General features: G+C 41.5%; 1 protein-coding gene across 1 annotated transcript; it reads right to left on the bottom strand.

The window, feature by feature from the left end:
• Positions 1 to 61,415: 61,415 nt before the first annotated feature.
• KCNK9 (potassium two pore domain channel subfamily K member 9) lies at positions 61,416 to 141,654 on the bottom strand. Its single transcript, XM_042808894.1, has 2 exons — positions 141,090 to 141,654; positions 61,416 to 62,257 (listed from the first exon to the last, which is right to left on the bottom strand). Exons 1-2 carry the CDS (start codon positions 141,652 to 141,654, stop codon positions 61,416 to 61,418), a joined length of 1,407 nt encoding a protein of 468 aa, XP_042664828.1.
• Between the last annotated feature and the right edge of the window lie 821 nt (positions 141,655 to 142,475).

Below are 142,475 nucleotides of genomic sequence, written 5' to 3'. Positions count from 1 at the left end.
GGGGAAGGGAAGGGAAGGGAAGGGAAGGGAAGGGAAGGGAAGGGAAGGGAAGGGAAGGGAAGGGAAGGGAAGGGAAGGGAAGGGAAGGGAAGGGAAGGGAAGGGAAGGGAAGGGAAAGCTGTGATTGTTCTACATCTGCACAGAACTAAAGAGCACTACTGCTGTACGTCCTGCCCTGTGATAGTCATCTGAGTAATATTTATGGCCATGATTTGCACTATGAAGCATAATAAACAAATGACAAAATATTCATGTCATATTCAACTGAAGAATCACCATTTCTGTGTTTTATGATGGGGATATTTTATAACATATTACTAAGCTGCCTTATTCTGTAAGATACATCATCCAATAGTTTCTAATGTATAGATGTAATACATTATCACAGCACTGAACTCAGGTGCCTATTATTGGGCATTTTTCAAGTTGGGACAGCTCATACAGGAGGAACAAAGAGTGATCAGCCCAATTTGGTAGAAATTTGAGAAAATGGAATACTTAAGTGAGAAAATAGATGCTGCTGAACTGGACAAGCCATTAACAGCGCAATGTGGATCTTTTGCATTCAGGAGAGAAAATGTGGCTAACTTCCAGCTGCTTTCCTTTTGTTCACAGATATGCAGATATAAATGTCTGTTCAAATGTCTGGAAAAGCTGAGATTTTAGGGACACTGAAAACAGAAGATCAGGAGTCCAGGTATTTCTGTTTTCCTAAAGCCTTGAGTAACATTGTTTTTCAGTTACAGAATCACAGAATTGTAGAAACAGAATGGTTTGGATTGGAAGGGACCTTTAAGATCATCTAGTTCCAAGCCCCATGCTATAGGCAAGGACACCTCCCGTTAGACCAGGTTGCTCAAAGCTCCATCCAGCCTACCTTTCAATGCTTCCCAGGAAGGGGCATCCACGACCTCACTAGGTGACCTGTTCCAGTGTCTCAGAACCCTCACAGTAAAGAATTTCTTCCTAATTTCTAGTCTAAATCTACCCTCTTCCAGTTTAAAACCATTCCCCTTGATTTTATCACTACATCCCCTTATAAAAGTCCCTCCCCAACTTTCCTGTAGGCTCCTTTCAGGTATTGGAAGGCCATTATGAGGAATAATGCCACTTGTCACTGGTCTCCACTTGGACCATGAGCCATTGACTGCAACTCTCTGAATGCGACCTTCCAGCCAATTCTTTATCCAGCCAGTGGTCCATTCAGCAAATCCATTTTTCTCCAATTTGGCAACCAGGATGTCATGAATTGAAAATAGAGAATATTGCTCCTGCACACACAGGTTCCCCAGTAGATGTCACTGGTTTCTCAGACCCATTAGAAGAGTAAATGGTGTCAGTGCACCCCATCCCACTTATTCAAAAACAAGCTGGTTTAGCTAAGAGTTACTGTGGAGGAGAAGAGTTAAGGGAATGTGCTGTGCACATTTACCTGCCAATAATGTCACATCTGCTTCTACACCTACATTATGTTTTGCTAGTGAAAAAAACATGTGCAGTCACCATGTCTGTCACCACACTCTCTTCAAGACACCTTTTTCAGTACATGCACAAAATGCACCATAGTTCACACGGCTTGTTACTATGATCCAACATTGCCTATCTGATAAATGCATTATTCACTCTGCATACCACCATTTTCCTCATCTTTTTCCACTGATTGTATACAGCCATTGAATTAGACCTGAAGTACAAACATTCCTCAACCAAGTGCTTCCAACATATACCAGAACTGCATGGAACTGCAGTGCACAATGAAGTGCTGAAGAAGGATCAGAGTCATAGAACTGTTAAGGTTGGAAAAGACCACTAAGATCATCTAGTCCAACTGTCAAACCATCACCACCATGCCCACTAAACCATGCATCTCAGTGTCACATCTTTCCTTTTGCTGAACACCACCAAGATGGCGATTTCACCATTTCTCTGAGCAGTGCCTCACTATTCTTTCTGAGAAGAAATTTCTAATATCCAACCTGAACCTCTCCTGGCACAATTTGAGGCCATTCCCTCTCATCCTATCACTAGTCACTAGGGAGAAGAGGTCAGCCCCCACCTCACTACTGTCTCCTTTCAGGTAATTTAGATCCTCAAACAAGCCAGTAATTTCATAAAACCCAGTACAGCTTTATGACAATGCCAGTTCAGATCCAGCAACAATAAATATATCTCAACATGATAACCATGGTTATCTCTAAATTTATTCTATGATTTGCTTTATGAGGCTGTGGTGTACCTACCAAATACTTGCCTTCAAGTCCAATGCCAGGGTGAGAATTTTTAGTAAGGCCTGCACTTTGCACAAAAATGGGAGGTTAAAATAATATGTAGCTTATAATTAACTCATTTTTACATTATTTTAAATTTCTCATAATAACTATATTTAAAAAAGCAGTGCAGTCACAGACTTAAACGTATATTATTGCCATTACTGTCATAAAAAATGCCCTTAGAGAAGCAATAATGAGAATTCCAATACTGCATATTCTCAGCCAACTTTCAGGATATTTAATGTGTCACTGCTACTTGTCTGCAGTCATTAAGTAAGTCATCAGACAGGACTGACGTGAACTTGGACTCCAGTATTTTCAACATGGACATTTCAGCTTTACTCAGACATGTTGACCTGAGACATGCACTTAATCAAAAGAGGACTCACTTAGAAATAGAAAGCTGATTTTTTTCCACTAATGGCTAAAAATATGGTTAACATAACTGTGCACTTAATTGCACATCTGTTTGCAAGGTTATCATTTCCATTCCAGGTCAGTTACATTTACTTTCAAGATACTTTCCATCTGATTTTAAATTCTGCTTGTAATTCTAGCAACTAAGACACGTGCAAACAGATGAGTATGTTGTAGCTGAATGTGGAAAGTTACATTTCAAAATCCTCTCTAATGTCTTCAAAACACTCGGACTACATCATCTTAGGAAACTGCATTTCTTCTTTGACTTTTCTTTGAAATACAGAAAAAAGAAATCTGTGTTAAACTAAGTCACTTATACTTGAATTTCACCCTGAAGGCACCTACTGATGAAATAATTAGCCTCAGTTTTTCCTTCACCTTGAACTTCGAGATTAAAGACTTGAAGAGTGGATGTCAGTTCAGTAGTGAAAGCCAAACCAGACAGCTGTGGAGGACCACTGAGTTCTTCATACCACTTACTTCCATCATCCAAGAAGTGGCATATTTCTGGAAGATGTTGATTTTTTTTTCAGTGTTTTTTACTTTTCTTTTGAACTGTTGTATAGAGAAGGTATGTAGCTGTAATGTGAATTTATAAAATACTGTTTTTAAAAATTAAGTAATGGAATCTGTCAAGGACGAAAACTGCTGTCTTCAAGATGGTCTGTGCTATCAAAGGCCTGCATAGAGCCTGTGCAGGGACTTACTGGGTTTAAAAAAACAACACTTTCCTGTGCAGAAGAGCACTGAAGCAAGGGAAAAGCACCAGCTGGTGTTATTGAAACTAGCTCTGGAATAAGCATATCCATATCTTCCATCCATCTTCTAAATAGCCAGGAAATGCTTCTTCCCAGTATTTTCTTTTGTTAGAGATCTAAACAGTTCTTTGAAACTATGATCTGTGGATATCATTCAAACAACTATTGGGCTGTATCAACAGCAGCTGCTGACTTTTTTGAGAGGAAGCTGGTGAGCATTCATGCTTCCAACTTTTTTCAATTTCCCCTCAGATTTTTTTCTGCTACAGCTACAGTTTTCCTTGCTGCCACACAACTAGATATCTGCATAACATACTTAACATCCAGAAAATAGAAGCATAGAATTGTTAGAGTTGGAAGGGACACTTAAAGGCCATCTAGTCCAACTCCTCTGCACTGAACAGGGTCAACTGCACCTCAACCAGGTTGCTCAGAGTCTCCAGGGAAGGGGTACCTGCCACGTCTCTGGGCAACTTGTTCCAGTGTTCCCCCACCCTTACTTCAAGAAACCTTTTCCTTATATCCAACCTAAATCTCCTCTCTTTAACTTTAAAATCATTTCCCCTTGTCCTGTCACAACAGACTCTGCAAAAAGATTAAATCCCTTTCTTTCCTATACGATCCTCATGCAGATACTGAAAAGCTGCTCTTAGGTCCCCCTGAAGACTTTTCTTCTTCATGCAGGTTGGGAGGAGAGGTGCACATGTATCTAGATTTTCACCTGCCCATACGTGACTTGGAAGAGCCTATGCTGTAATTCCAGATCTTGTAATTTGGTTTAATTATTCATCTATTATCAGCAAAGTCCTGAGCAAGCCTCTGGAAAACCAAAAGTTAAGTTTCCTGAACTAGATGTCTTAATGGATACTTCAGAGATTACTTGGACGTAGCTTTCTGCACTTCTAAAATTCAAATAATGATTGTTATTTATCTTGAGGGCATACTGGAAAGCTTAATTCATTAACAGTGTTCATAAAAGTGGAGCGGTGTCTTTTGGCTCTTAATTTAAATTCAGTAGCCGATGTTAACTTCCTAAATCAATATGTAGAGATGTGAACAAAAGAATTTTCTTTGAAAAGAGATTGGGTCCATTCATCTCTCAGTAAAAGCTCTCCTACTCTCTACTTTTAATTGACTCAGCTGAGAATTGGGAACCAAACATTTGACCATTATGATTTAAATTTCTGTTTGTCAGAGCAAAAATTCAGACCAAATAATGTGCCTATTATAATTTCCAGAAGAGCAGCTATCTATGATTAAAGTGTTACTCTCATTAACTTCATCAGAAGCATTTGCAATCAGAAGATTCTTAATTGATGGGAAAATTCTGAGTCTGCTTCTCCCCTAAATAAATTTCTTTGGTGCATATTTGAATCATAGAATCACAGAAGGGCTTAGGTTGGACAGGACCTTGAAAATCACCTGGTTCTAGAACGCTGCCATGGGACAGGATTGCCACCCACCAAATCAGACTGCCAGAGATCTATCCAACCTGGCCTTGAACACCTCCAGGGACAGAGCATCCGCAGCTTCACTGGGCAACCTGTTCCAGTGCCACCTTCTGAGTAAAAAATTTCTTCCTAACTTCTAACTTAAACCACTCCTCTTCTAGTTTAAAGCCATTCCCTGTTGTCCTATCATTATCAAACTAAGTAAAAAGTTGGCCCCAGTCCTGTTTGTAAGAACCCTTCAAGTACTAGAAAGTCATAACAAGGACTCTGAAGCCTTCTCTAAGCTAAATAAGGCCAACTTCATCAACATTCCATCACAGGAGAGGTGTTCCAGCTCTTCCACTATATTCATAGCCCTCCTCTGGACCCACTCCAACAGCTCCACATTCTTCCTGTGCTGAGGGCCCCAGGCCTGGCCACAGAACTCCAGATGAGGCCTCAGAAGGGAGGAGTAGAGGAGGACAATCCCCTCCCTGCTCCTGCTGCCATCCCTCTGTTGATGCAGCCTAGGATACTGTTGGCTTTCCCAGCTGCAACAGCGCACTGCTGGCTCATGTCAACTTTTCCTCCATCAGAACCCCCAAGTTATTCTCTGCAGGGCCGCTCTCAATGAGTTCTTCCCCTAGTCTGTACTCACATGTGGGTTTGCCCCAACCCAAGTGCAAGGTGTTGCACACTGCCTTGTTGAACCTCATTACATTCTCATGTGCCCACTTTTTAAGCCTGTCCAGGCCCCTCTGGGTGGTGTCCCTCCCGTCTATTGTGTCAACTGCGACACTCAGCTTGGTGTCATCAGCAAACTCGCTGAGACACAATCCCATTGCCTATATCATTGATAAAGATGTTAAAGAGCACCAGTCCCAAGACTGAATTCTGTGGGGACCAGCTTCCACCTGGGCATAAGCCATTGACAACAAGACTCTGGCTATGACCATTCAACCAATTCTTTATTCACCTAATAGTCCAGCCTTCAAATCTGTTCTCTCTCCTATTTAGAGATAAGAATATGATTCAGGAACTTTTTAAAGGCCTCACATAAGTCCAGATAAATGACATCAATTGTCATCTCTTTGTCCAGCGATGCTGTCACTGGCTGTCTCAGGTTGCTTTCTCAATATTTCTTCTGCCTTAACATCTCTTCCAGAAAGATCTTCTCCATGATCTTCCCAGGCACAGACACTGGGTTCATTGTCCTATAGTTTCCCAGGTCTTCCTTTCTACCTTTTTAGAATGTGGGAGTGATGTTTCTCTTTTTCCAAGAGACTTAACCTGACAGTTATAATTTTTCAGATATGATGGAGAGCATCTTGGCAACCACATCAGCCAGTTCCTTCAGAACCCTGTCATGTGTTTCATCCAGCCCCATAGACTGTGAGCCCTGTCAGTCAGCCAGTTCTCAATCTACCTCGCCATCCACTCATCTATCGCATATTTTCTAAGTTTCATAAGAAGGATGTTGTGGGAGATGGGATCAAACACCTTGCTGACGTCAAGAAACACAACATTCACTGCTCTTCCCTCATCAACCCAGCCAGTGATGACATCATAGAATGCTATGGCTATTTCTTAATAAAGATATGGAATTTTGCATATAGTGAATCTTCTGCTTTAAAGACCGCTTCGCTAAGGAGGTTGATTATGACCCTCCACTTCTAATTACTGCTTCATCTCTGAATATCAGATTGGAACTATTTTGCTGAAGTATGTTTCCTTCTCTATCTAAAAGATAGTCTGCATCTGCGTCGCTAACTGTGCTGCTGTATGAATGACATCTGAACATACTGAAGATAACAACCCAACACCTGGTATGCTGTTGTTCACTCAAAATGACCATTCCTTGACAGTCACCTATTGAATCTGCATTTCTACTGCTGCTTGGCATAAATCAGAAACATAGGCTGTATTTCCAGGCATTACGTATTCCAGGGGAAGCCATTTTTCAGCAGAGCATCTGTTCATATAATAGTTATAGTATCGGAACTCTGAAAATGATCTGAATTTATATCTCAAATGTAGCCTCCACCCACCTCCATTGTCTCATTGCTTTTTAGATGCTTCCTTTTTTTTTTTTTTTTTAACTTCTTTTGAAGCAGACAATGGTTTCAGATGATGCCATTGGTTTGATGAGGAAGCCTAAATCAATGAATATAATACCACTGCCCATCTACAAGTTTTCTGCTAGTTGTCTAGAAGGATGATGGTGAAGTATTTCCTTCTTAGGTATAATATGTCTCCTATAGTGCTTTAGAGGAAAATTTTGCCTTCCTCTGAATCACTGGAGATTGCTACAGAGAGGCATAAGTAATAAGTTGTCTCTTCACTGATGAGTCTTACTGACACTCACATACTTTGAGGGCATTTGCTCATCTGATCAGAGTGATGGAAGCAGTTGGGGCTGGATTTTTTGCCTTCATTTGTAGCATGGAGCTCTCTCTGCCTCTTATGAACACTAGAGGATTTCTTAGCTGATCCTCTGGTATTCTCTGCATGGCATTTTATAGTAGTGGCATTTTGCCTGTGAGTGTAAGTCTGATCACAAGCTGGTTTATTGACTTGTGAAGGCAAGTGGAATAGATGTTCTGTGGATCTTCCTATACTACACAATCATTACACACTTGTTTATAATTGGAAGAAACTGAACTTGTTGAACCGAGTAGCGCAGTGCAGTCCAATGTTTGCATGTTCAATGTGGTGTGACCAGTAATTCAATCAGCCAAAGTCTTTCTATTGATTTTTTCAAATCCTTTATGCAATCAATTTCTAATTAATGTCACACTCTTTTATACATAAAGACTACAACAACCTAGATTAGTCCAAGTTTTAACTACTTGTTGAAGTGATGAATTTGCAGGATAATCCAGATTTAGACAAATCACATAAGCCCAATAGAAGAAAAGTTGCATATGGGATGCATTTGAATATGTCTTCCAAAGCAACTGCTTGCACTGACAGGGTTATGAGGTTGGATTTGCAAGGATTCACAAGTCTCACAGAACTGGCTAGTGCAGTAAGGGCTTCCCCATGTTTACCATTAACAGAGAATCAGGGAATCACGCGGCTGGCACTGTGCTCAGATACATCAAAATGTAGGAAAGGATTATCATATAATTGGACTCAGATTTACCAGCTGGGAATGGGAAACTGCTGACTTAGAAAGTATTCTTACTTCTACCTGTGGTGCAGTTCCAGCTGTTCATCTGCTGACCAATATTGCAGCGCAGCTGAATCTGACTTGGCGTAGTCATCACTTCTAGCTGCTTTGATGTTTCAGACTGATTCTGAAATGAGATCTCTAAATTTCTGTAGGCTCCCTAATGCTGAAGGTCCATCATTTTGGAGAATTGCCGTATTTTTCCTCCATACACGATACCAAGACAAGTCTCTCAGTTCTTACTAATTTTTTCCACTATGAAATAGCCCAGAACTCTACCTACAACCAACCTATGATAAACATGAACCAGACTGTAGGAGTAAAAGGTACTTCTGTTTCTAAAAACTCCTGCTTTTTCTAGACTTTGGAGGACAAAGTTAATAAATACGCCAGGACTTCTTTATGTTTAGGGACTTTTAAATTTGTTTTGATCCCTTATGTTGGGATATTGGGTTAATACCTGGCAGTGCCTGGGCTCTCCATTGTGAGGTTTGACTCCACAGTATTATTAAACTTTACTAGAAAGCAGAAATTATTAAGGAGCAGAGAACAACCACGTTACTGTAAGAGACAGGACGCGGGCTTATATGAGCTAGCACGACATACTGACATGTTATAAAACATTATGAGGAACATGGTTTAGTTAGTATGTTGGTGATGGGTTGACGGTTGGACTGGATGATCATAGTGGTTTTTTCAACCTTAGTGATTCAATGATTCTATGACTTTTGTCATGTTCATGAAATACCAAGACATTTTTCTTTGGTACTTCTTCCTCTTAGGGGATCAACAGCAGAAGACCAGAGTGCAAGTGAGATGGTATGAAGATTTCTTAGGATTGGAAGTCAGTGAAGATCCAAAACTTTTGAAGCCAAAGCTGTGAAGGACTACCAAATCTGCTCCTAGCCTAGTGCTGCTGGAGGGAATCACCACCTATACTCCCATGCTGCTTTCCATCTTGCTTTCTTTTGTTTCCTCAGGGGGGAAAGGGAAAAAATGGGAAAGGGGAAAGGGAAAAAGAAAAGGTTATCTATCGACAGCTGTGTAAGTGAGATGTCAGTGACACATTAAGCATTATACTGTACTAAGAACTCCACGCACTCTTCCACAGACATGTTGAGGGAAAAGATCTGTAAAAGGCTTGATATTAAACAAGTTAATACAAGAGGAACAACACACTAGAGACAAATAAACAAACAAATGTCTCATCCAAATACATGTCCATAACCAAACTCAAATGATTAAAGGATCTCAACTTTTTCACTTCGGAGGAAAGGAGAAACAAGTGGTATTTAAATCTTAGGAAAGTAACACCTGCAGTCTCACCCTTTATTGATTCAGGTACTATTTATCTCCTTGTACATTTCCCCACCAACTAAACAAAATTAGTTTCTATTATATTCTATTTCTTTTAGGAAAAAAAAAAATCAAACATACCCTGCCTGGGAGGAAAGCCAAAATGTTGAAAAGATGTGATGAACAACAGTAGACATTCACTGAAGCAGAAGCACTGAACAAAAAAGTAAGGCAGGAGCATGGTAATGCTTTTATTGTCATTAGCAAATCTGAAGTCTGCCATTTATTAAAATAAAATCCCTTTTTTTTTTTTTTTTTCAGTTTAGTAGTTAACTCCACATAAACTGAATGGCAGAGATTTTTAATTAAATGTCCTCTGCTGCCACAACCTGTGACAAAATGAGTAAGCTAGAAAATACAAGAGATATCCGCAGATATATTTGGTTGACTCCACTGTGAAATGCCCTAAGGTGTCCTGGACATTCAGAGATATGACATGGATCTACTGGAAGATTCATGATTCTAAGGATACCAAGTGGAGATGCCAAAACTTATAAGACTATACTTACGTTTATGTGGTGGGTACTAAGTGAATGATAAGCAAATTCTTGTCACCATCCTGAGTGGTACAGCTGATACATTAGAGGGAAAGGATGCCATCAAGAGTGACCTGAACAGTCTTGAGAGGTGGGCCCATGTCAACTTCATTAAGTTCAACAAGGCCAAGTACAAGGACCTGCAACTAGATCAGGACAATCCTAAGCACAGATAAAGCTTGGGTGGAGAACGGTTTGAGAGCAGCCCTGAGGACAAGGTTATGGGAATGTAGGATGATGAAAGACTCAGCGTGAGCCAGAAATGTGTGCTTGCAGCCCAGGAGGCCAACTGTATCCTGGGTAGCATCAAGAGAAGCGTGACCAGCAGGCCAAAGGAGGTGATTCTGCCCCTGTATCCTGCTCTTGTGATACTTGAATACTGCATCCACTTGAATACTGCATCCAGATCTGAAGACGCAACACAAGGGCATAGAGCTGTTGGAACAGATCCGGAGATGATCAGAGGGCTGGAGCACCTCTCCTATAAGGCTGAGAGATCTGGGGCTCTTTAGTCTGGAGAGGAGAAGAGAAGGCTCTGGGGGGGACATACAGTGGCTTTCAGTATCTGAAGGGAGTCTACAGGAAAGCTAGGGAGGATTTTGTATTACGGCATGTAGAGCCAGGACAAGATTTAGACTAGATATTAGGAAGAAATTCTTTACTGCAAGGTTGTGAGACACTGGAACAGGTCACCCAGTGAGATTGTGGACGCCCTCTCTCTGGAAGCATTCAAGACCAGGCTGGATGGGGCTCTAAGCAATGTCGTCTAACAGAAGGAGTTCCTGCCTATAGCACGAGGGTTGAAACTAGACGATCTTAAAGGCCCTTCCAACCCAACCATTCTATGATTCTACAATCCCCTTATCTCCTGTGATTTGACTGGGTTTGCTGGTAAAGTAGTCAGTCACTTTCAGCATGCACCACTAAACAGAATTTGTTCTGTCCTTCTCTCAGTTGGCGTGGAGTGATTCTGTTTCCATGAGAGACTGTGTAGCTGTGCAGGTGCCACATCCAGCTGAGCAAACCTGGTCTCCCAAGAATCCCATCAGCAGGATCACAGATCCTACATCTGGCATATGACCAGCCTCATGGACTGGCAATGGAGCTTGCAGATTAGTCTCTGATGTTAATCACAAAATCATTAAGTTTGGAAAAGACTTCTAAGGTCATCTATTTCAACTATCAGTCCATCACCATCATGCAAGTTAAACCACGTCCCTTTGTGTAACATCTATCCTTTTCTTGAAAACCTCTAAGGACAGGGGCTCCTTCGCCTCCCTGGGCAGCCTGTTCCAGTGCATTACCATCCTTTCTGAGAAGAAAATGTTCCTAATATCCAACTTGAAAGGCTAACATCAGCCATTTCTTTCAGGAGATGTACATCTGGACTGGGGATTAAACTGCTTCTCACCTTTAATATCACACCTTCAAGTCCGAGCTTGGGTAACACCTGTTAACATCAAGACTTCTGGAAGGACTCCTGTGGGGTCTGTAGATGCCCACATCTCTCTAGCTCCACTCAAGTACAATTCTGCTGGCAGCAGCCAGGTTACTCTTCACCATTCTTGCTTTCTGCATTTTTCCACCTTCTGTGGAGGTGTTCTAGGGTGCTGGGATGATGCAATGCTTCCCCTTTTTGAGGGTTACCTTAGCAGTACTCTGCTCAGGCAGGTTTCTGCATGCAGAATGTTCCCTCTGAGGCAGTGGGTGAACTCTCTGTAAGAACACTGAGAAAGGGAAAAAGCGATGAAAATAATCCAATATGTTGTTGGTTTTTTTCAAGCCTTTGCTCAGAATTAGAGCTTTATATGGATTATAGCTATACAAAAATCTCTTCCTGAGCTTTTCTACAGTTCACGGCAGCTCTGTCTCCTTCCCTCAAAATGAAGGTATCAGATCTAGCTACCCAAAGTACCTTGCTCAGCCAGGAAGCAAGTAAATCCCAGAATCAAGTGGGTAAATTAATCCTCTAAAATGCTATAGTCTGTTTTCTCAGCATTGCATAAAAAGTAAGTAAGTAAATAAATAAATAAATAACCACATACCTGCTGCAGAACTCCTCTTAACAACCTAAATCAGCAATTGTGTGGAGCTCAACACAAGCCAGCTCTTTACTCTTACAAAAAGCCTTTAACTCCCACGGTTTTGCTGAAAGCTCAGGAGTTGTTCCTCCACACCTGTGTGGGTTTATTAACGAGGAAAGCATTTGTGAGAGCTACTCTGGCTGATGTGTGAGCTGCAGAAACCCTGCCTGTCAGATCTGTGGCCAGCGTGACCTGCAACAGCAAGCTCAGCCTGCATGCACTTAGCTCACTGTCTGGGACTCATTTAAAGCTCTTTGTTTTCATTATGAGATGAAGATTTGCCAAACCTAGTACTTCTATGTACTGACATCTTAACTGCTGATGTCAGATTTTGTTGAAAAATGAGTTAATTTACGATTGCATGAAATGTTTGTCAAAAAGACAAAACACTTGGATCTGTTGGCAGTATATAAGACTATAAATACTGGAGAACACAGTGACAGGAGCCAACATTTATTAAAATTATGGCCTGTAATGTTTTCAATAACCTCTTTCATTTGTTTATTATTAGTTTGCATCAGGAGTTTTCTAAAAACATATGATCCAGGCAACCAGAGCTCTTTTAGGATACAAGGAGACAGCATGAAAAACTTGGGAAAGTGTGAAGGTAGAGATGGGAGAGAAGTCTGTCATCACATTCAGTCATTTTTGAACACCTCCAGACTTAGGTCCCACCACTTCTTCTGCCAGAGGTGCTGCTCCTTGTCTTGAGACTTTACAGCGTCTTCACTACTGTTGCTGGGTTAGCAATCATGGACAAGTCATAGGATCATTAAGGTTAGAAGGATCATTAATGTTGGAAAGATCATGAAGATCACCTACCAGCCTTACACCTAAAAGCTGATAGATAAAGCACAGAAGAGGAATTACATGGGCAGAGAAAGCAAACAAACTATTCCCCTAAAGGTAAATCATGACTGAACCAGTGGGAAACCTTAGGTTTCTTGATTCAAAAAACTTAGCTCCATGCTCACTAATTCTTCTTCAGTGGCTTTCACCCTGCCCATACCTGCCTCCTATGCTTCTTATCCTATTCTAATGTACACTAATCTACTTTCATTTATACTTTTTTCTTACTCAGAGAAATTTCCTGGACTCTTTGTTCTTCTATCTTGTTTTCTCCTTCACTAATTTTAATTCCTGTTAGTGGCCTTCAGTGAGAATCCCATTTGTGGTTTTCATTTCATAGAATCATAGAATCACTAACGTTGGAAAAGGCCTCTAAGATTATCTAGTCCAACCATCCACCTACCACCACTTAACCATGTCCTGGAGTAACACATCTACATGTTTCTTGAATACAGAAATACTTCCCGTTTCATAGAATCTTGGGAGTTGGAAGGGACCAACTTCCCCTACTAAAACAGATTCCCTGCAGTGGGTTTTCTTTACCATTTCCATGTCTCAAGCTGCTCTGCACTATAATGGTCTAGAAAGTTACCAAGGGAAGATTGTCCATCATGAAATCAGAAGAATTCCAGACAAACAGCATGGCAGAGCAACTTCACTGTCAGTGCATGGGACTTTCCATTGCACTTGTTCCAATTTTCCATTTATCTTGTTTTAAAGTAGATTATCTGCTCACTCCTTTAGGGGACTTCGACATCTTGCTCAATAGTCATTTATGGGCATTCCTATTCCAAAGACACAGCCTCCTTTCTGCAGAGTGCGTAACCCTGATCAGATCCTCTTGGATCAGACACAAGTCAGTGTCATGCAGGTACTTCCACTGATTATTTGACTGAATATAAGGAAAAAAAATTATAGTAAGGTTGGTGAGGCATTGGAGCAGGTTGCCCAGTGACGTGGTGAATGCCCCATACCTGGAGACATTCAAAGTCAGATTGCATGTGGCTCTCAGCAGCCTGATCTAGATGTAGGTTCATTGAAGGGGAGTTGGACTAGGTGACCTTTGAGGTTCTCTTCCAAATCAGAACAATTCTTTGATTCTACTGAGATTGCTATGTATTTAGTAAAACTCCTCTGTTGATTTGAATTTTAAAAAAAGTCAAGCTATTATTTCTCTTTTGTGCATTCCATACTAAAATATCGAGGTCAAAGCATGAGTTTTAAGGAAAGACTGAATAGGAGATATACTCTTCTTTGCCACTTTGAGTCCTTGGGCTCAATTCAGTTTCCCAAAAATAGGTAGGAAGTAGCATTTGAAATGCCTGTGGTATTTGAGGCAGCTGCCTGGGTAAGACACAGGAAAGGCATCTTCAGGCAAGATCTTTAGACACTCTGGAGTGATCCTAAATGCCTTTATTCTAGAAACTAGGTGATGTCTGTTTTTCTGCTAGGACCAAAACAGGAGTATAGGATCACAAGCAGGTATCTCCTGATAGCTAGAAAGGAACAAACTGACATGACTAAAACTTCTGATTCTAAGTTACCCACTTGCCTCCACCTTCTGTTGCTCAAGAGAGTAACAACTCAGTCTCTCAAAGACTTCTACTCCATGTAACCAGCTCAAGTAGAGAGCTGAGCAAGAAAAAGAATATATTCTGCATGTTTTCCAGAATTTTGAGGAGAAATGTTGGCCATCGCAAATACTTTTCTGGGGGACTGGAGAGAAAATCTATCTAGATGAACAGGCAGTATAAGGATGTGGTCCACTGATCTTGAAAGTGTGAGCAGTGAGGCAAAGACACTGTGCTAGCAGAACCTATTCCTGTACTTGGAGGGTCACAATAACACTAAATACAATTTCACATTGGGACTACTGCCATGAAAATGCACTTTGAAGCTACCATATAGACTGCATAACTTTTCCCAGAGTCAGTAAACTCAGGCCATATTTGAGGATGTGGTATTCAGTAACGCTGCCCTTAGAAGTCCTCAGTGATGTGTCAGTCACATTTTTGAAAAATATTTGTGATCCTAAATGTTTTGCATGAAGTCTGAACATCTGTCTTCACAAGTTGCTTTACCAGCAAACTTCCAAGGTCACCCCTACACTCCTGACCCCTCTCCCATGAGCCATGCAGGAGATGTCATAGTCACCCAGTTACCAAGGAAGGAACTTCATTCTGCTCTTAAAATCTTCAGATTTTAAAATCTGTCTCTGCATTTTTCTTAGTCATTTTGGCTGATGCTGCTTGTAAACTCAGGACTCTGGAAGCTGGATCACCAAAGACAGCCAGCTATTGTCTGTGCATTGCTATCATAGGGTTTTTACATCCTTATTAAAAGGATGGAGTTGAAGTTGAAAAACATGTTCTTTTCTCCCGCTAGATGCAGTGTATGGTAGTGCATCCATTGTGATTTGATGATTCAATGTACTTTTTTGACATCTCAGTGCTTAAATACCAGCATTGTTCTTGCTGTGTGCCTGGGAGCACCTGAGTATGGATGTCGCTTACACATGAAAGGAAAAGTCTTAAACTAACAGTAACTCACCATATCAGTTTAAGGAACATTATAAATCCATTTTAGCTTAAAATTCAATTATAATTATATATTGTCATCCAAACAAATTTGAGGAAAATTTTACCATTAGAGTTGTTTTGCATTGCACGTATATTACTGGAGAGTCATAACTTGGGATATTTCATGGCATGACTGTGGAGCATTAGAAAGGTTTAGTTTCATTTCTTCAAACTGTGGGTATACAGATAAATTCTGGAAGTTGCTTATCAAGTAGGTAGATCAGAGTCCCAGATCTTTTACGTTCTTAGTAATTAGAAGTTCAGCCTCAAGAGCCTAGATCAAACATGACTAGCTACAAGTTGGCTTCCTAGCTCGTAGATGAGTCTGCTGCTTTCCTCTACACTCCTGACACCAGCCTCGTGGATATGACAATGAAATAAGGAGGGCAGCAGCTGCATATCAAATCCTTCCTCTGTGCATGTGAACCAGGACCGATTGAGCTAAGCAATGAGAATAAACTACAACAGCTTAGCTTGCTCCCCAGAACCGCTGTGAATTTGGATTACCTCTGGTTCCTGCTCTGCTGCTGAGGTTCAGTTGAGTCACATGCATATCAAGTTACCAAAGTAGTTCTCAAATGGAGAAAAAGCAAGATTAACAGATTTTATATCCTCCTTTTATCTGGAAACCTAATTTGAAGTGAGGTAGTAGGGTGGCAGGCCGCTTTAAAAATCACAGTTGGATAAGTCATAGAATCATGGTATCATAAGGGTTGGAAGGGATGTCTGGAGATCAAGCCCCACTCTCCTGTGGACACCACCAAGAAAGATCACTCATGCTGAAGTCATGAGAGGAAGAAAGATAGCAATGAGCTAAATAAGCCACTAATGTCTCTTTCCTCACTCACAATTCTCCCAACAAGGAAATTATTTTTTCATGGTTTTCAATAGCACAACACAGCTGAAACTCAAAGGAGACAGCGCTCTTTCTCGGAAATTCATTACAGTGAGAGCAATGCATTGTGCAAATTCCCTATCCTGGAAAGGGCAGGCTTCATCTGGCCTCCTTTATATATCTCCTGTGCAGATGTAAATGTAAATTCTGCCTATTAAAAAAAAAATAGTTTGAGATCTTGTACCTCAGCCAAGATTTGATGTACTTTTCATTGTCAGCAAATTGGAAAATCTCAGCGTAAGTTGGAAGTTGAAATAAATGAGCTCTGAGCTCTCTTCCTTAGTGGGAGGATTTATTTTGTCTTTTCTTCTTGGCTGCTTGTGATTTTTTTATTTTTTTTTCTGAGCTTTCTTGCCTGTGTCTTCACCCTGTCACAAGCTGATAAAATAAGATTTTGATGGTGCAGGTTGTTAGGGAACATGGAGAGCTGGGCAAGCTGATTGCCCAGCTGAATGTATCATAAGCAAATACCTTCTAGTGAAAAAGGTGGGAGAGATCCAGCTGCATCTGCACATGCCAGTGCCAAAGATCCATTTCTAGGCACAGGAGACTGGACTGCTCTCCTACTAACAGCTACGCTGTGATGTGAAGAACTGGCAATAAATTACATGAGACAGAGCAAAGGAAGTAGAAATGATTCCCCCTGTCATCCTCACTGACCCCCTCTCCCAAGGCTTCAATCAGCTGCTGCAAGGCTCAGGATAGCAAATCCTAATTTGGGTGTGTGGCTTTATAGCAGAAGCCTTGCACCTAGGGTAAGTGCTCAGGGCTCCTGCAGGGGAGAAGGGGATTTAGATTTCTCTGGAAAGGATCTAACAAAACCGCACATGAAAGCTGAGAGCACCCATGCTAGGAAATAGGGAACAGTAAGCACAGATTAATCCCCCTATTCTTCAGGATCTAAGTGTTTTAGCACAACATTCAGTGAAGCTTTCTCCTTCAAAGAAAGTTTGCTATCACAAAGGCTGCTGGAATTGCAGGGCTCTCCCTAGAAAGGAAAAGATCTAGAGAGAGAAAAGTGTACAAAACCTCTGGGACTACAAGCCAGGTCAGAGAAGTTGTTAAAACCCCATTCCTGGAGGCATTCAAGACCAGGTTAGATGGAGCCATGCACAACATGATCTAGTGCCTGATTTAGTGGTTGGCAACTGCTCCTGAGGTGGAGTTGGAACTAGATGATCTTTGAGGTCCCTTCCAACTCAAGCCATTCCATGATTCTCTGCATTTCCCCATCAGCTAGTTTTCCTGGGTAAGATTTTCTCCCATAACTGTCCCCAAAGGAAAAACCAGTAGTATGGAGTTAACAACAAGCAGGGCAATGTCAAAATCAAAATCTTATCAACAGTCTTAGCACTAAGGGGATGCTATTTTGAAACTATATGGAAAAACATACATGAAAAACAGGCTATGGTAATGAATTTTAAGATGTAATTTAATGCTACACATAGCTGGGGAGCATAATCTCTCAGCCTGATGAACAGTCTAATTAAGACTAATTTATGAATAATAATTCAATCTAAGTAGCATGTGTGTGTATGTGTGTTTGTGCAAATAGTGACTCTGTCTCAGCACTTGGCAATCCTGTGGGTGTTTTGGAAAGGGTGTTAATGAACCATAAAGCACAGAGATCTATTTGTCTGACAGTGCTTCATAATAAGAAAAGTAAATGAAGTGTAAAAAAAGGGACTGAATATGAATGTATTAAGTTAGCATTGCTAGTCCTTTACACTCATGTGAAAAGAGTGCACTCATATGAAAGGAGGGCAGGTACTCTACTTGGTCTGGAAATGGCTTTGTTTTAAGAATCACACACCAAATTCTTTCTGCAGTTATTAAAAATATTTTTATTTGTCATATTGCAAAAGGTATGAATTCCCAAGGGGGGAAACAAGAAAAAAGAAATCTTACCTATCATTTGTTGTGATGCAATTGTTGCAGATCCGGCATCAAGACTTTGTATATTTTTTTTCTGTGGTTCTTATCTCTTAAACAAGTGTTTCTAAACAGGATTAGATTTATATCACTGATAATGTTTAGAGCAATATTTCTGGACATGCTGCAGGAGAAACCAAAAGAAGAAAACAAAATGTTTCTCTTTCTTTCTTTCTTTGCAAGGAGCATTTTCTAAGAACTTTGTTGAGAAACTGCACTGGTGTGATTGGTGTCTCCTTTTTTCACTCAGACAAGATGTACAAGTAGAAGAACACAAATAGCAGTAGAAGAATTATCACATCATACATAGGATATTGGAAAAGCTGCTGCTGCAGTGCTCTATGCAGTTTTCATGTCTGTGCTTTAAAATTAAGAAAAAAAAAAAAAAAAGAGAGGAAAAAAAAGAAGTTGAGAAAAAGGATGATTCTTAGTTGAGAGCTAAAATATTTGCATGGGGTCTGGCATGCCTTCCTAAAAGATGCTACTTTGATGAGCAGGTGACGAGACAGAAATTATTCTCTGTGGGTACACTTAACATGACTTAGGGTGTACAGATCCCCAAATTCACAAAGAATATCATTTAAAGCAGTGGCTTCCATAGCTTTCTTTAATGAACATTTAAGTGAAGGATTTCCTGTAGAGAAAGAGTGGGAACCGTGACTTCAATACAGGAACAGAGGATGCTGGTTGTTGGTTTAATGCAGCTTTGGGAAAGGCACTCCAGTGGAAATCCAAATCCAAAGTAATGGTACAACACTGGGAAGTACCAGCAATAGGATCCTTATTTTGCATGACTTTCCATCTGACAGTTCAGGTAGAATCAAACCCCAGTTGAGAAAATTGTGTCTGTGGCCCAAAATCTCATTATGATCCAGTTCAAACTAGTCTGTACAGAGAATGTACTCTAAAGTGCAATTTAACTAACCAGTCAGTGTCTTTTTTAGAATGAACTGAATCGCTCTTTTTGACTAAGTAAGAAATTCATTTTCCATAAAGAAGATGTGTAGAGCCCCTTGAAATATCCTAGGATACACAAAAGAAAGAATTTATGTCCTCCTCGATTGGCATGAGAAGACCTGATAGGTTAAACTGACTTCTCTGAGATGACACTCAACACACAATGTTTAGACAACTGAATGAAGTCTTAAATCTCTGATCATAACAGAGCCTTAGCTAACACACATATGTGTTGGGCAGTAGGAAAATTAAGACATTTTCTGTTTTTTCTTGTTCAGGCCAACAGATTTTTCTGTTTTTTCTTGTTCAGGCCAACAGATCATGATGAACAGGTATAGTGGGTGGAGAAGTCAAGAGGCACATCAGAAAACCCTTATTTAAGTTTGGAAAGAGAGCTGTAAGAGGCACTCTAGGGTAACAGTGTGAATCAGGAGAGGCTTCTGTGCAGATTACATCACTCATCATCCTTTCTTTCTTCAGATCAAATCTCCCACATTTTTTTTCATACTAACTTGGAACCATTCAGTCACTCTTTCTGCACAAATAACTTGCACTCTCATCTCTCCAGACTTCATGTTGTTCAACCTTCTATCTTCTCTGGAAATGTGCAATTATCTTTTTCCTTCCCTAAAAAGACTTTCATCCCAACTTCTTGCAGGGTAGCTTCTGGTTCTGCCCATTACATCTGCATGTGAATTGCAGGCCAGCATTCAGCAGGGATTCCCTTGACCCTCCACTACCTCAACACATGGCCTTCCTCTCATCACTTCCCAACCCTTTTGTCATTGCATCACTTCTGCAAGTTAGGCTTACTCATAACCACATGCGGATAAAAGCATGTGGAAATAAAGCATGGATTAAGAGGTTTTCAGCCTATCTCCTCAAAGAAACATCACAGACATTTAATTGATGGGGAAGAATCATAGTCATACAATCACTGCATTTAAAAAACACCACTATGGTCATTTAGTCAAACTATCAACTTATTACCACCATGCCCACTAAACCATGTCCCTCAGTGACACATCTACCCTTTTCTAGGACAGTGACTCTACCACCTCCCTGGGCAGCCTGTTCAAATGTCTCACCAGGAAGCCATACAGGAAAAAAGTTGAGTAAAAGAAGTTAAAAAAAAATGATGTGCAGTTCCATCAAGGAGGCCTACTGCTAGAGGCCTCTACACATTTCATAGAGCATGAGAGTGAACAGCACCTATTCCTGTAGTTAATGAATTCTGGTTTTGTTGACATTTCGGAAACTCAGGCAGTACCATATAGAGATTCAGAGAAATACTCAAGGACAATACTCTTCTAAAGCTGCTTCACTCTATTTAGTCTTCTTGATAGTTATTTTTAATACAAAGTCAATTAATTAAAAAAAACCTCCTTGATCTTTCAAGCAATCATAAACTGAGTTTCTCATATTCATTTCAAGCCATATTCTTCACCACATATGCAGTAGAAGGTAAGAATCAAGGCAAAGATTATATATATCGACCTGTAGTGCATTGTTCACATGAGGTATTTCACAGTACTCAGCAGTAGCATCTAAAAATAGACATCAAAATGGGGCATATATAAATATATATATATATACACATAAACTTTCAGGAAAAGTAGCTATTTCAAACAATCAATGTTGGGTAAGTGAGAGCAAACTTATATCGTGCTGGCTCCAGTACAGTACAAATATGGGGAATGCTCAGTATATGCAATGCCCTGCTTCTCTGCTTTTCTTAGAGGGATGCTGTTATTACTGGGAGGACAAAGCAGTTTATAGAAAGGAAATTATTCTGGGCAAATGCTGCGTGAAAGCATCAACTGTTCTCTTAGGGTATTGCTGCAAATAACTGCCTGCTTTACAACTAAGCAAATGAATTTGGTGAATACAGGATTATATAAGGCTTACAAAGGCATATTAAGATGTGAGATAGCAACTCAATATGATCTACAAAAGAACCAAAGAAAAAAAATCATAGAGGATTATGCACCCACCCTGCTTGTCTCCTTTTGCAAGTGCATCAAGGCACCCTTATCCATCTCTGTATGCAGAAATCCCTTCGGAACCTCCCCAAGGCTTTAATCATCACCCTCTAAATGAAGATTGAGCCTCGACTTCAGGTTCCAAGTGAAGAAATGAATAATGAGTGGAATTTATCCTCCAATTTTCAGCTACCCTCTAAGACCCCCCCTTTTCCCTCTCAGCATCTTCTGAGAGGTGCAGGCTGTACTCACAGAGCACAAAAAGACACTTTTTTAAAAAAACTTTTTTTTTTTTTTTTTTTTTTTTTCTGGAGGAAAACAAGCACAACTGAGCCATCAAGACAGGGTTGTATGTGTTCACTGATCTGACACATTTTGACTGATCTCTCCTTTTTGTCTCTTGTGTTCCTGTCTCAGCTTTCCTTCTTTGTCCTCGACTTCCATTGAAATCTACAGAAAGTCATTTATCATGTCTTGGATGTTATTTACAAACAGCAAACTTGGGTTTGGAAGGCTTAAATGCTTTTCCTTAAAAGTGTGCTTTGATTGTGGAAAAAGCAGGGATCTTAGAAAATTTCAGAAAATATCTTCTTTCTTTTGCAGTAATGAGGCAAATGATAGAAGTAGATTTATACTTATTCATAGCCACTGTGGGGAAACAATTCTTTCAGTTTTTATGAGGATTGGCATGGAAGGACATGGTTTAGTGGACATGGTGGTAATGAGTTGGGGTTGGACTGGGTGATTTTAGTGGTATTTTCCAACCTTAACAACTCTGTCATTCTCTGACACCTTCGTGCTCACCTCCATGCCTCACTTATCAGCAGTGTCCTCTGCTCTTTCCCCATGCCTGAGGAGCTGCAGTGCCACTTGGATTACTTACATAGAGCCTCTTGGTCCTTCTCATCCAGTAAGCATGCTCCATCCCAGAGTTTGGAAAGATAACTTTTTCCTTTGGTTGCTTCTTTTGAGCAATAGGGAGAGTTATGGGAGTGAAAGTGAGAAGGCTGATCCACAAGAAGCCAAGAGGAGCAGAAGAACCTGGCTGTGACTGGAAATGCAATGAGGAGCCCGAGAAATGTGAAGCCACAGGGAAAGAATCTGGGCTGGGAGAGCTGTGAACAAAGTTGAGGCAGAATCACAGTCTGCAGAAACAGCAAAGATAATTCCCTGATTTGTACCACTGTTCCAGGTTTCTGCAGCTTGTTGGCTTCATCCCATCAAATGAGTGACAAGGGAAAGCGCACAGCCCACCTACCACAGCATCATCCTCAGAACCTGCACAGAGGGTCTTTTGTGCCAGCCCTCTGCCATCCCATGTTCCTAAGGAGGATTCAGTCTCCTACTGCACCCTTTTCTAGAGGCATTCCACACCTGCCTGGCTGCCTACCTGTGCATCCTGCAGGGAGCCTGCTTTATCACGGGGGCTGGACTTGATGATCTGCAGATGTCCCTTCCAAACCCCGTTGTTCTGTGATTCTGAGACACAGTTTCTGTGCAACAGAGGCCTACTGCAATAAATACAGCCTGAGGGCAAGTTACAGAATAAGTTCTCAGATTGCCAAGTTTAACTAAGTCTATAAGAGACCCAGACACAATCTTGTGTTGGAAAAGAATGGCAATAAAAAGCAATCTTGCTTTTATATTGCTGAGCATAGGCAGTAAGCATTTAAAGAAATGCTCAGCCAGCAAAATGAAACAGCAACAGCAAAACACTATATTTTTGTCAAGATTCAAACCACCTCAATGAGTAAACTAACACTAACCAGTTCTGAGCTCCTCACCCCATTAGAAATGTCGGTGTTGCCATATTTATTGTTTCAGTAAGCTTCAGTTGCTGAAACAATCAGCCCTTAAAAGAAGCAAGGCAATTTCAAGACATGGTAGTTATAGGTGCTTTAGTTGTGCAGATGGGCAGTGCTTTGCCTGAGCTGTTTTTAAAGACCATAACAATTACATATCTATACTTAACACTGCTAGAAAAAAATATATATCTGTCCAGTATATTTCAGGCATTAAGCCAGAGAAGGAAACTGAAGGCTGTGAAATAAGTACTGGAGACTATTTGATGCTCAGCTCTGTATTGCAATCTAATGTTTGGTTTTACCTAGTTCAGTGATCAGTGAAAATAAATAATTCTAATAGTTAAACTTTGAAAGCAACTTTTCTGTTATAATCTCTTCAATGTCTCAATAATTAGAAAGATGTGATCATGTTCATGATGGAGAAGGGTAAAAAGAGTAAGATTTGAAGTCCAAATCCTCTGTTGGTGAATGAACCTTGAAAATTCTGCCTTCACCCCACACTGTTGCCAAGAGAGCTGTTTTGGTCTTATTATTCCAAGAAGCAGATTTCATGACAGAAGAACATCATATTATGTGAAAACTATTTCTGGCTTTCTTAAGTAACTACTACCAGCCATACTGAGTTACTGGTGAAAGAGCAAGTGCCTACCTGGGTCCACCTCTCACCTTTACCTAAATGGAGGATCCTGCTCCCTTTCAAGAAACACATCAACTTAGCACATCTCCATGAAGATGTGGGGCTTCTTTTTTCTGACCATAATACGTGATATTTGAGTGTACTGCTTTTGGCTGGGATTGTGTTGATTTTCTCATTAGCTCTAGGGTGCTACATTTTGGATTTGTGACCAAAATATTGCTGATAATACGCTGATATTTTAGCTACTGCTGAACCGTGCTTATACAGTGTCAAAGCTTTTCACATTTCACTGCCACACCTATTGCTAGGTGCACAAGAAGGTGGAATGTGACACAGTCAGGACAGCTGTCCCCAAGTGACTGAAAGGGCATTCCATACTGTATAATGTCTTGCTCATCAATAAATCTGAGAGAAAGAAGGACGGGAGGGCATTTGGAGCTAGGCATTTGTCTTCCCAAGTTATATGTGATGAAGCCCTGCTTTCCTGGAGATAGCTAAACCTACAGGTAGGAAGCAGTAAATAAATTCCATATTTTGTTTTGCTTGCACACACAGCTTTTGTTTTACCTACAAAGCTGTCTTTATCTCAACTTGTGAGCTTTCTCATTTTAGCCCTTCTGATTCTTTTCCCCAAACACAGGGAAGCTGCCTGCTGGGGTTAAACCTCAAGGGTGAATCAAGAAATTTTGCAGAATGTTGGTAGGGTCCAAAAATTATGCAAACCTCAGTGATATGCAAAACACCAGCTAGAACCTCAACTAAGTGGCTGAATGTTTCATACCTTTGACATGAAATAGTCTATTTCCTGTCTACTGTCTACTTCCGTGAACATTAACAAGATACATTTTCATAGATTCATGGAATCATAGAATCACAGAACATCCCAAGTTGGAAGAGATCTATGAGGATCATTGAGTCCAATTCATTTGAAATATCCCAGCTCACTCCTTCCCATTCCCACCCCCCAAAAAAGCAGCATTTTTTTCCACTGATTCCTAATGTATGTATTTGTTTCTGGGATCCCACCTTTTGGTACTTTATTCAGAAGCTCCTTGAGTCTTTGGGTTTAGGGATAATTGAATAGGAAGCAAATTGGCCTCAGTCCCATGTCCTAAATTTGTATTCCTGCAAGAATTCTTTTACATGTAGTAGGCGCTACCATAGCCATGATCTTTCTTTTAGAAAAAGCATTACTAACATCTTTTATTCTAAATATGTAGATAATTCCTATTTCTGAGATCTCAAATTTAAAAAGGATTAGGAGATACTAAAAGACAAAGAGACAGAATGTCCACATGTCCACACAACCTTTTGTTTCAGTAGGAAGTCAGGCTAGATTTAAGGAAATGTACCATGATTTCTACCCATTTTCCGCATTCCAATTTAGAGAAACTATTTCTGTAAGGACACAATTAAGAGCTATCATTATGAATATAAATTATCACAAGGGAATCACTTCAAGAAAAGTGACTGCAAACATCTGTATTCTGTTTCCCTGTAGGCTAAGACTCCCATAGAATTCAATATACATCTCTCAACTTATACGGCCATATTATTAAGAAGCAGTTAAACAAAAAGCCAATCCAGGAGCATAATGAGCCACAACTACTGTGCCAGATTGTGTGAACAGACATGGAATAGCATCTCTCTTTTCTCTTCCAAGTTTTTCAAGTTTAGGTGCATTCTGCCTCACCAAAAAAGGGAAAAAAAGAAGAAAAAAAAAAGCCAATTCAGTTTACTATGGATGCACAGGGCAGCAGATATAGAAAACAAAAGGAGCCAAAGGAATCCAACTTGCTAGTGGTACTGCTCTTCCCACAAAGAAATGAGAAATCTTCTCAGAAGATTATGATCTTAGCTTAAAATAACAGCTTTTATGAAATGCTGGCCTGTCTGCCCACAGGAGACTTCCATTCATGCAAACTTTCCTTCATGACAGTGTACACTTGAATTATTTGATTTTGTCTTCTTTTTCTTTGTCTTTTCAAATGAAGGCTGTGAATATCAAGTCTTTACAGTTGATTCTGGCAGCGGGGACTTGTTCTAAGAAAAACATCAGCCATTATGTGACTTACAGCTGTGTCACAAAACTTCACAAGAATACCAGTACCACCCTCCCAGACTGCTTTGTTCAAGTATCTATACCATTTTTAAGGTGCTCAGAAGGCTCTCTTTTCTGCCTATGCCTTCATTTGCATTAAATCAGATAAGCTTGTCATAAATATTTAATTGCCAGCAAAGCCTACGGCGTGGTCTTAGTTCATATCATCATGCCCTTTCCTGGTCCCATTAAATGTGTGGGAAAATGATTTAACCATATGGATTTAAGTTGTTTACCATCCTGTCAAAGAGCTGTCATTCTGAACCTTTGCTTTTATAGTCCTCTTGCCTTATTTGGGTCTCAAAAGATTTCTGTAGTATCACAATGTTGCGATTCAAAGGATCTTTTCAGCTTTTAAAAATGCATCAGTACTACTATCTCCCTTTTTCTCTAATTCTCTCCCTCTCTTCACCTGTGCAGTTAGCCAGATGGTAACTAAGGCAACCTGGGTTTATAGAGGGATGCACAGACCATACAGTGTGTTATAATTCTCTAACTCATATTTCTGTAAGAACCTGTGGCATAAACAAAACAGAAATATGAGAGCTAGTCATGAATAATACAGCTATCCCAATCTTCATTCTGAAACCTGCAGTGGGTTAAATAGATCCTCTAAATCCCTCTTCAGATACAGACTTGGCATCAACCATCTCCAGAGGCTGCCTATAGCATATTTTTGGAAATGGCACTGCTTTTTGTCCTCAAACCACTACTTAATTTCCAGTTCGGTTGTTTAAATAAATAAATAAATAAATAAACAAGAAAAAAGAGAATTTAATTTAACTAGATGATCTTAGAAGTCTTTTCCAACTCTAATGATTCTACGATGCCTTGAAAGAGTAAAATCTGCTTGCCTCAAAAATGAAACCCCTTAGGTTGGGATTTAATCCTGCTCTTATCTGGTCATTGGATAAACCTTACCCAACAGCTAGTGTGAAAGCTGATGTTTTGTGTTGCTGCAGCACTAGGAAATAGAAGTGAGACTTGCAAGAAGTAAGGAGACATCTCTCCAGGGATTCATATGGTAGTGGAAAATCTGGACTAAATGGGTCTCACAAGCAGAATATATCACTCCTGTGTCTTAAGGCAGTGGAATATATACTCTGTTAATATCATCGGTGTAGTGTCCAAAGTAAAGGAAGGTAAATTCATGTCAGAAGCCATTTGAGGTAAAAAACTCATTTTGTTCCTCTTCTCCTCAGTGCAGCTTTTTGGAGACCTGTTTCAATACATCTCACGTGCCACAACCAGAGGATCAGAAACAAAGCACATTGTTTTCATTTTGTGTTGGACAGCATCATCCTAGAACTAGAAACACTTGTCTTCTTTTCAGATTGCTGAAGAAAAGACTTGAAAGAGCTGCTTGGGAAAGGTTATTCAAGGTTGGCCAGATTTGGAAAAGGATGTAGGAAAACATTACACTGTACTCAAATCTAAGCCAGTATCTGGCCTTAGCCAAGGCACTCACTGAGATAAACTCAGGGAGTATCCCAGGTGCCTATAAGATGTGATGTCCAGGAGCTGTACTCTGTGAGCCTTAAAAGTCCCTTCCAAGTCCAGATTCTCTGATTCTCTGATTCTCTGATTCTATAGGACACACATTGTCCCAGAGAATGGGGTTCTTTCTCAGTGCAAGGCTCCCTGGACACAACAGGTCACAATTTTACCTCAGATCCACCTCAGTCATTCTTCATCTGTCTTCTCCTCTTTCATATTATTCTTTCTCTGCTTTATACTTGCAGGATCTTTGTTGCCTAACAAATTTGGTTCTGCTTTTCCATGCTAAACATTACTTCCCCAATAGAGTTGTGCATCTCCTTGCCCTGGACCAAATATGCAATCTGTACAGGATTAGGGCACTGCTATGTAGAACTGGTGCGGAGCATCAGGTTAGAATCATAGAACCATAAAATCATTAAGGTTGGAAAAAGTCTCCAAGGTCATCAAGTCCAACCATCACTACCACACTCATGAAACCACATCCCCACATTACACATCTCCTGTCTTCCAAACACCTCCAGGGCAGACAACCCTACCACCAGCACAGTGGGGTCTTCCTCCAAATGGCTTTTCCCTGTACTAGCAACAGTGCATGTTTAGAGATCTGCATCACTCCCATTCATGGATGACAATATCATTTTACAAAATAATAATAATAAATAAATAACACTAAAAAAAAAAACCACAAAAATGCAATAGAGAAGCCTCCTGTTTCAATTAATGTGACAACATCCTTTCTACTCTTTGGCTGATGTTTTCTTGCAGAGATACTCAAGCTGGATAAAGCTTTGAACTCGGCAACATCAATGTCACCAGTGGTTTGATGATGAAAGCTATAGCTGTGACACTTTGCAAACCTGGGAAATAAAAGTACTGCGATCAAGCACAGAAGATGAAGCTGCAGAAAGCTAGGGGATCATGCAAGCTATGATGTCTGTACTACACACAAGAAATTCAATCCTTTCACCCAAATAAGAGCCCTACACACTACATTCTGAATGAGTGATATTATGTATCTGATGCCTAGACATTTATCGAAGCCCAGGATTACAAACTGTAAATCATTTAGCCCACTTCAGATAAATATCACTTCCAAATCGGATTATAATTTGCAAAGGCACAACATGTTCAGGGCAAAACCATGTCAGGTACTGAGATAAGGATTCCAGGAGGCTCCTCCGCATGTTCACTTTGTAGATGATGAACCCGAGTGTGGGAAATATTTTAGTAACACATGCACTGAAAAAAAAAAAAAAAAAAAAAAAAAAAAAAAGCATTTTTTAATTCACCTGGAGACAAATGTGATTTATCAGATATCCCAAGAAAATTGCCACAGGAACCTGGGGAGACTGTGCAACAAGCAGCTGTTTATAGTGCATTGGTACACAAATATGCTGATACCTCTGTTGTTAAGTCTCGTCTTCCCTTGTGTTGTGGGAAAAGCTATGGCATTCACCGCTCTGCCAGTGACCATCCTTTGAATGTATTTTCATTTCCCCATTTCCCCTGTGATGCATTTGTCTATGTCCAGTGAAACAATCAGTTCTCACTCAGAGGGATGCTGCGTGCAAACAGCATCTTCCCAGAGGAAGCAAGAGCGAAGGTTTCTCTAGCACGAGACGCAGATGGTCTCAGGCAGTCTGTGCCAGCTTCGCAGAAAATCTGGAATATAAATGAAGGAAACACAGGTCTCCCTCCTGCCCCTGCTTCTCTCAACGACATCAATGGAGTGAGTCAGTGCTGAGCTGCTGTTGCTGTGTCATCACTTCACCAGGGAAAAGCCCGAGTCACAAGGAGAAGCTTAAGCCATCTTGTTAGTCCTCAGCAGAGTGCTGAGGTGGGCAGGGGAGGATGACACTCAGCAGTGGGCTCTGCTTCAACTCACTTAGAAGATTAAGCTGTTTTGATGAAGAGGCCTCATCTTCTCCTGAGTCTCTTCACTGCCAAACTTTGCATCAACCTGCAAGACATTAATGCCATCCACAGCTAGATAAAAAAAAAATTTTGGCTGTTTAATTCCAGCTCTTGATGACATGAAAACAAGAACTGGAAGTGCACAGACACAACTGTGGTTCGGTTTTATGTTGAGCTCAGTGTGCAGATATGGGAGGTTATGGAAGATCTGGTTCTTAGCTCTGCTACAAGCTTGAGTGAACCGGGTTAGCCACTGACATTCAGTTTTTGTCTTGACCACAGAGGCACTTCAAGCCATTGCTTGAGCATCAATGTACTGAAAATTACTGATTGGGCTTCCCTTAATCTACATACTGGGACACTTAACCTACATTTCTGGGATTGTTTAGTCTGGAGAAAAGAAGGCTCAGGAAAAACTTTATTGCTTCCTACCAGCACCTGAAAGGAGGTTGTAGTGAGTCCAATGTAACGGTGATAGGACAAGAGGGAATAGCTTCAAGTTGCACCAGGAGAGGTTTGGGTTGGATTTTAGGAAAAACTTTTCTGAAAGAATAGTCAGGCACTGCAACAGACTGCCCAGGGACGTGGTGGAGTCACCTTCCCTGGAAGTGTTCAAGTAAAAGTAGATGTGGGTCTTAGGGACATAGTTTAGTGGCCAATATTAGCAATAGATGGATAGCTGGACTAGGTACTCTTAGAGATCCTTTCCAACCTTGATGATTTCATGATTCAGTGATTCTATGATGCTTTGGGAGCTCCAGCTAATGAGCCATTCAGAGCAGCTCTACAGAGCAGATGTCTCAGATCAGGCCAGACAGGCTTGTCCTGCCCATCTTACCAGTAGGATTGAATTTTGGATACAGCATTTGAACGTCTCATAGTACAGGAACACTTGTGAACAATTAGGGACTTGTGATGTGTGAGACCATCATCAACATTTCCAAATTCCACATGGTTATTTAATACAGCAAGAGACTCCCGGTGGGCCTCATATTCTTAAGAGATTCAACAGATTATCATTTGACTGAGATTTTTTCCTTTATATGAACCTGGATTTTCTCTCCTTGACTTCATTTCTATCTTCTATTATTACCCTGGCACCTGCACTTTACTACTGAACTTTTCAAGGATGCATTACTTCTCTTGATTTATGAGGTGAGAGAGAGTGACAAGCCTCACAAATCACTCTGTATGTCAGACCTCAACATCAAATTTTCAGAAAGATCAAGGAGAATCTGCCATGAGAGTCACAGTCTCTTAAGAATAACTGATGCTGAAGCTGGATTTATAATAGCCAACCCCACTCATGGCAGCATGAATTTCTGCCTATATCTGGGAAGTATGGGAGTCACGTCCTGCTCCGTGAAGAAGATCAGGGCCCAGAAGGACAGATCTATTTCACTTAGTGATTCTTCTTCCTACTATCTCTGAACAACAAATTCTCCTGTTTCAGTTGGCTATGTCAGGCTTTCCTGTATGAAGGCATCATGGTCATGTAGTTTCCTAGGCCAGTGTAACTACAGAAGACTCAACAGGTATTGCTACAGCTCAGAGCTGTCTCACATAAGGGAAGCACAAGGCCTTAGCCTTAGGGCAGTGTGAGGATTCATTAACTCATGTTTACTTAGTGCTAAGTATTAATTATTAAGCCAAGCTGCCAGTGAAGGGAATGAAAGACCTTGGCTTTCTGAATGGTAGGGCAAGCACTTCTTAGAAACTCCCACAGCCTCTTTGACAGATACGTGGTGTGACATGGCATCAAGAAAACTGCAGCTGTGTTTTTTCCTGAGTCATATAGCTAATTAAACTCATGAGTTGTCTCGAGCCTCACCAAATAGTGTGGTGCTTTGAATAGCTGAAGCTCCGTAACAAGGCTTAATGATGACAACTGCAAAGACAACATGTAATAATCGGTGCATATTTTTTTAGCATTTGTGTGTGTGTGTGCGTGTGTATAAAAGGAGAGAGAGATGCATAAAGAAATGAGTATTTCTATTTTACAAACAGTTATTACATCAACAGAATAGCAGCAAAGCCTAATAAAGATAGGACTCAACTGAACAAAATAGTAAAGAGACTGCTTGATGGCTTCTATTCTGCAGCTGAAGGGAGTGGGGAATGCCGGGCTTGGTGGCGGGTTTCCATTTGCTCCACAAGTGCTTGGTAACTTCACTGGTGGATACAAGTCTGCCATTCAACAAAAAGAGCATCCTAAAAAACAGAAACAACAAGGACTGTGTCGGTCTGGTACCCCTTTCTGCCCAGTTCTGGACTTATCTCCTTTAGACTGGAAACAATGGGTGTCAGGGGCCAGACAAGCTCTTCACTGGGCTATTTTGTGTATTCAAAGTGCCCCAGCACAATGGTAGACTCAGAACACTATAAAGGTCAATGTTTTATAAAATGAGTGTACTTCAACTTGTAAACACAGAGAGCAGCCAGACATCTGGCTGTATGGACATCCTTTCTGCTTTGAAAATTGTCACTGAGGTTCAGAGCACATTGGTGAGAATGAGGCTTTAGTCAGAATTTTATCATTATGCACCCTAATAACATGTTTATTATTACTTATAACTCCAGGTCATCCTCTCCCACTGATGAATTTATTTTCATTCACACCCTCCTCCCCTCAACTCCAAGCATGTGGGTGTGAACAAATAAAAATAGTCTAAAATACTGCTCTTCTTTCACACCACTGACCTCTCACATGGATAAACTACAGCTATCCAAAATCAGTTGGAGCTCAGGAGTCAGGATTAACTTTTTTATTCTTGCCAGGGAACTTTTAGTGTTCAGGAAGTGAGATGGAATTATCTTTATTATTTTTCCTTCTTGTTTTCTCATTAGCACTGCTAGGTATGCTGTATTGTTTATTAGTAATAGCAGTAGTAGCCTGGCAATAATGATAGTAACAAGGGCATTATTCTTAGATGCTGTAGTCATGAGTTCACCTTTACTCTTATCTGAAAAATAAATCTCCCAAAGCACCTCAGCTTAGTCACACTGGGGAAACCAGATCAGATTCAGGAGGGGGATTTGCTGCTGATGCATGTCTCACTTGAAACTAGCATGGCATCTCTAGCACATTTCCCCAAGGTATCAAGACACTATCAGTGACAGTGGCATTTAGTGTGAGCCAACTCAATCAACACTAGAGATAGAAAAACAAAATACAACCAAATGAGTAAGGAAGAAGCAAAAGGAGATCCTCATTTGTAGCATACAGACTCTGTTCAGATTTACTGTCAGTAGTTAACTGGTTCTGTAAGGCAACCACTTATGTGTAACTGATAGGTAGTAAAAAGAATTATTTGATGATTATCCCATTGCCTTTCCATTACTGGCCTGACCTGATAAGAAGCAGCTCCTCTATCCATCACAGCTTTGACCGTTCTAACTGAACTCATTTTTCAGACCACTATCAGCCAGCCTTGGCTATTTTTACTCCTAGATTTATGGGGCAAATTCATCCCCTAAACTCAATTTCTTTGATGAAAGCTTTTCAGAGATTTTTTTTCCTCCTTTCTCCACTGTCTGTGAGTTATACTTTGCCTTCTCTGTCCCAGGTGTGAGTCCCAGAAGGTTATCTGCACCTGCAGGAAGATTGCATTGCCTTCCTATATTTCTTTCTAACTACTGAAGTTATTTTCAGAAATAATGTTTTTCATTCAAATTTCACTATAAATTTCAGGAAGACTTAAAATAAGGTAAGATCTGTATTTGTCTATGTGGGCTGCTGTTTTCCTTCTTCCTACTAGACCTTGGATCTGCTTGTGATACATGAGCTTGTACAGAACAGAGGATATCTGTGAACAACATGCTGGAGGATGTTCACCACTGACTTGCATTGTTACTTCAATTACTTCTGTTGAGCAGACTCAGGTACTGCTATTTGTGTTAGGCACTTTGCAAACAGCTTATGCATCAGTTTGAATGACAGAGTGTGATTGATAAAATAACTTCAACAGAATAGAAGAAAATGTGGGTGCCCCATACCCATAGGTCTGCAAGGCCATTTGGATGGGAATGCAGCAGCCTTGTCTGGTGGATGGTAACCTTGCTCACGGTGAAGGGATTAGAACTGGGTGATCTTTAGGTTCCCTTTGAACCCAAATCACTTTATGGTTCTATGATCCTATAACCTATTAAAAAATCATGTCAGACCTAGAATGGATGAACTTACAAGCTTCTTGACGTTGAGGTATGGTGCCTTCTGCTGAGTTTGCGGCTAGTGTTTAGCACTTTGGCCTTAGCTGTCTTCAGATGTTATGCCAGGAATAAAACAAGCTCGGAATTACAGTGCTTGTTCCTACACTACCATTCCAAAGGGCAGAGCTGGAGTTTTGGCCTAACACAGGTCTCATCCATATCAAGCTTCTCTACCATATTCGAGTATCTCAACAACTCACTGCTGCACTGTCTCCACAGAGGCAGTCAGCTCAACCATGGCGATGCCACTCTCTATATTGTATACCCCATGTGGAGCCTGTGGAGATAAGAGGAGGCAGGAGCCCATCTCACATTACCCCTGTGCTGGCACTTGTGTATATGGGAGACAAGCTGGTATGGTTGGAGGCCCTTTATTTAGTCAGATTAGGTATGAAGGAACACAAGACTGCTCATGCCCCAGGAGATCTGATTTTATCTTTTGCCTTTGGCACAGTACAGAAATTTAAAACCAAAAGCCCAGGTTCCCAGGTGGTTATATGGGATGCCTGCAATCAATTCTAAGTTTTTTAGTAATTTTTTTTCTAGCCTTTTTCCACTTAAGCATTATTTTGCACCTTGATTTGAAATATCATGGCTTGTTTTAAGAGAACGAAGCTCCAAAATCCAAAAAGTGATCATTCTCTGTAGTAATCAGATCACTCATAGTTTCGTAGCAGTTCTCAATTCCTGCTTATAAACCTCACGCTGAGGCCCTGAGTAATGATTGTCCATCAGGAGAGAGCATCAGTGCACTCACCCATCACCCCAAGAAGTGACTGCACATTTGCACTGTGGCACTATAACTCACTGCTGTGCTGACTCATCATAATTTTTTGCCCCCAAAAGCCCCCTATACTGAGATGAGGCCACCATTTTTATTGAAGGCATCTACAATGCTTATATGTGAGATACGGATTTCTGTCCTTCACTCACCAGCAAACTGGGGAAAGCAGTGACTTTGAAAGTGGCTGATGGGAGTGGGCAGAAGAGCAGGCACCATCTTGCTGCAGGGCACGGGTAAGTGTTAATTGATAAGCGTTAAAAAAGGCTTGAGATAAAAGCTGCAAAGTAATAAATGTTTCCTGTTCCCTCACAAGGCATCCCCAGCTCCCTTTCTGATGACAGTCCCTCTTGGTTGTCCAGCTTTCTCTTCTCACCAAGCTTCTTTCCATTGCTCCTTCTGGCTTTCCTACTCCCACCATTCTATGCTGCACACTTTTCTATGCATCTGCCTGTAATTAGGCTCTGCCTGCCTGGATGCTGACCTGTGCGACCTGGTGTAGGGAACCTGCTTTGGCAGGGGGGTTGGACTCGATGATCTCTGGAGGTCCCTTCCAACCCCTACAATTCTGTGATTCTGTGATTCTGTGAAAATCCCTGCTTAACCCCACTCCTTCTTCTTTTTTATCCCTGCTTATCCCTTTACACATTGAGTCAAATCTACCAGTCTTTGTAGAATGAGAGATGGAGGTGTTGTCCCATCCAGACCTCAACAGTTCAGGTGCTTTGTTTCACCAGGGAATCAAGTGGATCAATCTCTCTGCCAAGAGATCTAGATCTGTACAGGGACAGTTAGCTGAACATCCACTGAGGACTACAAGAGATGGTTTTAGAATTCTGCAGTGGTGTGGCCCTTTGTCAGGATGAAACTTCTGCTTTACACTCATCTACTTTTTATTGAATAGGATTTGATTGATTAAGGATGTATCTATCCCTGATATCACCACTAACTCTCTACATCAAGAGAATCATAGAATCATATGCACAGCTTCTGCTTTCAATAGGTACAGGCAGTAAAGTGCCTCACTGCTCTGTGCTTCACTGGGAAACACATTCTCCTGTCTATGACCTACTGGAGTAGAAAACATACAAGACAAGTCAGCTTTCAGTATGTTTTGTGCCTAAAATGAGACGTTCTATGGAAGACCTGGGCTCTGTGTACCCATGGTGGGTGGGATGGGTGCTCACTCCTCCCCTCCTCCCAAACATTCACAGCAAAACACTTTAGGAATTACATTCTTAGAGACAAATTTTAAAGCATGCGCTTGTTCTGGTTCAGTGAAGGAACGACTGTGCTGCCAGAAGCATGTTGATTTCTGCCTGATAGTAACACTGGCCTTAGCAGGGCTTTGCTAGGACTGCCATACCCCTGTGGGTTCAAGGAAGGAAAGCTTTATGACCTCAATTATTTTGTTTACCACATCATTACAATGAAAGGAAAGACTAAACTTTTTCAACCTAACTAACTTTAACACTTTTCTTTTCCAGTTGTGACCATTAGAAAGCATTGATTAGTTTAAAAACACAGTCCAAATAGTCAGCCTAGTTGAGCTCAGAGCTACATAAAAAGGAAGCATTATTCTGGCAACAGACCTTGCCCTGTGCAAAAGGTAGGACCAACACACACAAGGAAAGATCCAAAAACCTGTCAGCGCATGCATTTACAATCAGGCCTAATACTCTTCACTACTTTCATTTTACTGATGACACTATCTGCTACCAAGCTGCTTAATTAAAAGAACAGGACCCTTTCTACAGCTGCACATGCTGATGTTGGTTCTCAGGCACATTGAAATACCTCAGTGTATTTTTGTGCCAGTAACCCATATAGTTCAGCTCTGGGTTTGTTCTTCCAAGGAGAGCACCATCTTCTCAGGACTCAGGGTCCCCATCCCATATCATCTGTTGCCTACATCTCTGCAGAGTTACTGTATAGTCCTTGCAAAATCAGTGATCTCAGCACAGGGCTCCCAGGGTGCTGCACACCAAAGAGCTTTATCTTAACACTGGCCATGAGAAATTTCTCCTTGCTCCAAGTACAATGCAGCCTGGCATCCAGTAGGCTCTGTGGAGATGCATATCATAGAATCACAGAGTGACTAGGGTTGGAAGGGGCCTCAAAGATCGTCTGGTTCCAAATCCCCTGGCATGGGAGTGGAACTATATGATCTTTAAGGTTTCTGATATTACCATTCTTAATGATACCTGTGAGTCTCCTCCTCAGGATATAATATCTCAGGATATTCTATGATTCCCATGGGATTTCCTGGGAATTCAGTACTGTTGGATCATCTCAGTAACTTCATTTGCAGGACTGGAAAGCATTGTTATTAGCCAACCATATCACTTTATCTCAAGCTGGTCTAAGGTAAGAGCAAACACTCGTAATGTGAGATAGAGCACACACTGTAGGAATAGATAATACAGTTTAGTGAGACATTTCTATAAATATACTACTTTCTAGTCTAGCAGATTTTGAAGTTTCTTTCACACTCTGTGGTTCAGCTAATAAGCTGAGAGATGCTCCTCAGCCTTCCTATTCAAGGACTCACACAACTCATTCACCATCTGGCTGCCTTACAAAAGGCAACCTGTGCATACAGCCCTGTGCTTTTATAATTTAAGTTCTTTCTTGCAGTTTTCTTCAGATCTAAATATTTCCCACCCAATCAAGAAGTTGGTTGCAGCATCTTATCCCCACACCATGGCATGATCCTGATAGCATTCAAAGGAGTAATGCCTTCTGGACAAAGCCTGGTGCAATTTCTGTTTGTCCAGATGGTCAATAATGATATTTAATAAATATCCCTGTGGTCAGGGGCTATCAGTAAAGGCGTTATTAAGAATATCATTGCGATTAATGAATATTCCTGTGGTCAGATGATAAATTATTAAGTCACTGTAAAAGAAAATATTCTTCCCTGCACCATCTCTAGTCATGTGCCAAAGAGAAGCCTTGTTATTCATCTTCAGAGTCATATACATTGACAATACCTTTTTATCCAGTTAAATAAATGGTTCTGATGTGTGTGGCCTATTGCTGCATTTTAATCAAGTCCATAATGACCTGTCAAGCAATCTGACTCAATCAATTTGCTTGACCCACAAATTCTGGTGTTGATGGAAACAGCAACGGAACAATGCTAGACTTATCCTACCTACCACTAACCAGACTGCATCCCAGCTGGCGAGCTTCTTTATGAGAAATATAAGAATGCCAAAAGAAAATTTGGATTTAACGAGAGTCTTACCCCTGGCATCTAACTAGACAGAGACATTCTCAGGGACATGATTTACTGTAGGGTTGTTAGTTAGGTCATGGTTGGACTGGATGATCTTTAAGGTCTTTTCCAACCTGAATGATTCCGTGATTCTATGATTCAACAATGAGCACAGAGCAGGCCATTACCATCTCTGTGCCTATTAGTCCTTCTTTGGCACATGATTTGCTGCCTGTTGAAGACCCTCTGTATGGCAGCAAAACCCTCTGGTCTCTGAAACTGACCTCCCAGTTTTGTATTTTGTAGGACATTTTAAATTCTCCTTCAGGACATCTCATTTCCATACTTTCAGATAGAAGAGTAGAAATTAGATAACACAGAAAGTAATTTTCAAGGGTCAAATTTCCTTATTTGTTCTGGATCGGAGAACAGCTTTCCCTCTCATATTTTGCTATCCTTCATTGCTCACTGAAAAGATCATATTAAAATACCACAGCCCTGGTGCACGCACTTTGTTTTAGCCTCTCTGCATGTTAATAATATTAGTATTGATTTTCTGAGATTCTGCAGCAGAGATGACAAAGGGGTCTCTCTGTCTCATGCTGTCTCCACAGCACTCCACTCACACGTCATTGCTTTCGCAGATACAAAAGCTCCATCTCAATTCTCCACAAGCCACAGAAATTTACTAGCAATGAACCTTGAAAACAAGCCACCTTACAGCTCAGATCTTTTTTAAAAAAAATTATTCACTTTGCATTGACTTGACTTTTTTGGCTGAGCTCTCTGCAGGGAAGCAGTGAGACTCTGCCCCTTCCCTTATATCTGAGACACAGAACAGCTCCAGTGAGGGTGAACACTTTTGTGAATATAGGGCACGTTTCTCTCCCTCCTCTGCCTCTTGCAGGAGCTCCACTAGAAGGACTTTGTTAAGAATTCTGACTTGCGGCAGCTTCAAGCCATCTGTTGGTACAGAAGAAAGTGCTCATTGAAAACATTTTTTTCCTAAATAGTTACTGAACAGTTGGTGCTGTCTGGTGTTCGGGGTACTCCTGGAGGGTGGTCAGTGTTCAGACGAGACCTGCTTGGCCAAACATTCATTATCATGCTTTTTGCTGAAACATACCAGCCTGAAGATGCCGGTGGATGTCAGCTCAACCTACTAAATGTATTTACTGCAGTTTGAACAACATTCCTGCTTTTTCTCAATGTGTTTTCAACTACTTAAATAGTTTCAGGTTGGATATTGGGAAAAACTTCTTCAAAATAGTAGTTGAGCAATGGAACAGGCTACCCAGGGAGGTGTTGGAGTCTCCATACCTGGAGATATTCAAGAAATTGGCAGGTGTGGCACTGAGGGACATGATCAGTAAGCAATATTGGTGGTAGGTGTGTGGTTGGACAAGATGATCTTAGAAGCTTTTTTCCACCCTTGGTAAGTCTATGATTCTATGCAATGATCTCAACTGAACAATTTGCAGAACTAAGACAATCCCAATGTCATGAATCATTGCTCACCTCTGAAGCTGTCAGTTCTCTTACACTACAGAGGACAATGTTGTTCCCATTATAAGAGATTGGGCTCTACCAAGATTTCTGTCTCACTTTTTTGGCTGCTCTTTTATTTTTTTTCTGCAGACCAAGAATCTGAGCTCCATGAGAACTAGGATGTCCACTTTGATCCTTCTTTTGATGGGGTAAGAGGTCACTAGGACCTGAGTTCAAGCAATACCTCACTCTCTGGGAAGGCAGACTCAGATTTGTACTTACACTATCCACTAAAATTGAGCTGTTGCCTGTTTCAGGGTCCCATTACAGGGAAAGAATTCACAACCCTTTCCGTCAACCCTAGAAAAGGCAGGAAGGTGGTAAGCATCACATACAGTTTCCTTCTGGGATTAACTAAAGAAGCAGACAAGCTTGCTGATCAGAATCACTTTTTTAGACACAAATCAGTGTATGTTTCATGATGTACCTGACAGGTACTCCATAATAGGATTTCTGTTAAGAGAAGCATTCACAGCAGGGCAGATGGAAAGAATGGCCTCAAGTTGCATTAGGGGAGGAACAGGTTGAATATTGGGAAAAAATTATCTGGAAAAGTAATCACACAGTGGAAAAGGCTGCCCAGGGAAGTAGTAGAATCACCATCCCTGGAGATGTTAAAGAAATGTGGAAATTTGATTCTTAAGGACATGGCTTAGTGTGCAATATTGCTGGTAGGTGTACGGTTGGATTAGATGATCTTAAAGGTCTTTTCCAGCCTTAATGATTCAATGATAGGGAACAGAGGGGAAGAGCAAGAGAAGCACAGTGTGACCTTGAGAGAGACCAGGAGAGCTGCAGGTTATGAACCGAGCACCAACTAATATCTGCTGCATTTGGAGAAGTGGCCTATTGTGCATTCATTAGAATTTGTTAGAGAAGCTATTTAGCCCATACTCAATCAGTAATAAATGCATTAATTCATTTTAATTAATTCTATTGCCTCCATATTAATAATTGAGACAATGTTACTAAAACCTTGACCACTGATGGCAATGGAAAAAACCGTGTTCATGGATACGTCCCATTGAAAGAATAAGCTTCAGGTTTACTATATGGTAAAAGACATCTCAATTTCTTTCCTAAGTTCCAGATAAAATCCTCTTCTTATCCTCTTCCTTGGTGAAGGATTCTAAGATTTTGCAACGGTGACACATCTCCAATTTTCTTGAACACCTCCAGGTATGGTGACTCCACCACCTCCCTGGGCAGCCTGTTCCAATGTCTCACCACTTTCTCATAGAATAAATTTTTCCTCATATCCAACCTGAACCTTCCCTGGCACAACTTAAGGCCATCACCTCTCATCCTATCACATTACCTGGGAAAAGAGGCCAACCACTTCCTCACCACAACCTCCTTTCAGGTAGTCGTAGAGACTGATGAAGTCTCTCTTCAGCCTCATTTTCTCCAGACTAAACAATCCCAGTTCCCTCAGCCACTCCCCATAAATGCTCCAGACCCTCTCCAGGGTCTCAATGGAATCACTGTAATGAGGGGCCCAAAACTGAACACAGTACTCAAGGTGCGGCCTCACCAGTGTCAAGTACCAGTGTCAGAAGTGTCATTTAATTTGTCAGTTTGTAAAATAATGAATCTAATGCTTATTTTCTTCAACATTTTATCTTTCTTCCCCATCTAGACTTTATACCCTTTTGTTTAAAGAGCTGAGACTTCAGTTCATAATAATAGTAATTAAAATAACTGCAAAAATAATAAATTACTAAGAATACTTTCACTGTTACTAGAGAAGACAAATAAATGCCTGCTAACTTTCATAGAACCGTGGAATGGCTTGGATTGGAAGAAACCTTGAAGATCATCTATTTCCAACTCCCTGCCATGAGACAGGGCTGCCAACCACCAATTCAGGCTGCCCAGGGCCCCATCCAATCTGACCTTGAATACCCCTGGGAATGGGGCATCCACAGCTTCTCTGGAGAGTCTGTGTCAGTGCCACACTGCTCTCTGGGTAATAATTTTTCTCCTAACATCTAATCTTAATCTCCCTTCTTTTGGGCTAAAGCCATTCATCCTTGTTCTACCACTGTTAAATTTCAGGTACTCTGACTCTTCTAAGTTACTTCCACACTGTTCCATGAATCTCTGTGCAAATCAGTTTCCCTTGTATTCTTCAACTAGATGATCTCCTGTGGATCCTTTCCAAACTCTATTATCCTCTGACTGTGGTACACTAATGCAATTGGCTAATGATGCTCGAGTTGGACACTTTATCTAAAAAGTTATCTCCTTGTCTGGCTGTCATGATATCAAAGGTTTCCAGTCACTGAAGTAAATAGGAAATACAGAGCTCAGTTAAGTGTACTTAACTCTGAGGTGACCTGATAGTGGCCTTTCAGTATCTAAAGGTGGCCACAAGAAAGAAGATGTCAGACTCTTTAGGAGGGTCTGTGGTGATAGACAAGAGGAAATGATTTCAAAGTTAAAGAGGATAGATTTAGATTGGATATAAAGAAAAAGTCTTTTACAGGGAAGGGGGGTGAGGCACTGAAGCAGGGTGCCCAGAGATGTGGACGCCCCATCTGTGGAGACATTCAAGGCAAAGCTGAACCAGGCTCTGGGCTACCAGATCTAGCTGTGGATATCCCTGTTCACTGCAGAGAATTTGGACTAGATGACATTTAGAGGTCTCTTCCAACTCTAAGGATTCTATGATTCTGTGGTTCTATATGCAGTAGAGAAAAGGAGCTTCTTGATCTGCTTGTGACAGGGAATCATAGAATAACAAAATAATTCAGGTTTAAAGGGGAACTGATCATGTGGGAATCGTTCCATCCTTCCAATTCTGAGACAGCTCTACTGAAAATCAATTGATCTGCACTAGTCTAAAATGAAGAGATGAATTTATCACATCCTTCTGTGCATTCACAGGATGTTGTATTTTCTCAGCAATAATCCTCAGTGTAATAAGCCTTCAACAGCCCTGCACCATTTCCTGACTTGCTTTTCTTTACATGTATGCATCAGCAATGCCTTACAAGAGGCAGAGAAAAAATACCCCATATCCCAGCATCTACTCGTGATGCCTCACTGATATATTGCCATGGAAACAAGAAAAGTTTGAAATAAAGGCAAATGTGCTCACTTTTCTTATTTTTCAGTAGGGACTTCAAAATTTACAGTGATATTAAACGAGCTGTGTACCATCTGCTTATTGAAAATTGAATGCAAACGTTTCTTTTCTGACTTCTGGAGCTGTAAATCACAGCCATGGCATATACCCCCAGGAGTATCCTTAGAGGTGGTGTGTGAGTTCATGCAGCTTTCTGTCCAGAAGCTTAATATATGAAAAATAGTTTCATCCTTCAGCAGTGGATGACATAGAACAGACTGAACCTAAATGGAAGGAGACATGTACTGAAGATAAGCAGAGCCAAGAAATCAGCTGCTGGCAGAGAATCTAGAATGTGTAAGTCACGTGGCCTCCTGGTTATGTTTCAGGAAGGGGAATTTTTTCAGATGGATGAAGTGTGTAGAAGAGTCTTCACAAACATACAGGCATCATTTTTCTCTTCTAAGGTCACTGACTCTGTGAATAAGTTGAGTCAAGCTCTTCTGCACCACAAAGTGCATAACAACCCATAACAACCCCATGCAGCGTTACAGGCTTGGGGATGAGTGGCTGGATGAGTGTGAAGAAGAGAAGGACCTGGGGGTGTTGGTTGATGCTCAGCTGAACATGAGCCGACGGTGTGCTCAGGTGGCCAAGAGGGCCAACGGCATCCTGGCCTGCATCAGAACTAGTGTGGCCAGCAGGAGCAGGGAGGTGATCATCCCCCTGTACTCAGCACTGGTGAGGCCACACTTCGAGTATTGTGTTCAGTTTTGGGCCCCTCACTACAGGAAAGACATTGAGGCCCTGGAGCGTGTTCAGAGAAGGGCAATGAAACTGGTGAGGGGTCTGGAGCACAAACCTTATGAGGAGTGGCTGAGGGAGCTGGGATTGTTTAGTCTGGAGAAGAGGAGGCTCAGGGGAGACCTCATTGCACTGTACAACCTCCTGAAGGGAGGATGTGGTGAAGAGGGATTTGGCCTCTTCTCCCAGGCAACGAGCAGGACACGGGGCAATGGCCGCAAGTTATATCAGAGGAGGTTTAGGTTGGACATAAGGAAGAACTTCTTCTCTCAAAGAGTAGTCAGGCACTGGAATGGCCTGCCCAGGGAGGTGGTGGAGTCACCGTCCCTGGCAGTGTTCAAGACGCGTCTGGATGACGTGCTGCGTGATGTGGTTTAGTACTAGTGGTGGCAATGGTGATGAGGAGACGGTTGGACTGGATGATCTTATAGGTGGTTTCCAACCTTGTGATTCTTGTGATTCTTGTGATTCTTGTGAAAGTTGAGTCCTCTGCTTCCAGAGAAAGCACTATGAGTCTCCCAGCTAATGTGGAAGATTTATTCAGATTTCTTTCTAATAAGAGACACCAGAGCATGGTTTTTGATTAAGACAATGGGAATAAGTCAGCTAATTGGAGGATGCAAATTTCCATGTACAGCATCATATCTGCCAACTCCCACTGAAGTCTAGAAGAGATTTTGGTCTCTCTTGAAGTCATATGCCACAGACCTAATCCTGTCTTTGAAAGAATGCTGTTACTTTTCAGATCCCTAATCTCTCTCACTCTATTGAGAATTCTACTAAAGGAAACTTTTGGAATCACTTTGAACACTGTCTTTATGACCCTGACACTTGCCTGTCTCTGCAAGGTGGGGTATTGCTCTCTGCTCAGAAACCACTGTTATGGAGCGCAAATATTCCTGAGATGAGACAGTTCATATTCAACACTGGGCCTCCAGCAGCTTCCCAGGGGACCAGCAAGATGTGTCAATGATGATGATTGCATTTGCTTCTCCGCCTCAAATTTCCCAAGCCCTTTCCCAAGTTATTGATCAAAGAGTATACGGCTCTCCCAGTTTCCATGCAGTCAGGAGTGGTGGTGGCATGGAAAGGCTGACTTTCAGCTGTCCTTATGTACAGAGTCACTTTCTTCTCCTAAAAGGAGAGGACACAGCCCACTTCTTTTTTTTTTTTTTTTGCTCCCCGCTCAGCATGCAGCTCTGCTTTGCAGGCAGCAACCATTGCAGGGCCATTTATCTCCTGCATGACTTCGCCTTTCCCCAGCGAGAGGCATTCGGGTAGCACTTGCAAACAGACTGTGTTTTGTTGCTGTTTCTCTGGTAATCAGACAGTTACACTAATAATCATGTCCTTAACAACCTTGGCTCCTGTTTATCACAGTCTTCTTTGAGAATGAGAGCACCCTGTTCATTCAGCCATCCGTCACTTCATCACCCTGAATGATTAATGTCTGCCTACACAGCCTTCACACAGCTCTCCCAGAGAGGCCATGAAGCCACATGTGCAAGGTCTTGTGTCCAGCAGAAAATAGGCGTAAATATGGTGATAATTACCAGTGCCCCCACAGCCCAGAAAGCCAACTGTATCCTGGTTTGCATCAAAAGACATGTGGCCATCAGGGCAAGGATGATGATCTTGTCCCTCTACTCTGCTCTGGTGAGGACTCACCTGAAGTACTGTGTCCAGATGAGGAGTCCTCAGTACAGGAGAGACATGGACCTGTGTCCAGATGAGGAGTCCTCAGTACAGGAGAGACATGGACCTGTGTCCAGAGGAGGGCCATAAAAATGAACCAGGGATGAAACACCTCTCCTGAAAGGACAGAATGAAAGAGCTGGGGCTGTTCAGCCTGGAGAATAGAAGATGATGTGTGAGGTCCTTTCCAACCCAAGCTATTCAATGATTCTATGATTATATCTATCAAACTAGTCTTAATTTGCAGGCAACTCTTTTCTGTTTTGTGCTGAGGTGGTTTAGCGTGGCCAAAGCCAAACTCCTACCCAGCTGTTCTCTCTGTATCCCTCCTGGACATGAAAAGGAATTAGGATGAGAAAGCTGTGGGTTAAGATAAGGACAGGGAGATCGGTTGCAAGCTGCTGTCATAGGCAAAACAGATTTTAGCTCAGGAAAATTAATTTAATTTATTGTCAGTTAAAATAAACAGTGATGAGATCCCCTCTCAGTCTTCTCTTCTCCAGGCTGAACATTTCCAGGTCTCTCAGACTTTCCTCATAAAACGCTCCAGGCCACTCATAATCTTCGTGATCATCTTCTGAACTCTCTCTAGAATCAATCTCTTTTTTAAGTGGAGAGGCCAGAACTGGACATGGTATTCCAGATACGACTTCACCAGGGTGGAGTTATCCCTCCCTCAACCTCTTTGCAGTGCACCCCATGGTCCCATTGACCTTGTTGGCCACAAAGGCACACTGCTGGCTCATGGCAAACCATTATCCAGATAGATTTAGATCGTGAGAAGAACAACAACAACAAAATTAAGCAATACTTCTCCCCCCTTCCCAGGCTCAATTTTGCTCCATATCCCCAGGACACTGATCAGTGCAGGGAATGGGAAGGGGATTGCACTCAGCCCATCCCCATCCCACTGGGCAGTTCCTTCCTCCTCACACGCTTCTCTGCTTGAGTGGGACCCTGTAACAACCAACAGCCTTTCAGGAGCACCCTGCTCCCATGGGGTTCCCCTCCGCCACATTTCCCTCAGGAAATGTCCCCCTGCAGTGGTGTGAGCAAGAGAAAAGTTACTTGCTTATGACTACATGGGTGGTTTTGTTGTGGGTTTGTTAGGATTTTTCTATTAATTCATAGGACGACTCTCAGGAAAGTGGTACATATTAACATTAGATTATAAACACTTCAAGGAAGCAATTTGCCTCAGTGCTGTCTGCCGAGCTGAATGGCCTCATTTTTGCATGGCATTAAGCACAACTGCAGTCAAAATAGCATAGAATTATGAATAGAAGACTGAAGTAAGAGTAGGGGGCACTTTCTGCACTTGCTTTTTTCTGTGCCTTGAAACAACCTCAGTTCTACTGGTGTATTTGGAACAACCTCAATTCTGCTGATTTCCAAGTGGGTCCATTAGCTGTCTCAACTCACATGTGCTCTGTTAGAAGGTAGCAGCAGTTGAAATGGGAAGAGTGCTTCTGTTCCTGCTCTTTGAAAAAACAATGGATGTGAGCTGGCTTTTCCACATTGAAATTATTAACTGGATATAGGAGAAGACCAGTTTTCTACAGAGACTTGAGTGAAATGACACCAAGCTGAGTGTTGTCACTATAGAAGGTAGGGATGCCATCCAGAGGGACCTAGACAGGCTCAAAAAGTGGCACATGAGAACTTAATGAGGTTTAACGAGGTCAAGTGCAAGGTGTTGCACTCGGGTCAAGGCAAACGCAGATGTGAGTACAGACTCTGCCCTTGTGAGACCCTAGCTGGAGTACTGTGTCCAGGCCATGGGCCCCCAGCAAGGGAGGATACAGAGCTGTAGGAATAAGACGAGAGGAGGACCAGGAAGATGATCCAAGGGCTGGAACACCTATGGAGAAAGGTTGAGGAAGATGGACTTGTTTAGCTTGGAGAAGACAGGGTTCCAAGAAGACCTTATTATGGCCATCCAGTATTTGAAGGGAACTCACAAGCAGGAGGAGGACCAACTTATTACATGGTCTGACAGAGACAGGACAAAGGGAAATGGCTTCAAACTAATAAAGGAGATATTTAGGTTAGAAGTTAGGAATAATTTTTTTTTCCATGGGTGGTGAGACAGGTTGCCCAGAGAGGTTGTGGATGCCTCTGGAGACATTCAAAGCCAGATTGATGGTGCCCTGGGCAACCTAATATGATGATAGGCAACCCTGCCCATGGCAGAGGGCTTGTAAATAGTTGAACTTTAAATTCCTTTCCAACCCAAGTCATTTTATGAATCCATGCTTCTATAGAACAGGTCTTCAATTCATTTGGACTTTCACATACCTGTAGGGCAGGCTTCCAGAGCTCTGCCTTTCATTCAGTTTCTGGTTGTCTAGTTGTACTTCTTGTTAGTGGATCTGTCAAACTCAATTGACCTGTCTGCTTCTTGGAAGCCTCACAGAGGTGTCTCGCAAAGCCACATTGCTCTACAGGCCACTGCAGGAAGAGACTCAACTGGAGAACATCTACAGGACAACAAACATGGTATGATTTCTGTTCTGGATTTCTCTCTTTCTGTCCCTCGCCCTCAGGAGAGCAGACACTAATCATTGCCTCTAACAGCTCTGGGTGATTAATATAAGTGATTTAGCGCCTGGAGATTCACCTTCACACAGAGATCAATGGTTTGGATGTTTTCTACATTATTACCCTTTCAGCAATTACCTCCCACAGATACTTGCATTCGTGTTAATGAGCCAGAAGTTATTAGCATCCATAACCACCATCTACACGTTTTACAGTTACATGAGGGCTCTTCCTTTATGACCACATCTTACAAGCAGTCAAATCTACAATATGAATGAAAAAGTCTTTTCAGAAGGCATTTTGGAAAGGAAAAAAAATAAGGGTGAATTTTGTTAGTGTTAGGATGAGACAGATAACATGAGTGTGAAATCAGAACGAAGGACGGTTCAGGCCTTTGGTGATGCAAACAGTGCTGGGATTTGCCCAGTTCTAAATGTTATGGTTTCTGTTTAATTGGGTACTGCTTTGTCCTGGAAGAGTGAGAAAAAAACAACAGGGAAGAGTGTGAATAGCTCAGGCAGGAACACCGTACAGATAGAATGAGCACAGTGGTGTAATTTGCACGTTTGCTAGATTTACTCAAATGAGCAAACTTCAGCATCAGACTAGGATGTACAAAGATTAAACTGCTTTACATAGTGCTAGAAAATGACCTGCTGAAAGAAGCTCCACAGAGCTCCCAGGTGTCCTGGTGAACAACAGGTTGGCCATGAACCAGCAGTGTACAATTGTAGCCAAGGACAAGGGATGCATTAAAAAGAGTGGCCAGCTCATTAAAAGTGGTGATTCTTCTCCTCTACTCTGCCCTCGTGAAGCCACATTTAGAATACTGTGTCCAGTTCTGGGCTCCCCAGTTCAAGAAAGACAGGGAACTGCTGGAAAGAGTTCAGCGGAGGGCAACAGAAATGATAAAGAGCCTGGAGCATCTCCTATATGAGGAAGGACTGGGAGAGACCTGTGACTGCTCAGCATGAAGGAGACTGAGAGGAGTATCTTATGAATACTTTTAAATATCTAAAAGATTTGGAGGCAAATCTTTTTGGTGGTGCTCAGTGACAGGGGAAGAGACTACGGGCACAAACTGGAACCCAGTCAACAGGAACACTTTGGTTTGGTTCATACCATCCCAACACTCATACTGGACAGACATTGTTTTACAATGGCAAAGCCAGTATAGAATGGAAGGAGATTGTGTTTTTGCACTATCTTGAGAAAATTCTTTCAATTCTTATTTTCAAAGACAGAGAAGAGTACATTCCCAAGGAAATCTTTGAGTGCATGTTTTAGCATCCTTTTATTTATACAAACAAATTTTTATAATGTAGAAATTATGAAAGGACAGCATAGCAATAGGACAAATGTGAGCATCAAAAAAGTTTTTTGCAATAAGGGTGGTGAAGCACTGGAACAGGTTGTCCAGATATGTGGTGGATGACCTGTCCATGGAGACATTCAAGGTAAGGCTGGATGGGGCTCTGAGCACCATGATGCAGCTCCCTTTTCACATGTCCTGTACAGCAGAATTGTGCAAAGTGGGTACAGAGCATGGGCCAGCTCTGAAATTCCTTGTGATCAAAATGTATTGGATGCCTTCCTTTTATTCACTCCCAGCTCAGCCAGAGCTGTAACACATAACCATAATGCTAAGAAATGGCAGCTTGTCTGAAACTGTATCAAGTGTTAAAGCCAAGAGTTTCCATTAATAGTCATAGTACATCGACTTCATCTATGGGAACATTTTCTTCCCTTCCTTCAAGTCAGAATTTCCCAGCAGTGAACTGCTAGAGCCAAAGTTAGGCAGAATATAAGAAGTAACAAGTCCTTTGTACCTCCTTCAGTGGCTGAACTTCAACTGAAATCTCAACTAAAGGTTTTCCAGAACTTTGGTTTTCTGCCTTATAATCTTTTTTCTTTTTTCTTCTTTTGACTCTGAAGATCCTAGAAATGTAACTTTCTTTTCCTAAAAAACTTTTAATATATATATGTAACTGAACTAAATGTTTCCTTCTCTTGGTTCTAAATGTTTTGGTTTCTGTTTAATTGAGTATTGCTTTGTCCTGGTGGAGTGAGAAAGCATAACAGAGAAGAGCTCATCTACGTGTTCTGTACTGCTCATTATTTTGTATGCCTCCAACACAGTTCCTTCATTTTTTTCCCTGTCAAATGTCACTGCCTTTACAATAGGCCAACTGAACTGAAGACATTACCTTAGGTGAGAAGGCTGCAGCTATATGGTCGCAGCGTGACTACAGACAGAAACTCATTTTCAGCAAGTGAAATATTTTGTTTGCTGTCAGCCAGTTGAAGCATACTGAGCAGGTTCTCACATTTTGCTGTAGGATGCTTAATTTCTTTCCACTTCTTAGACAGGACCCGGGCACGCTGTGATGGACAAACTTCAAGTAGTCAAGCATATGTGACTTTGATTCAGATTTATAAAGCTCATAGAATCATAGAATCATAAAGGTGGGAAAGGACCATTAAGTCCAACCATCAACGCATCACCACCATGTCCCTCAGAGACACATCTACCCTTTTCTTGAACACGTCCAGGGACAGTGACTCCACCACCCTGCCAGGCAGCCTGTTCCAATACCTCACCAAGATTTTTATGTGCCTATAGACAAAATGTTGGATTTCTTTTCTCTATGTTTTATTTTTATTTTTCTGTTTTTGAGATGTCTAATTTTCCTGTAGCTGTTAAGAAAATTTCAGAGCACATGCTCTTTTTCAGATTCTTCTGTGTATGCCTCTGCTACCTGGGTCCCTTTTAAAATGTGGTTTTCAAGTCTTTATTATTGATTGCTCAATTAATTACTCTAAAAGGTTTTTTTTGCTTGCAAAAGGAGTGGACGGGGTTCAATGACTCTTTGGCTTGTCTTTCTATGCTGGATAAATTGAGATTATAAGATATGCTTGTAAATACCACTTCCAAACCAAAGAAATTTTTGACCCTAATTGATTGCAGAGATGTTATCTGATGTAGCACAGAAAATGTATATGAGATTACTCAGTTATATTTATCTCTGTGCTTTAAGAGTTTGTCTTCCCCATTACATAAGGAAGTCTTTATGAGCATTTTTCATTGTCGCTTTAATGTAGGCCAGGTTGTACATAAAACTGTGTCCCACCATATAGGATATGCTTGCCCTGTTCATTCATTTGTAAGTGAGCCTCATAAACAAGATCAGATGAAGACAATGATGACCATCTGATCTACAGATTAAGGCTATGACAGCCAGTGAGTTGCAGTGGGCAGAAATCACATGATAAGGACAATGTGATGTCCTGTATCTGACATCAGCTGTGTTTTACCTGGAAGGCAACAACAGTAAAGGTTGCCCAAAGCTCTGTCCCAAATGAAAAATCATGCCTGTGCCTTGCAGTAGCAAGGAGCTAAAACTAGTATGGAGACCCATTTCCCATCTTCTGTTAGGAAGCAGTAGATAATTTTATGAGCAAAACTCACAGGAGAAGTGACGCTGTTGAATTCAGTGTCCTAAGATCTTACTCCACAAAGGTGAGGTGGGGGCAGTCCCAACAGTTCACCACCATACACTGACTGTCCTTAGAAGTGCTTCCCTAAACACATTCCTTTTCCTTATTCTGTGCTGCAATCTTTTGGGCACAGCATGGTTGGACATTCGATGAAGGTTCATACTTCACTCTGCACGTACTTTTGTCAAAAAAGCTTTTATTGCAATGCAAAATATCCTCTGTATATGACATCTTTCTTCCCCCCCAACCCCCTTAAATTTAATGAGTAATCCTTTCTGGGTTTTTACATTGTGTTTCTTGAGTGTATGTATGAATATATATACATATCTATATATCTATCAATCTATAGATATTATATTAATACAATCATATATAAATCTGGACCTATATCATTTTTTATATATACACATAGCACTAGATATGTGTGTGTGTGCATATACATATATATACATCATATATACACTGTATGCACATATATGCACACACATACATATTGTATTATCATAAACATCTGTTGGTTGTCAAGGAACTTTTCTTTAACAAAATAGGTTCCATCAGTGGATTTTACTTCTGTAGTGCAATTTTACAGGAAGTTAACATTTCCACATTCAATATAAAAGAAACAATATACATTTGAAAACGTGCCATAGGATTTTTAATGAAAAAATTAGAAAAGTGCATTATTTTACAACACTACAGTAAATGATTCTTTTTTTTTTTTTTTTTTTTCTTCTCTGTAAAGACATTGTAAAATATATACAGGGTTGCTTAGTGCATTCATTACAAAAGAAAGATGCAATCCCTTGCATAAATTACATATTGTACAGGGGTTCGCTGTCTACTTGGACTTGTAAACATTTGTGTGATACAGTTTTCATTCTTTATGTAAGCTGCAATACATCTTATTTTCATTTCACTGTTGTTGCATTCTAACTCCAGTACGGCATTCTAAGGCCATGTGTGAAGGCATCCTCTCCCATTATGGAGAAGGCCAGAAAAGGAAATGAAAACACAAAAGAGTTTTTAATTTGGTTCTCTGTAGTTACGTTATCACTGATTTCACAAATCACATCTTGGTGCTTATGACCTTCTCTTTCTCCTTTGCTAGGACCAGCTCAACAACTATGTTGAAGTTAGAGGTCTGAAATGAGCAGAGAAAACTGCTTACAGGAGGTAAATTCTCAGTGCAGTCCACAGCCAAGCATCTATAGCATTCCTCTTTCCAAAGGACTGTGCTTCTAGTGCTCCGTGTGCTGCACAGAAAATGTATCAACCAGGGCAGAAATGTAGGGACTTTTGCTCTGTCTCAGGTTGTCGAGGGCCTTTAGAATGCCGTCAATATGCCATCGGTAAGTACGCATATGCACATTCAAAGAAGTACAAAAATGCACCAAAAAGTGTCAAGAGATCCAAAAGAGACATAGCATCAACACACACTCACAAACACACACATACACACGCGCTTCTGTCTGAGCAGGAAGGCTCAGTCTCCAAAGTAGGAATCGCAATTTAATTTCAACATGTATGTGTGTTTGGAAGAAATCCAAGAATTTCCATGCAAACTCCTTAGGTCCCAAATTGAACACTTTTATCCCTGTTTCTCTTAGATGAACAGTTTGTTGAAGTAAGAAATTGCACCTTGAAGAGACAGTATCCACATTCTTTTGGCCTACTGGAAACAACTTTTAAGCCCCCCTCCCATTCTCCTTTGACCTATCCAGCTCCAAATAATTTTGTTTGCCGTTATGACACTAAGATCAAAAGTTTTAGTCCATACTCCTCAATGGCAACAAACAGCCACACAAATCTTAACAAGTCAAGGGAAGAGGAAAAAGAAAACATTTTTTTCTTCCACAGATCACTCCTGACCAGGCAGAAAAGCAGCAGATGGATTATTGGTTGTATAGCACATTATAAGAACCTTCCTGCTTTTACCTTCTGTAAAAGAAATTGAGATTAGGGTTGCATTCTAAAGAACGAGCCAGTTTCTCATTACTTCTCTTCATTAGCTACTTGTTAAAAAGGTTTGTAGTAGGCAGAACTTCTTCTGAAACATTCATGAATTTGCTTTTATCATACAGGGTTTAACCCAACAGTGCTTGCATCCAAACTAACTTTGGGTGGACCGACCAAACTTGTTAAAGACTGAGAGGCACCCAGATATCCAGGAAATATCTTAATAAAATCTACTGCTAGTGGAACGGTGTCTCAACCCTCATGTAACCCGGATACCTGGATCTCAATCTTGTAACACAGTTAGTGTACCTACTCTGCAGTATCTGCATAATATTCCTGCACAACTAACAACTTGGGCAAAATATACATGCAACTGAGCAGTCAAAAAGGATCACTAAATTGTGTTGAGTTCTCAGTGGCGAATACACCAGATCAGTTGCACTGATCTTCAGAAAAAAATAGAAACAGCTCAGTATTAACAACAAGGAGAAGATTCCTACTTTCATCTCTGACTGCAGTATCATTCCACGCTGGGAATTGAAAATATATGCTAAGAAGGAGCAGTATGATATCCACCTTTGCTGGAAAATGTATGTGACAGGAATTCTACAAAGAGTAATCACATGGAAAGAGCTGTCATTGAAAAGCAACTGAAGCCAAGAAGCTGAAAACTGCTTCAAATCAGAGAGATCAGAGAAGCATATAAAGCTCTTTAAAAGAAACACCAGAAAAAAAAGACTATGGATCTGTCCAAAGGCTCTGCCACAAACACAACAGAAACTCTGGCTTCTTTGTGACACTGGGAAAATTTGTTTCCTGTAACAGGTATGGTGTCTCAAGAGAAGTCACAAATGAGAAAAAAAAAAAAGAAAAAAAAAAAAAAGATAAATGTTAATCTGCCTCCTTTTTCAAAGTACAAATTGCTAGAGTGTTGCTTTTCACCCTCTCCTACCTAATATCACAGTTCTTTACTAAGCTAAATGCTGAGCAATGAGAGCCAGCACGCCCTAATTTCACAATCCAAGACAGACACTTGCTTGTCAATCTTTGCAACTCACCTATGAAGAAGACAAGCAGTGTTATTCATATCTTACAAAAGAAATGCAGATGGTCTTGGATTCCCAGGCATTTGCTGCTCTGAGCTCTTGCCCGGTGCACTAGAAATGTGTGTTAGAAATAAGCCTCAACCTTCAGCACCTTCACTCAGAAGCCAGGAAGAAATCCACTCTGTTGTTCTGTAACCTTACTCAGAGTGGGCTTGGGAAGATACACTATAAAATCAGCTCCCTCATCAATCCAGCTTGTGATGGAGGAACTCAGTTGTACCATCTCCATTCACCAGTTTGCAAACCGTTCCTATGCTCAGCCCTCCCAGGCTGACAGATTTGGGCTCTCCCTCAGAAGCACGAGCTATCTCACACAGCACAGCTGAGAACCTTCAGGGATGCTCTAAAAGGGTACCAGTACCATGCTCCATCCTGAAATACTCACCCCTCTAGATCATGCCATCTCTCAAAGACACAACTCTGGTTCTTTTCTCCGCAAGTAAGACAACATCAGGCTGAAAGCCGACCTCCACGAATACATTTAAACCTCTATTTAGTTCAGTGGGAGTTAAACACATCACTCCGTATATCAGATCTGAGCTGAAATCCTTTCCTTGCACGCTCCCATGAGCAGCTCCAGTCAATGTGCCAAGATGACACTGCCAACAGGACACCTGTGGCATGACCTCCATGTCAGCAGTGACACTACCAAGCAGGCCTTTTGGAAAGTAGACTTCAGACTGAGATCTCAGACTCTGGGAGGCCAAATCATTTACATGCTCTACTTCAGCTAATCTAATTAAATAATGTTATCAAATTAATTAGCCTTTTAACAATAATTATGAATAATAATGATGAATAATTATGGGGATGTGGTATCAAAGATGAGCAGGGACACCACAATCCAAGTCTTTCTGAGCCACTGTACAGATTTTAATTCGGCGACAGGATGGATGATGCTGCTGACCTCTTCAAAGGACAGTGGAGCAAAGAGGCTTTAGGAGACACAATTCTTCCTGGTCCCATTTTAACATCAACATTGTAATGTGGTCTCACCAATGACAATCCACTCCACCATGAAACTGCTCCATCCTTCTCACATCTCCTGCCACTCCTGCCTCGGAGGACAATGGTAGATGGCTAGCAAAAAGGCTAGAAGACACAGAAGACACATGGTTTTTCCTTAATTTGGAACCACATCACAGACATTATCTACACACAGTGAGTAAAGCACTGTGTCTCTTTGCAGGCTTACACTGTTTGCACTTTTTGCTGATGCCCAAGCCCTCCACGCAGGCTAATGTGTGGCATCCCAGTCAGGGCAAAAGTGGATTTCACCCATGCAGGTTTGTGCACTTCGCATTTTGTATTTGACTCCCCACATCTTGTTTTTAATCAATCTGTAGATTTCTTTTGTCAGTAGTAATTAGAGTGGAACATTTCCTTCCCCAGGGTGCAGTTCTGTAACATAATGCTTTTCATTAATGCATGACGGGGGAAAGTACAGAATGTGGTGATCCTGGGTTTGAACATACATCTACAAAATGGCAAGCTAATGAGTTAATGTCTGAGTAGAGAAGGGGGGGAAATACAGAAAAAGCCAAAGGGGACGCTGCCTGTGCAATGGATCTTTCTTCTAGCCTCAAGTATACTGCTCAGGATAGAGCAATTACTGCAAGCTGTTCCACAGACAAGATAAACGATGAATCAAAGCCAGGCTAGCGGTATCAGAACTCATGCACAAGGAAGATGCATTATGGTGCATAGTTTCAATTATTATATTTGCTTGTTCCACTTGTGAATTAGCCAGCTATAATAAATGTTATCATGCTGCTGTTTGCTCTGCATTTCTCAAAGTGAACTAAAAGACGAAAGAGTTTCGAACTGTAGATATTAATTACTAATAAAACTGCAGCATTAATTTTTCTTTTCTCTCTTTTTTGTCTTCCCAATCTCTTTTGAGTACTAATGTATGACAACACTCCTTACATGGTCAGAAAATAAGGTGAAGGAGGGCTCTGGGATATTTGCTAATTACAGTATTCACAAAAGGAGAGACAACAGAATGCTGAAGGCTCTGGGGATAATATTTCAAGCCTAAAATTAGCAGCCAGCTTTGGTTGCCTGGATTCCATAAAGCAAACTACAATTGCATAAGTTGTACATGTTGACTGCTATCTTCAAGTCTTTCTACTCCCATCATTAGGTTTAGGAAAATTTGTTCACGGCAAGCACTAGTTGGAGACACAGATATATCTCAGAGTATGTGGAAAGCGTCTCTGATTGCAGTTTCAGTAAGAGATGTATAAATAGAGACTCATCCTAGTTTTGGGTGTTGCAACCAAGTTGGCTAGGTTACCATACTGAAAGACTACATGACAAAAAAATTGCCCTTGAGACTTTTATTTCTCTTCAGCTTACCAGTTCACAGCAACATAAAGACACCAACTCTAGAGGATAGTCCAGCTAGGGCCAGCTCAACAGCTGTAACATCCACCTCAGGTATGCAAAACAAACCAGCATTACTCAGGCTGAATAGTATCTTGCTTTCACTGAAGAAAGCAGTAAAAACCTGACCCACGGATCAGGAGAGTCATGAATGTGAACTCAGATATGGGTTAGGAAACAGGAGAGGAGTAAAAATCATCCACAAGACAATTTTTGTTCAAGCTAGTAAGGCCAAGCATAGACTATGTCTGAGCAGAGAACATCTCCCAGTCTGATTCTACCCAGATCAAAGCATGGCAGTCTTCAGAATTACCTCACTGGTGTTTTTGACTGGAGACTACCCCTCCTCTTGAGAACAATGTCTTTCTTTTCTTTTCATGGTGAAAGTTTTTCTGCCATGTAGATGTTATCTATATCTTAAATAATTGCAAACTGCGTTTTGGAGAAGGCTGCCAACAGTTTTCATGGCTCTAATTCAGTCTCAGAGCTCAGATTAACTAGCGTAAGCGTCCCAAAGTGCCTTCCATCTGTAATCAATTTCTCTGTGTCCAATGTCATTATTCTATTTATTTTTATTTTGGTGCATCATTATGGTGGTTAATCCTTTTCACATGGTTTGTCTTACTGAAGTTCCCAAAATAAAGTTTGATATTAAAGACAGATGACAGGCAGGCTGCTTAGAAAGACTATTTCTTTTTCAGCTCTGTGAGTATTATGCAGTTCTAGTTGTTGACAGTAGCGGTGGCACGATTCTCGCTGCAATTTGTGCAGATTCCAGTCAATAACAGTGTCTTGTTGAAATATGCATTAAAAAGTCCATAACATTAGTGTAATGGACACACTCCAACACATCTCTCTGGTCTGGCTTCCTCATAAAGATTTTAAATAACTGTCTTAATTGGATCCTAATATTAACAGGAATATTGCATAAAGCTAAATGAGGACATAAACTCCAACTGAAAGCTACTTCCACCCAAGCCCTTGCTCTCTGGTCCGCAGAGGAGCAAGGGAAAGGAACATTTCCTTTCTCCATCCCAATTATATTGGCTGCTCTTTTTTAAGTTTTCTACAATGAATGATTCCTTTTTTTTTTTTTTTTCCATAACAAAAGCTTCAAACCTATCACAGAAAACAAGAAATTATCTTGCTCAAGATGAATGCACAGAAATCATGATTCTTCGATCGAAGCACTAAGAAACTGATGAGACAACCTATATTACAGTAGATTAATTTAGTCACTTCTTTTTTTTTTTCCTTTAAGCTGATGATTCTGTTCTAATGAGCTACTACAGAAGAATCCAAAAAGAAGTCTACTGCTGAATACCACTGTACATCTTCTCCATACAATAACAACCAAGACCTGTTCTGCGTCCTTTAACTAACATCCAGACACCCCATCTAGATAAGTCCCATTACAGTTATCCTTGTAAAGCATATATATATATATATACAAAGTTCTGGCAAAGAAGCCCTAGTTAGGTCAGTTGGGACCTTCCTTGTGTAGTGATGCAGACCAAGCAGAGTTGTGTCTGTACAGTTCTATTGTTTCCCCTTTTGTTTCCACATCGCAGCATGCTCAGACAAAGCTATTTTGGTGCTGTACTGATCAAACTAATTTTTTTTCCTTTGATAATAATATGAAATATGATAGGATAATAGGGTTGTTATGTAATCAAAGTTGACAGCAGGGAGCTAAATTTGTGTTGTTTTGATGAACAGCACATTAGTGTGACATAAATAGATTAATCTGATTTATTATTATTATTTCTAATGCTTAATAATAGGGGAAATGAGACTCTGGGGAATGACAGTGCGTCACAAAGTGATATCAAAAGTCTGCGTGCTATGGAAACATAGATTAGGTACTTTGGATATTAGAATGTCTTCTCATGACTAGACCTGCTTCTGAAGAGTGACTAGACAGCAAGAAAGGCTCTCCTGAAAGAAATAATACCTTAAGTGGAATAAAACCAATAGCGTACCAGAGAAAATATGCTGTGAAAAGCAGCACTGTGGAAGAAAGCTGATATTCACATAGGTCAGTAAGTTGTCAGAAATGGAACAGGCAAAAATCACCTTTCACTGACTGATTTTGCATGTTCTGCTGGAAAGCTGGTATTAACCCCTGACAAAAGCAACTTTTTTATAGTGCTGCCTGTTCTAGCTCCAGACAGCCCAAGTCATTATTCACACATCAGTCAAGTACCACCAAAAAAAAGAGAGAGAGAAGCATTTTCAGCATATTTTGCCTGGTTTACCGAGGCTTCACACAAGCATTCTTGTATCTGTGGCTGCTCACAAAGAAAAGTTCTGTAGGAGTTCATGTGAGTATCTGAATGCAAGGAGGCTTGCAAAGAAAATGTCCTGCCACTTCAAAATCTCATGCGACCAGAAATACAGAATGGACAGAATCGTGAGTTCTTCAGACAGAAAGTAGAACCATATGAAAATAGTTTTAAATCCTAAGGAATGCAGACACTTTTCCCAAATGCCCTCCCACCAACTCACTGTCTGAAAAGCATCACTGTGGATATGGCCCCTTCATATCAGCACACAGACATTTCGTTATCCACATCCAGAAACTGTGACTACGCTACACAAGAGCATTTAGAAAGCCACTGTGTTTTAACACAAAGATTCCAATTGGCAGACAGCCCATGACCCACTAGATAAGCTGCTCCCCTGGTTAAATACCACCTGTACTAAAATATACCCTTCATTTAACTTCGTTTATGGTTTCAGAGAAGAGAATGAGTAATAACTCAGCTGGAATATAGCTTTGAAATTCTGGAGTTCAACACGATTTACAGGACATTTAAAATTATTTTTGTACGCAGCAGAAACAGGATTTTCTTTTTCTAAAAGGAAGAAAAAAAAGGCAAAGCGATGCTTTCAAAAACGTAACTGCTTTTTGACCAAACTGTTCAAAGTTTTGGTTACAAGTCCTGTTACAAACGTTTTTCTTTAATAGGCAGACGGCATTTCACCCTCCTGAAATCTGTAACATCCCAAAGATTTCCTGCTTTTCTCAAGTGTCGTGTATACATCAGCCCTTCTACATGATGTGGACATGTATATACTCTTTCTTTTCTCCTTAGCAGGAAAAGAAACCTACAATTATTTGCAGTTCTGGGATACTGTCAGCAAAGCTATCAAAGAGAATTTGACAGCACTGTGAACCCTATGGGCCACTCTTCAGAAACTAGCTTCTAGGTGGTTTTGACTGGAGTGCTTTAATACATCCTGAAGCTGCTTTTCGAGGTACTCTTGCTTCAACACTTTTGCCATCAGCACTTGCCTCAGGACATGGTGCAAGCAGCACATCATTAATGCATCCAGCATGCTCTCCTACTACATTGACAAAAGTTATTCCCATATGCTAGGCTGGAAAAGTTCATTCTCATCCATTCTCATTACGAATTCTAAGTAACCTAAATGGAGATTTTCATGCCACAGCATTTTAAAATCCCGAAGGAAGTTACACGTTGAACTTAAAGGTATGGATCCTTGCTTTTCATTCACTTGTTGAAACACAAATATCAAAATTAGGAGAACACAAACGTGTTTGATATTGTTAATAACTTAAGGTCAAGGAGAACAGAAAAAGAAGGGCGTTCCTTATTTCTCCCTTTTAATGCTCTTCATAGATGGCCTTCTGAAAGGATATCAATGTCCATTAGCACACAGAGCTTAGAGCTGGGTTTTTTTGTGAAAACACACTATCTACCAAAAAAAAAAAAAAGTTAAATATAGAGGATTATTGCTTTTACACTGAAAGCACAAAATGGTAGAATCAGCAGGAGGTGCATAGTGCCAAAAAAAGATGTGCTTAGTATGACAAATTAACACAGAAGGCGATTTAAAAGATAGGATTAAAACAAAGACAATGTTGCAGGTTTATAAAATTCCCAGTCCTGCCCCCGTCAAATCAAAGATAAATCTCCCAAAGCACTAAATCTTATGTAATCACTGTAAATTCCTATTGTCTTAAAAGGGAGCTGGATTAGGCCTCTAATTTGGTTTTGTAAAATCTGTTTGGTCCAGATGAGTAACCAAGCAATGGACGATCTCCAAGGAACAACTCTATCACATGGTCTCAACATCATCTACTACAGCTTGCCAATGCAATTACTCCCAGTGGTAACCTCTAAATACTGGAGTAAAGCTGATTTTGCCCATGAGTGCTAAATGCATTTTGCCTTTCCACATAGGAAAGAAGCAATATCACATCTAATCTCACAAGTTCCCAGTGAGCCAAACACAAGATACTGTCCCTTGAATTCTTCCTGAGACCAACAAAGGCTTTCCATTATTTACAAATCAAAAGCATTTAGAGACAATCATCTTTATTTTTTATTTAAAACAAGGAATGCTCTGTCACTATTATATAAGAAAAAATATACATCCACCTATTTATACCCATCCTAATCCAAGCATTCCAAAAAATAGAATTCCTATTCATGCAGGTAATTGCTGCACAATAAAATAATAATAATAATAAAAAATAATATTATTAATAATAATTTTTATAAATAAAATAAAAACAACAAAACACACTCCTTAGTTCCAACAGGTTTTCCAATTTACCTTAAATAATTCCATCTGCAAATTGTTGGAACAGTTTCAAACGGTGAAAGTAAATATAGTTAAATCAATAGGATTACTTGCTTTTGATTATTAATTCCATTGCTAGTTTTTTCTGGTGTTTTTATTATGCATACCAGTTTTACAAAGTGCATGCTCTATTTTACTTTTTAAATTTTGAACTGGCAAGTTAAAATGATCCCTCATTTCCTGCCTTTTTGTAATGATAATACAATCTAAAATCTAGCATTAAAAAATTTACCATGATACACCTGGTATATTGACTGCTTATGGCGCATGCTTGTCTTGGCAAATAAAAAAAAACAAATTGGCTCCCCTCCCCACCTCCCCATTCTGTTTGGAAGCAATCAAAAAGATAAAAGCAGGCTGGAACACAATTGCCTCAAGGGAAAAAAAATAATACCTGATGCTTTAATTTTTGTCGCATGGCACTAGTTGTGGAATTGCACGCTCACACACCCACACACACCCAACACACACACAAGCACACACGCATGCTGCAACCTGCCCATGAGGAAAATAGTTTATTAGGTCAGGAGTGCCAGTGGCACATGAAGGCTCCCAGCTGTGTGTGCAACTTTGGATTTGGTACCCACTTCACGTCACCTTGAATCCTCTGACATCCACCGAGGGGGTAATGTAAGGCATACTTTGCTGGAACAGTAATAATCCATGCTTCATGCTCAAGAGCTGAGTCTCAGAGGAGGACTGGCTTTCTCTACTCCCTTTGGCCTCACTCCGTCTCACTCAAGGAACGGAAAAAACAAAACAACAGAGAAGGACTGGAGAAAACAAGGAAAGCAAAAGACAAATCACTTTAAATGGACTTTCGCCTTCTCATCAGCCTGTGGTTATCTGTAAAGCTGTGCAACCCAGGTGAGATGGAGCTGACAGGAGATGGGAAAAGGCTGTTTTTTAATGTGCTTGGCGAGATCTCCTCTATCTTGTAAGAGATGGAGTGAAAGTACTGGGGGTTCAGCTTCGAGCTGAACGAATTTTGGTGGGACACCACCCGGCTGGTGTACTCATGGGACCTGTAACACATGCAGGAACAAACTGACTGAAGGTCTGTTACTTCGGCCTTGTACCGTGGCCGACCATGCTGGGAGTCCTCTTGGATGTGGATAATCATGCTGTTGCGGTTCCCTGCCAGGGACGCCCGTTCCTCAGCATCCCGCCTCTCGTCCTCACTGTTCATGGTTAAGAACCTGAGAACAACCAGATTTAGAAATGCCCCAATGACTGTCAACCCCACTAGAATGTACATAAAGCTAAAAGCCACGTAGAGAGGCTTCTTTTGAAGGGCCCCTTTGGTCTGCAGGGCCACATAGTCTCCAAAACCTATCGTAGTCAATGTTATAAAGCAGTAATAGTAAGCATGGAAAAAGCTCCATTCCTCGTACTGGGAAAAGGCTGCTGCTCCAATGCAGAGTGTTCCCATGCAGGAGAAGAAACCCACAGTGACCATGTTTTCCATGGAGACCTCGGTGCTCCTCATCCCACAGCACTTTTTGATGCGTTTCAAGAGGTACTTGACGAAAGTGTTCATGCGCTCGCCCAAGCTCTGGAACATGACGAGTGTCAGTGGGATCCCCAGGACCGCGTAGAACATGCAAAAGGCCTTTCCTGCGTCTGTTCCTGGGGCAGCATGCCCGTAACCTGGGAGGGGGAATGAAAACACAGGTCAGCAATTAGTTGATCACTAACAGCTCCCTGTTCAGACAGGCTGCACAAATCACAGTGACTCCAATGCTGCAGGCAGGTCCAAAGCAACAGCGGCTATGAGGGCATCACCGTCACAGGATTTTCACATTTTCTTCACATGTATCCCCTAGCCACAGCAAACAATACACATTAAAATAGAACTGTACACGCAGGACTGGGAAAGATGAAAGAATCAGCAATCCACCTTACTTCTGCAGTCTTCTAAATACTGCATTTATTTGCTAAAGAAATTTCATGTCCATCCTGCATCACACACAGTACAGGAAATACTGAAAATAGGTGACCTCGACAATATTTCTGAAAGGAGTTGGTGTTGCCCTGCCCCAAAACCAGAGTACACCAATAGCATCTGAATTCTGTGTCTGCTGGCAAGGGTGAGTCAACAGCACTGTTGCCAGCAGACACAGATCAATGGAAGTCTTTTTAAAACTGTCTTCCATACAGAATAAACCTTTCTCACAGGCACCATTCTAAAAGCCATTTAATTCTGAAAACTGGAATGCCATAGGATTTTAGGGGTTTAATATCTGCTCCACCTTCAGTTACTGAAGAATAAAGAACTTACCAGCATCTCTTAAGAGTTTTACAGCTTTTTCAAACAATCTGGGAAATATTATTTTGCCACAATGCTAAACTAATCCAGGACAGAGAATGTTCACAGCATATTTTCCAGAAAGTAAAATCACAGCTAGACCCTCATTCTAAATCCAACAAGCGTAGGATTCTGTTTCAAAATGATGTCAATTTTTTCACATTACACTGCTTTACATTTCACAAGATTGCAAGTGATAGTACCAAAGCTTCCAAAATAGGATGGCTGGGAATCCTGCAGACATGGTATGCAATGACCATGTGGATACCACTATATAGATTTCCCTTAAAGACAATGAATAGAAATCCATACTTCTCAAATGCAGTACTTCTCATCTATATCTAGATGCCTAAAACAAGTCACTAACTTCTTCTCAGGATACACCTATTTCTCTACAGTGATTATAACTGAAATCACACAACAGACTTCAGCTGAAGATTGAAATACATAAATCTAGGTATCTACATGTGTGCTAAGAGTCCAGGGTGCTTTTACAGTCAACAAAGATTTAATGAAAATAGGCAGCGATGAGTTACTTAACTGCCATTCCAACACCTGTCTACTGTACATTACGCTGTAGAGACACTACTGACTGTTCCATTGACTGTATTCTCTAGGTCCCCATTAGACTGAGTAGATACCTAATGACTTCAGAAGATTCTAGGTATCTACTGCACAGGCTCACAACCACATGGAAACACCCCATCATCGGCATCTTCATCAAAAGCACAGCTCCACCTTCAGAGACTATCACAACGTAGGTGCCTGCATTGTAGATACTGAAGATTTAAATCCACACAGAGGCATCTAGCATAACTTGAAACCCCTCAGTTACCATGATATCCATACAGGGATGGTTAAAGAAACACTTCGTATACAGCCGACAAACTTCAAAACGAAAAACAACAACAGAACAAAGGAGATAAAATGAAAGAACCAGCAAGAACGTCCTCCAAAAAGTTACACTTACTTCCTTAGCTCAGTTGCTAGTTATTGGGAAATGCATGGGAGGTAAGAAGTAATTTGCAAACAAAATATATAGATTAAAAACAGGAAACTCTTTTCAGGTGACAAAAAAATTGTTTCACCAGTTATAATGGGATAGGTAGCCTGCTCTTTGTAAAAAGCAGTTTCCAAATTACCTGCAAGGGGAAGTGTCTTCAATAGATGGATGCTGAATTTGTTCCACCTGACTGTCCCTCAATAAAGGCTATAATTGCCTTTCATTACTAAGCTTCTGAACTACAGGGGTGTTAATTAAAGCAGGGACATCTTCTCATTTTATAGTTTTAGTTACAGCTGATAAAGAGAAGGAAAGCATCAGAAAATGTTATTTTCCAGATGGTTACAGAGATGGCAGTTGGTGGAAACAGCTTTCAGTTTGGGTTCTAAAGAAAAAGGTTGGGGTGAAAAAAGACTTCTTTTGATATCCTATATTCCTATATATTCTATTCCTATATATAGGATATCCTATATCCTATATATTGATATACTATATACCTCTTACTAGAGATATCCACAGAGACAGATTAGAGATATTATAAAACATTAATATTATATACTTTCACACTATGTCATTGTTGAACTTCTAAGATTTATCACAGACTTTGTAATTAACTCAAATTTAGTACTCTTAAGAAAGGAATATACTATATCCTTGTTCCACAGATAGCAAAGCACAGACACAGGCAGGCTGTAATTTCTGTCCAGTTCACATAAGTAGACAAAAATCCAGAAATCTGTATTTCTATTTCATCCCATTCCATACTCAATACTACGATATCAGATACATGCCTTTTACCATATTTTGACTATGGCGTTGGAGAAAAGGAAGGACTTCAGTCATGAAGCTGGCATTAGATTTTGCAAATACTTTCATACATAGGGGATCAGAGAAAAATGCATTTCTCTAGTGTAATGCTGCTTTATGGAACAGTCACCTTAGTCACTGACTTCAGCAATCTAGAAAGAGAGAAATCCAAACACACGAAAGAAAGACTAAGCTCTCTATTTAAGAATCAGTCCAATACACACAATAATATTTGAAAAGCAAGCTCCGTCAGTGCATGCTCTCTGAAATTCAGTATATCTCAAATCTAAAACAAAACACCATTGCCTTAACATCAGAGAGTGCCCCTAGGAAAATTGAGAAGGTCAGTAATTGCAAGAGCGAGAGGGGCACAAAAACATCAAATATCTCGCTACAGTGCATTGCAGCTTACTTGTGTCAGGGAAAGACAGAAGCAGAAGAAACTGCTTTGGTAGCAGATTTCAGCCTTTAAGTTCAGCATAACTTCCTCCACAAAAATGCTACTGCCCTTTGCCAAAGTGTAAAGACATGGCTCCATGTGAACTACAACGAATGCAAGAATGCAAGGCTTCAAGAGAAATATCAAGGTGAAACACAACACTGGTATTTCTTACTCTTCTGCGACGAAGGAGGAAGACCAAACAGAAGTCCTTGAATATGAGATACAGCAAATGCATCACATAATAAGCCAAGAAACTGGGATAGCAGTGAAAAATATATAGAAAAGTCACTGGGTCACTGCTCGGTTAATACTAGCTATATTCCTGGAGTACACTATCAAGTTTGCTGAGGTCCCACAATACAGAAATATGACCTCAGCAGGGAGATTCATCTACTATTCAATGAGATATCATTTGAATGATCAACAACAGCCATTAGTAGTCTCTCTTTTATAATCCCTCTCAGATGGTTTGGCTTTCAAGACAGAACTCATTTGGTTTGGCATGAAGAAGAACAGTTAAGCATGAAGAAATGTAGTCTAAAAGTGTCATTCCAGTTCTGGAGGATGGAGCACCAATCCATCACAAAAACTATCTTCTCCCAGTTACGGAAGAGCTGTGCTACAAGCATCAAGCAGGACTGCAGGAAGGTGTAGGCAGGACAGACAAAGAGTCAGAGCACGGAGGCTGACACCAGATCAGTACTCTGTTGATGGTTTTTCTGCCATTAATTTTTTCCAGCCCTTCTGTACTCTTTGACCGTACCTCTTAAAGACCAAGTGCACCAGTATAAAAACTGTTTTCTTGCTTTCAAGAGCATAGCTATGAAAGCCAATGGAAAATCCACTCAGCCTCCTTCAACTATATTTTCCAAGGTAGCTTTCAAATGAGACACAGAATGAAACAGTTCATTACAATTCACTTGTGAGGTGGATAACCCCAACTGCTTCCTTTCACTTCCTAAGGGACACTGTGCAATACAGTATGCAGAAGAACTCAGTGCTGATTCACCCACCCTGAATCCAACAGTGACCAAAAGAAGATGGACAGGGAAGAGTATAAGAACAGCGTGACTATATGCAACATTATGCCTCCGAGTATTCAAGTACCCAGTTTTCTTCAGGTGCTCATGGACTTCCAAAGCCAGATATGGTTTCACTGATTTTAGTAATGAATAATGAATTTCTCACCCATGAGTTTGGGTATTCCTCCTTCAACCTGTACAAACTTTCAGCAACTGCAGCAAGAAGGTCTGTACATCAACAAAAAAATTACCATCACTTTTTCATTCTAAAATTCTCTCCCACTGTTACTTGAATCCCCACTACCACTATGGAAGAGACCAGTGACAGTCATTCTTAACCTTCTTTGTGCCAGTCATGAATTTATTTACATTCTCAAGACAAGTGTCATGCCTTGGTATCTTACACTCGGCCCCTAAGCAAATATTTCTGGCACTGACAGTCTCACGTGGATAGAGCAGATTGCTTAGATCTACATCAGTGATCTTTGCACCATGGTCAGCTGCAGGGTACAGACAGGCCCAGAAAATCTGTCATGTCTTCCAACATAACTTCTCCTGAATAATACTTTACTTCTAGAGCAAACATCATCTGAATAAACAGTGCTTTTGCAGTGATGCAGACTACAAAGAACAAATGAATATACAACAAAAATAATTATTGGGAAAACTCCTGAATACTTTAGTATGTTGTAACTACCTCTAAGACTGCATGGTGATTCCAGTGCTAGCAAACTAAACTGGGATAATGTGTTGATTCCAGCACCAACCTGTGGCTATCCACACTGTTATATCAGCATAGATCCCATCATTCCACCATGTTTTTAACTTGGGCCAATCAGTATTGTCCAGATGTGTCTCTAGATGAGCACTGGTACCAGACCAAAATCTCGGTCATTGTTAAAGACTAAAAATGAAATGTGGCAGTGATAAGCTACTTATAGTTTATGTTCAGGAGAGTGTGTAGCTGCAACATGGCCAAGTCTCAACTTCACATTCAGTGTACAACAGGTTTTAGATGCAATGAATCTTGAAGCAACACTGTGTTATTCATGAGGGATGTTTTTTTCACTCAGGAGTAGATTTCTCCATTCATTTATCTACAAATCATTCGCCCCCGTGACAGACATTTGGGCATGGTCGCCTTTGACAACAGCCTCCAGAAAGAAATGAGCTACTCCATCCCCATGAGTCAAACCTTCCTTACTCGTGCTGGCAGCAACTCTGGACATGAGATAGCAAAAAGAAGATAGTGGCAACGTTGCTCCAATGGGCAAGCGTAATTCAGATTAAAACATCTTCCTGATGTCATACGCTCACTTTGGAGGTTCAGCTGTGCCAGGGAAACTGCCACCGAAAACAGCCTGGCTCTTGCTGGATTTGCTGCTTGTGCTTTCAATGTGGAAAAGAAACAAAACTGTCTCCACAGTACAGGATGGATTGGGGAGATAAATCATCTGATAACTGATACTCACCAGTAACTCATTTAATAGGACAAAAGCATTCTCTTGCAAGTAAATCAAGAACAAATCACTGGTTCTGCTGTATGTGGATAAAAGTTGCTGTGTTAAAAATGCCAACTTCCTAGCACGTAAGCAACTCTCCTTCTTCTTTCTTTCCAGGTCTGGGCTATCTCTAATCCTGCTACATCACCCCTTAAGCATCTGCAGGATCCCCTTTCTCTTTCATTCCCTTTTCAGTTAATATCACTGCAGAATATCACCTCCATAATCTCTCTTAATTTTGTTGGGGTTTCCCCTTCCATCCTGCCCAAAAAAAACCAGCTGTGTCAGATCAAAGCATTGTACACAGCTCTCTACAGGCACAGGGAGCAGTTTGGGAAGATACCACCGTGTGCTGAAAAGAAATGGACATTGTGTAGTAGGAGACAGGATGTGCTAACCCAATGTGCAACGTAAGATCTGAAATCCCTTTCACCTCTCTTCTGACTGCTACCACATCCTAACTGTACAGGTAAAGCCATGCCATGCTGGAAATTACATGCGCTGCTTTACATTGCATCAAGCCCTACAGAAGATCTATTCTGGATGCCCAAGGACACAGTTGGCTTCTCTTGTTTTCTTCTCCCCATGAGCACTGAAGTCTTTTCTTTCTGATGTTGGAATCAAATAATGAGAGCATTCATAAAAACCAGATTCCAAGGCAGCTTTTAATAAATAAGCATAGACAGTGCCCAACAAGGAAATGAGAAGAAATAGTTTTGCTGTGTGATCTAATGACTGGCACATCGGGGAAAGCTGAAGCCATTCTTATAATGGGTGAGTGGCCAACCCTGACCCATGTTCTGACCCATCAGTCAGGACAGACAGAGGTCTCAGCCTCAAAAACTGCCCCAGAACAATAACTTCTGCTGGTCAGCAAGCTCAGCAAATGATAGCCCACCAGGAGAGCTGAAGGGCTCATAGAAAAAGACTGATAAGACCAATAATTACCAAGTCATCCAAAGGCAGCTTCCGTGCCACCCATCCTCACTGCCTCCATTTGTGTGGTGTGCAGTCACCACACATCATCTCCCACCTTACAGAATTCTTATGGAACTTGACCCTTCTGCTCTGAATCATTACTGACAGCAATTGTTTTCCACAGTTTTTCTGCCACACCTTCTTGCAGTAAAAATCAGCATGGTAAATATTTTTCATTGCCTAAATTGCTGGTAGAATTTACAGGTACTAACTGACTACGTATCATTAGAAGTCACAACCATAGGAAAACTAATATGTAAACCATACTGCCCAAGAACACAATCCTGAAGTCTTGTATCCATGATAGAGCAAGAACCAAAACCATAAAATGGCCAAACTTCTTGGTAGTGCTTCTGCAGCACAGCTTGGAAGACATTATATTTCTTAGACTACCTTAAATTATAATGGTTCAAAGATAGTAATTTATTTGAGTGAAACGCAGTCATGTACTGTTACACTCCTTTTGGATGCATAGTACAGAATTATTACCTGTAAGAAGGTATCCTGCTGATTTATCTTGGATTCTTAGAAGATCAAAGCCAATAATGTGTCCCAATCCCAGTAAGGCTCTCAGTCAGGTTACTTCCATGGGACATGCTGGACACCAGTGTTTCTGAAGTCCTCAGACTGCTTAGACTGGATATTCCTCCTCTTTCCCTGCCTGGAGTCCACCATCAACTTGTACACAGAATAGTCTCTCCTATGCTCTGCTGGATGCCTACCCGGGACAGTGGGGATAAAAATCTGTTCAATTCATTGGGGTAGAGTAGTTGGAAGTGCTGATCATTCACCTGTGTGCCTATCAGAGCTGTGTGACCCAGCCTTGCCACCCTCCCCACAGCTGAGAGTCCTTCTTTGTTGACTCTGGGAAAGATATTCTTCCTTAACCTCAACCCACAACAGAACACAGTTCCACCCTTTTCAGAGCTCCTTCAAAATAGGAAGCACAGATTTGGCCACTTTTGCCCCCTCTCAGGCTCCCAGAATGGACAGTCTAACAAGTTTAAACCAAGACACAAGAAACTTTTGTTTTTCTAAATCATTCTGGTTTTATTCTTTTTTTTTTTTTCTTTTCTACTTTTCTTCCCAGTAGTTTTGAAGCTACTTATCCATTTCCACCACTTAAAAGAAAATGTGAACTTGATAGTAATCTGTTCTATTGGGCATGCCATCTGGCTGATCTGTGAATACACTAAATGGGCCAAAAACCCAACATATACATAGCACAGACTCAGCTGCAATGTGATAAACTCCTTTTCTGTTCATGTACATGAAAGAATCAGGAGCTGGAGGTCCTACACGATGTGATGAGAAGCAGGGGCATGGGAGAAAACTGGAGGAATAGGATATCTCCATCATTGTATAAGATTCCTTGTGATATGATGCCCCTAAAGATGAGGATGTAGATAAGAGTTCAGGAAAACTGTGGAATTATAGTAGAGCTCACATGAAACCAGGCTTTGCTAGTTTCGGTGCTCAGGAAAAACTAAAACTTGAAAAATGTTGCTTAAAAAAAATAAAAATACAGTTTTGTGCTTGTTTGGGCTTTGTATGCTTATTTTTCTTTTGCATGTAAAACTTTTCCTTCTTTGAGTGTGTTTAAAATTTATATTATAAATGGATTCAGTAAAAAAGACCAGTAAATGAAGGAAATTGGATATTTTCAATCAATCACAATCAATCTTCCTGCTTATCAATATGCTGTAGATGCAGAAGATCTCACTATCTGAAGCCTCTTCTTGTTGAACTTGAACAGCGTCTACTTTAACTGCTACACAAAAAATAACTGCAATCACTGTCAATTCTTTTGGATAAGAAGTCAGAGCATGTAAGGTAACTGCCACCTGGTGAACCACACAGAAAATAGGGGATGCCAACACTTGCCAGTTCATTTTGTCCAGACATGACAACATTATCTCTACCGCAATTTCTTCTGCCTGAAAAAAGAGACTAGGAAGAGAAATGATGTTCTTCTCCAGCTCCACGAGTACATTGGCACTGATTTGGCAGTGATTTGGGCCATGTTTCTGGTATACCTTTCTCCAGCACTTTCTGAAACCAACAGACACTCAGTTCTGGATTTCCGGCTCAACAGTTCTTTGGACTGTGGCTGAGCCTGGCCACTTTTCTGAAGAAATCAACAGCAGTACACAATCTGCAGCTAGACAGACCAGGAGGAGAACAAGTGTGCATCACAGAGGCCTAGAAAGACATATCAGCCAGCAAGCTGGATTCTCATGATGACAAGCCAAACAAACCTCCAACTCCAATGACAGGATGGTTGACAGTGACTCTAGTTTTATATGTCAGGAGCTTTGTGGTAAGTACCAAATGATCAGGTTCTCTGGAGCTTGCGTGTCACCAGTTGGGCATAATACTTTTGTATCTGGACCAATGTGTTCTGTACCTCTTTGGCACTGAGATACGTGAGTGCACATAGCCTTGCAGCATTTCTGAGTCAACGTTTTCCTGCTCAACTTGTGCTCTCCGTTTCTGATTGCTCCTGTATGCCTATTTTCCACATCTCCATTTTGTTCTTTGAAACAGTCTTGAGGATTGACCTGAGGCTCACATCTCATATAGTCCCAAGACAAATCATGCCCAGAACAAGATCTCAATCTGAAGAGAATTGTAGCAACAACTAGGAAAAGACTTACCAGGTCATGTTATGCATTCCCAGGGGGCATCATATGATTGTTCCCTACAATATGTTCTCCAGGGCTTTGTCCAGTTTTGTTTAAATGATTGAAATAACAGGGTTTCTGCTCTCTCCCTTAGGAAATTATTCCCTCATCTAAGAAATCCAGCTATTATGACTTTTTTTATACACAGCCTGTATATTTCTACACTGTCTTTTATCAGTGTTCTTCTATTGCCCTCATTCCAATACACCCCATTTCTTCACATCATTATTCACTCCTTTATGCTTCTTGGAAACAGTAACAGCTTCATCCCTTAGTCAATATTAGCTATAAACAGTTGTTTTGGTCTTGCAGCAGGGAAGAAAACAGATTAGATTCAGGTTTTGAATGTTGCTTTACAAGCAACTCCTTATGTGGTTATTTTTATTCTATAACTTTTGAGAGCCCTTCTGTTCTCCACAAACTTTCGGGAGCTTTATGCTAGAGTTACGTGCAGTGCTCATACTCAAATGGACAAGGTAGCATGATTACCAGTTCCCCGAATTTCTAAATACCCTCTTTGGGCTTGAAAGACTGGTCATCACTATGACATAATGATCTCTTCACATTCCAAACTGCACATTATTGCTGTAAGTATTATTTTTCCTCAATCTCTGCTATAAATGGCTTTCTTCAGCAATTCTAACTTTTTTCCTCAGTTGTTTTGGTTGCTCCCAGTTTATTGGCAATGATCTGGAACTCTCCAGAAGGGGAGACAGAGAAAGCACTCTCCACTTGCAGGGCTGGCAAGATGATGCAACCAGCACTCCAGGGGATTAGGAAGAAATACCTAAGGAAGAATCACAGAGGCTTGTACCTTAACAAGAGACCAAAAATGACTGTTTCTTCTTCCTTCATTTTGTTCTGGTGACAGAAAACAGGATATAGGAAATTTCTGATTTCACTTTGTTTAGAGGGTTAGTTCTTTTCAAACTAAAAGCACACCAACTCTAAGACTTCATGGCATTAAGCCTTTCAGGCTTGCCTGAGACCTCTCTCAAATTGACATTGCCAGGGCTTTGGAAGCAGGATCTCAGCATAAAACCCCACTAAATAAATGTTACCAAAGGCCAGCACATAGCAGAGTGGCTCAAAACATCAGGCACAAATCATTCCCACTGTAGTAATCACCTTCCCAGTACCTGTGATGTCATTATCCGTAGCAGTCCACGCAGCTCTATTTGCAAATTAATGACATCCATAGCTGTCAGAGCTGCTGAAAGATGCAAGTGGCTTTCAGTGAAGCTGTTCAGCTGTGATTTCACTCAAGCAACTGCATTTTGCCTCCACGACTCCCTCTGCGCAATGAAGAGATTCGGAAGAGCACAGACAACGTGCCATGAATTTGCTTGCTTATCTGTTTTTATCCTGTGACATGTTTATTGCAGATTGTTCCCATACCAGAGAATAAAACTTTACAAAAATACTAATAGGCACATAATATTTTGAGCAGTCTGTCTGCTGCTAGAGAAAGCAGGGCTTCCACCATGTAAAGGGGCAACTAAAGATTCCCACTGTGCTCAGCTTTGGTCCCCACTAGATAACCATGTCAATAAATCATTTAAGAGAACTACTTTTAATAACACAGATAATATTATATGAACTCTGATCTGGACAAAATTATACAGATGCAAAAGCACTGTAGTGTACGTCCTGGCAGTTTAGCTTGGTGGAAGCACCAATTTCTCCTCCTTCTTTGCTCTGACCTTCTGTTCGTGACCACTGTAAGGAATTAGTAAAATGGACACAAGCTTCCCTGCTTCTAGGTTTCTGCCATTACAGATTTCATATCAGTTATAGCATTTGTTGTACCCTTCTCTGAACAAGGAGCTCTCAAACATGTATTCTGAATCTGGCTGGCTGCATTTTTGGCCAAGGCTATTTTCCCCACAGACACTAATTTTCTAGCAGCTTTATTAGCTGAAACTTGACTTCAGTGAACTGACAGCCAAAGCAAGTGAAGTTGATCATAAATTCCCCCATTACATCACATCACATACAGATCGAGCAGTGATTCAATTGAATTTATAGACAGATTTCATCCAAGAGATACACGTTTGGGGTTTTTTTAATGAAAAAAAGGAAAACATTTTTGTTCAAATCTTTGGATTAAGCTCGCTCTTACCAATGTAAGATTTCAGATTTTTTGTTCTTATTCCCAAAACAGATTTATATTTGGGAATACAAGTAAAAAGAGATGTCTAAATTTTCCTTTACAAATTTTAAGTGTATTCTCACAGTGGACTTTGAAAAATTGAAACAATTCAACCACAATACTTCTGTGAGAAAAGAAATTAAATTATTTTTGACAAAGCACTTTTTCATATCATAAAAAAAAAAAAGTTTATGAAAATATATTTCCCAACTCGACTTTCCTATTCAGTTCTCCGCTGAGCCAGTACTACCTCAGAGTTAAATTTATCTTTGCACTTTCAAGACAGAATAGCTGAGCTAAAACGTGAAGGTCAAAGTTTTGCAATATTTTTGGGTTTGTCTACAAGAAGATTTTCTGGAATCGCAGTAACACTGCTGCAGTTATACCTGTCTAACTGTCTGGGCTGGCACTTTCATAAGAAGTCACCTCACCATGCTCTTTTTTTTTTTTTTACTAATAGCACCATTTGTCTCAACTAAGCTAGCACATGCCAGGAGTGTACACTGCCAATACTTTTCTGCATCAAGATGAAACCAGAGCCTCTTCCCATGGCATTTTGTCCCAGCCAGCTGAAAATGTCTAAGAGCAGTCAAGTGTACTAGAAACTGGACACTGAGAGATAGTAAATCCAGAACTTGTCTTCATATACAATGAAAACTTCCTTCCTTAACAGGTGGAGCTCCAACTCAGCAAAGACGTCTGACTCCACAACCAAGCTGTAAGGCTGCCCCTAAATTCATTGCTGTTACAGCTAAAAATTTCTCTATTCTAAAACCAAATTTGTTCGTGGATTGTTCACATAAAAAACAAAGCCCCCAGTGTGTCTTCTCTATTTCCACAGACTAATAGCATATATCCCAACAGCCTTTTTTTCCCTCTAGGATGAATAAACCAGTCCCTGCTAATCTTTGCATTAGACAGTTTCATTTTCATAGCACTTTGTGTCTTTTCAGCTTTAATACAATTTTTTGTACATCAACAACCCAAATTTAGATACAGAAGAACAGAAATCCAATGCTCCATTTGTGCAGACTTTGAATAGTATTCCATACAATTTTAGAATAGTATTTCATACCATTTTAGACATATCTTGGAGATAGAACTTGCATTTAATTTGAAATAAAGTGCTGAATCTTGAGCCTATCAGCCTTTGGATCTCAATACTAAAAATCCACGAGAACTTTATTTGTCTCACACTGATGAAAATTGAGTAATTCTTGGCGACCATGAGCTCACATCACCGTAACTCAAATGCACACAAGACTATGGTTTAACTAAAGGCAAGTGTTTGAGCTAATATGCTAGCATTAAATGGATGCTAAGAAGAAACACTGCATTAATTGCAAGTCAGTCTCTCCAGTGAACACCCTATGAAAAGAAGGATGGTCTTGAAGCTGGCAGGCATGTCCCAGTTAGTTATTCTAACAGTGGCTCAGTTAAACCTCTTCCACACATTTCCAGTTCTCGGGAAATTCCTTTGCTGAGACCAGACTAAGATCTTTCACCTCCCCTTTTATTTCTTTATTGTTTACAGACATCTACCTTTTCCATGTCAGCCCCGATAAGCACACTGAGCAGCAAGATTGCAGGAGGCAGCAGACTGAGACACCATTTAATGCACCTGACTAAGCATAATCAGAGCAATCCATCACTTCAGTTTTCTACTCCCAGCCAAGAGGAACAGTCAAAATGAGTGGGAAGAAATGCAAAGCCACTTCCATAAACTTCTTCACAGCCCACCCTTCACCACTTCTCTTTTGCTGGGTTGCAAACAGTATGTTACTGTATTATTCTAGTACCATAACTCTTTGAGTTCCTTCTTTCATTTAATCCCCGAACTCCTCCACATAATGTATCCCAATAAATTGAACTGACAAAATACTCCACGTGATTTTTCTGAGCAGACATAGCCAACATTTGAACAACTCTTACACCTGAGAACCAGAGTGGTAGTGACTGTCAACAACCAGAATAACACAAGATGATCCCTGACTCTTCAAAATTCTCCCATATTGGAAGCAACCATCCACACTTTTCAAATGGGGATACAAGACAGCAAGAGGATCTGATCATGAAGAATACAGACCAGACCCTCAGTAAGGATCTGAGCACAGTTTTGTGAAGTCAGAGTTCATTCTCCATCTGCACATTTCCTGAAATCAATACACATAATCAATAGCTATTCTTTATTTGCTTGGTTGGTTGCTGTTATATCAGATGCATTTTCAGACTTGCTACCTCACTTGTTGCTGGGTCTAATTTGCTTAGCAAAACCCGAAGCAGGTTGATGCGCTGATGCCACTGAGGCTGAAGTTGTTCCTGAGTACTGAAGACCTCCTGACTTCCTGACTGTGTTGCAGAGGCAGAATTTCAAATTTAGCAATGTTTTATTTGTCTTTGCTGAGGGCCAGCTCTCAGCCTGAAAAAAACGTGTCTCCAGGGGAAGACTCCAGTAAGCATCAGCATATCTGATCGCTAACAGTTGATTCTCTTACTAGGCAACTAGGTGGAAAGCAGCCTGAAGACAATTAAGCTGTCTTTATTCAAATTAAAACAAAATCATCTATGACTGCACAGCATCTCAGATACTCCCATATTTGCTGCCCTTTTTCTTCCACTATTTTCTTTCTCCTGCTTCTGCAGAACCTCTCCCTTCTTGTTGATGATATCCATTCCTCTTCTTCTCCTGCTCCACGTGAATCTGTCTCACGTCATTCTCTTTGCTTTTCTTCTACTGGTTTTCATTTGTTTTTGTACTCTTCCCCTCTGTTGCCCATGTTCCTCTCTCATTCTCATCTTCTTTATCTTCTTTTCTTGACTACACCTGCCTCCTTAGGCAATTCACAATAGTTAAGAGAACTTCACAGCCTATAACCAATCTATACAACAATTGTTCTATGACCATAATTGCCAATTATAAACCATCGGCCTTATCTTTGCAGACAGGATTAATTCTGGCATGATCCATTATAAAATTAGCCATCCTTGGCAAAGCTTCTGGCCTTTAGTTTTCATAAGAACCCAATTAAATGCCATTTGCACAGTCAAGCTAGAGCAAAGCTAAGAGGAGACAGATATCATGAAGTTATTAGATTAGGAAGTAAAACAACCACGTCTCAGTTAGTTCAAGTGTTTGAACACATTATATAGCATTTCAGAGGTAATACAGGCAAAATGAAGCCGCTCTTAGGCATATTCCTCCTTTCTTGCCTCCCTAACAAACTGTGGGGAAACTCATGTAGCAATAGCAAATGAAATGCAGAGGAATGTCACTTTCAGATCCCCAGACTTTGGGTTTGCATAGAAGGCAACATCTACCACTCCAGCAAAAAGGTTAGCTCCATGGGGACACTAGAGCAATGCACACAGCTTGCGGTCTTACCTAATTAAACACACACACACGCATCGTAATAAGAGCCTCTCTCTCACCTCAGGGCTGGACCCCCAGCTCAGATAAGTCAGCAGACTGCCCCAGAGGAGCTACTTTGATTTACGTCAGCTAAAAATCCAATTCCCAAACCTCTATGCACGTAGCAGAATGGTAGAGTAGCTGGTAGGAATCTGGGTTTAATGAAGCCTTGCTCGCTTAGATTTTCATCATTTGAACATGAATCTGTATATATATGGATCACAACCCAAGCTTCACCTCTTCTCCAAATCAGCTTTTGATTCTCAGTGGATAGTGCTCTGGAGCTGGCATCCACAAGCTCCATCCTGCTGGAGTGATTTCATCCCTCTACCCCGCATACGATTCAATGGAAAAAAATATGCACATTTGCTAAGCATGCCCTATTTTCTCATCACACAGGTCCCCCAGATCACTGCATTTGACATGATTTTGAAATAAGGTTTCAAACCGTAAAACAATTCAACCCAACAGTTTTTATACAACCTGCAACATGTTTTGTTCATTGTGAATTGGAAAACTTTAACATCTGCCTGGTCCCCATATCTATTCCAATGCAAAAAGACAAGCATTAGTACCACTACTAGGAAACCAAGGATCCTACTGCAGTTGTCCTTTAGAGGAAAGGAGAGACAAGATGCTGTTTTTAGAGTAAGATCTGTAGACTCCTGAAGTTTGTCAAGGCCAAAAATCCTGGCATTCAAATAATTACAGAGTGATAGCATGTCCTTTGGGAACTTGGTTCAAGCTGTGATGACCTACACAAGTTTTACATGAGATTCCTGTTCTGCATAGCTCTCCACCCACCCACAGCCAAAGGATCAAAACTCAGGGGCAGATCAGTTTAATTTATGGCTGCTTAAAAACAGATGCTGGCCCTCTATTTATCTCCATCAAGAGAAAAAAATACCCAACCTCCTCAAATGAAAAGCCCTGCAGGACTTTGCCTGCTTGAATGTGAAATGGAGATTTGACAATAAAAAAGACATTTCATTTGTCTTATTAGTGGCTGACTACTGTGGAAGGTGTTCAATCAATTAGACTGATCTCGGACTCCTGAATTATTGATAGAGAGAGCTGGATTACACTCTCAAATGCTTTTAGCTTAATTGCCCAACCCATCATTGCTTCATTTTCTTTTCTTTATGCATGTAATTTTTTTCTTTTTGTTTCAGTTTTTAGCTACAGCAGGTCACCGGCTCTGATCCTGTTGTTCTGCTGTTACTGGCATTTCCAATGCAGAGAGAGAGCACTAAGGGCTTGCCTGGACAGTACTGGCATCCCCCACAAACTGAATGGGACCAAAGAAGGGAATGGCACCTTCTTGCTATAAAGAAGTGTGCAGAGTTCAGAGGTGCTCCACTTCCCCTCTCCCTTCTACTCTACATTTTACAGCTCTCAGTCCCTTTCCAGGACCTTCCCCTTCATATTCATGATCCTCTTCATTTTGTGCCCACTTTTCTTCCCTTCCCTGACACCCAGAAACATAGTACAGCACTCAGAAATATGGCAGCAGCTGACAGATGCCCAAATGAGCATTCTCACCCTATCTCTGGCCATACCTGTTTTCCCCTCCCCACTCACAATACCTTCCACCCTCTTCTCATTTCCTCGTCATAATTTCTCCTCTTCTACACATTTTCCTCCATTTCTCAGACTGGACACATCCACTCCCTCCTCCACTTGTAGCAATGACAATTTGGTGTAAAAATCAGCAAGATTAAGGAAAATGAGCAAAACAGTCAAACAGGGCTGACAGAAGTAACAAGTGCAGGGGCTTGGAGTAATCCAGCATGCATGCAAGCCCCAAACGGCAGTGACCTCAATTGTTTAATTCTCATTGATGTGCCAGGACATTAGCAAAGACAGATTCACTGTATTTGAGTGTGCTCCACAATTTATGGACTAAGAACATATTAAATGCCTTTACATTTGGTTCCCTGCAAGTCTTTTGGAGGTAAACTTAAAGCACAGAGACAAGTGCAAATGGATTTATAAGGACATGGGAATTATTTCACAGCAAGAGAGGAAAGAGAGAAAGAAAAAGAGCAGAGTGAAATGGGAAAAGATAGGGAAAAAATGTTGAAATGGACAGAGAGAAGAGGTGTAAATAGAACACATGAAGAAACAGAGGTAGAGAAAGTGAGAAAGAAAAGACAAGGAAAAGTTTGTGGAAAATGATGGATACACACTGTTTGGAAGGACTAGAACTGCTGGTGCTGGATTTGAAGTAAGTCATTTCTCTGTTAACAGCAACATGACATGATCAACATTCTGAAAAGAGCACAGTACTGAGGGACATCATCGGAGGAGAAATAAAAGCTACTGCGGTAGAGCTGCAGTTGAATAACACGATCACTTGTAAGGATTTTTAAAAATCTCATGGTCATAATAGGATACATCTGAACACAACTTATTTTCTGAGAAGCTGTCACGGATCCATGCTGTTGGATCTGTACAAGATAAGAAATCTCCGGGAAATTATTAGAAAGATACATAATGCTGGGAAATGTGTCATTTGGCAATTTTCTAGACTGCAAGTGGAGAGTTATTGTAGATAGCAATGCTTAGGCTCTGTCTTGCCTGAAAGAAAATGAAACAGATTTTTCCCCCCTGAAATAGTATCAGTTTGCAAGATGCTATTCTATTTTCGACTTGGTTGAGATGAACAGTGAGGACACTATGGAAAAGTGCTTGATCAAGTATTGACCAGTTCTATTTAAATTACAGGGGAGGATAAGTAAGAGCAGGTACCCAATCCTTAATGAAAATATAAAGGGATTAGGGAGTGAGTCAATTGGTACAAACAGAGCAAGGATGATGAAAAGAGGACATGAAATTTCTCCATGACAAGTGCACAAAGAATACTAGGACTAGATTACAATAATTACTTATTGCAATAAATCTTGCCATGTATCGCAAGACTGCAGTACTTGTTGCAAGAGAATAATTGACAGAGGCATTTAAATAGAATGGGAAAATGACAAATCAACAAATACATATCTGCTAAATTGCTATATGAAGGAATGAGAACTGTCTAACAGTGAAGGAAATAGAGAAGGGGTTTGGGATGTGCAAGGAAGTAAAGCACCTAGAGCAAAAGGAAAGAGCTCTGGTTTTCAGCAAAAAGGAGATTACTTGATACCCAGACAAAACAGAGATTGGTAACTGGGGTAGAGAACAGGTAACAACTCCTGAACAGCTCCCCAGTGCCTCAAATGTAGGAACTGAATAACCTCATATCAGAATTCTCATTTAAAAAAAAAAAAAAGAAAAAAGAAACTGCAGGCATTTCCTTATTGCATTCCAGCGAGATAATTAGCATGCTCCACATACAGGACCCCTAATGAAAATGAGCAATGCTAACGGATTAAATAAGAAATGCCAACATTTTGTGTGGAAAGGAAGATAACTGGCCCAGAAAGTGCTAATGGATGTGTTTTGTGGTTAAAGAGATGCCTCTGTATGGAAGCTTATGAGCAAGACAAGACTTCAACATGACAATGGATAAGCAAACAAACGTCAGAGGAAGGAGAAGATGATGCAGGGGCAGCTATCCATGGATCACAGCAGGCTGCAGGCACAGGGTTGGATTCTGGTGGATTCTGAAGCTAAAGCTGAGCTGGAGAGAGGTCCCATCCCTGCAGGAACACATGGAGCTCCTTCAGGTAGGGCTCCTCTTAGCTAATATGTTCATTTCTTGGATAGAAGTGGGATACCAGCGATGAGAGACGACAGTGAATCACAAACACACCCACAGCCAAAGAGGAGTCTGTGGCTCATACCACCAAGAACTACAGCGAGCACTGGGAAGGTTGTCTCCAGATACCCCTGACAATATAGGAGGCAAGACCTTCCTGCTGCAAGACACAGCCTGAAGACTAACAAAGCTGAATGAAAGGAAAATCATAGAATCATAGACCATACTGAGTTGGAAGGGACCCACAAGGACTGTCAAGGCTTCACGTAGGACCAACTCAAAATTCAAACCACTGTCCAAACATTCCTTGAATTCCACCAGCTTAGGGTCTGACCACTGCCCTGTGCATCCCATTCCATGCCCACTGCCCTCTGGTGCAGACCCTTTCCCTAATCCTCAGCTTCCCTTCCCCTGACGCAGCTCCATGCCGTTCCCTCAGCCCTGTCGCTGTCACACAGAGCAGAGCTCAGCGCTGCCCTCCGCTCCCTGTGAGGAGCTGCAGCCGCCATCAGGCCTCCCCTCAGCTCCTCTGCTCTGGGCTGAGCAAACTAAGGGACCACAACCATTCCTTGCAAGTCTTGCCCAGAACCCATAGACCCCTTTATCCAGAGTTTCTCTCCAACCTTTCATCCCCTAGTCTGTAAATGATATGCTATAAACATTTTAATCTCTGAGTGCATTCCGAGTGAACAGGCAGACATAGCAGCATGTCCCAGTCCTGCCCTGGATCTCAAAGGAGATCCAGAGCTGTCCTTCTACAGGTCAGAGACAGCAGAGACAAACTGTACGAAAATGAGAGATTTTTTGCTTACTCCAAGGCATCCCAGAGAGTGATTTCATTCACAATAAATCTCTTTTCATAACAGCAGCCATAACAAGAAGCTGGGCTGTTCTTCCTCCATGCATTTAATTCTACTGATTGCATTTATTCCCAGTTTAAGGTGCTTAAGTGCAGAATTGGGTCCAAATTTCCTTTGTTACTGCTTCATGGTGTTCTCCTCTTTAAATTTTTCACTGCCTGTGTTTGCCACAGTGCAATATTCTGATAGATTCAGTCTTGGAGTTTCCTTGGCCATTGGCACTGTCTAGCTGATGAGACGCTCTCCTATTTGCAAGAAAGAGGTGGCACATAGAGCTGGAGATGCTGAAGACATGGGACCTGGATAGTCCCAGTACAAGATTCTTCCTACATACAGCCACAGGTCCACCCTGTGACAGCACCATGAGATCTGGGTTGCCCTCAGTCCTTCATGGCTCCCTTCCAGCTGCAGGCTTGGTGAGATGGTGGTGCATGCCCAGATCTCAGATCTCAGGGTATTCCCAAGTCTATACCCAGGACATAGCTGGAGATCTTAGAGATGCCAATCAAACTCCAAGACTCAGGGCACAGAACAATATTTGTGGTCTATATCTAAGGTGCTCAGACACCAAGTCAGTGGAGGCACAGCTGTATGTGAGATTAAAGCCTTTGAAAATGACTTCAGCATAGTATATTATAGTCTCCTTTTATATTAAATTAAAACAAAACAAAACAAAACAAAACAAAACATGAGTAAATACCTGCAAGTCTGGATAAAAAAATGAACTTTTTTCTTTTTTTTTTAATTCTCATTTAAAGAAAACTGACCACTTTTCCAGAGCATCCCATAGAAGTGAATAGTATTCCCTTTTTACTAGTTTGGGATTGAAGCATTATTAAAATATACAAACTCATGCAAAAACATCTTTTTCACCTTTTGTGGACAAAGTGCGACCTGTTTTTTTCTACGTTGCCAGTGGCAGATTCTCCAGCAACTAACAAAACCAGTTGTAATGCAGCTCGTCACACTATCATACCTCCTCATGGATGGAGTACTGCCACCCCAAACCCACCATATTTGCTCACTTATCCTCAGCATCCACAAAGACATAGCCTGATAGAGAAGCAAACTCATTGCATTTGTGCTCAAAATGTCAGTGCATCCACTCAGGAATAGTTCTCTTTCACAGAGTTACTGGCAGGCATTTTCCAACACATTTCTTCATAGTACTTAAGCTATTATGGTCATTACCACAGGCACTTCCAGGGGACCAAAGAACAATTGAAAGCACTGGGCACACAGATGATTAACCCCAGACTGTTGTCATCTCCCAGCTTGAGTATCACAGAATACAAGTTCCTTTGCATCCTGTCAAGGTCTCCAGCTGCTACCACAATACGGATAAATACTATAAAAGTTCCTTTTGCACAAGTGAATGAGAGAAAATGAGAAAGAAAAAAAAAAAGAAAAGGAGTATCCTTTAAATATTGTGGGGGAAAAGAGGGATACTGAACAGACAGATGTAGAGGAAAATCATAAAATAGAATGATAGAACATAAAATCATAGAATAGAATAGAGGAAAATCATAGAATCATAGAACATCTCGAGTAGAAAGTCACCCATAGGGATCATAGAGTCCAACTCCTGAAAAAGGCCATGAAGAAGGCATGAGGACTCTGGAAGAATGTTTCCTTTCAAAAGCTGTCATATCCCCTCCCTTCGCACACATTTGCGCATTGCACTTCTGAGTTGTCAATGGAAGAGAGTTCGGGCCATGAGTCTGCAGAGAAGCAGCAGGAGCCTCCTGGGACTGCTATCTGCTGTGCTCCTCCAGCTCAATAGTCCCTGTTGCTGCAGTTCTCGAACAAGAAAGGCAAATCTGATGTAGTCCCAAGGGATGAAATGCAATCCTGCACTGTTAGTTCTGGATTTTACACTCACCTGCAAACCAGAGTAGTGGAAATATTAGGCAAGGGAATCTATTACCTGCACTGCTCAATGAGGCTTTTTTGAAATCCCCTGTCCTCCAAAGAGAGATGCTTAGTATACACTGGGGTATTAAGACACACTCATTTCCAATTCCAATTCCCTTTTAATCTTTCCACAAACAAAGAGACTTCCTCCCCAGATCCGTCTTCACAAAATTATCTCCTACTGACCCCTGCCCAGCTTTTCTGATCTTCGCTTGCATACCTTGGGGAGGAGCACAGCTTTTTGGATTTGCTCTCCAGTTCTTCCATCACTTCAAACAACCTTGCCCTTCCTTGTGTTAGAGCACCTAGTGTCTTCAGTAAACACTGCTTTCAGACCCCTTTTCAACAGAGACATGGTTTATTGTCCCCTAAGTAGCCCTTCACAGTTCCCCTTCTCAATCAGCACTGGGTAATGGTTTCCTAGGGACCATAGTACTTAGCTGCACAGTAATTGAATGATATTATTAACAGCAGCAGCATCTGTGTTGTCTGTTTAATTAACTGGAGAGCAAATGAGGCCCTAAGAGTCATTAGTCTGATCCTTTATTGTTTTCCTAATGATCTGCAGCTTCTCTTATTTGATTATTGGCTAAGAATCCCCGTTACCAAAAAATGCACTTTTAATAAAATAATAACAAATCTCTACATTCCTGAATATATCCTGACAGATATTAGTGCAGATTAGATAACTGTAAACTTCTACTCTAAATACTCCAAAGACACCATCTCTGCACTCCTAGAGCAGCGTAAGGGACATAGAAGATACTAGCTTACTTCAAGAGAAGAAAGAGCAAAGCTGCAATAAATGTGTTGGTCCACAACTGGTAAATGATGAAAGCCAGGCTCATCCAGCTATCACTTTTGACAATTCTGCTGGTGCTAGAGGAGGCAAGACCACTCTTGCAGACTGCTGGCCACCAAGAAAGACTACTAATTCACCACTGCTAATCACAGCACTTCATTCTACTTCTCTGTTGAAAAAAAGATGGGAACCAATGACAAAGGCATCCTCTCTCTCCTCATCTGGGCTGAACCTACGAGCAGTCCAGCAGCAGTTCCTACATTTTTATCTGGGAATTTTTCGCACCACTGCGACATCCACCTGACAGCAACATGATCCCACAGTGCAGTCGTGCAACCCCACAACTCTCCTGTCACATGGGGGTAGGAACTAGATGTGGTTGTGGAGTCATTGCTCCCTTCACACCCATTTAGCAGCCATCCTCCTTGGGTGTTTGGGCTGAAGTTCATTGCTTGACAGCTGGTTATTGGCTTCTCCACAAGGGGCATATGGAAATTTCCACGAAGATGATCCGAACTGCAATTATTTAGCTTATCAGGAAGCACAGGCAATTGGCATTAACCAATTAAGAAAAAAAATCCCATCTCAGGCAGGAAGAAGATCTTGCTGTTTGCATGCCTAGGATATTTGCTCCTGGAAAGTCTGTAAGCAGAGGGTGTCAGATACAGTCACATTCAGATCGAGGCACGTAGCAAGCACTGCATCCTATTTCATAGACATTCCTGGAAGCCATTACATAGCCCTTCTTCAGCTTAACCTTGTGTAGCTGATAAAACCCTTGGTATGTTCGCAGCAACTATCATACTGCAGCAGGTTCCTGGGCTGCCAACTGTATTTATAGCAAATCCTGCCTTCACACCACCGTCACACTAGTTCTCTTGTACACTTGTGAACTTGGTGGCACTCTGTCTCCAGGTAACAATTTGGAGATTATTGTGATCAAACATAGACCTTAAGAAAGAGAGATGACTTCTCCTTCCTTGTCGTCAATCAATATCAAAGGCAGATGGAGTGGGAGGGCATGGCTCTATTGGTCTGTAAAGGTTTAGAGATGTGGTACTTAGTCATTTTTTACTATCACTTGTGAGCCTGATAATCAAAAGGGACCTTTGGTCCTATTTTCTGGACATTTGTTTGCAGTTTAGGCTGACTCTTCACTAGACTAACTTCTTAGCTACTGATCAGCCCCTTCCAAGTACAGATGTCTCTGTTTCTGACCATTTCAAATCGTTCAAACTTCCAACTAGACAAGGGATTTACTTTTAATCCCCTATTTCCAATCATCACCCTCTCTGGATCGTGGTGCAACAACAGCCATTGGCTGTTTCCTATTCACTGTATCAATGAAAAATCAGTGAATGAACACATGAACTTTCTGCCTTCCCAAAATTTAGAATACAGCAGCTCCTTCACACTGGGTATAGTAAAAAGTAAAAATAAGAAGTCAAAGAAAGCTGCCTGTTCCCTGGATGATGTTGTCAATAAGAAGTCAAAGAAAGCTGCTGTCCCCTGGATGATGTTGCCAATGTGATTGCTTAAAGGACTTCAGACATCCATTCTTCTAGGCCCGGACGGTCATCTACAACTTCAAATATTTTTAAAAGGCATTTTATAATGTCTCCAAAATTGTACTGAAGTCTGACAGGTGCAATCTTTTGTATGATTCAGTTGGAGATTAACTCCTTCCAAAAGATAGCTTCCCAGCAGCAGTTTGGTACAGCAGGTTCCAGTACTGATTGGAAATGGAAAAAGGGATATGTGTGATATGCTTCAGAGAAAAAACTGCATTATAAGACATAAGATCATTTTTCTGGCCAGCTGCAAACCAGCTAAGTGACTACAAAGAGTCCTGGTCTTCCACACCTGCTCTTTACTGCCTCTGTAAATTGGCATCTGTCCATCAAAATGTGAAAACACAAAAATGTTCCCAAAAAAGTCTGATGATTTGTGATTCTTCTTGTTGGAGTCCTCCTTGAGACAGCAGCTTGGGTGACCATCCCACTGGATTTTCCCAGGCTCTTCTGTTCATGTTATTTATGGGCAAAATATCTCACAACACAGCTTCACATGCATTCATAAGTCAAGAGACCTGCTTGTACACTGTTCCTTTCTCCAGATGCCCAATCACCTTTACCCCTTTTGTGCACTTACCTAGTTACAAAATACCAGCCAACTACCATACATCGTCATGGGTGGTTATTTTCTAAACTCACACATCTGACCACAAATTCATAGTGTACTCAACCTGGATTTTAACACTGCATAATTTCTCCTTATTATTGCTAAGTGCTATGCCCTTTCACTAAGCCAAATCATTCCCCTCTTTCCCTGGTTTTTACATCCATTGCATTTTTGCAGCTTGGTTGCAAAGCCCCTTTTACTCATCCCTTGGATAAACTCTCCAGATTTAACCCTCCACTAATATTTCACACTACTTTCCCAGTGCTTTTTCTGCATTTCCTGGTTATATATATATCTTTTTTATTTCAGTGCAATGAAGTCTGAATATGTGCTTTTACTGGAGGCACGAGAAGGGGGAATCCCTTTTCTCAACAGGATGCAACACCAGCCTCCTTGTTTCCTTCCCAGTGTCAGATATTGGCAGAGAGCAATACGGTCTCCCCTCAGACTCCTTTTCCCCAGATTAAACAGCCCCAGTTCCTTCAGTCTCTCCTCATTGGCCATATTCTCCAAGCTCTTCACAAGCCTTGTTGACCTCCTTTGGACCTGCTCCAGCACCTTATATCAGGAATGGTGCGGTGAGCAGGACTAGGGAGATAATCCTGCCCCTGTAGTCAGCATTGGTGAGGCCTCACATTGAGCACTGTGTTCAGTTTTGGGCACCTCAGTACAGGAAAGTGCTAGAGGTGAGGAATAAACAGGGAAGGTTCCCAGCTCTGTGGAAGGGATCAAAGACAGGCTCCTAGGAAGATGAATTAAAAGGAGGCCCAACATTTCTACCAAATGATAAAGCAGGCAGCAACTTCACATGCTGCAAGAACTCAGCCACTGCCAACAGGAAGTGCAGAGAACTAGAAATCTTGGCTCCCAGGTTCTATTCTCCACATGAAGCCATTGAGTAAAACTACATAATCCACTTAAACATGACTATCATTTTCTGATCTCTGGATGTAATCAAGTGGCAAGATCAGTGGCCTCACTGGCCATGCAGAAAAGGTGCATGGGAAGAGGTGCCAAATTTGGTTTCACAGGATGTTCTCTGCTGCATTTGTCAAAACAAGGAGAAAGCAATGCCCACAAGAGAAATCCATCAGGTGATGCAAACATTATAATGGAATCTGCAGGTTTCTTTACCCAGACAGTGGTCAAATTTTTGGCAAATCATTTCCAGAAAACTTGTTCTTTGCCAGAATTGCTATTTCACTGACTTTTGCATTGAAACAGCTTCCTCAGCCTATTCAGCAGATCTTCTCTGGTGTGTTTGTGGGAGCAGGAGCTAGCAGGAAATAACTGCACTGCTAACACAGACCAGGACATGCATGCTCAGTCCTTCTCTCTATTGGTACACCATTTGCCATTCCTCATCATCACTAGAGCTCTGGATGACTGATAGATTAGAGATAGCGGCCCTCGCATTGTCTTTTGTTTCAGCTCTGATGATGTCATATTCAGCTTTGCTCCTGAATACATGAAACAAGGCTGTCTTGGTTAGTGGAGCCTTTCACACTGTCTCCTGGCAGTCTGATCCTCTCATCCCATCTGAGCAAGGAGTTCCAAACCAACAGAGGACAAAGTCTGATTTAGGGTACAGTAAGACAGGGTAGAAAAAGGTCTAACTTGGGGCACAGCATGCCTATGGCATACTGTGGCTGATGCTGCTGTGTTGGAGGCACCTGGCATGAAGTGAAGTTGGTTAGCTTCCTATTTTCTTGGTTGTGTCATGGAGAAATGTCTGGCAAGGGATATTGGGCATATTTTGATGGGTGGTCATGATCAGCTCTTGTTTTATCTTGCTGGAAGTCTTACTGTTCTCCATGGCCAACAGAAGACGTCAGAGTAGAGAAGACATGGGTACAGCTATATTCTTATCTCCCCACCATCTCCTAGAGAGCATACCCAAGTGACAGGCAGAGGCAAGAATGATGCCTTTACAGCTACACATACACATACACACAGAGCATATAAACACATATGTATACATACACATATATATACACATATAGCTATACAGTACTAACCAAACTTGCTGCCAGCATTTCTCTCTCAACCAAGACCCAACCATTACTGCTGTAAGCTTAAAGTCTTTAGCAAAACATTTCACTCCATATATGACCACCTCTGTATTTCAGCAGCTCTGAAGCAGAAATGAGGATGTGCTGAGGGCAGCATCAATAGCAAATGAAGGAGGCTGTGAGCCTGCAGCCGAGTTAGGAGCAAAACCCCAATCCAACAGCTCTGCTGGTAATTAAAGTACAAGACTATCCTTCTGCTCAGCCACAGCCTAATTGTTTCCTAAACTGGTTAGCTTGCTTTTTGCCCATGTTCCAACTCCATAAGATTGTCTCTTGCATAAAGCAATATGTCCCATCTATTCAGCTTGCATTTAAATCCCTTGTTTGTGATGCCAAGACTGCTCCCAGCAAGGTCTGCTGATCTTGTCCTGAATTCCTGAATCACTTTGTAATGCTGAGTGCTCTTTGGTTGGTAAACTCACAGCCATTGGTAGGAACAGACCCGGGTCCTTAGTACTTTATAGATATAACAAATATTTTTATAAGCAAAATGCAATGAACCTCATTGGCCAGCCACAGGATTGTTTCTAGTAGAAATGTCCCTCTAGTAAAAAGTGATCAGTCTTGCACACAGACTCAAGAAAAATCTTAGCTGTTACCATAGGATAGATTTGGATTTGTTGCCTGTTCTGCCAATGAAAAAGCAACAGTCGCTCTTTCCAGCTCTACCTTCTTAGCTACTTGCCAGCCCTTATCTGCACTACATAACACATACAGGATGGCCATCAGGCAATTTGCCAAAACCTGCCAGATATTGGTATTAACATCCACAGAAGCCATGGCATACACACTATCACTATTAATCATTTGCATAGCAATGGCCCACAGAGCTTATAGGCGTCTACCAAGTTCTTTTACATCTGGATTTTGGTAGGTGATAAAGCATGAGATGCTTAGAATGAACACCCACTTAAGAAATACAGGTCTCAGAAACAATGGGTCTTCAAAAGTGTTGGCAGATGAGCCTGTTGATGATGACTGTTTCCAAGGTGAGACATGTCTAGTGGACCAATCAAAGCGGTCACCAAGGGCACTAACTCTCTGTGTAGATCCTTCACCATAACCAGGCTTAAATATCTAAGAAGGATTTGGAAAGCAGCATCAGTGGCTGGATACTAAGCATATGACTACAACTCCATTAGCTGACATATTCTCCGAATGGGATTTTAGGACTTTGATCAATGTTGTGACATGTTTGTTGTGAAGACAGTATTCTACTGGTGTGGAATTACAAGACACAGAAATAACATTAAGTCTTATAGGAAGTAGGGCAATCTAGCCTGAAACTTAAAACAATCTCAATTTTGTACCAATCACACAAAGAAAATGGTAGATCTTCTTCAGCATTATGCTTCTAGCAGCACCATTATACAACGGTTCAAAGAGGAGCTCTCTTCACGTAAAAACTCTTCCATAGTGGGTAATTGATATATTACCTGTCAGGAATGTCTTTTTTCTTTATCTATGCAGAAAACATTTTTTTACTCTGAAATTCATAACCAAATATGTTATCTCTGCCCTCAAAATTAGTCAGCTAGAACTCCCAAAACTTGGCCTCATCCACTGAGCAACAGTCTGCTTTGCATGATGATCAAAAGAGGTAAGAGCTAAATCATGCTTCAAGAGAATCACTTCAACACCTACAGAGACAGGAGAATAACATTTAATTTCCCTAGCCCCTGATGAGCATGATTTCTTCCCCTGTAATCTAAAATAAATAACCTATCAGCCCTTTCACCATGTGGTCCGCTACAAAGCTGTTCAGTTTAGCATATGCACTTTACTGTCCTCATTGCATCGTTTCATATGAGTTCACATATAAACCATTTTGTCCATCGAAAAGCTCACTCAGAAAAGAAGACATGCATCTCTCACGGTCTACATTAGCCACCATCACCAGTGACTCATCCCTCTGCAGCAAACTGAAACAACTTAGCCTGGATAATCCTGTTTCATCTCATTTATCTCCCTGTGGTCCCTTCTTGTTAACTATTTCACTGCTGCCCTCTGAGTTACTGAAGATACTGAATGTACTGAGGGACAGTATGAGTCCAAGTAAGTCCAAATTTGGGTTTCAGATTTTGAGAGGAACATCACCATCATGCATCCACCAGTCTGCTGTAGAAAGGAAAACGATGACATTCTTTTGAGACATGGAAACTACCACATTATCACTTGCACATAGCAGTCTACACTTCTCAGCATGGAGGGCAAAACAAGTCCCCTGCCAGGAAGAACAATGGATTTGCCTCTAAATGCATCCTATTTTTATATTAGAATTAAATGTGACTTGAGCACCTTTGTGCCTGCAACAGATCAAGCTGGCAGTCAGCAAGCTCTGCCTGTCACAGACATCTTCTGTGGATCCCTTTTCTCATGCTGCATTAAAAACAGAGAAAACAGCTCTGACCTGGACCGCTGAGGCAAAACCTCGGGTGCTCTTGTCCTTCAGGTAGGTGCTTACACTCACTGGTGGAAACAAGGCTGCACGGACTCGAGGTGAAGAACTTCAGCATGTGCTGCAAGTGCTCATGCTTGCCTGCAAACATCTGATGCCTCTCAGGTCTGAAGAGGACTCAGGAGAGGAGCTCCTCTTATTGTCAAAATGGGCATAGACTGCAAATAGCCACCTGGTAGAGGAGTACTTCAGTAAAGCACAACTTAGCAAGCAGGAGAAACAAATCTATCACCTCTGAACTTTCTCTGTGAGTGAAGGAGCCAGTACAAGTAGCAGCTATTCATACCAATATGTTTTCTACCTTTACCTTAGGTAACCCTTAGATTCTTACTAAATCTTGCTGGGACTTTGGGAGGAGAGAGGACGTCAAGGCCAGGACCAGTACATTGTGCTCTAAGTGATTGATCAGAGACTTACAGCTTGCTTAAAGTAGTAATTTGATGATAAAAATCCTAACAATATCCTGCTCCCTTCAACTTCAATGCGTTATAATCTTATTTAACACAATGAAAAAAAAAAAAAAAAAAAGAAATATTGTAGTGAACAGACACCAGAGGGAATGTGGGCTAGAAAAGGATATTACAGTATCACTTCAGAGAGCGCCATAAATAAATCTTCACCAGAGATAGGTAGGCAGATTGGGGCAGCGCTTCACACAAAACTGCATTGCTCTGCAAGACAGTGACTCATCAAACTCCCCACCTCTGATAATCAGTCCAATCAGGTTTTCATTAAGCAAGGAAAAAAACGTCAGAGAAGGGAACCATATCTGAGCCTGGCTAGAAAACATGGTCTTGCCATCAAAGCATCAAGTTGGGACACTTGATGAGTACAGTTACTCCCTCCCCTGCTCATTTTCTGCTGCAGCTTACCCTTGTCTGAGCAGGCGACTGGAGTGACAACTTCCAAAGATGCCTTCTGCAACTTGATGACTGTGGGTCTCCCCTCAGTTCACTGGCTGTTCTAGGATATTAATAGCACCTACATAGTGGATTTGGCTGCTTAAAAGCAGACACATGTTTAAATAGCTGATGCACCTTGTTAAATTTAAAATTCAGGGTATTTACTCTTGTGCCTGTAAGCTTATAAGCTGATTTCTGGCCATGCCTCACGAAAGACTCTAGCTGGAGAGTTTGGGTCCCCTGTGTTCAGAGCTCACTTCTATCTCTCAGACTACTCTCTGAATTACAGATTGGTAAGGAATGCATAAGAGAACCTTACTTGGTGCCCATCATCAAAGTAACTGGGCATTGCTCAGGTGCACGTATGCAAAGCAACACTCTTGTTACATCATGTTTTGCTCTGGTTTCCTACCTTATCTATAGGATGACTGTCTTGCTCTAATTATTGGAGGAGATGGCTGCTATATTCACAGACAACCAGAAAGGTTTAAGATTCCAAGACAATTTGTCTATCCTCAATTTATTGCCATCTTGGGTATACTCCCTCCTATACACTCTCCAACAAATCTTTGCAGTTGCTTAATTAGGAAGTTATTAATTGGATTTCATTTAGCCAACTATACAAACCATCTCCTTGTAGAACTCCAGCTGGTACCTCCACTCCTTGAACTACTTTACAGTGCTTCTAAACTCAGGTTTGGTGAAGAATGGAACAGGAAGAACTAAGCCTTTTATCCTTAACCTTTGCAGACATCTCTATCCAATTCCCCCAGACATATTATTTGTTAAAAAAAGAAAAAAGACATAGATAATTCTGCCTGTGTATAGCCCAGGCCACATGAGCACTCCTCAGGTCTAAGACTTGTGATTGTTTTGTTTCCCTTTTCCAAAATCTTCTCCTTGTTCAGAATGAAGAGACACTGAAGCCAGATAAAGGTTTCCCATTGATTTCAAAGACCACTGGGTTAGGCCTCCTTGTCAGAATTAACTCCACACTCCAACTACTCAACTCCTCAGGCTGACAGAAAAATCCAATGATCCTTTTCCATTTGTCTTTTTTGCTTTTTTCCTCCAAGCTGGGAGCTTTCTACATCTAGCCTCCCAATACTAAGCCAAAAGAAAATGGACACTAAGCAATAGCCCCTTCACTTGCAGTCCTTCCCTGGAAGCAGTACTGACCCAGGGACTCAAGATGCTGCTGAGGAGGAGCTGCTCCGTCCACTGTGCTATGTGCCATGTGGATTAAGGGAAACTTAGAGCCATGACCACATAAGCTGTACAGTTTCTAAGCATTCACAAGCTTAATTACAGTACTCTGGCAGGATTATTATGATAATTATGATAACACTGATGATCACAAGAACATTGTGATGTTACCTCTCGACCATCTTATCTCCTCCAAATGACTAACACTGATTTCTGTTTAAAAGTTCTTCTGTATACCTCTTCCTTCCTTCTTCTTCAAGATTAGCCCTTCAAGATTCTCCCCTGCCCAGTTGCACCTTCCATAAAAATGAGAAGGGAAATTCAACCAGACAGAAGTATGTAGTACACAACTGCCACTCTGTGCCCCGGTTCATCCTCTGCAGCAGAAGAATAGGGCAATTCATGCCCAGGGAAGAAGAGCTGTGCACAGCAGCACATATCACTCGTTCTCAAATGAGGTCGTTGATTTCAAAGGAGAAGCATTTATATGTGCAGAACAGCTACTTAAGGTTTTTCACAGAAGCTTTATGGTTGTTTCCAAGATCCAGAGAGCTCAACTCACAGTAAGTAAAGCACCTCAATTTCCAAGTGGGAGGATACTAATCTAAATCTAATTTTAATATATTACAGCTGTCTAAAATGTTTGTAGAACAGTTTCTTTGTTAAAAGAGCACATACAGAAAGAATGTTAGAGGATGAAACAAGAAGAATTTGTCCATATCTGTTTGCCTTCTGCATTCCTAGGCCTCCATACTTTACTTAATGCATGACTCCTGCAAATAAGGTGTCTTTTCCATTCTACGGAGCCACTTTGGGTCTTGCATGACACTCAGACAATTACTACCAATCAACTTATCCCATTAAATTTGCATAGTTCCTCTTCCTCAAGACCTTCCTCAGAAGGAAGACAGCAGACACAGGCACAGAATCCACAAGAGTCCCTTTAAGCACCATGAAATTATATTTTTACCCAGCTACCACTTTCCCATGTTATATTAATCAAAGGCTGTGAGATCCAGTCACCTAAGCACTGCAACTAATATCTGACCAACACTGGACAGCCCAGGAAAGGCAGCAAGTTTCCCCACTTGGCTGAAGTTTAGAGATATACTTGCTCACTTTGCCTTTGAATGCTGTCCATCTGTATAATTAGCTCTTCAGATTACGGACTTTTTCCTCACACCACCCTGAAACATGCTTAACTGCAAATAAGGACATAAAGGGAAACTCAAACTCATACTCCTGGGTCTGTACTGAAGCAGTGCTCTCCCTGTATGATCTTCATGACAGAATGAACTCTACAGTGACTCTAAGCATTAATATATATAGGGATCTCAATGCTGCCTGTGAAACAGCCTTGAAAACATGTTAAAACCAAAATCAGCTGCTTGTGTTACATATTCAGTGCAACCATGCTATAAGAGCAGGAAACTCTGAATCTTCGGCAATGGACTTCTGGTAGTTGGACACTGAATGCAGCCAATAAGCTCTCAGTTCCTGGTGAAGTATATTCCTGATTGAGATAAAGAATTTCTGTTCTGAATTCCATGCTTTCTTATTTCTATAATTCTATATATTCTATAATGTTCAGCCTGGAGAAGAGGAGGCTCAGGGAAGACCTCATTGCTCTCTATAACTTCCTGAAGGGAGGTTGTAGTGAGCTGGGGGTCGGCCTCTTCTCTCGTGTCATTAGTGATAGGACCAGGGGGAATGGTTTCAATCTACGGCAGGGGAGATTCAGGCTGGACATGAGGAAGTATTACTTTTCAGAAAGGGTGGTCAGGCACTGGAATGGACTGCCTAGGGAGGTGGTGGAGTCACCGACCCTGGGAGTGTTCAAGGAAAGGCTGGATGTTGTGTTGAGGGACATGGTTTAGTGGGAGCTATTGGGAATAGGTGAACGGTTGGACTGGATGATCTTTTAGGTCTTTTCCAACCTTGGTGATTCTATGATTCTATGATTCTATTTCTGATTTTCCAAAAATGAGTTGGTAAAACAACTCCTGCACCGTGTGGCCAGGAGATATTACAAGAAAAATATGAATAAAAGTGCCAGAAACTGCTGAATATAATTCTGCTTTCTTTCTGATCTGGGACTGAGCGTTCATAGCCTTGTCCCATGAGCACAGCAGTGGGGATTATCATGAAATGATGGCTTTACATGCAGCAAGGCACATCAGTGTGAGGAGGAATTTTGAATGTGCAGTTATCACGTCACCTCCAGAGCCACAAACATCTGTGTTTTTCCTTGACAGTCCTTCTGCATTTTCTGCCCTGATGATATCCATTAAACTCTCCTCTCTTCGTCTTTCCTCGTTGCAGCTCCAAGGAAACCATTTGTGCTTTTGTAATCAACACTGGCAGGAGCAAAAAATAAAAGGGCGGTGCAGAAAGATCAAGCTTTTCAAATCAAAAAGAACATCTGCACGGGTGACTTATAATAAGGAGAAAATAAAACCTCTGATAAACATATTGTAGAGATATTACAAAATCCTTAACACTGTCAAAGTTAAGCACTCTTCACCTTTGGGTAGATTTCCCTTTGCACCTCTTCAGCAGAACAGATCTGCCACTTAGTTGTCTGAGAGCTGGGTTGAATCAAACAGCACAAATTTTATCACTGGGATCCAAATGAGCTCAGAAACTGAGCGTGAGCCTGAATCAGGACTGCTGGATTTCTCCCAGCTGCACCCATAAATAGGCAAAGAAAAAACACCACTGTTCAAGTGATTTTCTGATGAAGTCTCTGGTGACTGGAAAAAAGGCAAAACCGCACCCATTTTTAAGAAGGGTGAAAAGGATGACCCAGGGTAACTACCGACCTGTCAGTCTCACTTCTGTGCTGGGAAAGATCATGGAGCAGATCTTCTGCTAATGCACATGGAAGACAGGAAGCTGACAGAGGAAAACCAGCATGGCTTCACCAAGGGCAAGTCCTGCTTGACCAGCCTTCTATGATATTGTAACTGCACCATTGAACAAGAGAGAGCCACTGATGTCATCTGTCTGGACTTCAGAGACGTTTCTGGAATGGCACCCCACAACATCCTTCCCTTCAAACTGGAAAGATATGGATTTGATGAGTTGACTACCCAATTCGAAGGATTCTATGATTCTACAATTCATTAAGCACTACAGAGAATCTTGGTTAGAGTTTTATTTGTTGTTTTTTTGTTTAAAGACTGACAGACATTATCAGTGAATGTTATTAGGTTAGATATAAGGAAAAAATGTTTTACAGTGAGGGTGGTGAGGCACTGGAACAGATTACCCAGAGACGCGGTGGAAGCCCTATCCCTGGAGACACTCAAGGTCAGGCTGGGCCAAGCTCTGAGCAACCTGATCTAGCTGTGGACGTCCCTGTTCATTGCAGGGGAGCTAGACTACATGACCTTTAAAGGTCCCTTCCAACTCTAGGGATTCTATGATTCTATGATTTCACAGAATCACAGAATGGCCAGGGTTGGAAGGGACCTCAAGGATCATGAATCTCCAACTTCCCTGCCACATGCAGGACCACCAACCTCAACATTCAATACCAGACCAGGCTGCCCAGGGCCCCATCCAGTCTGCCCATGAACACCTCCAGGGACGGGGCATCCACAACCTCTCTGGGCAGCCTGTTCCAGCACCTTACCATTCTCTCTTTAAAGAACTTCCTCCTGACATCCAACTTAAATCTCCCTTCCATCAACTTAAAACCATTTCCCCTTGTCCTGCAGTTATCAACCCTTTCAAAGAGTTGATTCCCCTCCTGTTTGTAGGTTCCCTCTAGGTACTGAAAGGCTGCAATGAGGTCACCCTGCAGCCTTCTTTTCTCCAAGCTGAACAAGCCCAGCTCCCTCAGCCTGTCTTCATAGGGGAGGAGCTCCAGTGCCCTGATTATCTTCGTATCTTTGTACACTATGCACTGGGTCCACATCTAGGAAGCCTGTACTACAGTTCAAAACTACCATCAGATCTCAGCCATCTGCAGTTTGGAAGGAGGAGACCCATGCTGTGATACTAGCTGTGCACAAGGGCTTTTACATGTAGCAGCTTTTGTGAACAGGGTAACATTTGCACATTGATATACCTTCCCATTCCCTGGTCTACATTAGTCCACATCTTGAGTATTCAACAATACTTACCTAAATACTTACTATAAATATTTATATATTTGTACATTTTAATTAAATATATAAGCATAAATTACAAAAATATGCATCTGCCTCCAAGAAATACTGTACTCACCATGGTCCACAAACTGAAAGTTGCTGTCATACAGCCTCTGAGAACTTCTCCCTTCTGAAACCAGCTGTCCTTAATTTTCTGCACATTTCTCTGTACTTACTGCTTCATGGAAAGGATTAAAAGGCCAAAAGCAAAACAAAGGAGTGGCCAACGAGCTCTTCCATGTGAGTATTAACCCTGCTAAATTTGTCAGACCTAACTTACTCATCTTTCCACATGGATTAAGCCCCATCACTTTCCTTTCTTGCTGTACAGATGAACCACATGCTGCTCCTCTCTCATTTTTTTCCTATTTGCACTGTCATTCCCCTTCTCAACAGAGGACTGAATGCAGCAGGTGGTAAAGATGAAACAGTAGTTCATCTGATTATTATTAGCCACATCATTACTATTAGCCACAGCTTCCTCCATCCTTTTCTCAACTCAGCTGAATGGTCCTTCCACTGCTGAAAGCCTCCACTGTGTACTGAGCAAATCCCTTCTTTCAGATGTTGACAACGATGCCCTGAGGTCTAGGTTAAAATGAATGCAGAAATCATCACTGAGTACAAGGCATTTAAATCAGCCCTTTTGAGAACCATTGCCTTGTGCTTGGCTGTACTGAAATTCATACTGGCATTTTTTCAGGTTTATTTGGCTTTTATGGAGTAGCTTTCATTCCTCAGTAGTGTTCACTAACCTGATTCAGGGTGGACCTTGTTATTAACCTCTTCCCATGCTGAGAATTGAACTCTTAGCCCTCCTCTTTACCATACTGAAGCCATGTCTGTACCTTCCTTCTCCCTCTACTGTCACCAAATTTCTTTAATAGCTCCTCATAAGGAGCTTTTTCTAAAACATCTTGAAAATCACAGAATCACAGAATCACAGAATCACCCGGGTTGGAAGGGACCTCAAGGATCATGTAGTTCCAACCCCCCTGCCTAGCAGGGCCACCAAACATACACATTTAGATCAGGTTGCCCAGGACCCCGTCCAACCTGGCCTTGAACACGTCCAAGGACGGGGCATCCACAACCTCCCTGGGCAGCCCGTTCCAGGGCCTAACCACTCTCCTTGTATAGAACTTCCCCCTAACATCCAACCTAAATCTTCCCTCCTTCAACTTCGATCCATTTCCCCTAGTCCTGCTGTTGTCAGCCCTTTTGAAGAGTTTACTCCCCTCCTGGGTGTAGGTTCCCTTCAGGTATTGATAGGCTGCAATGAGGTCACCCCGCAGCCTTCTCTTCTCCAGGCTGAACAAGCCCAGCTCCCTCAGCCTGTCCTCATAGGGGAGGTGCTCCAGACCCCTGATCATCTTAGTCGCCCTCCTCTGGACCCTTTCCAAAATCTCAATGTCTTTCTTGTACTGAGGGCTCCACACCTGGACACAGTACTCCAGATGGGGCCTCACAAGAGCCGAGTAGAGAGGGACAATCACCTCCCTGTCCCTGCTGACCACCCCTCTCCTGATGGAGCCCAGGATCCCATTTGCCTTTCGAGCTGCCAGAGCGCACTGCTGGCTCATGTTCAGTCTCTCGTCCATCAGGACCCCCAGGTCCTTCTCTGCCGAGCTGCTCTCAAGGACCACTCCTCCCAGCCTGTACGGGTGCCTGGGGTTCTTCCGGCCCAAATGCAAAACCTTGCACTTTGCCGTGCTGAACCTCATTAGGTTCACCCGAGCCCAGCCCTCCAGCCTGTCGAGGTCCCTCTGAAAATCTAAAATTAATAAATTTTTGAATGAAATCTAAATTAATAATTTTTACCAGTCCTCCTTTATCTGCTGTGCTGTTAATCTTTCTAAAGATTATATTGGGGGGTTATTAACAATAGAGACATAACTTATTATTTGTATTTAGGTACAGCAGCATTCAAAGACATCAGCAAAGATTAGACCGCAACATGCAAACTGTCTACACCAAGGCAAAGTCCTCATCCATTTGTTCACAACCTTAGTCAAAACAGAAAAGACAGTGAAAGGAACAACTTTTTACTCTACTTTAGAAAATGTAAATGAAAGCATGCAGAATTTTACCCTTAATAACCACAGAAATTGGTTACTTCTAACTTATACTGGTGCTTTATTGCCCATTATAAAACTAATTTCTCAGTTTTTCTTTCAGCAACTGAAATAAAACTGAGAAGTCTATGATTCCTTGGATCACCCTTAGTTTCTATTAAATAGATGGATACATTGGCCTCTTTCCAGTCCTCCCTGATCAAATTATTCATCATAAATAGTATTTATTATGAATAAAACCCTTTTTGGTTATCAGAATGTTTGGAACCATCTGATTTTCTTTAAATGTATTGATTATTTATAAGGATTTGGCAATAGACCTTAAGTTATTTGCAACCAATCTTCTTTGACTCTTCACTTGTAATGATCAGCTCCAGGTTGGTACCCCAAATCCATGATCCTTTATAACTGCTCTCATAAGTCACGCACTACGCTGGAAAATCCTTGATTGGTGATAAATTTATTTGTCATTGATGAAACACTGAATGTCACTGTACTCTGAAGATTGGAAGGTGCTTTCACTCATTTCTTGGGACTCTCAACGTACTTGCAAGGAGAACAAAGTGAACTGAAGAAAGCTAAATGATCCCAGCCACAAAATACAAAAAACTACATTTTAACTGCATCATTCTTCCTTTTCACCAGATGGTTATGGCGACATGCCCATAATGTGCTTCTAACAGAACTGGAGCCTTACAATCTCCATTTGTTCCTCTGCCATATTGACTTTGGCTTCCTTTCAGTTTCTGTGTTGTCCTCTCCTCACTAATTCTTCCGTAGGCAAAGCATGAGCAAAGAAAGAAAAAAGCCAGAAAATGGGATCCCAGATTATCTAAACACCCAGTGTCAGGACAGTCTGTTAGTTGCTTTGATACGATGCATTTGCAGGGGAGACAGTATGTCAGAAATACTCTGGCTTACAGGCACTGAGCTTTGCTTGTAGGAGTAGATCAGAAATCAAAACCCAGGTAAGGAAGGGATTCCCTCCCACACATCTCTTCTCACCCTGTCACCAAAACCTTTTCCAGTTACAATATGAGCACAGTTTTAGAGTGAAGATTGATGCGAACAAGTAATTGAACTCCTCTGCAGCCATTTTATTGTCCACAATCGCCTCCCTTTCACCTTGACAGTCCAGTATTTAGAGTCACTGCAACTAGCTTGTAGCCAGGAAGAATGACATGAATCAACTGTTTATTAACCTGAGCAAGAAATGAATCTGAATGGTGCATCACTTGGAAGCCCACAAAGCTTTATGAGAAGCCCAGTAACCTCTGCATGAATTAAGCCAGTAGGAGGGGTCCCCACCTCTGTGGAAAAGGGATCTACAGTTTCTAGCAACCTTGCTACTAAGCTACAATTCAGGAGTACAGACGCTGTATTTCTCATCCATTTTAATACATGAATTCACCAGTAAACTGGGGAGCTTATTACCACTATCAATTTATTGTCATAGTAAATTTTATATGTGCAAAATGAAAGAAAAAAAAATCACCTGGGGACTAATCTTAGGAAAAGTGATGTTATGCAGCCTTCTTCAGTACTTCCTTATAGCAAAGCACAAAAGCTGAAGGGAGATGGGGAGGAAAGTGATATGAAAGATGGTGAAATGCTTGGGCTTGTTTCCACGCTGTTCACTGACTCACTAAAACCAAAACTTTCTCAGGCTCTGATTTACTACCATTTCACATATTCAAGTTTTTCCCTGACTTCCAGCAGTAAAATCTTTGAGGTCTGCAGTGACACAGTTCAATGGAAGCTTTGCAATCTGTGTTTAAACAGCCAGTATTCAATCAATATGTATTAGGAGATTTTTTTAATTGGATCTTTTACATCTTTCTGATTGACTTACTTTGCAAGCAGACACTTCAGCTTTCACAATGCACATAGATCTCTGATCACTACCCTTGCTGGAAACTGCTAAGAAGACTCCAACTTGCTTGGGCTGTATGGTTTGCATCTATTTACCTCTCTGCCAAGAATCATAGCCAAAGTCTCCTGTGATAATGCCTTGCACACCAGCTAGAGACTAACACTTAGCAGGCAGAGGTGGTCTGAGCACAAAGGGTGAAAATCTAGTACTGCACAGCAGCCAAGGCCATCTGTCACCATCAGGCTTAGACAGAGGAAGAGTTCTGTCTGCAGAAAGAACACAAACATCCCTCAGTGTTTTGGTTTTATACCCCCATCATATTTTCAGTGCCAGGGAGAGTAAGTGGTCAGCTGACGGATCTTTAAAGATCAGCTGGATTCGGCTTTTCTGGTCATAGTTCAATGGTGCCCAGGTAAAGAAGCGGGGCATGGCACAGAGAATTACATCTCAAAGAGATAAAAACAACCTGTGTTTCCAAGGGCATATGAAGAGGTGAGCAGAGATGTGAGACAGGGAACTTCCATTAGTGCTTCCTTCAGATAAAGAGAAACAGGACTAGCAATTTTGTAGAGAAGAAAATGAATCAATAAAGAAAAAAAATGTTAAGTAGTTATAGCCAGAGCTGTGCCAAATAGAACCGTGTGTGCCATAGAATGAAAGAGAGATACTTGGGACTTAGGATATTTATGAATTTATATATTTAAGATATTTTAGGATTACATGTAATCTTGCTGTTTCCAGTGAAGGCAATGGTGGTCAAACAGCCCATGGTTTGAAGAGCTATAAGAAAGAAGCAGACAGACTCTTTCGTGTTGTGACAGGACAAGGGAAAATGGTTTCTAACTTAAAGAGGGAAGATTTAGATTGGATATAAATAAAAAATGTTTTACAATTAGGGCAGCTGGACCAGGATCTGAACAACCTGATCTAGCTGTGGACATCCCTGTTCATTGCAGGAAGGTCTGTTCCAACTCAAACGGTTCAAAGATTCTATGATTCTGTGGTGCAGCACAGAATCCAGTTAGTCCACCCCATTCTGACTACCCTCTGGTGAGGCCTTGGCCGTACGTTTTCGGAGTGAACAGATCAGACATCCTACCATATTCAGAATGACACTGAGCGAGACACTGATCTTGAGTGAGTGACCGAGTGAGGCAGCAGATCTTGGAACAACACTGCAGGGAGAGCTGAACAGCCATCGCTCGCTCGCTCGCTCTCCAGAGCATCTAACGCCTGGTGATGACATCGTGGGCTTGGGGGACTGAGGTCAACAATTTGCAAACTGACAGAGGCTCGAGTTGTTATTCTGTGAACTTTTCATGGCCTGTCTGCACCTCTATCAGCAACGCTTCACTGGTCTGGCCTGTATTAACTCTTGATCTAGAAGGGATTTTAGTCTTTACCGTTACCCTCCCTCGCATCAAGACTCATTTCCTATGATTCCAACTCGCTACACAGTACCAATAGTTCAGACCTCTCCACACGACATCAGTGGGCTTGCAGATATTATTTAACCCTTACTGGGTCACCTGCAACATTTCACCTGCATTTCAGTGATACAGAAGGTTATTCAGGCATGTTGTACTGCTATTTTGGTATGCTGCAAAGTTCCCATCCTGCCCACCTGGGATGGAGGCTGAGAGTTTGCAGCTTCCCCCTTTGCCTAAGGACACTGCTGCTACCCAAACCCCTGGTGCTGCCAGGTTTTCCCACTGCAGGGAAATCCCTGTGTCAAAGCCAATTTATGGAAGGAACAAAGCAGAGTGAAATGATGACTTACAGAAGCACCACCTCAACACAAGTCCATCTTTGTCTCACAGTTTGGGCTAGACCCACACTTCCAATTGGACCTCTAGAAACTGAGATATCCTCAACTAGAGAACTGTGTAACAAAGATATTGGTGTGGTCACATAACTGTGGTTATCAGGATGTATTTCCTTGTTTATGGCTGGCAACATCTATCCTTGCAAAGGCTGCCAGATATGAAATATGCTCTGTTTCCCACCCTGCAATAGCCAGGATCTTAATTTCGGTGAAGCCCACCTCTAACCCAAAGAAATGAGAGGCCAGGCTGAAATTCAGAAACAAGCCCAAGTGAGGAACAGCTTTCAGTAAATTGAACCATTAGCTTTACAAAGAATCACAGACAAATAAAATAGAGATCCATCTGATCCAAATCCTGTTCAAACACAAACACCCAGATTCTCCAGCCATTTTAGTGAGAGATTTCCACCATTTCAGTGGATTTTCCTAGACTGTCTAAAGCATATCCACGTCTCTCATGTACTGGGGAGCCTAGAAATGGACAGTATCCTACTAACCCCATCAGATCAAAACCAAATGAGTAACCAACCCTTGAGAAACCAATATTATTCCCACTGTAAACTATTCTTGAATCTTCCCAGCCTCTCATCTCCCGTGTAAACAGATGCATGGCTAATAAATCTTTGCAAAACAATTTGGCATGGAGTTCAAGGATTAGGAAAATGTGTCACTCCTATCTTTCAGCTGTAGAGCAGCTGAAGTTTCTGAGTCAGATTAAGGCATAATTGTGCTTTATGTTCACTAATTGGTTAGAATCACTTTCATTTCATTGTCTGAGACCTTGGCTTAGTTGTGAGTACTGACTCTTGCACAGATGCTTCTTTTAAATAAAAGAGCACCCAACGCATTGGCAAGGCAATTATTCTGTCATCTGACATTTAAATCATAATCCATCTTTCCATCTCTTTTCTCATTAATAGGAGAGAAAACTCTTCAGGTTCTCCTGGTATCTAACTCAGGTGAGAAAAGAAAAAAATCATGAATGTCCTTGCTTTTATGAATATCAGCTAACATTTTCCCCTCTGGTTCTGGCAATCTTCCATCTACCCAAGGAGACAGAGATATGACTCTAATATTGAACCAACCCGTTCCACTTCTGGAGCCACATGGAAGGCTGAACATATGGACTGGATTCTGTTTTCACACTTGCACACATGAGGATTGATCTCATCAAGGTCACAGAGAGCTTTAGCTCCAGCAAAAGGCTGCACACAGTGTCATTATGCGCAGTATCTAAATCTATATCTAAATTACATCCCAACAGGACCCTTGATCTGCTACTGTTCTAACTATTTTAACATAAGAAGGGGTGAAGCATCTCCACATGTCAGTCACAGGCCAGAAAATTCATTTTTGCACTAGATTTAGTTCAAGTTTTTATATGGCTAAGGCTATACCTGTCCTTTCATGCCAAAGGACCCAGGTCTTTGTAATGAAATCCTACAGTCACAGGACAAAATTCTGTATAACTGCCATGACTGTTGATTTCCCTTTCATCTGTCCACAGGGTTGGTAAAATGCTTCTGAAACAGATTCTCTCTGTGACTTATGTCCAGTCCTGTGGAAAATGGTGGTATGAGGTGAGAACCAGGTTAGCGTGCACTGATTTAGGAAGAATTCTCCCTCAATTGCACAAAAGATGGGAAGCTGCTCTCAAACCTTGCACTGATCAGCACCCCTCAGATTTATTAGGGTCACCAAAGGGTCTCTAATTTTGGCTCAACTTTCATTTCACTTTCCTGGAATCACAAAGACACCAAAATTATTACCTATCACTCAGCTCACATCTATTTCCCCATAATTCATATCTGGTTCTGTACTTTCCTGTAACCCCTGGTAGTTCAAGGTTGAATTCTGTAATAATTCTTTTCTAGTTTAAATACTTCTGACACATGAGCATTTGTCTCAGGTCAGTTATATCTGAATGAAAATGTTACAAGTGAGGTGTTACAAGTGAGGATCTCCTAAAAAGAAGAAAAAAGAGAAAGCTTTTTGAAGGAGTAGCAGTGTGGGGATATGCTAATGAACTGATCTGATACCAAGAGACCTATTTGAATTCTTGTTAAACTCATGCAAAGACATTGTATGAGTGCAAAAATATCTTCTGAGCAACCATCTGTCTGTAGCAAGCAAAAAAAAAAAAAAATGCAGTTCTTTATGAGTTCCCAAAAATTTCATTCACACCAATATCCTGTCCATTTTTGGACACTTCCCTAGGAGTATTACAGGATCTCTGTGGCTTGGGGATAAAACCTTTGTCCATCTCCAGAAGATCCCCAAAACTCACTTTCTACAGTAGATGCCGAGGATATTTTTGGCAAGTCTAACAACACCAACAAAGGGTAAAGGCACTTTTCAAAGTCATTTTCAGAGGTTTTTACTGCGCTGATATCCAGAGCGACTGATTCCAAAGAACCAGCATAGATTTCTCCCTTAGGCTCTGCAAACGCAATCCTCACAGGGATGGACAAAGCAGGTACCTTTGGTCATAAAGAGGATGAGAAACTGACCGGAGAGACCACACACACTACAGTTTGACTATTTTGTTATTCAGGAGTAACTTCAGAAGTAGAACTCATCAACCAGATCCTACACAAAATTTCCATAGCCTGCACTGAAATTAATATATCATATTTATATTACTAAAGAACACTATCCCTAGCTATAGAATAACAGCAATTAAAACACGGCAATTCATTTACTCTGAGTGCTTTTTCACAAGCTGAAAAGAGACTAAAATAGTTTATTTGCTTGTGGAAAGTATCTCAAATCAAACAGACTCTTCCATGGCACAAACTTCATTCTCCATTGGGTCAAAGCTGGTCCTCAGTTTGCAAAGCAAGCATGTAGGGAAAGCAAGTTTTGAGAGATTTTCTTTAGAGCAGATCTTGCTCATCACCAGAACGAAAAAAAAAAAAAAAAAAAAAAAAATTGAAGTTAGCCTCAAGCCTTCTCTCAGAGCTCAATTCACAGCCTGGGACAGCCAAAACGCTCCATTCACCTGTGAGCATAGCTGTGATAAAATCCTTAAAATCTTTTCACCAACTATTCCTGAAAGAAAAGACCATGTCTGGCCTCAGAACACCTGGGAGGATCAAAAGTGGAGCTAATCTCTCTTTTGTACCAACAGCCAGAGGGCTAACATAGAGAAGGACACATCATATGGATCTTTTTTTTGGCTTCAAAAATCTGACCTTTGGCCCAATGGTGTGGGTTTTCTCTGCTCAGAATCCAAGCAGAAGTAAACACAGAATGAAAAGTTGGGAAAAGATGTGAGTTGATTGGAAGGGAAGTTGTGGGGAGACTGGTACAGAGGAGGCTTGCTATGTCTACCCACCCAAATGATGGAGGCTTTCAGACATGCAGCACCACTGCCAGAGAAAAGGGAGTTGGGAACAGGATAGCAAAGGCACTTAAATGAAGTTAATGAATAAATGAATGAATATGCAATGAAATGGTTGGCAGCCACCAAACACAAGAGGTGTTCCTGTGTGGTAATTGGGCTTGGCTGCAACTTACAGTATTACAGCATCCCGTCTTACTAATAGAGACTTCACTGATACATATGTGATAGCTTCATTGTCTAATAGGTAACAATATGCTGGGCTAATAATTCAGTGGGTTGATAAACCCAGCTAAGCGACTGAATTGTTTTGAATTTTAGCTAATTTGCCACTAGCCAATTTCATTCAGCAGAAAATGAATTACTGTGCACAACAGTGTTTCGATACTTGGGTTAACAATTAGCACTTTCAGCGATTTTTCTTCCCTCCCACAGATCTGTATAAATGTTAGCTAAATAATCCTCATCAAGCATAGACAAAGAAAAGCAGGGGGTACTATTATAGCCAGAGAAGAAACTGAGGCAACAAATATAAGCCACTTATTCAGAATGACTCAATAAGACAAAAGAGAGAAGAAGAAAATAGAATCTCAACCCCAGTTTACCCACTAAATCAACTTTCTAGTCAGGTTTTAATAAAATGATCCGCATTTATTTGAAATAGCTTTTTTCCCTCTTTTCAAAAGGCCATCTCCACCCATGGGGCAGAAAAGGACTCCCTGGAAGGTCTGTCTGTCCCTCTCAGTGTCTGTAGAGAGACAAATAGAACCAGTGTGGTCACCCCTTCTAACAATACCATAAATACAAGTCCACCCTCCTCCTTGCTGGCTGTCAGTAGACTGCATTTAATAGATAGTACAGCAGATAGAAGTCTGAAAGAAGAACAAATGAGGACTAAATGAGGGTTATGTAGATTTCAGTTGGAGGGGTTTATGCTCTTGCAAGGTTATGTGAGCTTGGAGCTAGTTTTAGAGGAGAATCACGATGCAGAATGATGAAGAGATGAGAATCACAGAGTGTGGGGTAGAAGTCAGATTGTGACTGATTTCTATTCCTAATTGAAAGAACAAGCAGCAAGTGTTGCTTTAATTATAAACAGCTCATTATTTACACCTAATATTTCAGTAGCACCTTGGCTAGGAAGAAAAAAAAATCTTTTGTCTTTACTAGGATTCACTATTTCATTTCCTCTTCCCACCAAAAATCATTTTGCTGATACTAAAAATGGTCACTTATGATTATGATAAAGTAGCAGCACTTCTGAATAGTCAAATCAAAGGCAAAAAAGAAGAGAAATGAATCTGTTGATGAAAAGTTGAATGATTCAGACAAGAGAATTGATTATTTGAGTCAACTCCTTCAGAATGTGAATGCCACTGTTGTGCTTCAATTTTATTTTCTTTTATTGAAACCTTGTGGTTTAGAAAGTGAGAAAAAAAAATCAATCCTGTAACAAAATATCAACAGAGACCTAATTCTGCATCATTCCTGTGAAATGCTTAGGTCATTGTGAACATGTGTTTGACTATATATTGACTCCATTATTTGTGGAGTCTCCCTTTATTGGGATGATTCAAGACCCGTCTGGATGCCTACCTGTGCAATCTATTGTAGGTCCCTTCCAACCTCTGCAATTCTGTGAGTCTGTAATATACTTAAAATAAGTACTGCAATGGTTTAAAGTGGTTTCAGATATTAAAATCTCCTTGAGTTAAAGCAGTGCATCTGTTAAAAAAAAAAAAAAGTCTATTTTCCACAGTGTTTTATGCTCTCTTATAATCTTTTAAATGAAAAGTATAAAGCTGCATTTACTTAGGTTCTGAGTTTTATTAAACATCTATTAACCAGAATATAATCTGATCTGTATTTACTTATGAACACATTCAACGAGGTCGATCTTTTTTTTACTTTATAGGTGTTGCATAGTCAGTAAGCAGGTCAAATATAACTAGGTTTTAGCTAACAAACAACACATCTTAAATGCAATATGAGATCTGCACACCCTGAAACAGTTTTACACGTTACTAATGTTCTTTTCATCTAGTTCACCATTATCACTCATGGCATTCAGATCTTAGAGGCATTCAGAACATTACTCTTAGACACCAACTATTTATTTCTTGCTTATATGTCTCCACCTCAAAAAACCTGTTAATTTATTATAACTTACCAAAACTTTTGAAATTATATTTTAGAGAAGAAAAAGAAAGGCATTCCAATTTCATCCCCACTGGGCATGGTGACAAAGAAGGCAGGCTTGTTGGAAAGAAATGCCAGACAAGTGAATGTTAGGTCTGCTCTGCTCTGGCAGATATTTCACTGTAGCAAGTGCCAAAGCCTCTCTGATGTCCACTCTTATGATTCTGTTAACCAGTGGCTGCAGTGATGCCATGGCACACAGCTCATTTAGGGAACTGGACTGACATCAAACAGTCACTGCAGAACATGCTCCAGTCTTTAGCATTCAAGCAAATTCTAAATAAATTCCATTGACTTGAAAAACGTAATGCCTGATGGAGAACCTCCTGACAGCAACTCAGAGATTTACCTTGGTTGATCCATACAGCACGCAGTAGTTTCTACCACAAAACATCTTGTCCCACAATACATGAGAATGGGAACACTGAGAAGATTTTAACTGACAGAGTTACTGAGGGCTTGGAGCTCAGATTTCCCATTGGCCTCAAATCTAGAGTAAAGAAGTGAGTGAACTCCTCACTAGACAAGGAGAAACTACCTCAAGCTCTACTCCCTAAACAGTACAACAAGTTAAGTGACTTGAATAAAAATGCCTGACTTGAAGCCTTTACTCAAGCAGGACAGGCAACAGTCAAACTGCATAAAATGAAGAAGGAAATACCAGAACACAAACCTTAGTAAGTGTATAGTCCATTGTAAAAAGTCTATCCCAAGTGCCAAAAAGCAATCCAATAGAGAATCCATCAGTCTGTGCACATCCCAGCTGAATATGTAATAAATTTAACAGTGGGAAGAATGAGTACACAGAGCGTCAAACAAAACAAATACAAGCTGAGAAATGACAGTCAATAAAGCCACCAGACTGACATGGGAACTCACTGCAAATAAACTGGCATCCCCATAATGCACTTCACTTTCATCTCACTTACTCTCTGAGGCCTGGCCAAGGTCTTGGTGGCAATGCAAAGATTTCAGTCTTCTCCTCCTTCATCTCAGAGAGGCTAACGGGGTCAACCAAAACTCATCTTAATGTACCAAACACTGTAACATAGGCTTGGGAGTTTAGTACTGGCAAAGCATTAGCATCTCTCATTGTACAATCCCTTACATGAAACCAACGGAACTTGAAGACACCCTAGGAAATATTATTTTCATGACTATTTCGGCCCTCTCCACTCATTCACTTGGCGAAAACATCCCCACATTAGTCTAACTGATGTTGCTATTCTTTCTGGCTTATTTTTCTTTTTCACCATCAACTACCATTTTGGGGAGGCAAGCAAAAGGAGTGGGATAGGGGGAGGCACTGATACAAAATTCCACAGCAAAATGGAAAGAAGAACACGAGCTTAATCAAGCACATCCCACAAACCTGTGGAAGTCCTAAGGACTCAGGCAGGAACGAGTGTTACCTGGAGAAACAAGACTGTGATTCCCAAAAGTGGGAGTTTACACTGACTAGGAACCCGGAGTCAGTAGGAATCTCTAACAGGAGGCTGTTCAAAAGCCGTAAGAGCCAAAACTCAAGTACAACTGTATCCCTCAAAGGACTATGCACAAACACCCCTTCTGGCTTTATATCCTCTATTGTACTGGAACAGTCTGTCTAAATGAGTTTCATCCATTTATAAATTTTTTAACCTGAAGTTTCTTGTAAAAAGCTGAAGTCAAAAATTAAGCAGTTAAAATTGTTTAAAATAGAATTTGGGTTTTTTTTTTTTTCTTTTCTTTTCCTTTCTTTTCTTTTCCTTTCTTTTCCTTCATTTTCCTTTATTTTCTTTTATTCTCTCTCTTTTTGGGTTGGTACTTGGGGCTAGGGATTTTTTGCATTGCAGATAATGAAGAATGCCTTATTCTATGGAAAAAAAAAAAGCATCCATCTGTAAGGAAATAAATAATGTGCAGGCAGTGCTCATTTCTGCCGAAGATCAGAAATGCTTCACTTATCTACAGCTTAGGGGGGAAAGAAACGAAAAGAAGAGGGGAATAAATAAGGAAAAATGGCTTGGAAGCCCTGCCGAGGCTGGAGGGGAGCAGGCACGCCTCTGGGGGGAGCTCGGGAACCACAGTTCTCCCCCCACGGGGCTGTTACCATTTCGCTTTCTATGCTGTTAAATTACTGGAGGAGAGAGAACAGCTTTTTCTCCCCTTTATCTCTCGTTTAAAAAAGAAGCATCCTCTTTCCCTTGAAATTCAGTTTGGAAAGTTAGATACCAGTGTTACAGCCTCTTGTCAGCAAGCTCGAGCGTAAATAGAAAGACAAGGGCTGAGCACAAAAGTATCAAGCCCTGATACCTTCCTCTCAGTGAGAATCTCTTTGGGGTGCTCGCTGGATTAAGTCCACGACGGCAATATCCCTGGCTAAGCCACTCAAGTACAACCACAGGTAACAGCAGGGATGCCAATGCTGCTTCACCTGCTCCCACGTGGCACATTTCCCACCAGTTCCTGCATGGTTCCTCAGAGCCTTGGGCATTTCCAATAGCTTCGGAATGAACTAATCTCAAAGTATGCCACCCTGGTCATTCAACACCCATCCCAACTATCACCATCACTGAGGAGCAGACTAGTTCACTGGTGTACCCATGGTGAATCACAGCTACTTGACAACCTCCTGCTCAGAAGGACCCTACAAGGTCTGCACACCAAGGTATATATAAAAGTGCCAGCTTGACAGCAATCATTTCAAGCAACTCCCCCAGAAAAGGTTCCTTGAAGATGCACTGCACACATTTCAGATGCTGCACTTGAATCGTGGACTCTCCTGCTCTGCCATTTCAAGGTGGGAGAAGGAAGGAGTTGCCATGATTTTGTGAAGGACGTGGCACTACCATCCCCAACAGAGCCTACCAAGGAATGCATGTTGTGCATCCTATTTCTCCATGGAACAAGAAATCTGTGGCCATGCTTTCCTCATCCCTGCTGCAGATCTGTCGTAGGGCTGTGACAGTTCTTGACGTAAGCTCAACTAAGTCTGGGAAAAGCCATTTTTCCAATGAGGTTTCCCAACAGAGGGAAATATGCCTGCATATTGCTCCTCCATGTCAACCTGAGTCATAGATGTGGCTTTCAGAAGACTCAAGTTCAATGAGATTTTTGCTGGCATAGCTGCACTCTTGCATTCACGCCTTCATTAGGGAAGGCATAATCAAAAACTAAAAACATTGATGAGGTATAATTGAAGTAAATATTCTGATGAAAAAAAAAGAGGAGAAAAGCACATCTCTGATTGCTTCTCCACTGTACCCCTAGTCCCAGAAGAAGATGACTAATTGTAGGAGATATGGAAATCCAAAGATAGGCATGAAAAATTATTTCAGTTCTGGAAAGAACTGGCAAACAAAGGGAGATTAACACAATCAAATAAACATACAGTTTGACCAAATGTAAAATACGGTGTGGACTTTATAGCAGTCAGTAAATACTGGCAGGATGTAAACACTTCATTTGAGGCAGTAAAACTAGAAAGAACTGTAGGGTATTATGAAAACAAAACAAAGAAGGCTAAAAATTAGGAGCTCATGCCAAACACTGGCCCTATACATCAGTGAAATAGTCTCTCGAGGAAAGTCATCATGGAAAAAAACAGAAGATTTTATTTAATATGGATGTAGTCTCAGCAACATCTTTCATCTACAAGGATTCAGCAGAAATCAGTCGAGGAACTGCAGGCTCTGATGTGCAGTGTCACACTAACTGCTTAACATAGCATGTTCACAAATTGTAACACTACTGTTACAACTGATAATGTGCAATTTTTTAGCAGCCCTATAGTAGGAGAGGAAAAAAGCGTCACTTCAGCCATATAAAGAAGCAACACTGCTCTGCATCTCAGTGTCAGATCTTGCGTTGATGATTTTCCATTCCTTTCTTCTTCATCCAGACAGATTTCCAGCCCTTTCTATAATTCCCTGGAAGTAGAAATGCTGAAAACAGTCATGAGGGGCCCAAAAATCACCACGACTGATTAGCAAGCAGCTTCACAGAAAAAGATCTGGGTCCCAGTAGACAATAAATTGAGCAGAAGTCAGTGGTGTGCCCTTGCAGCAACAAGAACAAGCCACACCAGGTTGCGTTAGTAAGAGCATAACTAGAAGGTCAAGAGAAGAGATTATTCCCCTCTATTTAGCACAGAAAGAGCTGTACACCCGGAGGGGCACACTGAAGCAATGGTCACAAATTGTGGAAAGAGAAATTCCAGTTCAGTTATAGTAAAAAATACAACAAATGCCAGAATAGGAGCCCAGAAAAGGTGAGATCTCCAGCTGACTGATGATCAAAACGCAGCCAGACAAACCTCTGATCCAGGACTGGATTTGAAGGAAGGCTTGGACTGATGGCCATCTGAGGTGCCTTTCAACCCAAGCCACTCTTTTTTTACAGAAAGAGTTCAACCAAATCCAAACTTGGAATCACGATTGGGATCAAGAGCCCACAGGAAACACCAAATGGATTTAGAGTTGTGTCAGAAGTCAATTCTCCTTCTTCCCCATCCCCGTAATACCATTCAAGTTCTAAACTGGCCACAACATCCCCTTCAAGCCCCAAGGATAGAAATGAAAGTCTAATGCTACCTTTATATGCTGCTCTTTGAGGCACTGTCTGAACAGCAGCCATCAGGACACAGCACACCCTAACCTACACATTCTCTAATGTACAAGTGGGGAATTCTTTCCTCTAGAAAGAGGAAAGAAACTTAAATGTGTGGGCTTTTCTTCTTCCCCACTACACAACAGGTACAGATGCATCACCTTTTTACCACAGTGAACTACAGATATGAATGTGAGAACTGAAAATAAAAGACAGAATTCTGTAGTTAACACCATGTCAATGTAAAGAGCAGCCTCATCTTTCTCAAGGTGACATGTCCCTAAAATAGGTCTTCCTGATTTGTTTAGAGGAACCATAACACTATAAGGTCACTGCAGTTGGGAATGAATTGGTTCCTAAACTGGCTCACGTACTGCCAGTAAAGGTGTTTCCTATGGGCTGATTGCTGAATACTGCTGGAGATGGTAGCTGTGAGGAAAACAGTGTTGTTTGATATAAAGAACCTCACTGGAAATCTATGTTTGGTAGCTGGAAAAAAAAAAAAAAAAAAAAAAAAAAGACTTGAAAATCAAGCAAATCCATTCTAGAAGTCATTGAGGGGGAGTAAACATGGAGTCCCAAGACACCTTTTGTAGAAGCACTTTACCATGGATAAACACACTTTGGTATGAGGCATTTTTTCAACTCCATTTTTTTGTTCGTGTCAACCTCAGGTTTTTACCAGGAATAAGGAGCTTCTTACAGCTTTTATTTGTCAGTTAGATAAGAATCAACTTTCGCTAAGTGCCCTCATCCTTACCCCACAAGGGACATTTCTGAAGTCCTTATTGCCTGAAAGTCAACTAGGAGTAAATGACTCTGTATCATAACCCAGTCACAGCCCATCAGAGAGAAGAACTGTCAGGCTCGTTCAGGTTGGCTGAGTCACAACATCATTGCTTTCGTCTTTGTGATGAATGTCAGGAATAAAAGAAAAAGCACTACAGTTACAATATTCCTGCTCACGGGATACTGGAAAATGCATTAGATGACTTTGGCTGAAGCACAATGCTTGTCTCCCTGAAGTTTGTCGTAACAAAGTTCCTACCTTGATAGATTAGGGCATGTTTCGGGAAACACTCTCCAGACGCCTTCCCCAGTGTCCAGGATCACTGTGGCCACATCCAAAGCTTTTAAACCACTGTATGGTTCCCTTTGGCTCCTCTTGCAGTTACATGGCTCACTAATGGTTCAAAAAGCAAACTTCCTCAAGCAGCTGTAATGTTGTGACAAACATTTGGATTGTTCTCTGTGGCTGCCTGGTAGTAACAACTCTTCCAGAGTATGGAGAGCAGTCGCTCTTTTAATTACAGTCACCAACTGAAGCAAAGTTGTGAGGACAGACCTGTCCCTATCACTTGAGCTGAACAAGACATTCACTCTTCTTTCTTTCTCTCTGCCTGCTTAGATTTGACCTCAGGATGAATTTGTAAGAACATACTAAGGACTGTCTTTCACCCTATGGCAGAACTGATTGCACTGGGATTGCATTCAACTTTAGCACTAGAAAGGTTGCTGCTTTCCCTGAGTGATGTAGGGAAGAACTAGTGCCCACAGGCCAGCTCAAGTCCCTTGCAGCAATTGAGACTGATAACGAATATACAGTAATTTTCTGGTGTTTCTCACTAGAAGTGTCCATTCAGTCCTTGACTCCTTGCTTGGGAAGACACTACTTTTGGCATTCAGTATCTCTTAGGAGCAGGATGCAATTTCAGGTTGGAAAGCGTTATTGTTAGAAACATTCATGCAGCTCCATTCATGAAGGATTTCAACCCTGGCCTCACAGTATCAAGTTCCCAATAACACTACTTCCTTCCCTTTCCCTTTGACGTGTTCTCCTTTATGCAGTCAACTGAGACATTAGTAGAGCAGTAAGTCACAAACAAATCTCACCCAAAGACTATCTGCTACTGGACTAGTTCACCCATCTTTTGAACATTTGCTTCAGAGCAGTGATAAGCAAGAAAAAATGACCATTCTGACAATAGAAAATCATTTATAAGCCCAGGGAAACTCTGGCAAACCAATGTCACCATCACAACTGTGGCACTGAACTCAAGCAGCCACACTGCTCTGCCATAGCATTTTTATCACATTGTTGTGGTCTTCGTTTACTTGCAAATGAAGTCACATGCCAAAAAAAAAACTTAGTTCCCAGTGAAAAGTGAAGCACTGCTCTTCCTGGGAATATTATGAATGTCTAGCATCCAGTTCTGCAGGCTACCAAGTAGTTCAAACAAGCATTAATTGGCTTTTTTTTTTTTATCTTAGCCATCATAGTTCACTTCAAGTCACAGTTCAGAGACATAACAGCTGCCTTCTGTATAATCCTTTGGAATCTGATCCTGCATAGGAACATGGACTACACATTACATGGACTAAGGATCAAAAAGAGTATGTGAGAGGTATGGCTTCAGGTACAGTCAAAAAAAGCTAAGTAACACAGCAGGAGTGAGTTTGGTAAGAAAAAAAAAAAAAAGAGTAGGGGATGATCTGGCTGCCTAGAATTCTGTAGAGTATGAGATTACCTTTTTTACAAGAGCCTGGCCCTGTGATGCACTGGAACCGAATGTCCATGCCTCCTGCACAATCCTCCCAGCCAAAATGCACCAGGAGGTTCACTGCCCTCTGCACCCTGCACAGGGGTACTAAGCCCTCGTGCTGAATTTGAGGCTGCTTTGACAGTGAAGGAGACAATAAAATTGGCTATGTTAGTAAGAAGAACATTCAACTCACACCAATTTATCTCCCATTCTACAAACTACAGATTCTTTCCATTCCCATCTGTCCCCCAGGATGACTTTTGTGCTGCTTTATTACCACCAGTGAGCCCTAAGGTTAACTGATTATGAGCTATATTTGTGAGTATGTTGTAGGATGAGCTGGAGTTACTGTTAATTAAAAGCCATTTATAGCTAGATTGTAGCTATGTTATGACAGGAAGCATTTTCCTGATACACCATGCTCTCATACAGAAGACCACCATTACCACTTAGAATGCAATGGGGTATTTCTGATTCTGCCTGATACCAGACAGTTCCACTATTATAAACCACCTGCTTCATCACAGTTCAGAGCACTTTGTAGGATAAGCAGTTACACAGTACAGCGATAACTTGAGGTAATAATTTAGGTTGCTGCTTTCCTTAAGTGTCTGGATTTTTACAGTCTGTCTACTTCAATTCTCCCTGCCCATTAAGACCTCTTCAGGGAGAATTAGAATGGATTCATAAAAAAAAAAAAAAAAAAAAAAGAAAAAAAAAAAAAAAACCTCCAGGAATTTGGAGAACGGTAACAGGTGTGTACAGAAATTAAAATAATGCATTAGTTTACTGGGTTTCACATGGGCTTTGAAACCCCAACCAATCACAAACATAAAAGACGAAGGATTCCTTCTCAGTGCAGACTGTACAAGGAGAAAAAAGGGAGGAACAGGTTGTACCTATCTCATTTGTAGGGAACCGAAATTAAAGGCTAGAAGAAGGTCCTTGGGCACTCATAACAGAGGTAAAGCAATGCCTATGCTCTGTGTGTCTAGTTCACAGAGTAAAATTCTAAACTTTGTCTTAGGGGCTTGGAAGAAAAAAACAATATGAACAAAACAAAGCAGCAGAGTCATTAAAAGTGCAGAGAATTCACTACTTGGAACAGAGCACATGAGCACCAAAGAGCAAACCGGAACAATGAAGACGCAGTATCTATATCTCAAACCACCAGCATCTAAAAGACCACGCTGATTTAGTTTTATGGCAAATGGCAGCTGGGAAAAGGGAACTAGCTGGGACATCCTCACATTTCTGGCGTGTGCTCTGGTGCTGAGCCTGTGCTCCTTGAGAGTTACTTGACCTTTTCCTTACCAATCTCCAAGGCTTGAGCGCACACTGGATTTTATGGTGCTGATCCACCCAAACATCTCTGAGTGTAGAAGAAGAGCTGACATACACCCTTCTCACGTTTTTCGTGATTCTTGTAACTTATCAAATCTCTCAAGTCTCTTCTTCCCTCTTCCCTTTGTATTTTCATTCCAGCTGGCCACCTGCCATAGAAGTGAAAAGCAGCACAAGCAGCACATGGAGCCCAGAGCCTGTAACAAAGCAGTGCAGAAGTTAGCACAGTGCTGAGATGCCAGTCAGATCTGCCATCTCCAGACAAAAGCAACAGGAAAAAAATCACTGAAGCATTTTCATTCCACTTCTGAATTTGCCCTGGGCGTTACTGACTTTTCAAAGACTTGCATAGATTGCTCTCTCCCTTATCAACACCAGAACTCATCTTTTCAAGATAGCCTGCCTAGCATGTGTTTTTCAACAATAACCCCACAAAAGCAATTAACATTTCCTTTTAAAGTTTTTGAGTGAAGGTAAAAGCACTCTGCCTGCAGAGTGCCACTTTCATCAGAAAGGGCTGTTGTGCTTTTCAAGAGGCACAGAAGGATCGTTAAACATCTAAATACATCCAGGCATAGAGACAGATTTGTAAGAAGTAACTCACACAGTGAGGTTTGGAAGGCAGCACGTAAACAAGACCAGATTGAGGGTCCTGGCAATGGACATCCTAAGAACAGATGATGGAGGGCAGCAGCAAGCCATGGATTCTTCACCTAGGAACTGAGGAGGAAATTGTAACCTCCGGGCAGCCGAAAAAAACCTTCTGTTTCCTAGCTGCTACATTTGCTGCAAGTCCTGAAGCTTTTTGCCTGCAGCAAAGCATGAGCCACAGTAAAGAAAAGGTTAAGTGCTGTCCTAACACATCCCAGACAACACCCATGTTCCTGATATGCCTGAAACACCAGACCCAGAAGAGGTGCATGTCCACACGTCCTCCCTTCATGGGGGATGCACTGTGATCCTAAGACAAGACACCATGCCTTCTACTTGGCATGCTGAAAAGATGGCACCACATGCCAGACAAAACTGGTCATGGTATGGCTAAATGCGTCTAACACATGGGAACTGTGTGCAGGAAGAAATCCCATGGCAGTTGGCTTCCCGTGAGTGTAAGATCAGCAGTGTGGAGGAGAGAGCAAGAAGATACTCTGGCTGCACATATAGGGTTGACAGGCCATCAACATGTCCCAGCACTGGCCCAGAAGGAACCTAATGGAAAATGAGAAATGCTCCATCTGGATAGAAGGTGCTAAGGCAGGTGGCATCATATGGGGAAGAGGTGAAGAGCTTGGCACGAGCCCTGGAGGGGGCTGGGTGAGGGGGATGGCTTTGAGTGATGTGAAAACCCGGCTGCCAGCAGTTGGACTGAGATCCACCAACTCATTCCACACGGCTCCCCAAACAGACACACTCTTCCTTTTCTTAGAAGCACAGATGTCTATATATATTTAAATCACTGCTCTAGTCAGGGGTTGTACTAGCTGTAATTTTGAAACTAGGGGGAGGGGAAAGGCACTGAAGATTCCAATATGTAATTTTCTCTTTTTTGGCTTATTAGATTATACTCTTGTTTAAGAACTAACTGTTCTTTTACTTGGTGTCCTTTTGGCAACCATCTCTACCTAGCAATACGTGGGTGTGTGCACTCCCCCAAGTTCACTTGTACTTGCATAGCAAGTTCAAATGAAATACAGCTCAAAAATTGTACTCTCACAGTCCAGGAGCACGAGCATTTAAAGCAATTAATCAGTAAAATGAAGAAAAGGCAATGACTGGCATTGTAGAGAAGAAAAAAAAAGTTAACTCAGAGCACTACTGAAACATGCTCAAAATATACAACCCTATCTCAGCTTTAAAATGACAGCAGACAACTTGTGACATCTTGAAGTTGTGCTACTCATAGTCAAAATTCTTATTTGGGGCAAAGTGGTCAAGATATTGGATTCAGTGTTCCTTTTTTCTCAAGGAAATTTTACTTTCTTCAGTCACACAAGCAATAGCAACAACATCTAGTCCTCTCCAAGTGTTGCCAAGCTGAGAGAAAAGCTTCAAGAAAGTTTAAATAGCCATGTCCTCACTTTTCAGACTGAAGAAAGAAGGATCAGAGTGTGTGCCGCAGCAGCTTCCCTCCTTGGAGGTCCATTTTGAAGACACCCAAACCTGAAAGGTTGAATCCATAAATCCAGATGAAGTTATAAAGCAATATTTGGGCTTGGAAAATTAGGATTGCCGATTATTGATTGATGATCTGGCACCAGTGCCATGAGCCTTACATTTAGCACTTACATTTAGCACCCCCACACATTGTCTAATCCTGCTGAAACAGGGCTTTCCACAGCCAAGTACTTCCACAGATCAGAATAGTGGGAACAGATTAACAGCTGTCTCACCACTGCTTTAACTCCAAAGTTTGCTGAAAAATGTCAATAACCATTCAAAAGAGCTGGACTACTAATGAAGCTGATGCTAACACTATAGCACAGAACACACAAAAACTATAGTTTCAGGCAATATTGTACTAGCATGATTCAACCCTGCTTATACTGCAGTTCTGTGTGCTGTGTGAACCTCTTATTTTGTATTGGGCTATATTACACTGTTAGCTGTGCAGTGCAAATAGCCTGGGAATGGTTATGGTAGTGTTTATCTCTGGAGGCTTAAAAATCATATCTGTACCTTCAGACACTCAGAATGGAAAATGTGTCCTGCAACCAGTTCCCCACAACCAAGCAAGGTGCAAAGAAAACCCTCAACCAAATACAATTCCAACTGGCATCCTAGAGCAGGTGAATCAAGTTGCAATTGTTCTAATGCTCTGTACGTGCAGGCTACCAAATTCAGGTAGGATAACCTCACCTATCTTGAAAAAAATATCAAAGCAAATCAATGTCAACAATTCTTCCCTGAGCAGCACAATACCCTAGAAACTTCACCCTTCATTCTCTGTTTTTTTCCCTTACCTACAACATCTTCAAGCTTTTCGTTACCTCAGAGCCCTGCTCCATCCTTCCCAGCTCCCATTTCTCATCTCATCACCCACTTCTCCATCTGCAGTGCCATTTGTGCCAGTTGTGACTAGCATTTTTTGGCTTCTCCAAAAAGATCTCTCCAGGCATTGTTCTTCACAGCCTCTTTGACAGAAAAGATGTCCCTGAACTAACCCACGAGGCTGGTGTTTTTCTTGAGATAGGCTATTCAGCTAGTAGTGATTGTGACAACTGACATCAATTAGGAGAATGCAGTTTTATACACTGACCTTCTGAACAAAAAAAAACCATGCAATTTAATATTTTCATGATTTCTTCCCCTTTCACCCTATCAGTTGTTGCAACCACTGATGTCTTCTTTCAAAGTGATAGATATTTCTCCGAGGCAGCTACTTATTCCCAAGTTTTACAGGTATTCACCAAGCTTCTGTGAATATCAATAGAAGTTTGATCCTCATGCACATAACAAGTGGACAGCAAATTCTTCCACGGGAAGTTTTTGTGGCAGGTGATTGAAGAGGGAGATTACCAAAGAACTCAGTCACCAAGCATTTTGAAAACTTTAAAGAAAGTATCCTTTCTTTAAACTGTCCTGAAAGGCATATTTTTCACATCTTTCTCAATGACTTCGCACCTCAACCAACCTGTTTTCTAAACTCATATTTGGCAGGTAGGAGCTTACTTGGCTTGAAAACTAGCCTCCTAAGTGCAAAAGCTACTTTTGAAAATGGAGCCTTAGTTCTATGATCTTTTAGACACTTTTTCAAAATTACCCTGAATTTCATGCTGGTACAGAGCCCAGTGCAGCAGGGCATGCATCCAAGGACAAGACCAATCATCATGACTACTTTCAGAGAGTGGCAAATTAGAAGAAAACCAACATCAAATCCAACTGCAGATACAGCTATGCTATTGTCACTGCCAAGTGGTGAGACACACAATTCAGCACCCAGCGATTCACCTTCTTGCTGGGTGGATCTTACAAGCTTTGCTGAGCACTGTACCAGCAGCATCCCAGATAGGAAGGCTAAAGCTAGCAGGGGTATAGCTGCAGTAAGGTTGTAATTTTGTAGCAGATGCATCCTGGCATCTCCAAAGTTTCGAAAGGTAACACACAAGCACAAAAAAGAGACAACTCCACCCAGGTTCCCTATACCAATGGCCTCTGGTCTTTCTGGAGGAACCTTCAATGACCCAAATGCATTGCATCACTATATCCCTGCTATCCCTGGAACTAGTTAGTGGTTCTTATCACCTTGGTGGACCAAAGCAAGGCCACCGCTTCCTGCCATGGCAACAGCTCAGATGTCAAAGAGTTGTTACAGCTCAAGCTCAGATCAAACAAGGGATGAGTTAGGAAGTGGTGAGACTATGTATGTTATGAGCTGCTGCCTGTCAACCTTTACACAACCCTATAATGTTGTTGTCGTGGTCATGGCCACCAGCCAAGCTACAACAGCAGGGCCATGACTCTAATTTCACACTAGTACTGACAAAGAACTGGCAGCCAAAGGAGCCCCATGTTCACCTTTTCAGATCTGCTACCTGGCCATGAAGCCCTTGTGCCCAGCATGGCCTCCAGGCACTTGGAAATGATGATCATAGCCTTGTGACTGTGCTGATCTCTGCTTATTCTAGACACATGCTCTGTTATCTTTTACGAAAGTATTTCATCCTCTGACCTCCAACCAGCTCTGAAAGAGGTTATTCTGATCTCAAAATCCATCTACTGCCTTTCAGCTGGTTATGTAGCTGGCCCATGGTGGCATTATGTGCTCTACCATTTTACCCCTTGCAAAAAACAGATGTTTGGGATTAGTGAATGGACGAAGTCATTAACCCATTCTCTTTGCTCCTTGTCTCACTTCCTTTATTTAATGGTCTGCTTTACTCCAACAAAAGAAAGAAGTAAAAATTTTCCTGATGATCTCAGTGTCTAGCTCTGAGCTTGATGGGTCTCTTCTTAGGGTACTCTGTGGTAAATAAAGTTTGTACAGTGACACAAAGATTGGGTGATGCTTTGCAGCTGAACAAGGATGTCTGTTCAAGCAAAGGTTGGTCCTTCATTAGATCAGCCCACGAGTGAAATGAAAGTGTGGTGACATTAGTGAACACCCTACTAGAAGCAAAGAAAAGACTGCAGACCCACAGATGAGTCATGAAATCTGTCTGTTCCAGTGCTCTAATTACATTGCTCATCCAAGAAAAGCCTCTATTGGAGCCATTAGGTCAGAATCTGTTCTCCCCCAGTTGTAAATCCCTCATAACTCAGTGAAGTCAATCGATTCATATTGGTGTAAGCGAAATCAAGCACGGCACACTTACACAGCCTCTGATCTTTCTGTCTCTCTCTGAGCACAGACTCAGAGAACACCATTAAAAAGGCAGGAAACCCAGGCCCCAGGTCTCACTCATGTTGCAGGCACTCTGAGCAGCAAGACTGACATCAAGCAGTGCAACTGGGAGGTGAAGGGGAAGCCAAAGGAGAGACAAAAACCTTCAGTCTCCCCTTCAAGATGAAAGGCTGTGGATGTCCCAAAATGCCTATGGACAGTTGTAAAAGAGTTGGAGCATTTTACATTAAAACGTTACATATGGAAGAAATCTATCTACCTACCTATATGTAATGTTCAAATTTCAGGTAATTAATAGAATTTAATAGAAAAGCAAACACAGTGAAACACAGCTTATGTGGGCTTGCCAGCAGTCTTGGTGAGCATGCTCACAAGGCCTGATGTACAGGTGGAGTTCCAGTGAGGACTGGTGTTCTTCAGTGATCTGACTGAGTACACCCTCAGCAAGTTTGCAGATATCACCAAGCCGAGTGGTGCAGCTGATAAAACAGAAGGAAGGGGTGCCATACAGGTGGACCTTGACAGATTACAGAGGCAGGCAAACAATACATGGTTCAACAAGGCCAAGTGTAAGGTCCTGCACCTGGGTCAGGGTAAAACCAAACATGAATAAAGGCTGGGCAACAAGTGGAGAAAGAGCAGCCCTGCAGAGAAGGACTTTGTGGTATTCATTGATGAAAAGCTTGCCATGACCCATTCGTGTATGCTTGCAATCCGGAAAGCCAATCATATTGTTGACATCTTCAAAAGAAATGCAGCTAGCAGATTTAGGGATGTTATTCTGATCTGCTCTGTCCTTGTGAGAATCTTACCTGCATCCAGGTCTGGGGACTCCAGCACAAGAAAGATGTGAAGCCATTGGAGGAGGGACATGAGAATGACTGGAGAGTTGGAGCATCCTTCCTATGAAGAAAGGATGAATGAACTGAGCTTGTTCAGCCTGGAGAAGGCTCTACAGAGACCTTATTTTGGCCATCCTAAAGGGGGCATACAAGAAAGCTTGAAAGACTCTTTATCAAGGAGTGTAGTTAGAAGAAAGGGCTAACTGTTTTAATAAAAGAGGATAGGTATAGATTAGATGTAAGGAACAAATTGCTGACTACGAGGGTGATGATGCACTGAAAAAGGCTGTCCAGAGAAGCTGTGGATGTCCCACCTCTGGAAGTGGTCAAGGCCAGGTTGGATGGGGCTTTGGACAACTTGCTCTAGTGGAATGTATCCTTGCTGATGGATTGGAACCAGATGACCTTTAAGGTCCTTTTGAACACAAACCATTCCATGATTCTATACACATATTTTCTGATATACAGAACTAAAACTACGACTGATAGAATCATGGAATTGTAGAATCATTTGTATTGGAAGGGATCTTTAAAGGCCATCTAGTCCAACTCCCCCGCAATGAACAGGGACTCCTACAACTAGATTGGGTTGCTCAGAGCCCTGTCCAGCCTGACCTTGAATGTCTCCAGGGAGGGGACATCCACCGCATCTCTGGGAACCCATTCCAGTGCTCCACCAGCCTCACCGTAAAAGCCTTTTTCCTTATATCTGATCTAAATCTCCACTCTTTTAGTTTGAAATCATTTCCTCTCATCCTATCACAACAGACCCTCCCAAAAAGTCTATCCCCTTCTTTCTCATAACCCCCCTTTAGGTACTGAAAGGCCACTTTCAGGTCTCCCTGGAGTCTTCTCCAGACCTAACAGTCCCAGTTCTCTCAGCCTGTCCTTGCAGGAGAGGTGTTCCATCCCTTGGATCATTTTTGTGGCCCTCCTCTGGACCCGCTGCAACAGGTCCGTGTCTCTCCTATCCCTGCCAAAGACACTTGCGTGGGGATACATTACGAAGGAGGCCAACATTATGGATCCTGTGGCCAGCTGTTTTCCCACCAATTTAGTAAACAGCCAGTTGACCCAGCTTTCCTCGTGTTCATCGCAGAAAACAAGGCTGCAGCTCTCTCAAGCTGGTCATGAGAAAGTGAAGTCCATGTCTCCTGGAAACAAGCCTGCATGATGATCAGCAAAACCAAATATTTCTGTTTCACAAAATCAACTGAATGAATGATTCCATGCAATGGTCCACTTTGTCTTAGCATACGTTTTCAACTTCCCCTTCTTTTTAAAAGTCTTTACCAATGTGCTATGCAAGATGTGACTTCGTGGTCACTTCAAGGCAAAGAGCCCTGCACTGTGAATGGAAGCAAAAGTCACCAAAGAACACAGGATGTTCCCACTGTATTTCGTATACTAGGCAAACAACCAAAGAATGGTTCCTGCTCGTGAGAGCATTTCTTCCTCTCAAATCTAACATCACTTCTACTGAGACAGTTGATGACATGGTCTTCTGGTTAGGAAGATCATCAACCATCTACTCAGTCCATTTCTCTTGCTTCTAGGATCAAAAGGAAAACCAAATTCTCAAAGGAAGAAAATAGCAGCCAAGAGCAGGTTGGCTTGAACAAATTCAATAGGGAACCCTGCAAGAATAGCTTGAATGCTACTGACAGAATTGAAAGATATCAAGTGTAAAGGAAGAACATGAGACATAGACCAGAAAGCCTAAGGATATTCCTCTGTCTAGAATTTCCTTTAAGCAGAAGTGCAGCTGAAGAATGTAAAGCTTTTAGAATGCAGAACGGTAAAAGACTCTCCCATCCTGAATGTCCTGAAACAAATACTTGTTCTTGCAAAGTCATTTTTTAAATCAGTGGTGATGACTCAGGAAACAAGAGTTCTTGAGGAGTTGTTTCTAATAACATTGGAAAACCCATGAATATACATCCATTCTGTATATATATTTACACTTGGGTTTTTTTTTCAGTTAATGCTCTTTCCAGGGAGAAAGGGGAAAACCTCTTCTATTATTAAACATCCATCTCTGTCAGACCTTCTGTCCAAGACCCTGCACTGAATACATCAGCTCTAAGTTCTGAAATGAGGTCCCTTGGGTTATACATTTTGAACAGCACTGAAATGTGCATAGTGTGATCAAGACAAAGACATATCTGTAAAGGCTAATATGGAGGTGTATTGATTGCGTTGGCTATATTTCTTAATCCCTGTTTGAGAACATTTTCTGTTCCTTTCAGGCTACTGCAACATTTTCCATTTGCTACATGAGCTAATATTGATGCTGTATTATGTGTGTGTGTGGATCTGTTGTGTGAGTAGGAGGGCATACTTCCTTTAAAATACAGGCTCTAAGATCAGATTCTACATGCATTCATCTCAGTTTAAAGCCAACAATTCCATTGAAGCAACCAGGTTCCACAGGATTACAAAGAGCAACTATGATCAGAATCTGTCCCAGTCTGTCAGGTTCCACCATTTTTGTCTGTTGGGAAAGACGTGGGTGATCTCTCCCACTCCCTGTTGATGGGAGGGGGTGGAAACACAATACCACACGGGAATAAAAAAGCAGCTTTGTGGTGAAGTGATATATGAACAGGAATTAGAGGGGTGGTGGGAAGGGAATGAATCAGCCAGTCCCAGTGAAGACAAAGAAAATCTTCAGACACTGCATCTCACCCACTCAGCCACAGCACCTTTTCTTGATTTCTGTGATATATCATCTCTTCCTCTCATAAATGCATACTATTGCAGTTTCAAGAAAACCTAGAAAAATGACACTACCAGTAACAGATCAACTGATTCTGCACTCAGCCAGTGATGTCACAGTCCATTCATGCATGCCAAGTCAGCCTCAGTCCTCTGGAATTGTTCATGTGGTAATGAAGCCTGGGCTAATACTGAAATCCAAAAATTATGGAACTCAGATAAAGTTTGTGCATCTGCACTTCCAGACTTAGGGAAGAATTCACCTAAACCATGGAACATGAAAAACTATATGGTCATGACTCTGGATTATTTCAAGAATAGTATGTATCTATCTTACTGTTACGGCATAAAGAAAAGACAAGACATGAAGCTCATTAAGGAGAAAGTGAGCTGTGAGAGCCAAAATTTAAAAAAAAAAAAAAAAAAAAAAAAAAAAGGGAGACTTGTAGGCTTCTACACAGGCTTAGCAGGACTTTTTTTGTAAAAAAAGAAAAGGTAAATTTAGGTTTAAAATCTGTGTAGTAAATTATCTGTTCTCCCCTTGGTACACGCAAGTAATTCCTCTCACTTTAATGGACAATTTTATGGCTGCTAATAACATTTGTGGCTAAGATAATGACAAGGATAATCAAATCCCATGCTTGAGGGCATAAACTGATTGCTGCAGGGGTTAGCAACGAAATTACCATCACCATATATTGCACGGGTGTATTATGGGATAGAGATCTTTCCTCCAATGTAGAAAGGCATCAGGGTCTGCCAAGATAACAGATTGGATGATTGTCTGTGTTCTGGAAATTGCTGGTTTGTATGCATGAGATTTAGGGAAAAAGGAGAAACCTCTTTGTTTCAATATGACAGAATTTGTAACCCAAAATGCAAAATGAACAGGAGCTACAAGAAGCATATTGATGCATGTTCTCGCAAAACAGTTCTCTTAAAGACAAGTTCAGCCTTAAGCATACTGAAATTCACTGCTACATAGCAAATATTACTGTGCATTTAGCATGGTGCTCTGAAACATCCATAGAGTATAAAAGATCAGAAGCTGAGGGCTAGGAGGAACTTCATCACATATTTGAGCTCTTGCAGGATTCTTAGATCTCAGTACATCACTGAGAGGTTGTTCAGAACTTCAACAGGTAACTTAGTTCACTCAGCAGTGATGCAGGCTCAAGTATACCAAGCCCATGTCTGCTGGAAAACTAACCTATTCAGATAACTCTCCTACCATTGGCACTTTGGAGACTCCCTGCAAATCATATTACAACTGAAAATGCTGATAGAGCCTGCATCTGACATACTGCACTGTAAACACTCTAGGTAAATACATGGGAGAAACCTATCACTGTCCTCTTCACAACAACTTTCACACATCTGAAGATTGTTACTATTCCCCCCTTCATATACTGCTATTCCAGACACAACAATACCTCTTTTCATTTCAGTACTGCTTTCAGCTGAAATAGTGTTAATTGTACACCAGTGTTTTGGCTGTTGCTGAGTGACGGGTGCACACTTAGGATCAGGTTGGGCCACTCAAAAGGGGAAGAGCTATCACCTTTATGGTGTGGCAGCAGGCAGTGAGGCAAAGCCAGGAGAGCTGGCCTGAATTAGGCCAAGGGTTATTCCACAGCATGTGACATGCAAAAGGCTATAAAGCTGTGGGGAGTTGGCTAGGAGTAGGTCGCTGCTTGGAGAGCTTGCCCACTGGAAACTACAGCTGCCATTTTCCTGGATGAACACCCCCTGTAACTCACATACAGTGCCTGTAGGGTCGAGGTGGATTTCCCATCCCACTTTCTCATATCCCCTCCGTGGTCATGCACGTAAAGTTATTGTTTGGCACATGGTGTGTACTTTATCATGTTCCATCTCTTTAGCAGAGGAACGCTTACTTTTAACAGATGAGATACTGGTCCATACAGGTGAAAAGTTGGGCATATCATACGAATTATGAATATGAACTACTGGAACTCCAGGGACAATCTCTCAACAGCTGAGATACAGGCTTGTAGGAAGCAGGAGAGATTTTCTTCGTACTGTTGAGGTAGGCTAGACAGCTCATGCACCGCTGGCTTTTCTTGAACTTTCCAGGCTATTCCTGCTAGTGTATTACCATACAGTAATGGTGCACTTCATAGAAATTTCCAGCACATGGGTTGTGGGCACCTGTGGTCATCTGGACATTGGGATAACTGCAGACTGTCCAAGTCTATATTATATATCATCTCTACCATGTTAGTTGCCAAATGTGGCTGTTTTGCTTTAATCTGGCAGGGAGCTCAGCACCATAAAGCTTTTTGCTCACTGCTCCCCAAGTGGGATAAAAGAACTGGAAACAAAACAGAACTCATGGAGGCCAAAGTGTGCTTAATTGGGAATTAGTGGCAAAAGCACCCCATTCTGACTGGCCACAGAAACTTAAAACTAGTGGGCTGGATATGTAAGATTAGAGAGATGGCCCACAGACTATAGGAATGAATCTGCAATTAATCAGGATGTATGAGAAACTGTGGGACCTGAATATGATGTAAAAGATATGGAATAATGGGTAAAGATATTGTCCTGGTTTCATCTGGGACAGTGTTTATAGCACAGTGATGTTTGGTTGTTGGTGTATGCCCAGTGCCAGGCTGGGCAGCTCACCATTGCGGAATGGCAGCAGAGGTAGGGCAAAGCCAGAACAGCTAGCCTGAATTAGACAAGGTGTTATTCCATATCATGTGACATGATGCAGAAGGCTATAAAGCTGTGCAGAAGTAGCCACAGGTGGGCCACTTGCTCGGGGATTGGCAGGACATCAGTTGGCAAGTGGTGAGACATAGTGCTGTTAGCAGGGTGTCCATCAAAAAGTGGTTGCACCAACAGCTGGGCATCTGCCAGCAGGTGGTGAGTAATTGAAATGTGGATATAGAGATGTAGAGAGATATAAAAATATATTACATGTAGCTTACATCACATTTTTGTTTCTGTTTCCCTTTTCTGTCTTAGTAAATAGTTTTTATCTTTACCCACAAGTTCTATTTTGTTTCCAGTCCTCTCTCTGATCCCACTGGTGAAGGCTGGTGGGAATGAGCAAATGGCTGTGTGGTGCTTAGCTGACTGCTGGGTTAAACCACAACAACTTCATACGAAAGCAAGGTCATTTCATGTTAGCATTTTGCTTCCCTCTCTAATACTTTGATTTTTCTGTTCCTTTCTCAAAAAATTGTCCAAAACTGGCCCCAATTTTCAAGCTGAAGCCTTACAAATACCAACAAAACAGAATAACTGCTTTCTGTGACTTACATCCAATACTTGCCTATTTCAAACGTCTTTCGCCGCAGAGCCATATTTAGACTGCAATCCACTTCGTTACCATGTTTTGGTTGCAGTACTTGCATCTAGTCAGTTTACATCATTTTTCTTTGGATGTATTTGATTTTTCCTTCTGCAGTGTAGTACTTTGCACTTGTCTTTATTGAATTTCACCAAATTGATTTCAGACCATTTTCCAATTTATCAAAATCATTTCGTATTCTGCTTCTGCCCGCCAAAGTGCTAGCGACCCCCCCTTACTATTAATAATATGTGTTCTCTCTGTTCTATCAGTCAAGCCATTAATGAGAAAATTGAATAGTATCAGCCACAAGACAAACCCTTGTAAGACCCCTGTAAATGTTATGGCCATCCAAACCTACGGAAAACTAGAATAAAGATTTTAGCATTTTTTAACTCCTGCTGTGAAATTATCCAGTTGTAGATTTAGTACAGGCCAACCCAGTTTGTATTTTCTGTCCAATTTACATACACCTGCATAGAGTATTCTTTTGTCACAGATGAGATAAATGCAGATGCAGTGCAACCTCCAGTTTACAGCATGTGTGTTTCCAGACTTTGCACTCTCCTCTACTAACTCAATCCTGCTTATGTTTTTCTGCAACGTTTATAACAGCATATCCAATAAAAGTCACTAAATACCGCTCCCCCAATATCAACTAAACCAGCTATTCCACTTAAAAAAAAAAAAAAAGAAACCAAGAAAAACAAACAACAACAGCAACAAACAACAGAGAAGTCTGACATGAGTTACTCAAGAAAAATCTGTGTTGGTTTCAGCTTGTCCCTTGCTATCCCCCAGGTATTTTCACACTGATTTTTTAACTGCTTGGTCAAATATACTTCTGAGTATCAAATTTAGGCTGATTGGGCATTAACTCCCCATGTTTCCTCGTGTTGCTTTTTTAGAGATCGGCAGTGTGTTTGCTTTTCCCTACAACAGCCACTGGTAGAGCCGTTCAAACAATAGCCATAAAAAAACTGGCGACGCTGCTGACAGTGAGCAGTTGCTGCTAAGAGAAAAGTTTGATTCTTATCTAGACATTCAGCTGGAGACAAAATGGTAGGATGCACTAATAATCCCTCAGGGAAGCAGAAACCTTCAGCAAAAAAGGACATGATAAACTTATGTAGATACCAAGCAAGATCCAAGACAAACTTCAAACAGTCTGTGTGTGTACAGAACCATAAAAAATAAGGCAGGAGGAGATGAGTCCATAACTTGCCGCGAGGTAGGACGGTATGCATAGGTCATTCTTGACAGATGCTTGTCTGTCCTGTTCTTCAAGGCTTAGCAAAGAAGAGCACACCTTCCCCAGGCAATATAGTTGTGTTTCACTGATATCATGACTAAAACGATCTTTCCTCTGTGGCTACTCTAACTCTTCTTTGCTGCTGTTTAACTATTTCTCTTATTCACGATATCAAAGTTAAGCTCTTCAGGAACAAACTGTGGCTTTAGTTGGATATTAAAAGCTTCCCAGGCAGGATTTTTTTCCAAAGAGATCACACAAATATTTTTAACTGCTCAGCACCCAACCTGCAAGTTAGGTTTCTACAAGTCATCCAAATCGGGACCTCAAATATTCAAATGCCAGCAACTTCATTTGTGACACTTACTGCCAAATACTCAAAATTAAGTTTGCATCCAATCCTTCTACCTCTTCAGTATTGCCAACCAGCCTTTGCTACAGATCGTCTCAAAAAAGAACAGTTGGAATAAAAGAAAAAAACCATACCATAAAATATTAATATTTCCCTGCTTTGGAAGCTGTGATACAGAAGCGAACCACCCAAGATTAAATAATTATCACCAAATAAATACTGAAGTGCCAGCAGCCGGCCTATCCACATTGTAAGGGCACTGATAACAAACTTCACACAGCAAAAGCTGTGTAGGAAGACTGAGGCTTTATGGAAAATTATCTCTGGTGCCAGTCCAACAAGTTAAACTGGAGCTGAATACAAACCATAGAGATTAAGGACAGGAGTGGTACAAAGGCTTCTAAATGAAAATATAATTGGTGGAGAATATTCAGGAAGAAAACAAAAACAAAGCCATTCTGAAACCTATCAAATGCTTCTCACACATGAAAACCAACCTCTTGGATGTGCAGTACATTCACAAACTGACTTGTAACATTGCTAATTTGTTTCTGTTGGCCTACACCAGTAGGTATCAGCTTATGTTGCTTGCTCTGACTGGCAGAGTGCACTCATTAAGGCAAACATATTGCTCCTAAAGCCCTAATTGTTTTGAAAAGTGTCCTTTAAATAACAGGCTTTTTACTACTAGGCAGGATGTGTTTTAAGAGCAAATCATGAGCTTAAGCCTTTGCTGCCAAAAGACTGAATGCTCATTTGTTTGTCAGGCAAAAATACCAAAAAATAATGTAAAATCTGACAGAGCATCAGCACAGACCAAATAACTATCATGTCCATCCTCTTCTTGAGATTCATTGACACATTAAACAGAAAAGGAAGGGAGAAACTCTGAAGGAGAGAGCTTGAGAACACCACTGAATTCTTAATATAGCCGTTGAAAGGTCAACTAAAGAATTCAGGTAAAATCTCTGGCATTTCCAGGTGTTTCCAATGGCACAGACCACCATCACTGTTTTAACTGTCAGTTGTCTAGCATTTAACATATTTCTAAAACAAATAAATAATACTGCAGAAAAGGCTATAGGTATAGCTCCTGTTTGGTGTTCAGCAGCAAACAAATAGTACATCAGGTCCTTTTACAGAGGACATGTTGGACTGATGGTGAATAAATGTCTTCAAATGCTGGGACAGCCTCTCAGTTCTCAAACGTTGCTTACCAAACCTTCATGCTGTTTTTCTCCTTAGGATTCTACAGCAATTCAGATTTTTTGACAGCCTGTAACAAATCTGGAAAATAATGAAATGACATCTTTCTATTATTTCTGGTCCTCAGAAGAAAATACTGGTATTTTTAGAGTGAAAGGTACTTTTCTACAATTTCTGGTCTACCTCTGAAAACCCAAAAAGTTCCCAAAGACCAGAATAACTGTGGAGGAGCACTGAGACTTTGAGTCACTTCTGCAGGTATGATGTCTTTTTCTGATGCAAGATTATAATCAATCACCTTTACTACCTCAAGAGTTTTAAAGCATTTCAGATGCAGTACAGTACAATATAGCTATCACACAGGAGCTTCTAGTTAAGGTTCCATGTGGCTCCTGTTCCTGGAGTTCATTTTATTGCAGGTCCCCTAAGCTTCCAGAGCAGAGTCAACCTATGTACCACACTTCAGATTTTTTAAAATTATTGCTGTCCATAGCACTATTTCCACTCAGTGGAGCCAAGCCTGTTTCACCATACAGTCCAAACAATTAGCAGCAAACACGAACTGTTTATTAATTCAGTAGAGGTCTAGACCTCTGAAACAAGAGTATAGAGTATTTGACGCCTTTTCCTACTGGGTCTGGTCCTGAAAAGTCCCAGGTGCAGCAAAGTGAAAACTCAAAATTCTCAGTGGTCATTGGTTTGTTACAGTGATTAATTTCTAATACAGTAGATGATTGCAAGAGGATTCTAATACAGCAATGATTGATGATTTAAACATTGTAGGAGTACATCCTCACAATGGGAAAACAAAAGAAAAGGTGGTGGAAGAAATAAAAGACCCCATCTGCACCCAAACATCTCCATTAGGAGTTAATGGTAATATGTCTGATGACAGTGTCAATCGCCTGGGGCGTAGCTTTCTTTTATTTCTACCTTCCTTCAGTATGTTAAGAATACCCCTAAATTAAGAGTCTACAAACATTTCCTTGCAGCTAATCTTCTGCTCTATACAATTACAGAGAGCTGCTGTAGGTTTCATTCACAGTCTGTGTCCTAACGCTCCCTGTGAAATTTTCCTGTCAGAGACATCTCACAGTTAGCAAATGGAGCAATCCTCTTCTGCGACAGGAGAACAAGTAGACAATCAACTTCCCATCAAGATACCTTTTAACCTCAATATTTGCCTGCCTTTCTCTGAAGCTCTTCTTGCTGGTGCAGCTAGTAGGAAAGACAATACAGGCTATTCCCAGCTAAACATCCTAACAAGTAAGAAATACATCAGTCCTTAATAGAGATATGTCTTTCACTGATATGCCTAAATATCTCACTATTGAAAACAGTTAAAAAGGATACTGAACTCTTTAACCAACTGGCTACTGCATATACCCCTTGTAGCAACTGGCATTACAATAAAAAATGGTCAGTTAACTCCAAAGCAAAAATAATAATAATAATACTGAAAAGAAATTGGAAGGTTTTTTCCCCTGAAATGAAAGCATGTGTTGCACTACCAAAACGAAACAAAAAAAATGTCTCAGTGGATCAGAAGAGATTGTTAGGCTGCAATGAAAGAAAGCAAAATTTTTAAAAAATCACCACCAAAACAGATAAAAAGAATAAAAACACATCAGTGTTTGTCAAGATTTTTGTTGCTGTAAGTTAAGGTATTTAGTAAGTATATACATGAGCCTTCCACTTTCAATTAAAAAAAATAAAAACCAGTATAAATGTTGAATTCAACAATTTGCAATTCAGATTTTACAAAAATTCCACTAGCTCTGCTTGCTTCATTATTAAAAAATAAATCCGAATATTTTTATTAAAAATATTTTGGGGAAATTGGTTTGCTACAGAATATAGCTCCTTGCTATAGACTGTAGAAGTCATGTCAAATAATAGCCTGATCCAAATCAACTGTGAGTTGAAACAGCCTCTTCATTATTTACAGCAGACTTTGGATCATGTATTAATTTCAGTTTCCTTGTTGGTTTTGGGTTTGTTTTTTGGTTTTTTTTTGCCAGAATTCCCTAACCCACAAATCTGGCTTTAATTAAAAAAGCTGCCATAGCTACATGGTCAACATCAACATTAGTTGTAGCTAGTCAAGTCGTAGAGACCTTGGAGAATACAGGTAACCTGTGGGAAGGCTCCACACTTTCTAGCTTAGAGTCAGTATATCCCACTGACTCTATCCAGAGAAAGCAATGAAGGCAGCGAAGCACTGGAGCAGGTTGCCTAGAGATGTGGTTGATGTCCCTGGAGACTTTGAAGGTAAGGCTGGATCAAGCCCTGGGCAATCTGATTTACGTGTGCATGTTCACTGCAGGGGAGTTGGACTAGATGGCCTTAAAAGGTCCCTTCCAACTCTAAGGATTCTATGATTCTATGAATGATTTAAAATTAATTAGCATCAAACTAATGTACATGTGTGGAATTCCTGAATTAGTCCATGGCTTCATTCAAGAACTTCTACAGATGAAAGAGATGAACATGTCTGCTACATACAGCAAACATCTGCTCTAAGTTCACAGTAAGCTGTAGCTCAACTTAGAAGCAGCACGGTCTCTTACAGATTAGTTCCGCATCATCAGCAACTGTCCTTGCTAGCATCTGTTTCAAAGGATATTTCATGTAGCCATTATCCAAATCCAGTCAAGGATTCTCAGGAAAAATCCACTGGAACCAGGTAACTAAAAACCCTAAAAGGTCTTTAAAAAAACAGCCAGAATTGTAAATGCTCCTTAATATATGAAAACTCTAAGTTCTGCTGTTGTTGCATGTCAGAAGATCTAAGCTGCAGGACTTTGCTAGTATCACCTGGAATTCATTATGGATCTGTGCCTTTGGTTTCTCTCAGCTGTTTAATCTGTTTATAAACTACCACATGGTCTGAAAGACAGGGAAGTGAGCTGCTAGGCAATTAGAAATAGTTCCCAACCTGAATCTTCAGAAAGACATTTTATCTTCTTGTCTCTAAATTGAGGGTAATTTTTATAGAGGTGTTTTGAAGATGAATCACCTAATGTCAGAACAGCATTCTGAATATAAAGTGCCGTGTAACTCCAGTTTGAAGCCACGAGCATCGTTTTCAGTATTTGTGAAGGAATATGCTCCAGCACTGAAGGAACTAAGCACCTCAGCTCAGACTGCCTGCAAGAGAAGATGACAGCACCCTGGCTATCACTTTAGCCAGACCAACAGGGTCAGTCCCAAAACACGTTGCCCAAACTGAAAGCTCTCCATTAATCAATTTTCCTTTAATTCAAGTCTCACAGTTTTGTTGCTGTTGCCACAGAAAGCAAAGGAGTTCCACTTTCTAGTGGAAACAAGCCAATAGCTAGCAGACAAACTTAATCCAATATCCTTAGTCTAGAAAACCTCCTCTCCTTTCCAGTTATTGCTCTATACATGTCTGCTATCTGTATCAGGGGGAATCACTTTTTTTCAGCTAATTACTACCCCAAAAGACTCACTGACACCTCTAACTTACCTCTTATCAGTGGGCAAACAGACATTTCTGTGGTGACACCTACAAAGGCACACAAATTATTTCACTGCACAGAAAAATACTGAATAAGAGAAGCCCACAGAATGGTGAAAACAGAATGAAAATATTTTGGTTTTCTTTCTCAAGAAAAAACAAGCAGTGTAAGAACTATTAAGAGACTGAGACATGGCGAAAGAAAATTGCTGAACATAAGGCTGATAAAGACTCCAAGAGGTCAGCCACTCCATTGTCTTCCCCAAGGGCAAAAGCAGCCGTAACTTAACCATTCCTGACAGATGTTTGTCTAAACTCTTGTTTAAAACCATCCAATGATGGAGATTCCACAGCCTCCTTAGGCAATCCCCTCCTGCACAGAACTACCCTGACAACCAGAAAGAGTGTGCTAGTGCCTAATTTAAATCTCGCTTGCTTCAGTTAAAGAAGTGAGGAATAGTTAGAAAGAAAAGAGAGGGCACCAAATTCTAAAAGAATACAAAATGCCAACTTCTCAAGACTGGGGATGCTAAGGAAATCTCCTGACATCATCACAAAGTAGAGTGACTAGAGGTTTCTCGATGCTTTTCCAGAAATGTTTTCAAACTTCTACTGGATATTCACCATCAATAAACCATACAGCTGGTGCAGTTCAGCATCAGTTTGAACTTGCTTATCAGCCACTTTTAAAAAGCTTTTGCTAACGTCCCTCTGTCAGGAATGTCAGGCATCATTGCAAAACCAGTTTTCAAGAACTCAAAAACTGTTTCTGTGAGCATGTGAACAAAGGAGGAATACAAAGTCCCTTCTGTCTTAGTAGAATATTATTTGAATTATCTTTTTCTTGTTAATCCTCTATGAGACAAAGAATAAAGTACAAAAAGATATTGCAGACTATCTTAGTTTTGCAGCAGATCAAACTCTAGAAAATGGTTCATGGAAGCTGACACCCCTTTGCCACAAGCAAGTCTTACAAATTCTGATCATCCAGTATTCTCCACTGATGCTTCAGATGGGATAAATCAGAATAGATTCCTTACTTTAGCGGATCTACAAGCATTCATGTCACCAGAAAACCTTACTCTCTACTTTCACCTGAGTTTATTAATAACAGAGTGACTTCAACCACAACTTGGTTGTTTGGGGTGCTTTTTGTTTGTTCATTTGTTTTGATTTGATTTTTTAAATGAGCTATGATCTTCAGGTTCCTGGTAACTCACAAATGCAGCAGGTAACAGAAAAAAGCATTAATGTATTTGTTCTCTGTCTTTTCTCTGCTATTTTGTTCTCTTCTTTTTTTTTTCTTAATTTCCATGTCAAATTATCCATCTGACCCTACTCTCTACTCAAAGCTTTTCACTGGAATGCGTTTAAATATTACTGGCTATGGAAAAATCAGAAATTGACTCCATTCACTGGAGGCTGGCCTTACAGAAATACTGACAAAATAATTCACATGTAAAAATACAACCTTTTCTAATCCAAATTAGAAAAAATTGGAACATTATCATCTTCGTGAGTATTTACACCCGTTTTACAGAAAAGGAAAGTGATGCAGAGAAAGGATGAGCAACGAGAGCCTTAGTCCATTAATGTAGGTTCAAGCTGGCTGTCAGGCCATCATCTGCCTGAAGTAAGCCATCCCCTTCCTGAACCTTTAGATATCAGTAGCCAAACTGCTGTCAGTAGGTTGTTATTCCACTCATCACTGCAGATTTTGCACCATATTCTACAAAACTATTTTGTCTCTACTCACCAGGAACATTCAGCCACTGTTTATAACAAGTTTAAGACTCAAAACAAAGGCCTAAAAGCTAGAAAAAGAGACTAAGTAATTCACTGCACACACTGTTTCAATTTTGCTCTACTTACAGTAACTTCTCAGGAAAAAAATAAATAAAAATCCTCAATCTGTTTGTTGTTTCAGTTCATCTTAGGGTGACATAAACAGCTTTCAGTTCTTTATATTCTGCACAAGCCTCCAGAAATATTCACTGTTTACTAGAGCTCAGTGGTGTTAAATCAAGTATGACTATCACCCTTTAAGGCCTAAATCATAGAGCGATACTCATACCAACAACACATTTTGACAGTGTCGACACCTTCTTACATGGAATCAGTTTAGCCACACATAAACCTGTAGAAAAGGGCATTAAAACTTAGTAGAAATCCTAGCAACCACTTTCTAGTTTCAAAAGTTGGCATTTTCATTCACTGTATCCAGCCTCTTGATTAACTCACTGTCAAAATTTACAGCGCATCTCACAAAAGTTAAACAGCTGGATGGAGAACTGGCTTAAATCACTTTCTGTCATCATTTTGGCTGTGTAATTGTAAATGGATAGGAAATTATACTAACTCCAAAGTGGTTACAATTCTGAAATAAACTCAGCAACTGGTGAGAGTCAAGAACAGCTTATTAGTTCATTTGATCACCTAAAAACTTTCTCAGAATAGAATTCAAATATGATCAAAACTTTGCATGATATTTCTCTTCTTATACCGGATTTTAAGAGCAGAATCATCCAATGTTGTAGCACCCAGAGCTGTGTTCAAGAAAATAGAAAAAGAAAAACCAACAATGTGCACCTGGGGAGTAGATGAAAGAAAACCCTGCTTCTGTTTACTTGATCAACTCCCTCTTGTTTAGTATTCATGACAAGTGAGCAACAACTCCTCACCATCCCTTTATAAAAAGCAAAATGCTGAAGATTTGAGGAAATGTGAGAGTTGATCAAACCTCTCTGCCTCACGCGGGAAGCTTTGACTTTTCTGTACAACCCAAACAGGTCCTTAATGCAGTGCTCTCCGGGGAGGCAAGACTCGGAGCCTCACCAAGCCCCGCAGCCCTACTCAAGGCGGAGGCTGCCCAGCAGGGCGGCCGGACCCGGCGGCGCGGAGGTTGCCGGAGCTGTCCCTTCAGCACCACGTCCCGCGGCGACAGCAGACCGCGGCTTGGTGTCAGCGAATAGCGAGGATCGCCTTTGATTTAATTAAAGCTACGCAGTTTAAACCAACACGGTAAAGAAGTGATCGCATACATTGCTAGCACGGCGATATAAGGAACATAATTAAGCTAGACATAAATTAGTCTGCTATTATATGCATATTGGTAGACTATGTGGTTCCATTGATTCCACTTGCACTTCTCAGAAGAGAAGTTTGTAGGGACAGATTTATTACTCTGGAATACGCAATGATTGTTTTTACTCACTCTGCTTCAACAGTCAGTCTGAGATGGTTATTTAGGGGCACTTTACGTGAGTACTTACTGACTACAGCACATTCTCTAATGCATACGCTGCATGTGCTTCTTGAAGGTTTCAGAGGGAGAAGGAAATGTATATGAGAGCATACACACAGACTAAAAATAGGAGCCATCACAAAAAATTAAGATGAACATCTCAGATAACTGTCCAATGCAGGAAACACAGAGAAGAAGTATTTTCTTATCTTCCTGATAACTGTAATATATAAAGTTGTACTCTCCCCCTGTGAAACAAATTCTTTTAGATTAAAATTAAAAAATAAATAAAAATCTTGCATGCTAATTTACACAGACAACCGACAGATCTCACAACATTCCAAAACTACTTCAGTATGAAGAGATACACAAAATAGAAAAACACTTGGCAAAAAGAAGATAGTGACTATTAATAAACTTTCCAAAGACAGAACACATATCCTCCTGGAGCAGAGCTTCCCAAATGAACAATCGTCAAACAATGTCTGTCTTTCTCCACCATTCTTTATTTTCACCCTCCCTCACAGTGGATCCCCGTTGCTATACACATGTAAAACTTAAACAATTCTGACATCCCAAAGTGCCTCTGCCTGCAGAAATGTACACTATCCATTGCACAATGACGTGCTCTGAGCTTTCTAAATGAATCTCACCTCTTTGCACGAGAGAATGTCATGGGCTTCCAGGCAAGTTGCACTTGTTTCCAGGTAAAATACGGTCAAAAGAGCAAACCATTGTTAAAAAAGCTTTTTCTGCTTCTTACCAAACAAGCTTAAGAACACAAAGTACTGCAGCCACCACTTAGGCAAGAGTACAGAGCACTGTGAGTATACAGACATGTGTGTGGAAGCCTTGCTGTAATCCAGGGCACAAATTTCACTTAGCACAAATAAATGACAAGACAAAAGGCAAGGAAAAGAGTATCCATAAGTAAAGGAGGAAAGAGAGTTCTGATGTTGTAATTAATAGGAGACATCCAAGCCATCTGCTAATTAATATGTTTATTATATATATATATAATATCAGAAAAAGGAGATTACTATTTAAAAGGACAAATAGGCTTCATGTTGCCAGAGTTTTTCAAAGGAAAATTTTAATGCAACACATACAAGACAATCAGGTGCAAATTTAAGTAAATGCAGCTCAAAGTATGGTGGATGGCATATTCTGCCAAAAATCGCCAGTAGCTTCAGGTGGCAATATGGAAATTGGCTGCAACAAGCCCTAAGTGGTAAAAAAAAAAAAAAAAAAAAAAAAAGATTGAATCTTTCTATCTTAGTAAGGAAGTGAGTCTTTTGTGCCCTGCTCTCTGTGCTACCAAACAGCCACTGAGCATAAAGGGTCTTTCAGAGCTCCCCAGATGTTAGAGGGGAGCATCTACAAGTGCTGGGAGAAGGACAGGTCAACTGCCTTAGTAAATCCACCCTGAATGCAAAATAAGGAAGAACACACCTGCTAATCAAGCCAAAGTCAGAGTTGTAGCACAGTTCTGCGTGCACGCTGCAGCCTCCAGTTATCATGGTAGTTATTTTTGTAACAAGGAAGCAAACTTTATGCAAAATGCCCTGTTTCAGCTGAACAAATCAGAGAAGTACAAAATGACAGTCTGTGGCTGTGTCCACTCTATTGTCCTGGCAAATGGCACACCCAGGGAAACCTGGCAACGAAGATGTGACAGAGGACATCACTCCTCTGGGCTGTATGCCCGCAAACAGGAGATGCATTCTGTGACCTGTTGACACTCCAGCTGCAAAGAAAACTTCAGGAACACATTTGAGAATGCCCAGGACAGGCCCAGCAGTGGGAACACAGCTGTGGGAACCCCTGCCAACAATGCCAAGACAAAGTTTGGCAAAGCAGGGCTGCCCTTAGCCACAGCTACATCCAGAGGTTTCCCAGCTCAGTCAGTTCCCACGTCTTCATCATTTTCATACTCAACCACCTGCCTTATGTTTAAGATTTCTCTGCATCTCTTAAGTGAAGGTGCATGCACATCCCAGGAGGAGCATGATGACAGGGCCTCATTCTTCCTGCAGGGAACCCCCAGAGAGCCTCATCCAGAGAATGTGACCCCCCTCTTGAGAGTGTCATCACACCTCTTCTCTCCTACTTCTCTTCACTACCCGTGCCACAGCTTGGCAATAGCCACCAAGTAGCCACCTTCCCTCCCAGGTGACCCCCAGGCTCCATCACCACAGGAAGGGATGCGGGACAAATCCAAGTCCAACAAGTTGTCCATGAAGAGCCACAAATTGCATAACACGGGAGGGAAGACAAAAAACTCATCCACCACTTAACCCGTTGCATGCCACAGCCCCCCTGCCCCTCTTCTAATCTGGAAGAGCTTTCGCCCCCTCCCCAAAATGAGACACTCACCAATGGTCGTGATGACTGTGATGGCAAAGTAGAAGGAACCGGCGAATTTCCACTGGACACCAGCCCTGTGTGGCTCGGACTGCATGATCACCAACTCCAGCTGCCGGTAGTCCTCGCTGGTGATGTTGTACTTTCCTTTGAGCCGGATCTCCTCGGCTTTGAGTTTCTCCTCCTCCCGCATCTCGTTGTCGGACTCCAGGGCATCAAAGACGGCAGCCCCGACCAGCAGGTAAGTGAACGTGCAGATGATGAGGGACAGGGTCCGCACGTTCTGCCTCTTCATGGCCGCCAGCAAGGGGCGAGTGAGGGGACCATGTCCCCCCCTGGCCGCCCGGGGATCCGACAGGCCGCAGCAGCCGCAGCAGGGGGGCAACTGCCGGGGGGGCTGGCGGCTGCTCCGGGGCAGCTTGTGCTGCGGCGGCGGCCGCTCCCCGCCCGCCTGCTCGGGCTCCTGGGAAGAGGAGAGGCACAGGAGGCTGCTGGAGCGCCGGGACCAGGTGCCTTGAAGCCGGGAAACTCTGCGCAAGACCTGCCCAAACCAAGCTGTCCCAGTGCGCAGGGCCATCCAGGGCACCCCCGCTCCTCCCCAGCACCGAGGCCAGGGGCAGGGGGTCCCCGCCGAGCTCTCGCCGAGGGAAGGGAGCGCTGGGCGGCGGTCCCGGCCCGGAGTCCTGTGGCAGGCGGGTGGGTCCCCCCGCGAACTTGGAGCGGGGAAAGGGTCCCCCACAGCCCGGGCGGGGCCGTCCCCGTCCCAAGTTTTCTTCAGGCGGCGGTGCGGAGCGGCCGGGGGGAAACGAGCAGCGGCAGCGCGTCCATCCGCGTGGAACCGCGCAGGGGACGAGGAGAAGCGGCCGCCGTCGGGGACAGCCCGCGGGGCCCGGCCCGCCCCGGCCCGAGGGAGCGCCGGCCGGGCAGGTCGGGACGGGCTAAGCTCTTTATTCCTTCCGCCGCGGTGCGAGGCGGAGAGCGGGAAGCCGGCTTGCTGCAGGTGGCCGCGGAGAGAGCAGCAGAGCGGCGTCCGGTGCGGAAAAGGCGGCGGCGGCGGCGGCGGTGTCAGGCGGCGGGCGGGGAGTTGAGGGCAGCATCCCCGGGCGAACCGGGCCGAGCCGCCGCTCCGGCGGGAGGAGGGGGCGGCGGGCCGGCGGCGTGGCCCTGGCGGCGGGCAGCCAGCGCCCCGCAGGAGCCGGGAGGAGCGGCGCGGAGCCGCCCCGGCCGCCGGGCGGGAGAAGGGAGGCGGGAGCGCGGCGAGGAGGCGGCCGGCAGCCGCGGAGCACCTGCCCCGGGCGGGAAGCGGCGGGGCGGGCGGAGCGGAAAAAGCCGGAGCCTTCCCCCGGGGAGAGAGAGCGGCGTGGGGAGGGGGGCTGAAAGCTCACAAAGCCGGAGGAG

The sequence above is a fragment of the Centrocercus urophasianus genome, unplaced genomic scaffold, assembly GCF_019232065.1.
Source record: "Centrocercus urophasianus isolate 14NV4802_14NV808 unplaced genomic scaffold, USGS_Curo_1.0 seq_11, whole genome shotgun sequence".
NCBI lineage: Eukaryota > Metazoa > Chordata > Aves > Galliformes > Phasianidae > Centrocercus > Centrocercus urophasianus.
This window is presented reverse-complemented; position numbering and strand designations above follow the sequence as displayed.

What these genes read in the sequence shown, in the direction of transcription:
- KCNK9 (XM_042808894.1), bottom strand. Translation starts at nt 141,654, where the DNA reads ATGGCCCTGCGCACTGGGACAGCTTGGTTTGGGCAGGTCTTGCGCAGA. An exon ending in CACAGTCATCACGACCATTG is followed by an intron (nt 62,258 to 141,089) that starts GTGAGTGTCTCA and finishes TCCCCCTCCCAG; the next exon opens with GTTACGGGCATGCTGCCCCA.